The 121,896-nt window shown below is 40.6% G+C and overlaps 2 protein-coding genes and 1 long non-coding RNA gene across 5 annotated transcripts; 2 read left to right on the forward strand and 1 right to left on the reverse strand.

Annotated features, from left to right (window-relative positions):
* Positions 1–51,468: 51,468 nt before the first annotated feature.
* INTU (inturned planar cell polarity protein) lies at positions 51,469–95,027 on the forward strand. 3 transcript variants are annotated; one of them, XM_063415339.1, is made up of 16 exons: positions 51,469–51,792; positions 59,949–60,535; positions 72,819–72,904; positions 78,064–78,258; positions 81,869–81,987; positions 82,283–82,372; positions 82,774–82,851; positions 83,665–83,854; positions 86,081–86,134; positions 87,253–87,315; positions 88,298–88,516; positions 88,887–89,345; positions 89,765–89,862; positions 90,454–90,643; positions 92,366–92,520; positions 93,381–95,025. In XM_063415339.1, the coding sequence occupies exons 1-16, from the start codon at positions 51,704–51,706 to the stop codon at positions 93,490–93,492; spliced, it is 2,784 nt and encodes a 927-aa protein (XP_063271409.1). In that variant the 5' UTR covers positions 51,469–51,703; the 3' UTR covers positions 93,493–95,025. The 3 variants fall into 3 exon arrangements, 2 of the variants coding, with proteins under 2 accessions (XP_063271409.1, XP_063271408.1); XR_010082650.1 differs by lacking the exon at positions 51,469–51,792 and adding an exon at positions 55,775–56,223 and having other exon boundaries at positions 92,355–92,520; positions 93,381–95,027; XM_063415338.1 differs by lacking the exon at positions 51,469–51,792 and adding an exon at positions 55,782–56,223 and having other exon boundaries at positions 93,381–95,023.
* On the reverse strand, positions 82,769–101,792 carry LOC134559966 (uncharacterized). The gene is made up of 3 exons (XR_010082651.1): positions 101,626–101,792; positions 83,007–83,158; positions 82,769–82,906 (listed from the first exon to the last, which is right to left on the reverse strand). It is a non-coding gene; the product is annotated as an uncharacterized LOC134559966 (long non-coding RNA).
* A 173-nt stretch (positions 101,793–101,965) lies between these two features.
* Positions 101,966–121,593, forward strand: HSPA4L (heat shock protein family A (Hsp70) member 4 like). The gene is made up of 19 exons (XM_063415340.1): positions 101,966–102,220; positions 105,561–105,618; positions 106,236–106,376; positions 107,283–107,405; positions 108,754–108,853; positions 109,748–109,881; positions 110,644–110,888; positions 110,967–111,043; positions 112,183–112,334; positions 112,829–112,935; positions 113,352–113,485; positions 114,693–114,895; positions 116,968–117,069; positions 117,559–117,696; positions 118,046–118,171; positions 118,761–118,868; positions 119,828–119,947; positions 120,290–120,451; positions 120,900–121,593. Exons 1-19 carry the CDS (start codon positions 102,114–102,116, stop codon positions 121,092–121,094), a joined length of 2,532 nt encoding a protein of 843 aa, XP_063271410.1. The 5' UTR covers positions 101,966–102,113; the 3' UTR covers positions 121,095–121,593.
* The last annotated feature ends 303 nt before the right edge of the window (positions 121,594–121,896 follow it).

A 121,896-nucleotide genomic window follows, 5' to 3' on the forward strand; every position in this document is an offset into this window, starting at 1 on the left:
GCCAACTCGAGGAGATGTTATTTTCATTTCATTATTCATTTTTCCATCTCACGTGTCAGCTAGAGTGGTTCAGATTCTGTCTTCCATTGACGTCAATTGGAGCAATGCACATGATACTCAAGAACAGGATTTATGACCCAGCAATTTTACCTCTGATTTTAAAAGGTTACATACACTACAGTTGTGCCATGGTATGAACCAAGGAACATATGTTTAACCTGCTACTCCTAAGGTATTACATTCCATTTTCTTTATGAATTCGTCCAAGTTTATTCCTGTATCTAAGCATGAAAAAGACTACCAAATTTCCAGCATTCTTCAAAGTTATCACCCAAAATTTTCTGCACTTAGGAGAAGCCAAAGTTGCACTTAAAACAGAAATTCCAAACTATAAGCCATGAACACAAAAGATATAACTCTGCTTTCTCTGATCCATGCCAGTCCATGATCTAGTCCCTCGGGGATTTCAGAACATCCCAAAATAGCATTCATAGTTGACTGCCATTAAATAAAGCATAATATAGCCTCCCAATCTAATTATGACAATGCCATTTGCTTTCATCTTGTGTTCAAAGCAGTAGCAGGCTCCAGGCCTTGTCCACTATTTCTCCCTTTAGAAAATCTTCTCTAATCTTCAGATTTGGCGACGCTAAACCCCGGGCAATTCTGAGGCTTTTGAGAGCAGACCAGTCTTATTTTTCTAACCTAACATGCAAGACAGAGCTGTTAAGTGAAAAACCTAACATAGGATTTTCTCTCCTGTACTGTTTTTACCTGCAAAAACTCCTTCACAGTGCTGCCCCACTGACTGACAAATGAGATCCATCCACTCCTACTGATAGTATGAGCAAATTTACCAGCAGCAGAAAAGTACAACTGGAGTCTATTTAGTTACTGATGTTTCCTTAGCAGCTTCTTAAATTTCTTACCTGGAAAATAGGATATTTTCATCACCAAAAAAACCCATTCACCAGACAATATGGCTAAGGGAGCTCCTTCAAATACTTTGGTTGGAACAAAAATGGTAAGCGCAGTTATTTCTGATTGATCTAGCCACAAAAGAGAATGATTTAAGGAGTCTTGAAAGAGTAAAGGAAACATCTAAAAAGGAAGTCCAGAGAGGCTTTTTACTTTCATCTTCAATTTTGGTAGCTTTTCCTCTCCCCAGTGCAGCCCTTAGATCAATTGAATCCCTTTGTATTTCCATAGGCTTCAGTGATCTGACAGGAGGAATGAGTTTTGCCTTTTCATCTCTATGTAAATGTTTATGTCTAAATAGATACACTGGCTCAAATTCTGGGCTGTGTTCCAGCAATTTCCTTCTGTAGAAACAAGATGGATGTCCCCAGTGGATAATTAATTCCTTCATTGGGATGGAAGCCCAGATGACAGAAGCTTAGCAGAATGGTTGTAGTCTTCCCTCAGGTTCCTCTGGGGATGGTGAGGGGAGATTTGATGAGGATATGACTTTTATGAGTGTGTGATGAGTTCTGTTTGATTCCACTGACTGTTCAGTTGTCCTTAAGACCACTCCCCTGAAAAATGAGTTCCCAAACAGTCATGCAGACATTTGAAAAAGTGGATAGCACGAAAAAAAGGATGATTTGAAGGATGCCCACTAAGAAGTAGTATTGATTAAATGGCTCGGAAAATGGAGAGTTTTATCTATTTCCACATATGAGCTCTCTTTTTCGACACCTCAATTCTTGTTCGTATCAGTGGGTTACCAAGCACTGGAATAGGCTGCCCAAGGAATTGGTTGAGTCACCACCTCTGGAGACAGTTAAAACTGGAATTGGCAAGGCAGAAACACGTGAAGAAGGACTGAAAATCTATCTCATACACAACTGAAGAGTTAAGACTACCATCAGTCTCTGGAAACAGGCTGCTACAAACCATAACCTATACAGCATGGTTATTCCACTTCCCCTTCTCTCTTCCATCCCAGCACATGTGCTGCTTGGAAGAGATTAGGAATCACAACCATTTCTCATAAATGGCAAAGCACTGGGAATCCACAGAAGAAGGAAAGGCTGCCTAAGGTGTCATTGGCCATTTTAGGAAAACCTTGCATACTCAAAATGAGAAATTTCAAAAGTCCTTCAAATACACAGCAGTTCAGTAGGACTGAAGAGAGGCCTTCTCGTGGAGTCCTTAAAAATCACCAAATTCTGCACTTCAGCAAGCCAAACCACGAGGTGTGGGACTTGTTTTCAGCCCCAGAGCATCCCACTAAATACAGAAATTTGAAGCAATAGACCATTATATGTTAAGAACTCAAAGACCTCCATTCTAACCCGTCCGTGTTTTACCAAGAAACCTGCAAAGAGTCTGTGACCTCAGAGGTTAACTGTCAGACTTGTAGACACTATTCACAACAGCTTCTGCATTGTTTACATATTAAAAATGTTTTTAAGACAAATAATGTGTTTTGTATTTTCTCTTTATTGCGTTTTATAGTTTTTCCTTTTGTTTGTGTCTAGAACTGCCTTCAGCACAGGGGAGATGACTAAACCATGCAATTTAACCTCCACAAAGAAAGCATTGACCTGGGTTGATTTTGAAGGAAGGGGAAGAGGGAGGTTATGCTCCATCCAGAGGCTCTAAGCCAAACAGATCTGAAATGGAGAAGTGCCCAGATTTCTCACAGTGTGTATTCACAAAACCATAGTAACTCATTGTGTACTGCAATTCCCCACAATTTATCAGATGCCTGGAAAATGGTGGTCTCAGATTTTGAAGCCCTATGACCCCCACCCTGCCCTTGGTGCAGCTCCTGATTACCTAAATTTCAGATACTTTTGATATGGTTGCATCAGAAGCACAAACCAAGCCCACAGATATACTTGGAGTCATTCCAATGGTCTGTCACAGGTTGTTCTGCATAAAATAAACTTTAAACTGATTTAAAAAACAGCTCTGTCATGCATCTGTTTGACTGATGAAAGTGCAACAGTGCCCTATCACCAGATGCAGGCAAATCAGTTGACTTTCTTACCATTCCTGTAGATGAGAATTTCACCAGGCATGTCATGTGTCTTTTCTATTTCTGATGTTTCCTGCTCTCCTGAACGGGACCTTCTGTCACCAAGCCAGCAATGGATAGATTCTCTACGGCTTGTTGCAAAATATTTGGAGGAGAAGAACCATATATTCACACAGCATTATCCCACAGTTATCCCACAACCATATGGCAGATGTTCAAGCAAGCACCAGGCAAAATAAATATTCTCTGAGGATAAATTCAAAATCAGTCTTTCATTTCAAAATTCAGATAACGTATTCAGATAACACAGACCAGAAGGTCTGTGATAACTTGTGTACCTGGAGTTCAACATTCACAGTCTTTTGATGACACTACAGAATCTTCTGCTCTAAAAAATGCCCTAGAGGAACTTTCTCTACTCTGTAAAACCAGTCATTTTCTTCAGAAACAGAATACTGCTATCTCTTTTCCAAGGTCATTTTGGGAATTAATTACATAGTATTTTGATTGTGAAAATTTATGATACATAATAGCAATTTAACTGCTAATCTGACATAGTGTTTTTGGTATTAATCAAACTAAGTAATGCTACCCAAGAGTTCAATAATAGCACATTTATAAAATCTGGTGGCTATATTACAAGCAATTTTTATCCAGTTGAGTATTTTAGGATGAAATCTGAAAAGAGGAAGGCTAATATCATTCTTCTAAATTTCCTGGCTTTGTTTCACAAATATTCTCCTCCTTGGCATTGTCTCCAGCTTTTAATTTATATTTCATCAATATCAGAAGTAAATAATCAAATGATGTGCACATTGGCTATTCTTTGTTGTGGTGATGAATTAATCAATAAGGGGCAAGAAGAACGTTTATCTTGGCATTCCAAACTATGTTTGACAGCTGATCTCATAGTAAGATAAACTGCCATAAAATAAACCAGGCATACAGAAGAAACCTTTACCAAGAAAGGAAACTGTGTGATAGAAAGGGAGAGAGGAGAAAAAAACCAAACCAAAACAAAACAACAACAATAACAACAACAACAACAACAACAACAAACCAAGAGAACATAGATGTAAAGCATTTAAGAGTTTTAATTTAACATTTTATTTCCCTTTTGGAAACAAGCAAAGTCCTAAAAAACTTTATGCCCCTATCTGTAATATCTATAATGATTTTTTTCTTAGAACTAGAATCTGACATCCAAAAAATTACATAGACTTAGCTTTATAATGTCTTGGTACTCTTTGCATGGTGCCTCGTTCTCTCCTTTCTTCTATTTCCTTACCAGACTTCAAGTTGATCAGTAGCTAAAAAAACCTCAAAGCTCAAATTCCCTGTATTTTTTGAGGGACAAAAGCATTGGAGTGCTCAGACTTTAGTTATTAAATATTGTACAAATATTCCTGTGAAACAATAAAAATTTTGGTTTTGCACATAGCCCTTGCTTCTGGAACTGAGAGTTTACATCAAAATCTTTTCAGATTTTTAAACTAACTTTTCAGTACTTGAAAATCTTGGCAGTAAAAAAGACTTAAAACTTCAGAAAGCCTTTAACAAAAAAAAATTATTGTTGCTACTTAGCAAATAAAATTACTTTGGAACGCTACTAATTTTTTTTTTTTTTTTAGTGTTAAAGAAGGGATAAATTGCATAATAAGCCAGTGACAGCTCTACAGCTGCAAGAGCACAATAGGGAAGGGGAGAAATGCACACATGGAGTAGAATGTCAAAAAAATAATTTAAACCACAAAGAAAAGAGTTAGGTGAAAAAAATCAGACTCCAACTATGATTTTGAAAAGCTGTTCTTGTTTTTAGGAGTTTTAGTGTCCCTATTTTTTCCCATGGTTTGGATTCCCCAGACAGCTCAGATCTCTCATCACACACTGCAGTCTGGGATGCTCAGAACGAATTTATGTTGAGCAACACAGATTTCCGATGATGTTACAGTTGTACAATCATTATACAATTTCTGTCCTGCTAATAACAAAATCTATATGAAGCAATAGTTGGAGAGGATGCATAATGTCAGGGGAACTGAGCAACAGTTACTTAAACACAACTGTTTATGATACAGATAGCCATGGAAATGGGAGACTATCACACTCCACTACTCTGAGTGCCCAAACTCCACTTTCTGTAAGGTCTCTTCTTCAGGGCTGGCTCTCTCTATTTCCTGGCTCTCAAGTCTCTCTCCTTGTTCTCGTTTCCCTGCTGCATAGAGAGATTTCACATAATATTTCATTTCCATAAGGCACTGCACTGTCATTTCTGCTCTGCACTGACTTCCAGACAATACAATTCCAGTCACATCCCACTGTGCCCTGAGGTTTTCAACTGGAAAATGAAGTATTGTAGCTGATTCAGGTAAGCAACAGAACGATTTAGAACTATAAACGTACCTAATTTCAAATTTGACAAAACCTGAAGGGATGTATACCAGGAACTTACAGAGACAAGACTGTCAGGAAGATGCAGCACTGGACAATATTGTGGCCTTCATCAAGTAGAATTTTTCAGCAAAGTCTGGGAAGAAGAGAAGAAGGAAATAATGATCAGGACATTTTTAAAGTACTTGTTGAGAAACCCAGAAGTTTGCAGGACAACAAGAAGAGAGTCTTTGTTAAACTCACTGGTTTGGTCAGTTCTTAAGCTGCACTGTGACAACACTAACAAAGAAGTTGGGAATTAGAAGTCTCAGAACATCTAATGAGGTTTCACTAAGCAGAGTTTCAGGAATGGGCACCTTTCACAGGAGCTGAGGGGATGAGAGGGAATTCCAGGGCACTCCTTCAGAAGTAAGAGCCACTCACCAGGCTGTGATGGCAGCGAGACAGTTTGGTCAGTCATGACTAGCAAGACCAGCTGATGGTTCATGCTGAGCCAGCTTAGTTTTCCACTAGCACCTCTCTTTTTCAACAGCAGGTTTAAAAATTATGAAAACTTAACATTTTGTGAAGTCATTTAATAAAAATCCTAATTTATTCAACGGTGGCCCATTTGAAGTGTCAAATCTTGCTTTAAAGAAAAATAAGTATGAGCAGAGGTGAGAACCATGGGAGCCTTCCACTTGCTTAAGTGAATAAAATTGAAAAAAATATATTTCCAACAATTAAAAAGAGGTTTTATTTTTCTTAAAAATGATTAACGCTCAGAGAATAACTCAGAGGCTTGAAAAGAAACTGTTCATGGGTTTGGCCGCTGGAAAAATGATTTTTTTATAATGGACTCTCAGAACTGTTAAGCAGTTGGGAAATCAGCTACTTTTATATATTTTATTTCAAACACCGTGGAATTTTCTTTAAAAGAACATATATTATATTTATAGAACTAAAAAAATAGCTTTGTTGTTTGAGAGAAAAATATAAAGGCAAATATATAGAGGTTATTTTATTCTTCTTTCACAAGAAAATTTCAAAGGCTACATAATATCCACAAGCTGATGTCCAGCATTATAGTCAAGGTGGGAAGTGTCCACGAAACTAAGATTTATAAACAACACCAGGCAACAGTTTAAAGCAGAATAACAAACAAAAAGTAAGAATAAAACCTGAAATATTCTTAAAGATAAATAATTTTCAGAGATTGTTACAAGTCTGAGACATCATTTTTCCATTAAGATTCAACTTAGAAAATATTCATGAGGTTCTAAAACAAATCTTAAGATTTTAGATCCTGGTTCTGTTTTCCTGTCATAAGACGAGAACTCTTTTAAATGCAATTCCTCTGCTAATGCCAGAACCAGACAAGTACTGGCTTCAGAAAACCTCCACTGTTTTTCTAGTACAGGCTTCCATTTAGTAAGACATACATGTTTTTTAATTAAATTTCCTATGAAAAACAGTGGTTTAAATTGAGGGAAACTGTGCCTCACAAAAATTCAGCAATACTATTGAAACCTAGAGCTTATTTGAGAAGATAGAATTTTTCACAAAAATCCTGAACACCCTCATTTCTCTATTTTTGAAGGTAAATAACCCCTTCACTAATTCCTCCTCAGGCTCTCCCATTTGGATTTTTCAGGGTGAGGAAGGGCAAACAACGCTGAGCGTGTTTCACTGGTGCTTTCTGCAGCCGTGTGCCTGGCAGCCCCGGGGCACTCCGGAGAGCTGCAGGGCTGCTGTGCTTGTCCCTGCTGCAGCTGCAGTGCAGCTGTGTCCGGCAGCATTCCCCACGTCCCCAGTGCCCCATGCCTCCCCCCGGCACTCAGAGAGAGGCCCAGGCTCAGCGTTCCTCCCTCCTGGCCTGGGAAGCCAGAGAGGAGGGGAGGAGAAGGGGATGCCAGTCTCTATCCCATTCTAAACTGGAGCGAGGATTTGACCTGGCTGAGTACCTGCAGCCAGGAGCTGTGGAGTTCTCACAGACCAAGCTGGTCAAAGCTCAGGAAAAGCCAAACAGAAAAGCAGCAGAGGGAAATGTTGTGAGTGAGGTGTGGTGATTGGCTCGCGTACATGAGGAGGAGTTGCTGACTGTGGTGGGGAGAAGTTGGGTTTTGCGGCTCTTTTGACATGTACTTTTGTTGCCCCAGTATGGTTCTGAAGGCCTTTCTGTTCTCCCTTCCCCTTTTGAAGGAGCTCTGGCTGACAGGACTGTACAGACATGTGGAGAGGGTGTATTTTTGCCCCCTGTAAGAGGTGGTACCAAGAAAGGAACCCCGGTGCTGGGAGGCCTGGCAGGGTAACATGGCACCACTGAAGGGCACCACCAATGAAAGGCACAGAAGGACAGACTGACAGGCCTTGGGAGGAGACAAGAATCCAAATATGGGGAAAGCTATGGGCTGTGGGAGGGCCTGAAGGGCATACGGATTGCTCATGAATATTAATGACTGATGCAATCTCGGTATAAAGGCAGAGACACCATTTTGTGAGTATAGCCTCTGGTGGGCAGAAGGAATCCCGTCAAGTTCCCAGCGCTGTTCCCCTTCTGCTTTGTAATTTTAACAGGTTCTAATTAAATTTTATTTATTCATTTCCACCTGGGTTTTGAGTTGTTTATAACAAAAACAAAAACTCCCTGCTCCACAGAGAGAACCACCACATTTTACACCACAAACAGTCTGTGCACTTTGGTAATGTCGTGCCGTGAGTCCCAGGACAAGCAGAGACACCAAATCTCTAAGCACTGGCTTTGGAATTCCAGCTGTCCACAACTGTTCAGAGCAAATGTGTCCAGTGACGTCTCTGTCAGGAGAAAACAACTGCATCTACCTCCAGCTGAAAACAATTGCTGTGCCTAACTCCTCACATTTCCTCCATACAGCTCCCCAAGTAGCTCACACATCCCCACCACAGCCCAGCATTTACCTTCTCACTCACAGGAGCACAACCTCACTCATTCACATATGAACAGCAATTCTATTTGTTTTACCCCTTTTTAGTAAAGAAATGCCTTTTTAAAAAAAATCACATATTCCAAATGCATAGGATGCCAGATATATTGAATAGGCAGTGTTGTTACCAGTGATGAACAATCAATTTCCAAGTTTCCTGCAGCAAAATCGGTATCTTAAATCAGCACAGTACCACTATAATGCCTGAAACCATTTTGCTCACTTTGTTGCCTCTCAGCTCTGTATCCAATGTCTTTTATTTCTTATGGAAATACGTCATACAGAAACACAGTAAATCTGAAGGCTTGCAAAGCATTTGAAACCATCATAAATTGGACCTGACATGGAAGGCCACCTTGCCATCTCCTGCACCACTCCATCCTCAGGCCACAAGTCTTTGGGCTGCAGTGCACTTACTTGGATTAATCCCATACCTACCTGTGATCCAGGTTAAACATGCACAGCTTTTTGCTGTGTTAGGCTTAACCCAGATCATAATTACACCACATCAAAGTTGGCGTAAGACTGCTGTGGTAAAGTGAAAGTCATCTGCTGACATGAAATCCCGATGTCCTTTGGTCTCTCAGCTATCACCATCTAAAAAGCAGCACAGATATCCTGGCAAGAGAGTGGATAGGTCTTGAGGCTGTAACTACCTTCTCTGGTTACCATATCTAATAGAGTTCCAAGTTAATTAGGCTAATATTGTTCTAAATGCAGGCATTTTCCTCCCCATTTTGGGAGATTTTAGTTTTTAATGTGGACCTCTGCTGCGTAAGGCAAATATTTGTAGAGGGTTCAAAAGACAAGCACTAAGATCTGAACAGTATTAGAGCTTTTTATGCAAAATGAGGGAACAATCTGTTTATTTTCCAAATTACTTCCTTTAATTTACATTGACTTTTTTAAGGTATGATATCAACTTCAGAATCCACATTTGAAAGTGCAGGGTGGAGAAATCAGGCGTACTACAGCAGGAAAAGGCTTATTGTTTCATTAGCCTCAATCCAAGAAAACCAACACAGAACAGCAAGGCCAAAACTGCCAACTCATATTCCAGAACAGTCAATGGCAAATCATCAGATATGGGACTGGTGAGAGTGGAAAGAGAAAAGAATGGAATTGTTTACTCCCTTATGGCTTTAATTGAATAACACACACAAAAATAATCTAGTTATAGCAAGAAAAGAAAAAAAATTCTTGGCTTATGTCTGCAGCAGCCCTAGGTTTTGGACAGAAGCAATGTTATAATGTATAATTATATAACTTGCTTGAACAGTTGCTTTCCATATGGGAAGTAACAGATTTGCCCAGCTGCATTTTGGCAAAGCCTGAATCTACCATTATTCAGGGTATAACAATTTTGCTGAAATTTGGAAGTCTTACAAAGGTATCTACACATTTCACTGATGGTCTTTGACAATACTTGTCTTCCTAAGAGTAATACATGGCTTTTCCAGCAGTCCTCAGCTGTATTTATCTCCCAGGACTGTCAAAATCATTGTGTTCTGACTGCAGATGACTAAGTCAGCACTCCCTTCCTCCCATGATGAAAGAAAGGATGGAGCTTCAGGACACATGGAAAAGGCACCTTTGAAAATCTCATTTAAACATTTTGATTTTGGATAATCCTCTAAATACACAGATTTGGTTCAGCTGCTTTGTGATCTTCATCTCAGGTTATTTTGTATCTTCCATATCAGCCAGGAACTGAAGTGGGGAAAAGCAATTCAGCCTTCAGTACCCTCAAAGCAGCAGCCAGCATTTGCTGCTTATTTCAGTAGCTCAGCTATAACCCCAAGCTTGATTACACATCCTAAAATTCTGCAAAATACCAGACTTTCATTATCTATGAACCTGAACTAACAGTGGCCAGGACTATTTTTTGTCAAGAGTCCTTCTCCAATAGTTAGAACACAAAGTTATCTCACCAGGTTCTCAGCCACTCATTCTAATGTCAAGAACTGGGAGATTTTCAAAACAACACAAAGGAAAGTAACAGGCGCAGATGTTTGGCACGTGCAAGCAGGATATAAGTTGTTGAGTGTGAAACTCAGCAGAGAAGCCACAAAAACTGTCACAGTTTCACAAGACTGATGCCAAAGTGACCTAGTTAGCAGAATATCTGAGTTCTCAAGTGTGAGTCAAATACATATCAACTGGAACTTCCCTCACAGCCAGCCTTTCTAATACTGGACAGGACATTACTCCTCAAAAGATGTATTTTACAGGCTTGTTTCATCTAATGTTGGAGGAAAAAACCAAAGGTGTCCAACTTCAAAAAAGACAGTGCAATGTGAATTAAGAAAGCACCAAGTAGTGGTTTCACAAATGCCACTGCAGTCTCCTGGGGAGTGCAGCAGCCGTGTAGCCCATAACGTTTTCAGTATCCCAAAGGGAAATTACCTCAGATTTCCTGTGTTCTCATTTGTCTGACACGTGTTTTTGTTACATTTTATATCTTTAAGTATTTTATATTCCATGAAATCACTCCAAAATGCAATTTACCACATTTTATTACTTTCTGCTATCTTTATGTATCATCAACATTTTGAGAACTGAAACTACTGTGGTTTGGAGAATCCATGGAAGGCATCTGGTACAATTAGCAGAGCTAAAGAAGAGAATGCTTTTGTTGCCAGATGGTCCTCTGAATTTTGCACGAAACAGTTGTTGAATAATAGACAGGAACAGGCCTGGGACATGGAAAAGAACTGAGGCATGTGGGTGAGAAGTTTGAATCCTCACAGGCAGGCAAAGGAACTGCAGAAGTCTCCGTACATCCTGGCCAGGTGCCACAAACCAGAAATGTACCAAGTCTCACCTCAAAGGCAGCAGTCCTGAGTGAAGGCCTCAGGACCATGTGACAATTCAAATACAGCACTGCCCCTGTCTTTATCTTTCCCCTGTGCCAGTGGTGGGCAGCCCTGTGCTGCTTTGCATTCCCACGTCTTGCTCGGCGCTTTGGACACCAGTTTGGATGGCAGCTACTGGGCTGGCTCTGATCTTTAATTTGCAGCTGAGTTTTGACTCCAGCCCTTCACCATGACTCCTGGCTGCCAGGGAATACTAGGGAGGAGAGGAAATTCGAGATGGAGGCACAATTTCTCTCAAATGGTAAATACAGTGAATTGTCCTGTGAAATAACAACCTTCCCCACAGTGTGTATGGCTAAGCCGTGACAATGAAGAGAAGCAGCTCAGGACACAGACTCTTCTGTAAGGAAGAAACAGAGGGTGAGGAAATGCACCACAATTCATGCCTTAAGGAGCACCATTAAGGCAACTAAACAGCTGAACACATTGTCTTATTGAGACACAAAATACTTCCTCTACAGGAGTCCTGCTGTACAATCATTTTCTGAAGTGCAGAATTTTGCTGACTTCACATTCCAGCGAGTGATCTGGAGTAGCTTACAAATGTTGCCATATTTATGCAGAGGGAAAAACTTCAAACTGCCAGTCCTCCATAGGCCATGAAAACAAACCTTCCCCTCAACCCCACAGTTCCTACTCAGTGTTTTGTGAACTTGAGGCACTGACAATGTATTTTAACCAGTTCTTCAACAACTGCTATTCTAACTTTCTGCCACTGTCAAAAATTGTGATCCTCTGCGTTTCCACACCAATTTAAAGAAAACTTTCTGTGATTTGGTTGTGTCCATGTGATACATATGAAGACAGAGAGGCACACACTCCTAATCAGAAGCTTTGAAAGACAATAAAGCAAGATGATAGAATATGCAAACCATCCTCTGGCCAGGGATGGGTTAATGCAGTGCTCTGGGCTCTGCCCCCCTGTGCTAGTAATAAGAATCAGGCTTGTAGGGAAGGATTTCTTGGTGACTGGCCAAGAAGAGAGCCTATAATCTGCAAAAGATGGGGTCTGGGGCTGAGTCAGGAACTGCCTGAGAGCCTCCTGCCTGTCAGAGCCTCGCTAAGAGCAGCTGAGTCTGTGTGCAACAACCGGGGGCTCTCACCAAGCCCATCTTTCCTTGTCACAGGGGCAGTGCTGTGCTGAAAGCCAGGAACAGCCAAACAAAATGGGTAATGTCCTACAGTCATGCGAATTTTGGGGTTGAGATTGTGCTGATTCTTATCACAATTGCTTCTGAAGTGACAAAGGCACATGAAGTGGGGACATTTGGTTATCTCCAAACAATTGGCTGTCTTCACTGGAATGACCAAGCAGCACTGGAACCACAAAATGGTGAAAAAGAGTCAGAAGTTCTGTTACTGGGGAGTCTGGTAAGGTGTAAATCACAGAAAGAAAGGACTTCGAGCAGAACTTCTTCAGAAGGGTCCATACCAAGTCTAAGAACAGATGAAAGAATCTGGCTGAGTGAGAAAGGCTACCAAAGGTTCATTATCACTGTGACCTTTCCACCAGGAGAGACTGTGATTGTTCACTAGCTCAGTCAAAAATCACTCCTATTGACACAGAGTTAGAAAACCCCCAGGATGAGCATTTTGTGTGTTCATTTCTGCTCTCTCAACTAATACACTATTCTGTTAAAATCATAATGGCCAAATACACACAGAGGAAAATACTTAACAGCATTCTCTGTTAAGTCAGCCTGCTTTGAGTGAAGTAATCATGTGTGCTTACTGGTAGATGTCTTTAAATAAAAACAAACAAATCCAGACTGTCCTCTTTGTGTATTTTACTTGATAGAATTATCAGACTGACAGTGTTAGGAAAAATACATACACTGGAAAATTCATTTGTTTTCAAAACCAAAAAGTAACTGTCAGGAAAGAGCCATGGTGCATCTTCCTATTTTACACATTTTACAAATGCATTCCAAAATCAGTGCTATCATCTTTGTGCATAATTAATACCAAAATTGTGATAAGACTATTGATAAGCTAGAAAATATATACCTGTTTATAATTTCTTCTATAAGAAATCAGCATTTTTCTTCTGAAGATTTTATTCTCTTTTGCAGTCCTCAGTGGTAAAAGTTTAATAAGGAGTACTCAAAGAACCAGAGTGCCCTCTCGTGGTCCTGTATCATCCCTGTTACTTCATTTTCAGAACAAAACAAAACATAAAAAGGAAAGGCTGGGTTGTGACTATTCTATACAGAAATCTTGTAGCCATCAAGCCAACATTCCTAAATGTTCTCTTAACAAAGATAATTTTAAGAGCCAGACAATTAAGTATGCAGGTCCAGACTGCCAGATGTCAGCCATGTAAAATGAAGTCCAGAAAATAAAGCCCATGATTTATCTCCACCAATTCCAGACATCACAACAAACTGAAATGCAAACCACAGCTTAGATAAAGTTGTCAGTGGCTAACTTGGTTTGATAACATAAACACCACATTGGCATGACACAGAAGCAAGAAGAAGTAAGGAAATAAATAAGGAAAGTGAAGAGACACTTTCAAAATTAGTTCTGCTGTAGCCAGGACAGAGGACTCACTCCTCCCAGGAGTACCTGCTGGGGGTACAAGGCTGTGTTGTGCACAGACCGTCAGTCACTGTCACTCATTTTGGGCCCCTAGCTCTGCCATCTCAGCTGCACTACAGCTAATACAGACTGGGATGAGTCCGTTTCCAGGGTATTTTCACCCTGTGTTGCAAGGAGAAGGAAAGGACTAAGTCCTTCTGTTTGTCCATCCCTCATCTGTTTCGTGGTTCTTCAGAGGCTAACTCCGGTTTTCACTCAGGAATGGCAGCTTCCCCTACAGCAGCAAATGGACAATTCAAAACTAAAAATGAGAGACTGTTCTCCAGTTCAGAGGAAGAACATCCTGCAAGCAATCAAAAGCAGATGGGTATTTTAATGCCTGCCAGTCACGGCATGACTGCCAGTCACGGCTGGACCAACATCTGCATTGTAAGTGGTGCCACTGTGGGCAGAACAGTAAAATATCCCGATAAAGGATATCAGCTGAGCTGCAAAACACATGCTGATAGATCACCAGTGGCACACTGGTGGTACAAGAAGGAAATCCAAACTTGCAGATCTAATTCAAGGATAAACAGATACCACCAACATCAAACGCAGCTAATCCAACGTCCGCTCCCAAGAACCGCGCGGCAGAAACGCTCACTGGGAATACTTCAGATCACTCTCCATGGCATCTCAAACTTCTCATACTAAAGGTCCAACAAACACTCCGTTTAATTTTCTCTGATGTGTCCAAAAGCAACAAAACTAACACTCATTCTTCAGTGAGACTAAGAAACTAGTTGTAAAGCAAAGCAGAACTGGAATTAAGAATACATATTTTCTAAATATCAGATCTTTCAGTTCCAATACAGTTTTACCCTTGAACTATAAAACAATGATTTAATATGCTACTGCCAAAGTTACCCAAAATTAGCAAAAAATACCCTCTCTGGGCAATCTGTGTGCAAATGGAACAGCTTATTAATGCTTACTTAATTGAGAACAAGTAAACAAGGGTCTTAGCCACATTGAGCCAATTTCTGGAGGCAAACTTCATGGTCTGAGTTTCCAGAAATGCACTGGAAAATTAGCAAAAGGGAATGTCTTTCACTGCTTTGTTTTAAGCCACAGAAAACAATGTCAGGCCACACCCACAAAAAGGTCCATTTGACTCCCTCTGGCTGTAAGAATTAACACAGCTTTCAGAAAGAAAAAATTTAAAAAAAGGACTGGGTAAAAAATCTTTGTTTAGCAGATATTCCAAACCATTATATATGACAGAGAGACATTGATACCATTTTGTGTCCTGAAAGCCTCATGGTGGTTTTTACATTCTTTGTTGTTGTTGCTGATTATCAGCATCATAATTATCCAAAATTTCCTCTTCCTCAGCTGAAAATCATCACCTTAATAGTGATTGATTAGCATAGATTTGCCAATTAACCTGTGCCCATTTGCCAATGTCAGCTGAAGGCAAAACATGCATTATTAAGACAAATGGACAAGAAGAAATGCATGGTTCTTCTCTGAAACGTGGTTTTGTAAAATAAATAAATAAGAATTATTTCTTGCTTAGTACAAAGTGCTTTCTGCTGCTGAAGTTGGATCTGCTCACACTACCAATATCAACACCTTTACTGCTAGAGCAGATGCTATGATCTGGAAATTGGATGGGGTGAGGTATAGAGAAATTAACAATATGTCAGTGCTTGCTAATTTCAAAATATTCATTTTGGATTGTTAGTTCAGTGTAGCATTAGGTATTGTATTCATAACTGTTACTTAAGATCCCTCAAGGAAAGACTTCTCTGATGGTACCACAAAGCCAAGTTTAGCACACTGCATCTGATCAGGCAAGCTTTGCAAAGGAATATTGAAAATTTAAAGGAATCATCCTTTACTCTAAAAATTCTATGTGCCAGGGAAAGGAAACCTCTCTTTAAATCTGAGGAATCACAAGAGATCATCCTGGTAGTTTATGATAGCACAAAGAGGTGTAAAACACCTTTATCTGTGACGTGAGTGCCCTTGAGGTCACCTGGAACTTTCACCTTACCAAATCTGTGGCTGATATACAGAGAAACGTAGAAGAATGAAAGGAAATGGGTCCACCCTTGGAAAAGTCTTTTGTCATGACAGAAAACTATTAGCAGCAAATATTTTTTCTGTAATTGCTAATGCTTACTCAAAAGATCTTATTTTTCAGTGGCTGCACTTAAATCGTTGCTGTTTGTGACCAGAGCAAATGGAAGGTTTTAATTAGCATAACATGAAAACCACAGGCATCTGAAGTAGCCTTTGGGTTAATTTTCTTATCAGTAAAAACAGGGGACATAAATGAGATTGATTCAGTTAGGAGAGCTACTTGGGTAAGTGGTTTTAAGTCTACTCTAGCTGGCAATAAAAGATAATTTCCTGAGTAAACAAGGATGTAATTTTGCAGTTTGCTCCTTTTTTTCGGCCCACATACCTCCTTTTTCTCCCCAAGGGTGAGCATTCTTAAAATTTCAGTCTAGGACAAACACATGAAACTGATTGAATAAGATATTCTCTAGGACACAGAAGAATTTAGAAGCATATCTGCTCTAGAACATTGTGCTTAATCTACCAATAAATCCAACTCATACATGTAAATCAAACCCAAATAACTCCTGTGTTTGGGCATGAGGCACATGGATGCTCATTAGCACATGGCAGTGTCACAAAACTCAGCGGCAGTGAAGTTTCCTTTCCTTGCAGCAGTTCTGCTTCTAATCACAGAGGTGAATTTAGTTGGAAAACAACCTCACCTTTAAAAACCACAGTCTTTATCTACTGCAGGCAGGAGCTGAGGTATAAAATACAAACCCTTGTTTTGTATTTCAGGGGCAGTAAGGTTCCTTTGCAGTTCACAATTTCTCTTGAAAATTATTGAACCATTGGAAAAAATGCTCTGGTCAGCCATAATTTACAGAAGTTGCTTTAAAATTACTTCATCTTGTGGGTTCTTCCAGTACAGTTTTGACTGGTTCATTGAATTTTCAAACTTGATGAATTTCTGAGCAATAGAGATGTTTAGTTCAAATTTATAGAGCTGAACATCCTGTTGTGGCTCTGCAGCTTAGGAAATTCATCTTAATAGTTTTCCAGACTTTTAGATTAATGGAACAGCATCTTTGGAGAAATCAGCTCTTTTGTATGCACTGAAGAACAAGAATGTCCAGATATGAACATTGTAGGGAGAGGGGGGTGACCCCTCCTACAGAAGTGAAACTCGAGCCAACAGCCTTAAAACGTTTTCTGCCCTTCCATTGTTGGGTCCATAATAATTTGACTTATCTTCCAAAACAAAGTCTAACCCTTTTAGCTGATTTCTAACTGCATTTTTAAGTTTGTATTTTCACCAACAGGTGGAGCATCAGTTCTGAAGTCCTTATCGGCTTGTGATCTAAAACAATCTAAATATTTACTAAACAATAAAATAAGGTGTGTTTCACATCCCTGCTGCCGTGGAAGCAGGGAAAGCTACCCAGAGTGAAAAGGAGCAATTACTGAGCCAAGACAGGAAGAGTAAATAGGGAAGTGTGCCAAATAGAAATACAGTGTTTCAGAATCATCATGAAAATATAGGCAGTTCTTAGTCTGAGCTGTACTAAAAGACTTTTCCCTCTTTAACTGATTTTCTGTAGCAAAAGTTTCTACAGCCAGTAAGAGCAACTTCTAAATGTGGCTGAAGTATTGTGAAGTTTGATTACAGAAAAGGTAAACAAGGCAGACATATGTTTCAGAAATTTACATACATGGATCACGCTGGAAGAAGAATTTTTTACTCAACAACACCACTGTAATTTCTAAATTTTGGACAAATTGCTGAATTTCAAGGCTAAATTCTTCTTCTGTATAAGTGCAACTTCCATCAACTTCTTAAAATAACCATTCCCTAAAAGTTACCAAAAATAACATTTCCAAGGAACTTCAGACTGTTATTTTGAGTCTACTTAATGACAAATTTTCTGCCTGCTGAAGTATCAAATTAAGATTTCCATACTAGAATACATAAAGCTTTCACATACAAATAAGTAGAAACCATTTGCTTGCTGAGGTTTTGGCTTTACTTCTGTTTATAAAGTGTGTAAAGCAAAAACCCTCTAGGCAACATTTGAGGGAAAAATACGAATAATTACTCTTTGCAGCACTGCATAGGTAAAAATACTATCAGACTACTTACAGTGCCCAGAGGAGCAAAATATTTAAGTTTTTTTCCCTTGGTGCAAACTAAGATATGTAGGCACTGCAGTTCCCAGCAAAAAGAGTTTTGTTGGGCAGGGAGCAAAACAAGGAGGTAAAAGGAGAAAGGAGAATTTTGGCAAGTATAAGAACTTGGGTATCAGCTCAAAGGAGAGGCACATATCCTCAGTTTAAGCAAATCAGCATAAATTCATTGATACTTAGTTGATGTCAGACTGGGAATTTAGGAGGCACACACAGGCTGTGTTCCAGTAATCCAATTCATCAAATTTACCTTCTTCAATAAATTTCAGCCTCAGTAATGACTAAATAAAATCTGTAATCCAATAGTACAACTGCCTATTCCTACAGTTTCTCTAGTAAAAAATCACAGGACCTTTACTCATCCAAATATTTCTTAATCTTACCAACTATCCCTATTTTCTTCAATGCAAACAAATTCCTGAGTGAGGACTGAAGGATCAGAACAGGGTGGTTTTTTCACCTTGGAAATCTGTCTATGTTAACTTTTCATGAATCCGTCTGTTTGGGCCATGCGCCTTTTCCTACTCTAAAGAATCCTCGGTCTGTTTTCTCAATAGGGTCAGCAGAATTGACTGAGCTACTGATATATCCACACAGAAACAGGGCACAGACCCTGTACAATCTGTAAAATACAGAAGAATTTATATATAATAATACATATATATAAAGGTAAAAATTATTATAGTATGTATTATAGAGTCACAGAGTGGTTTGGGTTGGAAGGGACCTTAAAGGTCATCTCATTCCAACCCCTTTGTCATGGGCAGGGACATCTTCCACTATCCCAGGTTGCTCAGAGCTCCATTTAACCTGGCCTTGAACACTGCCAGGGATGGGGCATCCACAGCTTCTCTGGGCAATCTGTGCCAGGGCCTCACCAACCTCAAAGCAAAGAATTTCTTCTTGATATCCAATCTAAACCTACTCCCTTTCAGTTTGAAGCTATTCCCCTTTGTCCTGTCACTAAACATTTTTATACATCTTATTATTTCTAAAGTGTTTCTAAATTTTATACATTTTAAACTGCTTTCCTACACAACAAAAAAGTAAAAAGTCTCCTTCTACTGCAAGATATTTCAAAGAGTGACAACACCCTTCCTGCAGAGGGCTGTGGTATTTTCTTTTTTTTTTTTTTTTTTTTTTTAATCTACTCTATGGAAATAAAAAACAAACTAACTAACTAAACTAAAGTCTTTTTGCCTGGTATTGCCATGTGATGGTACAGTCATAGCAGGACTGGGTAGCTCACAATCAAAATAAGAATTTGGTTGGTACTAAGGTCACTGAGATGACATTTTTAAAAGCGCTTTGGGAGGTCAAAAACACTCAAAGTAAGAGGGAGTGTGAGGATACAGGCAGGGTACAATTTATCACATCATTTGTGTCAAAAGCAGATGAATGGAATGTTTACAAAATAAATTGAACAATAGAAATATGTTACCAAATCTCCTTCCCAACCAATAAAGCAAAAGTCAAATCCTTTGATGATCTTCTATGTGACTTTAAGGATGGAGTCCATTTTCTTCAGCCAGATTTGATCATTTTGAAAAATGGCATCCATGAGAGTTTCTTTTAGTGTCTTGGGAGTTAAAAATCCCACCCTCAAAAAAAATCCAAACACAGCATAAGCATTTTTACAGTCAGTGACATGAGAGCAAAGGTTTTCCTGAATATGCCATTGTTGAGGTCTCTGTTCTCAGTTAACAGATGCCAGAAAAAACAGAATTTAATAAATGAGCTAAAGCAACAAAGTTAAACTTAAGTGAGGAAATGAATTGGGAAAAAACCTTTTACTGACATATGAATCTGAACATAATATAATTTAGTTTTACTTTGTTAATTACTCCAATGTATTTAACTTGCTATTTTATATGCCTCTTTTATACATTATGTATTTCTGAAGAGAAACAGGTTTTTCAGACATATTTGAAATGAATTTATCTTGATTATAAGCCCCATTTCAATCTCAGTGATATAATACTCAAGTTTCAGGAGGAAAATGAATGCAGAATCAAATCTGTTGCATGATATGTGAAAAAAAAAAAGGGGAAGGAATTTCTGAAGGTCACACTTAGGACAGCTTGAGAGGAGATTAAAGTCATGCTGCTGATCTTCTGTTGGTTCTTAAACAGAACCCTCTACAAATATTTAATTACTAATACTTTCACCATGCTGAGAGAATGCTGCACATAGATTACTGTGAAAAATTGTTATTTAAAACAGGAGATTGGAAATCAAAGAGAAATCCAGCTATTCCCACCAGGGTTATCATGTTTGAAATTCCAGACACCAGCTTCAGTGCTACATAGGCAGACCCATTTTAATTCTCCTGAAGTTCAACAGATAGGAAGAGATACAGTACAAATTAATTCGATTAATTACAAAGTTAATGTGTGATAAATTTATGAATGCTATACCAATTTTCACTAGGTTACCTAAAGCAAAATGACCAGACTATAAATTAGAGTTCTGGTTCCAATGGGAAAATTGAATTTAAAAGCATATCCACAAATGTATCTAGTAGCTAGGTGTTATTTTGCTGAATAATCCTCAGAATTTTGCTGACAGAGAGATGTAATCCTATTCAGTAGAACCTTGGTTTGTAGCTTCATTTTATCAGTTACATTCATTGCCAATGTCCAGTTTCCAGAGACATTTTCTCTGCCTTTTGAGCAGAATACTGAAAATAATCCCCCGTCAAGATGTGGCAGGTCACAAGTGCTGGAGACAAATTCCTCTCACAGACCCTTGACCAAAGCAGAGTTTTTGTAGGTGTGCTGTAAAGTAATTTTGTCTAACACTTAATTTTCTGATTTGCATTCTGAGGCTCACATTACCAGGAAAAAGAGGCTGTAGCAGAGCAGCAGTCTCCTGAGTGTTGCAGAAGTTGCAAATGGTGACTGGAGTAGAGTTATGGCTTGTGCCATGTGCTCTGCTCTCTGATTAGAAACTGTTTTATTGCTGGATTCATGTGCTCTCTGGGATATTTTTTTCATGGCAACATTTCACTGGCTTCTAGTTCACCAAAAGAAAATTGTGACTGTCTCTGTTGACAAACAACTTTGTGTCACACAAAAGGAACCTTTCAGAAGTATTTCTATATTTTTTTCTTTAAACTGCTATGAAATATGATCTAAGAAAGCCACAGGAGTAAATAAAAGTACTCAGTCTCAAACACTTGACATATTATTCAATCCATCACCTCCTGAAGATGACTGCCTTCCACATAGTCAGTATTAAAGGCAGAATATTGTATTTTTTAAGTCAAGAGTATGTCATTATTGTATTCAGCCAGTTCTTTGTGTTTGCTATTCATTTTGTGCAAGTCAAGTGGTCAAAAGTGCAGAAGGAGTCAGAAACTTCCAGAAAGCCACTTGTCTGGTAGATGAGAATCTTAAGAGATAAAGAGTTCCTACCCCTAATTTCACAACAGTTCAAACACTCACTAAAAGAGGAACAGAGACTTTGGAAAAATACAACTGCAGCACAAGTGTACATAAGGATTTTTGTAATTGACAGCAACCGTTTAAATCATGTTGAAAAGACATGGGAAGGCAAGGATAACTATACAGAAATAAAAGGAGAACATGCTGCTTTCCAGTGTCAGCTCAAATTATTCTTCAAAAGCAATCCAGTTCTACAAGAACTCCCTGATGGTTCACACAGCCTGGGATTTCTTTACTTCTTTCTCTAAGTAGAACACACTGATAAGCAAAAAGCAGCAGCCTACACTGACATTTACATTTCCACTTCAGCATGTTATCTATTTTTCTACAGAAATACAATTTATTTTCTATTTCCCTGTAGAAATAGTTACAGGAGTTTTACGTAAAATAAATAGTCACCCTTGCCTCTCAAGCAATTGTAGTTTTAGGTTTCCTGTTCTTTCTTTTGTTTGGTGAATTTTTAGTGGATAGATACATTCATAGAAAAAAAACAAAACTGAAAATTCACAGCTAACAGTAAGGTCAGGAGATACTTTGAACTGTTGTATGCAAAGCAAGGAAATATCTATTAAAATGTGTTTCTGCAACAATAAAATCAAAAATTCTTTAAGCCTTCCCAGTATTATATTTAGGATATGCACTACATCTACATTGAGAGGCATATCTTGAAGGAGTCTCAGCTAGACCAAAAAATCCTCAGAATTTTTCATATCCTAATTCTTATAGATGTATACAAACTACTCAAACATAACAGTTGAAAATAAGTAATTATATAATTTGCAGGAAAAAGAGCAAGCAGCAAAGGTAACCCAAATGTTATTAGCATTAGCCTCCTAGAGGTAAATTCTTCCTATCTGTGTAAATTCCATTGTAATTCCATAGCCAGGTTATCCTTCCTTTACATTTCTCTGTATTTAGGGACAAATGGGTTTCTCATTTGTGATCTCATCAACCTGCAATTGCACAGGGTGTTACTCCACAGAATTCATGGATACAAATCAACAAAGTCTCGAGTTGACCAACACACTTCAGTAAATCAATTGTTTTCATGAACTCCTTGGTGGAATCATTCCTGTAAGAGAACACAATAACAGTCTCTCAAGGCAAACAGGTATTTGTGCTTCTCTACTTTTAAAAGTTTTTCCTTCTGACTGAATCAAAACCAATGACAAAGGGGTTTTCTCCCCCCCTAGAAAAGTGGTCCTTTGTGGCAATATTTTTGCAGTTCTCCTGGGTAATGCTGCTGAGGAAGGTGAAGGCTGCAGCCCTGATCCTCAGTGTATGTGCATCAGAGCCTCAGGAAAACACGGCTGATGCTATGGATACCATAACAGGAAGGAGCTGTTTCCCATGGGACAACAATTGCTGCACTGAGGGTTAGTAGCAAGAGCTGATTTCCCCTTCTGCCCCCCTTCTTCAATTAGCAGAAGCAACAGTGGCTCTCTGGCCTTCCCTCATTCTAACAGGCAGACAAAATTCTGCAGAGGAGGAGGAATGAAGCAGTGGAGAAAAAGGAGTTTTAGTGATTGAAACAGATTTTGGAACCCCCTATAAAAAGGGCATGGATGCAAGGACCAGGGAAGGTTGATGTTGATGACATAGCTTTAATAGCTTTAATTATTTCACAAAGGCAGGAGAGGGAAAACAAGAAATTACACAACTTCCTCAACTCCTTAAAACAGTCCTGGTTTCTTACCCATTCAGATTCTTTGCTAGTTATCCTTTTCTCTCTGACTCCCAACCCTTTTCTCTCCTTCTCAACTTCCCCGTTTTCTTCATCACTCTTCTCATTTGCACTCTCTTTATCTGCTCCAGTTTTCACTGATCCTATCCAACTGCTTTTCACCCAAAATCTTTTTACCACCTCTGCCAGAATCACATCTCCACAAAACTGAACTTTGCTTGCACTTTAGAGAAGCTCTAACCCAGTTTTGCCTTCACTGTCAAGGATCTTTGATCCAGTTTTCAGCCTCCCAAATTTGGGAATGTTTATCTGGTCTCCAGTTCCACAAGGTCTAGAGCAGACTCACTCTGCTCTGTACAAGCATTTCTGCCCAAATAGGAGTCTAAAGCCAGGCATTAGGACAGAAGATTCACCCTAACAGAAAGCAGGTGATTTATAGATACCAGCTGGCTCTGTAACTCCAACGTTCCTTTCTTCATCCCGTGTTTTTTAAATTTGTCTTTGACCCTTCTGCATTTCTCTCACATGGACACATATTCAGTCAAATAACTTTGTGTTTCACGTAGTTAATTAAACAGGGATCATATATAGCTTTTAATCTAAACAAAATGCAGAAAGTTGACACAGCATCTCTTTTTTCCAGGTTTCAGACCACATGTGAAACCTTCTCCTCCCCTCCCACAATACTGAAGATGAAACTTAAATTGCATTATTGTTTTCATAAATGTGTGCGGAGATATTTAGACATTGATCAAACCTAGTGCTGTTCAACAGATGTTACGAAGAATGAAAGCCAAAACACTGAAACTGTTGCATTCCTAATGAGCAAACTGTTCCCTTTTTTATTGTCCTCATTGTGGTGCATTGCTGGAATCAGGCATGGAATGATACAGAGATAGTCAAACACTGTGCAGGTGTGCCTCATTAACGTCAGAGATGGAAAGATGCCTCCTCTGAGACTGGAGATTTATAGAGCTGAATGCTTTGCATACTCTGTGCTGGAGCAAGCTAGATGCCACATGTCTAGGCCAAAGCAAAGCCAAAGTTCACAGCTAGACTCTACAGCACAACCAGCAATCAACCATCTGAAAATGGAAAGCAGAACTTGTGCTTGCAAAGTACCAGGGGACATAAACTCACATTTACTTCCAAATTCCACTGCAGCTTGAGTCAAATTTTTTTTTCTTTTCTTTTTTTTTTCAAGTTTCTCACAGGAAAGGGTAAAAATATTATTGCAAGAAGAAAAAATCCTGTGTTTTTTTTTTCTCCGAGAACATACCATGCAGTCCTGGGATTGATTTGATCACCAGCTCTTTGGAAGAGGCAGTGGAAGCTTTAGCCTGCTGTCAGTGCTAACTGGTGTAGCCTGCAGTTCCTCATCGTGTGGCACAGTCATGGCCCTGTGGCTTCCTCAGGCACAGGGTCCTGGTGTGATCCTGTGATCCTTTCCATTAAAATTGTAAAAATAATATCAGAACAGATTAAGCTTTTAAACTTAGGTGTGATGTCTCTTCTTCCCACCATGGACTAGAATTTGCCACTCTTATTCCTGAATTTTCCCATGTGCCCCAAATAGGATGACTCATGTAAAAAGTGAATAGATCTGACAGTGTTTTAATAAAACTAGTTCAAAAGCTGTAGATTAGCTCAATTATGTCACACAATAGAGCTTTGATTTTAAAGTTCTTTCAGCTTTTCAAATTAAAAAATCTCTAGCCTATTTCAGTTTTAAAAACCCCCAAAACTGTTTCATTTATTGCAGGCAACTCAACTGGACTTTTGGAATTTAAAATATTCCTAACTCCAATTAGGACTCCTAATTTTTCCTTCCAATTTTTCTTCTTCCTATCAAACTACTTCTTTTCTTTTTGAACTGGCAAGGTAAGGGCCACTGAACTAAAGGTTTCAGAGCGTGTCAGTAAGAACTTTCATGGGCCGTGAGTACACAAAAATATCAGCAGACACCTCCATATCCTCCAGAAGCAAGTGAGACACAGGAGAAAGGGAAGGTGAGAATGTTTCTCATACCCCTTAATGTGCCACTGAGTGCCAAAGAACCTGTGCAAAGCAGTGGTGTTCATCTGCAGGTACTGCTTGTCCAGTAGGAGAGGGAATCCAGGATCCTTTAGCACTTCTGTGCAATACTCTGCTTTCCCCATCATAGGATATGACTTTTGACATCATCTGTTGGTATGAATTGAATTATTATGGCTCATGTTTTAATGGAAACATCTGTAAGTACTCCTGTAAATATTAGAAATTTCACTGCACACATGTTCTAAGGTCTGACCTCTCCAAGGAGGGAGAAAGGGAGGTTAGCTTCTAAATATAGATGTGTTTATCTTATAAATTCTTATTAGGAAAGGCTGCAGTTGTCAAAAATATGCAGTTTTTCACTCAAATGCATATGTATACATTATGGGTATTTCCAGGTTCACAGCAGTGTGAATCACATCTCCAGCTTCAGGAGGGGACTGCAAGACTGAAATGTTATGGGTAATGTAGAAAAACTTTTCCACCTAAAAAGAAAAGTGCAGCAATTTTGCTGAATTGCCCCTACATGCATGACAGAAGTCAGGCTTGTGCAAAGTCAAACAATTTAAGAAAGATGCCAGAGATTCATAGAAATTTTGATTCCCAGCTTGAGAAAATAATTCCTATGGCAGTGTTCCCAGTCTGCTGGCTGTGTGACTTCAGAGTGGTGACAGGTTCAAAGGAATCTGGGACAGTGGATGTGATGCTCTAGGTCCACTTTAAATGGCAAATGTTTAGTGGGGGTTACAGATTGATGCATGGAAAGGTACTGGAGTGGATGGATCTGTTTTGTCCGTGGTTAGTGTATGCTGTGTTACTTTGAAAGGCTGGAAGAAAAGCTCCCTGTTCCCATTGTACTGCCTGCAGTTTTTGGGGCTGAGACAGGAGGCTCACTCCCTCAGAGCAGGTAAACTTGCTCAGCACAGAAAAGGCACATTTTGTAGTTCAGTGCTCTTCTATTTGAGGGGAGAGCGTCACAACAGGGAAAATAGATCACAAAGGCACCTTTCAATTCTGGGTGCACGGGAGTTCTGTCCTAAACTTTCCTCCTCTGCTTTGCTGTGGTTTCATGAGCTGCCAATACAGAAATAGAACCCCTTTACAAGAGTGCTGCCTCTGAGGAAACCTGAGGAATTAAATGTATCATTATTTTCTCTTCCCAGCAAGACCAGCAACATTTCAAGAGTGTTGCCATCAGCAGATCTTTGGCCTGTCAGAAAACATGCAGCTTTGAAGTGAGAAGAAAAAGAATTAGCTGGGTATGCCATTAAAGAAAGAAAACAATAGAGGGGAATTAATTCAGCTGTCACCCTTCAGAACAAAGAATAGCAACCAGCATCCCACAGAATAATGCAAGTCATTCCTGGTGGTACCAACATCCAGTCATGAATGCAGAAACCTTGAGATATTGTTACATTCAGTGATGTGGATCCATAAATGAAATTAATCTGATAACTAAAACAGAATGAAACTTTCAAATTGTTCATTTTATCTCAAGGCCAGATAATTCCAGTGCGCATTTTGCACTTTGTGTTCAGGGCAAATTAGACAGATCCAAGACTTTCTGACAAGCCCCAAAAACAGGGCTTAACTTGTAGCTCAGTTACAGTCAAGTCGCTCACTCAAGGCAGCTGAGTGACATCAGATCCGATCCAATCCAATCCTCACAGCTTTGATACTGCCAGCACACCGGGTTCATTGGATTACAGACTCCACAGCACACTGGGGACTTGGGAAGCTCTCTGATCCCATTGCAGGAGGCAGCATTAAACAGACAAACCATCTCTCATACATGTTTCTCTAACCTGTTCTTAAATATTTTCAGCAGGTTCTCTCTGAGACCTGCTCTATGTTTATCTGTCTTAGCTACAGAATACCAATAATTCAAGATTTGAGCCCATAAAAACACAGTCTCTGACTATTCCTACCTCAACGCAGTGGGTTTTACACACCATGAGTAAACTGTACTTTTAAATACTTCAAAGGCTTGCTGCAATTGATCAAGACACTTTAAAATTCAAAGATTATCTGTTAATTCTAGTATGAAATTATTAAATCTAAGATTATTTTCTCCACAGGAACTTCAATAAAATATTTTTTCCTTCACTCAAATTATTAGTGAAACAATGAACAACAATCAACACAGGAGAGGCTCCTGAAGAGCTCCACTTGGTGTATTTTTCCATTTTGCTTGGAATCCTTGATGCATAGAATATTACTTTCCAGCAAATTCTGGATTCGCATGGGAGTAATTTAATCTACACCAAATTGTACTCATTTGTTTAGCTGAATGTCATCTGAGACAACCTCAAAAGCTTTTTTAAGGTGCATGTGATACATTGTTTCTAATCTACACAAGGAATCCTGCCAGAGATTGGAAAATTGGACTGCTTTAATATGATTTATCTTGAGAGTTCCATGTTTGCTCTTTCTAGTCACTTAATTACCTGCTAGGAAACTGCAGAGAGATCAGCTGATTATTTCTTTGCCTGCTTTTCTGAGAGTTTAAACTTGGGATAACTCGTGTATAATTTTTCTTTCAATAATTTCATTGTGAAGACAGGGAAGGTTACCTCTGATGAATCCCACCTTTTCTTTATGAATCCTCAAATATTTCAATATTTGATTTATACTGTATTGCTAAACCAATTTTATCCTCAGAAAGAAACCTTAAGGAACTAAGGTAGATCTACACAAACACTGAAAGACATGAACTGTCATTTCTTAGCATAAAAACATCTCTGACAGTGAATATTAGAACTTTAATGAACCCCTTTAAAATGCTCACTTTTATTTTTCAGAAGATCTGTCAAGACAGGATACTCATTTTAATGATGAGGATATATTAGGTTGCACATTTTTAATCTTGAGTGTTATACACTGAACGTGTCATGTATATAATGATGCTGCCTAGTAATGATTTACTGAAGTATGTGCTATAGAATGACTGACAAGTCAAAAGGGGTAAAAAGAGTTTTTCATCTCCCCTTCATGCCAGACTGTAGCTACTAGCAAAGTAACAGGGGCCCTTAAGAAAAAGTGGAAAACAATGTTGCAAGTGAACACCTTTCCACATCCCTGAAGTCTTACTCCATTTCTAAATCAAATTCCAAATGAAAGCACTTTAGCTCAAACTGGTGGGCTGTAGACATTTGCCAGGTTTCAATGCAGAAGAAAATCCAAGTATCCTTACCCTACAGAAGAATACTTGCTACAGCAACAGTGAGCACCAGTTTGCCTCCTGTTTCTTCAAGCCTTTCTGTATTTTGTGCTAGACAAACAATTTCTCTAAAATTTAAAGAAATAGCTTTTCTCTCCCTTGGCCTGTAGATCAAACTCTCAAAGGGCAGGCATCTCAATTTCAATTAAACAAACAACGTGACCACAGAAGTCCTGCCAATATTCCACACAAGATTCTCTGTCACAGCCTTTTGTGGGAGCACAACACGAATGTGGCTATCCTCTCAGTGTAGTAACTTCAACCAAGAAAGTAAATAAATTATATTTTAATAGCACAACCCTGTGTATTTTATAACCTATTTTTGAATAAATGGTGGGGACATGGAAAGTGAGGCTGAGTGCTACAAACAAACTTAGCCAGTCTCAGAATGGGAGTGTGGAAAGCCTGGCAAAACCACACTTGCTCGTAGGTTTCACAGCTAGGGAAAAGCCATTCCACCAAAAAGCACTATCAACGAGCTGAAATATCAACCATTAGAGCAGCAATTCCAAACGAAACTGAAGAGCAGATTTTACTTATTATACCATCCAAGGCCAGCATGAATATGTGACAGTCTTTTTCCCATGGCAATATCACACGCATGACAGAGTTGCAGGTGGCTCCCACACAAAGGAGAGGGCAGCAGAAAATGGAGGTGAAAGGCAAGAGGAAGTATGTGGACAACACTGCCAAAGAGGTTGAAGTGGTTTTTGAAAGAAGGAATAGTAAATCACTTAACCAGTTGAATAAAGATACAGTAAGCCAGTTTACACTATCTGGAAATGTCAATAATAAACAGTAAAAAAACCTTTAACTTAGAGAAAAAACTCAAAAAGTGTTACTTTTCAGAGATTAACTCAGCAAGGATCACAGGACACTTCACCAATGAAATTCCATTCCCAGAGCTAAACATTAAACATGTCCCATCACCAAGTGATAATCAGAAGACCTACAAACAGCCAAAGGCTGTGAAAGTGAAAAATGTAGGGGAATGATATGGGACCAAGAAAAACCTTTGGTATAATAGCACTTGAAATTGAGATACCAGAAAAAGTATTTCACGAGTGTGACTTGATGTAACAGTGATTGAGGTGAGCAAAACTATGTGCATAGTCCTTTTAAGCACCTTTCTTCCTTTTTGTTTCTTTTAGAGCTGAAATAAAGCAAGAAGAAGCTGCAAGAACAAGCTGCATCTCATGTGTTGGACAGATTTTTGCCCTCAGTATAAACATCAAAGAGAGCATCAAATACTGTTTTTACCACTCAGCACAAACTTCATAGGTTTCCCCAGCACATGGAGAGCTTCTATCACAAACCAGTACAGAACATCTTGAATTGTTGTTATGTTCCAACAAAAAATATTGCCACCATTACTGTGGGGCTTGCATAGATCAACATTGTCTTGAATGAACGGTTAATCATCTAGATTAATATTAAATAATGATGTTGTCATGTTTTAATATTAGAAATATAGATATATGATATAGATTTTGAAGATCTAGACTTTGTTGATGACATAACTTTAATTGCTAGTTCAATAAAAGGGAAAAGAAAAAAGCAGTCTCATATTATCCCCCCAAAATATTTTTGTTATGAGAAAAAAACAAAATCTAATTAAAACCAAAGTAAACTGTAACTCAAACACTTCATTAAAGAGACAAACTAACTACAATAGGAATCAGTCAATCTCTGTACACTGGCAGTAATGAAATGTCTACAGGATTTTCAGAAGGAAATCATTAATAAATAGGCAAGGTGGCAGATGTGTTTACCAACTTAACCAAGATTTTATCACTAAAATCTCTAACTTCAAGACTGATCTGTGAATTCATACACACATTATTTCCATCACGCCATGGATCTGAGAGTTAGACATTGGCTAGAGGTACAGATACATACATCCTATCTTTAAACTTATCCATAAAGAAAATTAAAATATTCAGGACATGTTAAAAGAGTGTCAATCAAACTGATCAAAATTACTTTTTCATAAATATCCTGGTAAGAGTATGGGAACTAGGACTCTTGTCCCATTTTCATAGAATAATAAAATGGTTTATGTTGGAAGGGACCTTAAAATTACCTAATTCCAGCCCCCTACCATGGGCAGGGACACCTTCCACTGGATCAGTTTGCTCAGAGCCCCATCCAACCTGGCCTTGAACACCCCCAGGAATGGGGCATCCACAATTTCTCTGGGCAACCTGTCTCAGTGCCTCATCACCCTCAGAGCAAAGAACTTCCTCCTAACATCTAATCTAAACATGCCCTCCTTCAAAATCCTTACCCCCTGTCCTGTTACTCCAGGCTCTTGTACAAAAGTCTCTCCATCTTTCTTGCCATCTCCCCTCAGGTGTTGGAAGGTTTAGGTCACCCCAAAGCCTTCTCTTTTCTGGGCTGAACAATCCCAATTCCCTCAGCCTTTCTTCATAGGAATCCCTCTGATCTTGCTGGTCTCCTCTGGACTCACTCCAGCAGCTCCCAGTCCCTCCTGTGCTGTGACCCCAGAGCTGACACAGCCCTGCAGGTGGCTCTCAGCAGAGCAGAGGGGCAGAATCCCCTCCCTGCCCTGCTGCCCACGGGGCTCTGGTGCAGCCCAGGACACGGTCAGAACATGGCCCAGAGCCACTGGAAGACACTGTGGTAAAGCCCTATTAAACCTTAACAAAACCCTGATTAAACCCTGATACCACAGAAAGAATTCAGACTTCAAATAACCTATAGATGGTATAAACCAGGCATATTTAAAAAATATTTGGTTGGATTACATCCTATTTATTGGATGCAATTGGAATAACTTGCTGAGAATTCAGCGTAATAAGAATAAATACAACTTACTCAATCATCAGCTATAAAAGAACAGGAGTCCATCTGGAAACCATGTAGCAGATATTAAAAGACTATTTATATATGGAACTTTTAATTTAAAGTGTTGCTGAGATTTGATCCTTAAAACGTTTTCAGTTTATCTCAGCTGGGCCAAGTAAGCTTTACAGCATGTATGAAAATATGTAGAACTGCTTCAGGTTATTGATCAGACATGCTGCCAAATCCATACTCTGTATCTCAGATTCAACTCTCCATCATAGTAGGAACCTCTGCTAACAGAAAGATCCTCACTCACTTCCAGCCTTTTTTTACAGATGCTTATTGGCCAGCAGTGCCAGCAAGAGCCACTGGAAGAATCCATGTGCTTGAAGAGTGGCACCCACTGTCACATTGGATACCCCAGGGCATCCAGGAGTTTTGCCTGCCTGGGTCTGACAAATGGAAGAGCTGGGCTGGAAGAGCTGTCCTTCCTTATCTGCAGCTGGAAACCAGCTGGGATATACCAAAGCACCTAAAATAACACTAGATACCTACACCTCAGGTATCTGACTTATCCTCATTTTTATATTCTTGTCTGTTTTATCAAAGTACCAAAAAAGGAATCACTGTCAGATTAAAATGCATACGGCATTAGGTACAAGTTACAGCCATAACTTAATAACTTATGAGCTAAACCCATGCACACACATCAAACAAACAGATGGAGGGAGACAATTTCATTTTCATGTTGCTGCTGTTAATCAGTGTATCTGAATAATATTAGTTTATCTGCACTCATGGCACAAATCACTGTTTAGATAAAAACATTTCATTTAGAGGAATAGGTTTTTGAATAATTTTATCCAGATGTTGGACAAAAGCTTCCAAAATAAAACAGTTTACAGGTGCCAGATGTTATGCCACTTTTTTATTATCACAGCTGGGAAGCAGGATGCTGTCACCCAAATACCCAGTGTAGGACCACCTTGTTTGACACAGAGAGATGTGGAAGTAACTAGTTCTGTTATTGAAAAGGAACACCAAAATGGGATTTAAAGTTCAGCTCATGTTGTAACCAAGATATTATTGGACAAAGAATGAGTATGGACAGAGAATGACAACAAAAGCAAAACAAACAATCACATCCCTTCCTCTGACTGCTCTGTTAGTAATTACAGACAACCCATTCATTCTTCAAGAACCTGTTACCCATCTGAAAAAGTCCAAGCTGTATTGCAGCCAACAAGCCACACAAAAGACTTCACAAAACTACCATCCAATGCCTGACTGACAGCTTTGAAACAAACTAAATAAGATACCAGGAGAAAACAGTGCTAATCTCATCCCACTTCCAGTGTTTTTAGCCAAGTACTCCAAAACTGACAGTTTTGTATCAGTAGGGGAATGTATTTTTAGCCCATGGAATTTCCTGTATCACTTTACTCTATCAAACAGAAAATGCTCTCAGTGAGTCTAAGCAATGACATCCAGGCAATGACAGAAGTTACAAAACATGATTTTTTCCCATCCAAGCCTTTTCCCTCGTGCCAAACCTAATAATTTTTTATAGAACCATTGCCTTCATGGTTTTGTGCCATTTTGTCCAACGACCTTACAAGGCTTAGCCTCATACTGTAAAATCCTCAGTAAACATTTAAAGACACAAATAATTGTAACCAATTATTAAGAAAATCATAGTGAACATCCAATTGATTCAATCCTGTAGTCCTTTCCTCTTCTAAAAGCATAACCTGATACACCATTCCCAAATAAATGGAGAAAATTTAATTCTTCTGCATCTTTTTACTCCTGTGCCTCTGTAATTCTTCTAAGGATAGATATTCCCTGAATTTTTGAAGTCACAAAGACAAAGACAGACTCCCTTACTGAAGTGAATTCATTCCGTCCTGCCAGGTGGCTGGTGATGTTCCCTCAGAGCATTCAATAATGTAAAATCTGAGAGTATTTGCAGCATGATGTGTATTTTACTTGATATACCTGAGTCACTGATGACATCACAGAGATCTTAACTGAAGTATGAATTTCTACCTTCCAAATGAAAACTCTGCATCAAAATCACTATCATATAAGAAATAGTAAATTTTCCCTATTACTTTCATAGTTTCACTGTAGAGATCAAGAACAAAAGCTAAAAAAACACCCACATTTCCTCAAAGGCTGAAATTCAAGGAAAGCAGCCTTTGTGAATGGAAAAATGTACATAGCCTAATATCATGGCCAACTAAAACTATTGTTTTCTCACTTGTCAAAATCTTTGGAATTCATGTTTTAGTTTAGCACTTCCTTTTTCATGTTGCTATATATGTAATAGAGGCATATTTAATTCTTTCTACATATGTAGTTAACTTCTGTTGCAATAAAACTAGACACAGGATCAATTAAAACTTTTGACAGGAGATCAGTCCAAAAAGTTAAGATGCTGCATGACAGCAGACACACAAAAGAGACAGTCGTACATAAATGCTTTAAATCCTCAGAAACATTTTTCTCCAAGACTTTTCCTTACTGTCTTAGTGAGAAAACACCATCTCCCCCTCTCGATTACAAACAGCCTCAGGAAAGTCACCGGTGTTAAAAAGGAAAGCAAATTTGACCCAATCTATTGACAGAAACAATTAGCATGCTTGTTATCAGAGCAAATGGACTAGGTTAAGGTTAGGGAAATGGGAAGGAGAAAAGATTTGGAGCCCTGGAATCAGGAGAGTGGGAGGCAGAGAGTGAGGTGAGCCAGCTGTGCTCCTACACTGAAGAGCTGCACATGGGTTTAAAAACAACAGGTGCCCTTTGTCACCTTCAGAATCACTCCAGACACGCAGCTGAGGGTGAGTTTTGGGATGAATTATTGATCTATGACACAAATATGTATGCTAAGAAGGCAAATTCTAATGGAAACTTGTTGAATGTGGGTTTTTTTTAAATAATTATCTCTGTAACTTCATAATGCTTGTCTTTCAAAAGAGAGAAGTGAAGGTTGCTGTTCTTATATTTAATGCATTTCAAACAAAAATACAATCTTTACTGACTTTTCTCTGTGTGTGAGGATGATGCAAATTGGCCTGTATGTAAAGACACTCACCTCTGCTTTACTGATATTTTTGAAAGGAATTCCTTCAACAATGCCATTCAAAGAAAGAAGCCTGGGCTTTTTTCATCTGTTGTTGCAATTCAAATAGCCATAAAACTTAGTAAAGAGAATGCTTTGGAGTCCCTTATTTTGTTCTCTGAAATAGGATTGCTGATTTTTAAATAGTTGTTTTTCAGCTGCTTGTTCAGAATCCCTTATACAATTGACTATGCCAGCTTGCCTGTTACTGATCTGCCTGAGGCAGATTGCTGTTTTCAGAAAAAACAAATATTAAAATACATGTAGAATTCAGCTGGATGTTAAAAACAAAGCAATGGAGTCTGTTCACAGCTCTTGGCAATGTTTTCATAACAACTGAGAGATTTCATTTTATTAAATCAATTTAAAGCTCTGTTTATCACAGAATTTCTATTGATATTTTCTCTCTGGATGGTCTATTTAAGTCATCTTTAAGTGATACAATAAGGCTGGTTTGAGTTTTACTTTAGCACTCTCTTCTGCAGATTTTATAAATCTGATGTTTCTGGACCATGAAGGGAGGTGGGGCACCATTACCAAGGAGATTTTTGACAGAGCAAAGCTGTGACTCCAATGATTATATCCTGTATATACTATCTAGTCAAGAACTGTGTCATTTTGAAAAGGAGAACACATAATGTTAGGTAATTATTTTTCCTGCCCTGCATTTGTGCTCTTGCATGCTAACCATTCTCAAGCTTTGCTTTCTTTTCAAAAACAGGTAAAATCCTGAATCAATACTGAATCAATATATATAATATACATATATAACACATAAAATAAATTTTTGTCTGAAACTTGATGGGCTTTTTGGTGCAGCAATTATTGTAGAGAAATTTAGAGGTCATGTTGAAATTAGTAATGAATGATTCTGTTCATCAGTGTTCACAACTTGCTGACACTTCCTGTGAAGTTGACTATTTATCAAAAGAAAGTTTTACTTGCTGAATTTGTCCAGTGCTTATTTTTGAGTCAACACCTCACCTGGAGGCATTTTAGGGGTAGGCAAACAAAATGAAGAAGGCTGTGGTGGCCCCTAAAACACAAGGGATCCCAGCTGCTGCTTTTGAGATGTTTTAGATCTCCCCTGTCTCCTATGGAAACAGTTAACTGTCCCAAATATGTTTTAAAGAATCATTGGAACAGGGATTGGTTTGCTCATAAACTAAGAGTTCTTGTCACCAAGTCACAGAACTGTTCTCTCTCGGTCCTTCCGAGTCAGGGCACATTTCAGTGTCCTACAGAAAATTACACAGCTTCTGCAGCAGTACCTCTACAGAGGTACAAGACAGCCCTGCTCCAGTATAGTCAAGATCCTGGGAGACAGATTTTTCAGGGTCAAATACAGAAATGTCTCCCATTTTTATTTGTATGCTCCATTTGCTTTATTTGTAATCTCCCCAGCCACAGGACTACTACTATATACAACAGAATTCCCTAATCTGCAATACTCATGGGAATCTGAGTTGAAGTTGTGTGATTTTATCTTGAACACTTAGTGACAACTTAAGAGAGAGGCTCTTCAGAAAATTTTCTATTCCTATCCCTTTCACTTCAACCTCTGCTTGCTGAAATATAACCAGGTCATAGTAAACAAATTAATGAGCTGGTGCCTTTATCATTCCTGTGAAACAGGCAGCTCTGCAAGGGTCAGCTGACTCTTGTGGAGCACAGTAAATGATCCCCACAATGCCAGATCAGGCCAAGCTAAACTGTAGCTGAACTTCAGCTGTAGCTTTGTGTCCTTTTGGTCACACAGTCTGCAGGCATGTGTATGAAACACAGGAAGAAGTTAGAAGTTTGTGTTGGAAGGAATAAGCTTTAAAAGGATTAATGAAAGCATAATTACATTCCAAATTTTGTCCCTTCTCAGCTGGTTATCCTGACCTTTAATTTTTTTAAATTAACTACATAACTACTGTAAGCTTTATTTACATAAATGTTATTTACATAAATGTAAACAGTGCCTTAGGGTACAGGATGTAACAAATGCTACATTTGGTAACTGGTTATACCTATTTTACTCTTTCCATGTAAGAACCACCTTGTACAATCCGGGACATGTTTTACTCCAACCCTGCTGAATTCTGAGCAGGGACTTCAGGATGCATTAGTCATAAATACAATAGCCTGACAGGGCTTGATTGAGAAAGCTGCTGGTTCTTTGCAACAATATCAAGCTTTAGCCTCTTAATTCAAAGTTCTCAACTATCTAAGACAAGTTGCTTTGCCTTAAACTTCCTTTTTGACCTTTTCACTGGCATATCCTTTTGCCTTACACTCTTTTCCAAATAATCTCAGCTTTTTCTTGACTCGAGTCCAAAATGTTCTGTTTGAACTCTCTCAGCAACAATTCCTCCTCTAAACAATTCCGTGTTATCTGCTCAGTTTTTCTTGTTTTCTTTGACATTCAGCAATCAGCAGGCCTGGCCTGTGATCAAATAATGCTAGAGCTGAGTCCCCCTGAGCCCATGCAGTGGCTGCTGACATCACAGGGTCAGCTGCAGGATACACTTTCCTGGAGCTTTTGCTGTAGGGTATCAAATGGGCTGTTAATTGCTCTTGTCCGGAGACCTTATACCCGTTCCTGTCCTGGTAAACTCTAATACGATCCAGGAAAATTCTGTGGGCTGAAACTGCTGGAGCAAAAGAATATTTACCAATGGAAGAAGTCACATTGCTGAAGATTTTTATTCACTGTTTCTTCATAGAGAGGATTTTAGTTCTGGTCTAGCAAACCAGGCTCCAGGTAGTTTTTATGCAATGCAGGGTCTCAACACTTTATCCTCCACACCTGCACACACCTGTGCATAGGATTCACCATGGAATGTCTTGCTCATGTTTCCTCTTAAGACTGTCTTGTCCCAGTCCAATTTTAAACATTCAAGAATCAGGAAGTATGATCAGTTCCAGTTAGGAAGAACTTGGATCTTTAAGTTATTTAAGGTCTCACTCCTCTATATATACAAATCTGATAGAGCTCTGCAGTCAGTTTAGGAATATCCAGAGAACCATCCAACCCAAACAGTCTGAGAGCCTAAAAACTTGTGAGCTAATGTTTTTCTCGTTTGTTTATCAGGAAATTAGGCTTATTTATATAATTTAAATTCAGGCATGATCAGCCTTTCTGTATACATAAAGTATTAGATCAGATATCCTAGAGAAAGAAATTACATACATTTGGGAAAATGAATACATGGCCCTTACATTACCCAAATCATAGCACTATAATGAGAGTTTTTTCCTTTACATACACAATAACCATACCTCCTGGAGTTGCTTCCATGACTGTTTTATCATAAAAACTGAGCTCTAAGGACAGATAAGAAATTAGAGCAGCAAATACTGAGAGTTAGAACAACAAGGAAGATGTGTCAGTAGTATAGGACAAGAAGGGAGATGAGCTGTTAAAACCTCTGCAAGGCAAGTGAGGGGAAAAAATAGAATCAATACGAAACCTGAAAGAAGAGTCAAACAAGAAGGGAAAAAAAGAAAAAAAAAAAAGAAAAAAAGAAAAAAAAAAAAAAAAAAAAAAGAAAAAAAAAAAAGAAGGTGGCTTATTTTTGTTGTAGCAAGAAATATGTTCAAAGTGTGGGGAGAAGGAATAATCAAGGATAGAAAGCTATAAAATTATGAGTTATTGCCTGGAATTTCACCTGAGGCTTTGTGATTTCAGCTTCACTGTTAATAATTTAAGTTAATAGACCCACCCGCTATTCTGATAGAAAAATGGCCCCTTGGTTTATATTAGAGTGTTTATTCTATATTTAATACTCCCTGTAGGTGATGGAGCACTTGAGACTGCTGACTCTCAACACAGCCATCTGACACCCAGTATTAACGAGTCAATAAATATGCCCCCTTTGTTATGTGCAAAGGCCCAAGATGTTCTTCTGCCTTTGATTTTTCCTATTCATTAAAAAGACACGGCCTTTCAAAGCATTCCCTGTCAAACAGAGATAATGGAGATTTCATTGGCCATTGCCTTGTACATGCTGATATATCTTCTAAACAAAAGTGTCAGAATGTTGACACAGGAGGAATCTGGCCAGCTGGAGGGCTTTATTGAATAATAAAATATAAAATTAAAGCATTTGAAACTGTTGTGTTTAATATAAAAAATCTGCACAAGTTAATGACTGGCTGGGTAGTTTAAAACAAAAGCCCCAGCAGGCAGAGAAATAGAACTAAAAGTAGAACTAAAAGCTAGCAAGGGGAATTCTTGATCCAGCTCTCTGGAGAGCATAGTTGGAACGTGGCATGTATTTTTTTGCAATACAAAGCAATTACAGACATCTCCAAACAATAAAAATCCCTAAAACGTTCTGGTGTTCTGATTATTTTTTTTTCATTAGATAAGGTTGAGAAGTTACAGGATCCCACTTCATGCTGACAGCTCTCCACATCTGATAGGAACACTAGGAGATAAAAATGCTTAAGTAATCAAATGCTGTGCATATTTTGAAATGCACCCATTATGTTTAGTACAGCATCCTGAAAATAAATATGGGAACTTGTAAAACTTGAGAGCTGTATTTGTCCCTTAAAGAATCAAATTCAGTGCCTGTGGACATGCTGGAACAACCCAAAGTACAGCCAGCAGAAGGTGTGAAACATCACAAAATCAAATCTGGCCTGTAATAAGTCACCTAAATAGATTTTTGCAGCCTCCTGTTGATGGTGACCGTATCACCCACTGTGCGAAAATCATTCATCTTGTCTCTGCAATCTGATGGAAACTTTCAAAACTCAGAAGTAAAAGGGATTTTGAGTTGTTATGAAAACCAGGATGTCCTGCTTCCAGATTCACTCTGTAGAGACAAATCAATAGCCAACATGGTTTTGTGAAGTTTGTTCCCATTCCAGTTAATCAAGATGGGTTAAGCTGTTCTTAATTAGAAATTTTAAATACAAGTGAAAAAATATATTGGACTCACTTAATAAAAACTTCATGTTGTAAAGAAGAATAAAATAAAGAAGCTTTCCTTGATTTATATTTGGCTTTGGACCACATTATAAACTGAATGGCAACGTGTAGATTTTTTAATTATATTTGAAAAAAATATTCTTTAAAATAGCACATTAACTAGCTTGAAAAAAATTGTTCATGTATCTCAAAATGTCTATCCATTAGAAATCTTAATTCAATAAAACTACCTCTGACAGGATTTTCCTGGTATAAGAACTGAATTTACTGGTATTTAATATTTTGATCAATGATCTGGAAGCAAATATAAAATTGCAGTTGGTAAAATGTGTGGAATGCTTGAAGAGTGCCAGACTGGAAGTCTGGAGGATGAGCTGGAGAAGGTGATGCCACAGACATGAAGGAACATTCAGCTCTCCTTCATCACCTTAGAGTGAGAGAATGTACATTGGTCAGCCTATTTATTAAAAAAAAAAAGAACAAAAACCCAACAACTGAAGAGTTGTTATCATCAGAAAAAGAAAAAAGGTGAATTCTGTTTAACAAGAACAATGTGGACAATGGCTGTAGCTGAAGGAAGACATATTTAAACTGAAGATAGGGCACAGATCTTTAACTGCATTCACCATTAAAGGAATAGATGCCTCAATTATAAAACATACTTCAAGATACTAATGAGTTTATTATTCTTCACTATATATGGACGGGAAGGTAACAATATTGTCCCATTTACCTTCTTAGGAGTTCTTAAACTGCTTTTTTTAAAATTAAAATGCTGGCCAGCAGCTAAGGAGATAGCAAAGTAGGGAAGGAAATCTTTTAAAATGCTTCTTGTTTTCCTTTATACCTACAAGGTTGTTAACCACCTTTGCCCTAAGGAAGTCTTCCATGACTCAGCAAACATGAGCACAACTGTCAGCAGAAAATGTGGAGCACAGTAAATGAAAGGTGATGCGCACTGATGGTATCAGATAAGACAAAAGAGATAATGACCTATGGGACAGAGAAAGGTTATCAGGAACTTCTTACTGACATCTGAAGGGTAAAGTAATTCCAGGCAATTCTGGTCAAACAACAACACACAAAGTAATTTGCAGTCAGCTGTTTCCTGGCCTCTCTCCTTGTCTCAGTACTCAAGAAAAGTTCCTATGATTTCTGGGGAAGCAGCTAGCTGGGGCTGTTTTCAGTGGTTTCTGCAGATTAAGCAGAATTTACTTCTTTAAATCCTGTACTTTAGAAAACACTTTATTACTGAGCACAAAGTATAAGCTGGAATGCTTATTTTTATATCTGAGGAAACAAAAAAAGCTTTCAAATGCAGAAATGTTATTTAAAGGTTATTTATAGTATAAGTTGTTAGGTATAATGACTTATTAACTTAAAATTTTTTTTTCCAATTGCTGAAATAGGTACTGGTTTTAAATCTTTGCTTTAATATATTTTTAAATTGCACAATATGATTTTTTTTTCTTTAGTCTTCTGTGAAATCATATTGTCTGCATTTTCCAACCTTTAATCAGTAACACCCTGCTGTTACTGTTGGCCTCTTTTGTGGAGGAGATCAAACTGGGATTCTCTCCAGAAATGTAACTCCTTAACCTTTACAGAATTCCTTAACTGGCTAGAGGGCAATTTGTTGTGTTCTCCCTTTACAGAGCTGAAAGAGCTGCCTCTGCTGCCCCACAGAATGATGACAGCAATCAGGCCACATCCAACCTCAAAAGAATTCTGGAAAGTAACTTTATGTTCTGTTTTGGGGATGCAAAAGAACATCCTGGACTCACTCTCTCAATGCATTCCTCAGTATTTAGCATGAAATCAGAGAGATTCTTCCTAAAAGCTCTATCTTCTAGTCAGATGCTGAACTGCTCTTTAAAAATCTGCATGCATTCCAAAATTTTATTTACTATGGAACTGATACAGTATAAATGACAACTTTTTATTTCTTTTTTCATGAAAGGCCTTAAATCTGAGAATCCAATTCTCCAAGTTTAAGAATGTGTTTTTAGTTAGTTGATCAGCTGCTGTTTTCAGAGCTCTTTAACTATTCCTCTCTGTTCTGAAAATCCATTTTCAGTGACATAAAGAAAAAAAATAACATGCTTTAACCTGTAAATATCCAAAGATACGCACAGCACCACTACGAGGTACTTGTCGAAAAAGGCACCAGAGCTGCTCAGATTTGTGAGCTTTGAAGTGTTTGCATATTAAATTATTTTTAAAGTGTTTTCAAAATACTGTCTACATGTAATACGTGCAGAAATATTCTAAATGTTTCAAATAGCACTTCAGAAAAAAAGAGGTGTATTTTAGAGTTCACTAAGAGATGAAAACTAGAGTATAATCTAAACAATATGATTGCACCTTGCCCTTCCAGCGATCTCCAGTAAATCCATGGCCTGACCTCATCACTTACCAATCAGAAAACAAAACTCTAAGCTACAATATGATTTTATGGCATACCTTGTCACTGATTTATTACAGTAATGAAGGTCTGTTATGCATCTTGACACAACTGGGCATTAATAAAAGCAGAGTTGCATTAGCTCTGCCTTTATAGATGTTTCTGGAATGTATTGGTATTATTTTGGCATGCAGGTTTAAATTGAAGAGATGTGCTCTGCTGCACTGCAGTTGAATTTTTCCTTCCTATAAACCACTTGTGCTTAGGAGAGCTCCAACTAAACATAAGTTGCAGTGGCTTGTGCAGCAGGTACCAGATATTACAAAGAGCTTTAAGCTAGTCTATGCTTCAAATTAACAGAATATTTCCTTTTTCCCTCTATATATCATGGCAGTCTCCTTCAGCATGGCCTGGAGTTTTCATATTGCTTTCCTGGTTGACAATAGGCTGATCTGGTTTCTCTTAATAATCTTCCTGATGAATCCCAGTCTTCTTTCTCAATAAACTACTGAAAATTAACAGGCAGTCACACAGCTATGCACATTAAAGATGTACACATAATTTACAGATTAAAGCACTTGAGATTCTCCCCAGAAGGAAATGAGGCTTTATCTTGCTAATTTAAAAATGCAATTAAATCTGTATAAAGTGCACTGTGACTTTACTGTTCAACACAATGTACATATTGTCCTGTTGAAGTCAAAGTGTTGTAATCAGGTTAGACAGCAGCAACAGTCAGTACAAAGTCCTTTAATTCATTTTGGCCAAGTTCTGGTTGTGCTTCTCTTCAACCTGGCTACAAACACTTGTCCCATGTTTTACCTGGTCTGTGCCAGGAATGTGCTGGAAACCCTGCCAGAGTGTATGCCAGGGAGAGTAGACAGTAGATGTTAAAGTTTATGTTCTTTGGAACCTGAAAGCTGCAGATTAATGCATGGATTGCTGTGGCAAGTTCACCACCAAAGAAGCAAAAATAATTTTCTGACTAGCCATAGCTAGAAAAAATGATTCTATGATTTGCCACTACCTGGAATGGATGACAAGTAAGCACTGATGAACTGCCCAAGTTCTTAACTACAACTGATTGTGAACAGAAAGAATATTTGACAGCTAAAGAAAACAAGACTTAAATATGATGACAAAACACAAGGCATTTCTGGAGCAGACAGTGCAGATACTGGGCTTGAGTTCCTGAAGATCTCTTGTTTAGTAACTTTCATTTCATCAGTGTTGGGCTATAGCTGATTTGCCAGCACCTAAATTCCCTGTCATAACACCTGCTACCAAACAGCAGAGCCCGTGGCATCTGACACTGAACAGAAACACTTGCAAATCTTACAGAGAAATTGTTCCTGTGAAAACCAGAGCTAGTGGCCACTCCAGCAGGTTTTCATAACAAGAAAGCAAGCAAATCACGAAAGCCTGAACTGTCAAACACAAATCTGGTGCTGCTCCACTGGAAAACACTACAGGAGTTCTGGTTTGTAAGCTCATTTTGTAAGCTTCCACTCCAGATTTTCTGTAATTTCCAAACATTTCTGTGTGACCTCAAGCCTCACAGATTTTTATTGACAACTTGCAAAGAATGCAATAAGATGTCTGTTATTTTTGTAAGCCCCGGAGCTTATGACAGGTAGAGAGAGCTCATTTGATGTTCTCCCTTGCTGAAAGTTGCTCTTTATTCCTGTTGCTGGAAGACAAATATACAATATACTATAAACGTGTCAACATTTCTCTTCTCATTTATCTTGAATTACTAGATTTTTTGGAAAAGAACTTGAAACACTAATCCACTGATGAAAAAATTTCATTTCCCTTTCTTTTTCCTCACAAAACATACTTTTTTGAAATTGTATACAAAATTGTATATTGTAGCCAAAGTACAAAATTCAGGTCCTCAAATAATACATTTTCTATTTGTGGAAGCATGACTTTAGTCACCATTACTTTTATCTGCAAGTAAAATGCCACATTCTACACAGCATTTTGCACAAAAGCTTTACTCAAAAGAGAAGTGTTGTCTGCTTGTTTCCCTATTGCAGAACCTCCTAGGATTCCTCCCTATGTGTCTTCATTCTCTAATGGGATATGCCTTTGCTAGACTGGTCTAAAGTCATGGGAGACAAATTTCATTGGAGCCAACTTTCTGATTTTCTGATATTCCTGGTAATGACATCTGTGTCTGTACGTATGCTAGTTCTCCATTTCCTGAGATTTTTCCAAAAGAGACAACTCAGTTAGAAAAATGAGTAATGTCTTTTTCTTGATATGACATCTACAACATTCCTGAGAACAGTTCAGTTGTGACAGATGCTGTTAAACAGCCACAGGGGCTGGGTAAATTACCAATATGCAAAATGACTAAGGAAAAGCATCCAGGCTTTATCATTTTTGGTTAAACACTAAAGCCTGTGACAGTGCACAGCCAGTGCAGGTTGGCCAAGCTGTCAAGAATCAGGGAAGCAGGAGGAGGCTGCCTGTCCTTGCATCACTTTGCATCACTCCCTCACCTCTGACACTGTGGCACAATTTGCACTTTCCAAAAAAACCCAAACAAACTAAAAAAATAAACAAAAACCACAAACAAACCAAAGGCACACACACAAAAACCCCAAAAACAAAAACAAAAACAAAACAAAAACCCAAACACAAACCTCTGTGATGTCTGACACAAGCAGACACAAACAGGCATTTGAAACAGATGAAGAGATGAGGGAGGGTAAGAAACTTGTCTCCTCAAAGGAAGACAGTGCTCTGTGCATTCCATGTGAGCAATTCTGTCTCAAGAACCCTCTTCCTCCTTGGAATTCTTCCTGCACTGTTATTTCCAGGAAGAACAATCGCTGACATTTTATAGGGAACAGAAGCTTCTGAAAAGCCTGAAGTTTTGGCAGCAGAATCAAAGAAGAGTCTTGTAAATTCTGCTTCCATCATCCTAAAATCCCCCTTTGTGTATATACGTTCCACCTGCAGTTTTCTCCTCTCTTTATAAAAACACATGAACAGTTTTGAACTGGCTTAAAACTGACCCTCATGAAATTATCAGTATTTTTTTTACAGTTTGAACAGAATTTGTACAATGCATATGGGGAAAAAAAAGTTTTACTTTTCAGACCAGAGATAGCTTGGGATATATAACCATGCCAGCTGCCAGTCACAAGTTAGACAACTGTATTTACAGGAAGGATGTCCTTAACATAGTTTTGGTTCCATTTTCAGAGAAATCCACGTGCAGCTTCACAATATATTTGTTTGGATGGTGTGTGCTGCGTGTGCTTGCTGACCAAAGCAAACACTCCGTTTGTCATTTAAGTGCCAGGATTTTTGCAGTCTGCAAATGGTCACCACAGCTTTTCCCATCATGTTAGCAAGCTTTTGTTAATCTTAGTTATTTATTAGTTAACTGAGAAGAGTGCTGTTACAGAAGAACACTGTGGTGTTACCAACACGGATGAGCACAGAACTTGCAATGCCCTCTAGTGTTTCTGGCCTGGAAGTTAAATTTAGAGTGAAATTTTGTTAGCAAGCTTGGTTAGTTGCATTTCTAAGTCCTTCCGTGGATGTTGAAAACAAACCCATTGTAAACAGAGCCACTCCATGAAACACAAGATTGTCCATGAGATGGAAGGCAAACAAACAGATGAGATTTCAGAGACCAGAAGAAATTTAAGTTGCACTGTACTTTGATTAAAATTGTATTTTCTCAGAGACAGGGAGAGCACCCCATCCTAAACCACCACTCCATGACTGCCCTGAGTTTGATGTGTGTACAGTGAGAAACAGTCCCGATGCTGGAAGACAACAATCAAGCCAAGACATGACACAATGTATTTACAAAATTCTCTCCCAAAACAGCAGAAATCATAAAAGCTACACGAACATCAGGGTTTTGTCATCTAGCTAGCAGCTATCTAAGAAATAACAATTATTTTTGGAGCAGGGACTGCTTTGATTTGACATGCAGCACAGCAGCAGCAATGTGTCATTCCAGCACTGTGCCCAAGCTAAACAGCTTTGATCATGCTTTTATGTTCAGGCAATTCTCTCACACACTACCACCCTTGTTCTGCAAGGTTCTGGCTTGGTAGCTGAGCTCTCCTCACCCTCCTGCTGTGTGCACTCAGGAGGATGTGTCCCTAGTATCTCTTAGATTCCTAGTCAGCAATTTCTTAGTTCTGCTTCATTAATATGAAAAAAATTCCATTTTTAGTTGGTTTTCATACTTCAAACACATCAAAATAGTACAGAAAAAAGTTCCAAAACAATGTTGTGACAAACTCCCAAGCTATCCCCTACTCCTTTGTGAGAGTTTCCCTAGCTGTTGGTTTGTTTATTTTATGAATGTGCTGATGTTTATTCCAGGAATGTGTCGGCTTTATAATTTTTTTTACTTCACAAGAAATAATACACAATTCATTTTTGAAAAGTAACTTAAGCAAAACAGTGGCACACAAAGTGGTGCTTGTGGGACAAAGTGATCATAATGTTACCATCAGTCACTGAGGAGGAATGAATGAGAAACTCTTTTTCAAAAATGAGTATATAATGCCTAGAAATTGAATTGTTAGGGATTCATCCTCAGGCACTTCACTGCCAATTGATTTTAACGTTTGGTTTTAGGCAGCTGAAATCCTTTCAGGATATAGGGATTAACCTCAATTATGCTTTTATTTCTGAGAACCACAAGGAAGCCCAGAAATAATTAGAAACTAAGAAAAAGAGTGATGAAGTTCATTTTTATCTGGAGTTTCTCATCGTCCTCAGATCTAATCTAGCTGAAGAAAAGCCTAGAAATTATATTTTAATCAACAACTCCTTACACATATTCAGAATGTTTAAGCTTGAAGAACTTTTTCTAGAAGTCCCTAAAAACCGGTAAATAATGGATTTTCTACAAGAAAAAGGAGCAAAAGCATTAAATAGTGATAAAGTTATTTCTTTATCTGACCTCAAATTGATATTGTGAAAGCCATCTGTACAGCAATAATCTCAAACTGAGAGATTGGAACTGATCGTAAAAACTTTGATCAGCACCAGGTGGTGCTATTTTGCTTTTTAAAAATTTTGTAGCTTGGTAAAATATTTACACTTTTAAATAATAAGCCCTGATGAAAACTAAATGAGTGAGAAAATATCTATTTTCTCATGCTGTAAATTAGTTGTGGCTTCTTTTAGTGTTATGTATTTATATATTTAAGAAGCAGAGGATTCCCAACACACCTGACAGGAAAATTTAAAAAGTCTTTAGCCTTTAAAATAATCCTACTTCTCTCACAATTGAAATAGTTTTATAAACTGTTTAATCCATAGAAATTCTACATATGCTTCTCTCAGATTCTCACACAAAAAAAAAGAAAATTCGTGTTAATCCCAAAGTGCTGTTTTGTGAGGTGACACATATAAAGTGCATGTCTTTGCTTGTAAATTTTTAAATTACAGACAGGCTATTCCAAAGCAATGCACCAAAGTCTGTGCCTCCAGAAACTCAGACAAGTCCTGAAGATGAGGATAAGGGGGGGAGAGAGATTTAAAGTCAATCCCAGAAATTAAATCTGGGGTCAAAGTTCAAAGATTTTTTTTTTATTTAGCATGTTTGCCACATATTCTTATACTTTGCCCAGATGTTCATACAAAACATAAGTTGTCCCTTTTTATGGTTCTGATCTATTTCTCACAAGAGCACGACCACAAACTGTATTTATAGACAAGTTTACAGGAACTTTATCAGCTTCAGTTTAACAAAGTCTAATCATGTTTTATCAGTCTTTGCAAGGTATCAGTCGTGTAATCATTTTTAGGGTGGCTTTTCCAATTAGGTTTAGGTTTCTCATTGGTACAAAAACTGTCTTAGAGGAAGTAATAAGAATCCAGCAAGTTATTTTAAAGGCCATGAAGTAGCCACACGTTGCCAACCTATCCCCACTGTTCTGCAAACTGAAGATTCTTTGCAGTACTGGAAGACTGAGTGACATCATCCTATGCTGCTTTTCAGCTTTATCATTTACTCCTTAGGTTAATGCTTTCCTCACAGACTATAAATTCGTATTTCCAGGGGTTCCTGTACTGCTGACTTCACCAGTTTGCCAAAAGCATTGCCTTTGTGGCTGTTCTGAAGAGAGCCCAGAACTGTAGGAGATTTGTTGACAAATAACCTGGGTTTTCTCACTTGCTGCTGCAAGTCTGGACTGAAGGCAATGCCTAGAACACACAGAATGTTTAGTGCCCCTGCAGTCTGAGAAGGAGAGATCCTTAAAATCAGAGCAGCAGAGCTGTTCCTTCTGCTCTCTGCAGTGCAGTGCTGATGTAACACGAGGAAGGTAACAGGACAGCCTGGGGAACCCAGCTGTCTCCACACAGCCACAAAACAAGGAGTTATTCTTTAAGGGATGCAGTAACACCAAAATCTCTCTGTGTTTGGGGTTTTTTTCATATGCCACTAACCTCAATGAGAATCAAAGCAAATCCAGAGGTGGATGTCCATATCTGATTGTGTCAGAAGTGAAAATTAAAATGTTGCCTCTGCCTTTTAGAATCTTTACAGTTGTTTGCAGGCAAGAGGCAGGGCCTGGAAACATCCCCTTGGAAAAATACCCTACCAATCCCACTCCTCAGTGTTTCAAACATGACAAGAGACAGGCAGTAGCAGCCTGAGGATGCATCTTCTGGTGAGGGAGAACCTACCCTGTTGTCCAAGAACAACAATACCCACAGCACAGAACTGCCATCACTATCTACTATTAATAGAAATAAACCACTGCAGATTTGAGGAATGTTTTTAGACAGAATGGCAGAACAGAAAAATAACCTTGTACCCTAACAAACATTTGCCATGGCCCTTACTTTGGGAATTGAATGCAGTAAAGTACAGTGTCCTTTACTCAAAGGTATGATCAAACAGAAAAAAAGCCCAAAAAAGCCCAAAAACATAGGGACTTTTTTCCCTTCAGTTGAAGGAATGAAGTCTCTCCCAAAACATTTCAACTCTCCCTGTCATGTGCTGACATCTCATGACAGAAATGACACATATATATGAAATAATCAGCTGATTTCCACCTTGTGCAGCCCATGAATGCTGGTTAATCTTTGATCCCTGGGCACACTAAAACTCACCAGCCAAGTCAAGGAGATCAAAAGTGTTTGAATCTTGCAAAAGTAGCTTTACCACCTCTTTTAGTCTTTTCCAAAAGGGGATTATGACTCAAAAACTTCTGACCTTGTCAGCATAGGAAATAGTTGCATAAGCTGTTAGAGCCTAACATCTGCTGGAGAAGAACACACAGTATCATTGCAGAAAGAGGAGTATGTCAAAACACAGCATCATAGTATTTTGCTTTTTTCTTTTTTTTTTTCTTTTACATCAGCAAGAGCACAATTGTTCTGTAACAAAGCAGAAGGGTTTTCATAAGGCAGTTCAGCTGGCAACAATAGTACCACAAATAGAAGGGGAGCCCAGGTATGCTATTGTTATTCTGTAGGCAGGGTGTCTCTTAAAATTCTCTGTTGCTGTCATTTCTGTGTGTTTAAATTGCTTGGATTTCCTCCTTCCCCAGTCCCTAATGGTTTGGCTCTCTCCGCACTGCAGGATTTTATAACCTTTCTCCAACTGCACGTATTTTATTGGATTCAGAAAAATGTGCTGTAGTGCCATGGTCTCATTTGTGTACAAATACAAGAGCTGACAAACTTCAAATGGAATAGTGACCAGTTTTCAGGTGGCCTAAAATCTTGCAAAAAGTACAACGTGACTGCACTTTGTATTTTAGCAAAACTGCAATCTATAAAACTCAATAAAGTAATTCCTGTAAATGTCAAAGGCTGGGGTATCTGCAGAAGTTGTTACAGGATTAATGCCAGCTCAGACCTCTGTTTTTAACTTTAGAAACTTATGTGCAACTAAGGTAATGTAAATATATTCAGGAAAAAATATAGGGCTCTGAAAGTATCTGCTGTAGCACTTTTGACTCTCTGCTCCTCTTTCATTTTCCAGCTGTGTCACCCATAAATATTGAGTCTAGGCATACTAAATGTGGTAGAAGTTGTAATTCACACCTAGAAAACATTCTGTGTGATTTTAAAATTAGTAATTTGGCCTGTTTATCAGCAGTGTGGTGCTTTGTGATCTTCCATTTCATAAGCTACACAGAACCTAAGTCACCTTCTCTCATTTTGAGGGTCTCTATATTTATATTTACACATTCTAGTTTTGCTGAGTTGTAAGCAATTCTAATAAAGATCTTCACAATCAATTTTAAACCCATGTAAAAGTAAAATACTAGTAGCAGATTATATTACCATTAAATTCAGCATTAGCTCAGTAGCTTAGAAACACCAAAAAAAAAACCAGTCTCCCAGCAAGAAGGAACCCAGGGAAAAAGAAAAGCTGACAAGGATCTTGGAAAGGCCTTCTAGACACACAGAGTGATTTTGATGGTAACGTTTGGGGATTTTGTTGTTTTCTACCACCAAATTCTAGACCCAGATGTGGGGTTTGTGTTGTCCTAAGTGAATTGGGAAAACACACCCCTGTTGTGTACAAATTAAACATCTCTGCTCCCTCAGGGCATAAAAAAGGTGCAAAGGCTGAAATATGGATGGTGCCTAAGTGTTTTTCTAAGGCAATGGTGACACAACCACCACGAATTTTCCATCAGCTTTCTGACATCAAGAAGTGGGTATTGCAAAAAGTTCATTGCTCAGTGCTCACTGTGGAAGCATTATGCTGATCTTGATCCTGTACATACCAAACTCCTCCTTTCACTGCTGCCTAGGCACAAAATCCCAGTGTATTCAGGATTCAGCTTCCCTGGCACCCTGGTGCCAAGGGTTTTATGGTCATAATTGTTAATCTTGCTGCTGTTGCTGACCTCAGTGGATGATGGTGGTTCTGCATCTTTGACAGAAGTAGAATTCAGAGGGGATGGTTATCCTCTTAAAATTTCATGCTGGTATCAAAGACAAAAAGAAAACAAAATTTTAAGAAAAGGAAATGTCAAGACACCTAAATACTCGAGTCACACTATTTGGCAAGAATCCCACCCACATACTCACAGTAATTCTGCAGTCATCCTCTCCAAACTGAGTTGTTGCCACCGTCTACTCAAGCCAAAGTCTCCAAAAAAAAGCTGAAGCTTTTACTCCATGTGGTGGCCACCATCCCACAGAGTTTGGTGCTAAAATATTCAGTGGTTTCCAGTTTGCTACCCATTGTGCATCATGCCAGTGGTCTTCCTCTTAATGGTCTTTTTGGGAAACTACTGCGTTGCTGTGCTGCTGTAATTGCCTCTGGCACAGTGTCTGAGGGAAACTAAAATTCATGGGGTTTATAACAAATTGCAAGACTTTATTAGCTATTGATCTTATGTCTGCTGTTGGAGAGAACCTGGAGGAGATGACCACGTTGCAAAATTCTCATCATTAGAGAAAACTCATCTCAGAAAAGGGAGCAAGGAAAAGAAATTATGGCAACTCACAGGAAAGAATAAAAACGGTGAAGATATGAGTTTTGTACATTCACGTCTGTGTTCATTCAATACACTGCATCAGAATTTTGCCGATGGGAACTCAGTAAGGAGTCCCGTGATCATCTGAAACCACTTAGAACTAATATTTCGTGAAAGAGGGAATCAAAGGCTGGATTGGATTTGGTGGGATTGGTAATTATTCATATTGTTACTTAAGGAAAGAGGATCAACTGGGCAATTCACTACTTTGACCAGCAGGAAAATACATGGGGAAAACTATTTTCTCACATAGCTGGAACTGGGGATGAAGCTGTGAGGATGGAAGCGGGGGGAATTCTACGGCTGCTGCTGGGAATTGCTTTACTGCATGTATCTGAGAGTGGGGTTTTCACGGTTCGGAGTTCCTGACAGAAACCACACCGTGCCGCGGCGCAGTCCCTGCAGGAGCAGGCGCGCTGTCCCGGCGGCGCAGGGCGCGCTTCCCCCGCGGCGCGGCGCCGCTGGGCCCGGGGCGCGGGCGGGCGGCGCGGCGGGGCCGGGCGGGCCGAGGGACTCCGCGGCTCCCACCTGCCCGCGGCCGCCCGCAGTCCGGTGCGCAGGCCGGGCGATGCGGGCGTGGCGGCATGTTCGGGGCGGGCAGGTACAGCATCCCGCGGCCCGTCACCAGGAACCTGGAGGACCTGGACTCGGTGCAGAGCGTCCTGCTGCACAGGTCAGTGCCGGGGACGGGAGCGGCCGCTGCGGCCGGGGCGGCTGCCCGAGATCGCTGCCCAGCTCGGAGGCTCCGGCACCCCTGCGCCTCCGCAGGGCACGACCCGCCAGGCGGAGGGACGGTGGGGCCACGGGACCCCCGGCGAGCTCCCCTTCTGTCGTGGCGGCGGGAAGGGCGAGGGTCGTGTCCTGCCGCCGGGGCAGGGGGCGGCGGGAGCCGGGGCTGCCCCTGTGAGCACGGCCAGGGAAGGGAAGGGAAGGGGCGGCTGCCGAGGCGTCCGCGGGTTTGCCTCCCTCCTTCCTGGAGCAGGGGAGGACGTGCAGGTGAGGGCAGCTGCGGGGCTACGCCCGGGATTCCTAGATGGGCAGAGAAACGTGCTGATACTCTTTGATAGAGTATCCCGTTGCATCCATGCCATAAGCGTTTTGAACCCTTTCTCTAAGGGGACGGGATAATGTATTCTAAGTCGCACACAAATCCAAGAGGGATAGGAAAGAAATCCCTAAGTGGATGGACAGGAGGTTGCAGACTGTATGAGAAGTCGTTGCTTTTCCTCCTGCACTCACCACCCCTAAGGGGCGATTTTCCACGGTATCCCTCCACAAAGACATCTCGACAACAGGATCTTGCCCAATGGGCCTGTGCAGGACTCTGAAAGCCACCCTGAATGGCATTTTCCTTGTACTAGCTGAGAGCCACAGAAACTTTACAAAGGAAAACGCATCCCATTCAGCAGAATCCAAGAGAAGCTCATCTCCAGTTCTGCTGCGTGTCCGGTTCCTGTTTCTCAGCCACGCTGATTTATTCCCAGCTGCTCAGAAAAAGCACACGGGCACTTGCAGTGCCAGCTCCGGGCAGCTCTCGCTATGGAAGCTAACCAGCAGTTATTAACTCCAGCTCAGGCGTCAGACGGAAGAGCCGTGTGAAATCCGTTCCTGTGAGCGCTGGGGATGCAAACACGGCACAGCAAGGAGGGCAGTGCTGCCTGCTGCTCCGGCGCGGCACTCTGAGGCTGCTTCATGCACAGTAAATGTGCTCCTATGCAAACACAACGCCATGGACTTCTCAGTGACTTAACAGAAAATGTTCTGTTTCAGAGCCGGATTAAAAACATGCTGCCCCATGGTATTGCTTACGTTAATACACTCTAAGTGGAATAAGGCTACTCATGCTTGAAACATTTGCATGTTGACTGGCTGCAAATAATGGTTCTCTTTCATGCCTGACATGCCTGCTATGCATAGCAGGTGATCCTAAAAAACAGCATTTAAAACATTTAAGGTGAAGTAAAAGAAGTAGGAAAAAAAATGAAAATTACAGCTGCTTTTCATTCTGGAGAGAACTCTTAACTCTGTAAGAGTGTTTTTAAAAAGAATGAGATGGGTTGTACTGCTCTTCCCAGATTCTCCACGGCCGTCTTCTGGTTGGTCTTGTGTTCTTCTGAAATATTTCCCTTCTGTGATCAGGGTGGATACAGAAAGCTTAAGTCAGAATATTCTTTCTATTTCATTTATTGAGCACTAGAGTGTTTGCTCACAAAGTTTCTTTGGTCCCGGGGTAGCCTTCATTCTCGGTGGAGTCTGTTTATATGTGAATATCCCAATTAAATGACAGCCCGGTGTCACCCCTCAGTCCATGCCACTCTGCTGTGGATGGTCTCTGCACAGTCCTGCCAGAGGAGCTGTGAACAGAGGATTCTGTAATCACAGTCTTACAGGCTTTTATGGAAACCTTGTAATCAAAAAAATCTCAGTTACCAAGGAATCCTTGTGAAATATGTATTTTGTCCTTTACGAAAGACTTGAGCAGGGGAGGGGAAAGTTGTGTGTTGTCTTTAATCTTTAAAAAAGAGGGAATCATTTCTGACGTATTTTGCTCATGCTGTGCACTGGAGGAGTAAAAAAACCCCAGGAATCAATAGCTGAAATATAGTGTCACTCGTATTTTCATTAGTTTTTCTTTCAGTAAAGCAGGTGCTAGCAAGGAACACAACTGAAAAACAAAGATGAAACTATTTTCCTCTTACTTTTATCTACTTGTTATAGATCATCTTTTATCTACAGTGTATCATTTGTGTCTGTCCAGTTGTTGGTAGAGCCTTCCTGGAAACATTAAATGATCCGAAAACAAGCAGAAAGGAAAAAATGAAACATAAACAAGTCACTTGGAGCCTTTTTACCTCATTATCCCTAATGAAGAGCTGTAATTTGAAGCATAGAACCTGTGTGTTCTCTACCCTGTCTTCTTTTAACTTCAGTCTCCTTCTGAATATAGGCACAGATCAAGGCAGGCTGTTTTAAAGCACAACAGCTTCTGAAACAGGTTAAGCCAAAAAGAAAAGGTAACAAGAAAAACTTATTCAGGAAATAAATTTCCACACGTGGATTTAGTTCTTTGCAGGAACAGCTAATCAGAACAACCTTCAGACTTTAATTATCCACTCCAAAGTGCTCATTACCCAGTTGTCCAGTGAAGGTGAGCAGTGCTACTGATGCCAGTGATGCCCCCTCACAGATTTTTACCATCTGCACATTAAAAACAGCAACTTGGCATAGAAGGCTCATGGATTCCTTAGGGGTGAGCATCAGCCCCAGCTACTCGCGTTAAGTGTAAAGTGTCTGCCAGAAGACAAATTATTTCAGTCTCGCCCTAATATTTATATCCAAGAAATGAGAGGCTTTCCTCTCAAGAGGGATTGTGTGGGAAAATCTGTGTCTTCACTAAAATAAGATCCTGCTGTGTGAGATATATTCTGCAATCTTTAATTGTTCCCACAGCAGCAAAAATTCCACATTCATTTCAGCAAAGTCTTTAGGTGGCTCCCAGCTACTCCTCTCAGAGGGCCAAAGCCTTCCATCATCCTTCCATTCACAATATACTCATTCCTATAAAATAGCAAGTGGTGCCTCCTTGAGAGAGAGCCTGTATTTCTCACTTAGTGAGCAAACAACTGGAACCAATTAATCAACTCTTGAACTCAGTGAAATTTAACTAACGCAGCACCATCTGGCATTGACTATCACTTCTCTACAGAAACACTTCAGTGTGCTGCTCGGTGTATTAAAAGTGCTTGCAAATGTAAGCATAATTAGGGAGGGTGGGACAGCGTATCTCACCTACTTCTAAATGAAACCACAGTGGAACAAACTTCTTGCTTTACGAAATGTTTCTGTCTCCCCCTCTGGATAGGTTTGTAGTCTTAATAACCATGCAAAAGTAATTTATCTGTGAAATTGGGTCTTGTGGAGGGACTTCAGCATGGCCACAGTACTTAATATAGGTATTTTTTCTCCAGTTGAAGCCTTAATCACATGGATGTGAGTCCAAAACATTTCTGTCTGTTAATTCACTTGAAATCACACCTACTAATATAGGCTTCCCTAAAGCACTTTTAAGCACAGAAATTTCATACCAGGATCCTGTCACTCCTCCGTACTGTTCCAGCGCTATAAAACCTCCCTGCTGAAGCTGTGCAAATATCCCACAGAGCAGAGATGAAATCCAGTGCATTAAACATGTTCCAGCAATTACTCTCCATCCCCTTCCCTGCTCACCATGTGTGTCCTGATGGGTTTACTGACACAGCTACACAGCAAGTTGTCTGCAGGGCTGCCATAGGTCTTGTTTTTCATGGATGTGAATAATTTAAGTTCTGAAAACCGAGTAGGGTGAGGTTTTTTTATTTTGTCTCTCTTTCGACAGTGCAGGATTTTACACGTGTAGACTGCATGGGCTATTTTAAGGTAGTTGTTTGGGTCTGTCACATCCTTGCTTCTCCTGAACTCCACTGCTCTCCTGACAAACCTAAGGAGAAGCTACTTTAATTTCTCACAGCTCATTTAATTAATATAATAGCATATAAAATAAAGCACAGAGGCGTCCCATTGCTTACCACTTGACCCGAGAATCAGTTTTTACCTCGTGTTTCCTCCTCCTGGTCAGTGTTTGGTTACAATGCTCTGTGCCTCACGCCAGGACTCTCGAGTTTCACTAACGGGGGACGGGTATGGGGCGGGTGCTGGGACCTTGCAATCAGGCAACTAAATAAAGTTTGTTTCTCCATGATGCGTTCTTGTTGAGCCAGGGAAAGGCATTCAAGGGCCGGGGGAGGCTGGGCACACGGCAATTCCCACTGCAATTCCCGATTTACCCCCGGTGCGAGGGGCGGTTGGCGCGGCCCCTCACGGCCGGGCGCTCGCGCTTCCCGCCGTCTCCATGGCGCGCGGGGCGCGGCCAATGGGAGTGCGCGGCGTGCGTCACGTGCCGCGCGCGGAGCGCTGTCATGGCGTCCGCCGGGCCGGGCGGGAGCGGCGCTGCCGAGGGGATGGAGCCGGCCGGGGGAGAGGGCGCCGAGCCCGCGGGCACCGGCAGCGAGAGCGGCTCCTGCAGCGAGAGCGGCTCCTGCGCCTCCTCGCTGTCTGCGAGCTCCGAGTAAGGGCGCGGCCGAGGAGTGCGAGCCGCGGCGGCCGGGGGTCTGCCGGGGTCGCGCCGCCCCTGCACAGCGGAGCCCGGCGAGAGCCCCCGCGCTGTGGGCGGTGCCGGGCCGGGCCGGGCTGGCTACGCGAGCTGAGGGCGGTGGGAGGTTTCTGGCAGAGTCTCTGCAGAGCCGTGACGGTAACACGGCGTGGGTTCGGCTGCGGGCATCCTCGCACCGAGTCCGCTTCGGCTGCGGGCATCCTCGCACCGAGTCCGGTTCAGCTGTGGGCAGCCTTGCACTGAGTCCAGCATCCCAGCTGGGAGCAGAGGGGGAGGAGGGATTGGCCCATGCTTTAGCCAGAAAGGTGTAATCTTTCTCTTTTAGTGTCCTAAGACAGAAGACAGTTCTGTAATAATACATATTTTAAAGTTATAAATGCTACCTCCAGGGTTTTAATTAATTTGTATATTTTTTAAGTTAAACTTGCAACGTTGACTTGGTCCCCTGCGTTAAAACAGCTTTGCTTTATGCTTCAAATGTGTATTTCACGGTCTAATCAATGGCATTTCATTCGGCATGTTATTTTCACCATGCTGTGCAGTGGAGGGGAAAAAAAAGATTTAAGTGGGAGGAGTTAGAATTGTGTTCATGTATAGTTTAATTTGTAGTTGCCCTGTACCTCTGACTCAGAGACAAAGCTGTTGTATGTCCCTTCCTTTATTCCTGTATTGATATGCCAGAAGTCAACTGTACCATTTCAGCCTGAAGCCATGGGTTTTTATATTTTGTGTGGGTTTTTTTTCAATTCTTTCATCTGAAATGCCTTTTTACTGTCATTCTTTATATATGTTTGAGGGATAGAGCTATTCCACAGGTTTCAGTACATAACTAACCCATGACTAAGACTCATAACAATATGTATAATACTTTTAATAATTTATCTGTATTGCAATTTATCCAGCAGGACTTGGATCCTTTCTTTCTAATTTATCTTTCTTCCATAAATGGACAATTTCAATCAGCACAGTTTTTCAGACATTTATCCCAAAGAGGAAATATCTGTGTGGGATCAGTGAAATTACTCTTAGAGAAATGCAAATCCAAATTTTTTAGCTCCCCTGACTGAAGCTTCCAGTCCTAGAGGCAAGTTGAGGTTATTGTGTAAGCACTTGTTTTGACACAAGGGAAAAGAGATCAAATAAGGAGTTCTATTTTTTTTTTTTCCTTTTTTCTTTCCTTGCTTGGTTTAAATTTATTGTGACACTACAGCATCGGGGGGAAAACCGTCTCATGCTAGGTGCAGACTTCTTGTTTCAGATTTGCTTTTCCAGATGTCTGTGTGGATCTGTATTGGGAAAGTGAGAGTTTTTTTCACAGTACAGTTCCTTCTTGACTTCTCTCTGGAGTGGTTCTGTTTGGGTGAACCCAGGGTAAACACCAGCCACGGCCTCACCATTTTTTCCTGTTTTTTTCTATATTGGTCTAATAAAAATAGAGAGCAAAACTGAAGAACATAAGTGTATGAACCGACATCCAGGCCGAAATTCTGACATCTATCCCAAAGAAGAAACAGCTTTTCCAAAGATCACAGTCTCTTATAAAGAGGGAATAAAAATGCTATCATACATGACAGGAGGTTTTGCTAATGCAGATGTTATTTCTTTGTAAATTTCTAGTGTTTCCCTTTTTGTTTGGTTATTTTTTGGGGGGAGGGTTGATTGGTTGGTTTGGGTATTTTGGGTTTTTGTTTGTTTTAGTTGGGTTTTTTTGGGGATTTTGGGGGGTTTTTTAGTTTGTTTGGTTTTGCTTAATTTTGCTTATGTATGCCAGAATGTGGGAGTACTCCTTAAAAAACAAACCAAGGAAAAACTCTTCTCGTGTTATTTCTTGCCTACAACCTTCTGAGAGATGTTGGATCAGAAAGAGTGTGCCCTTGACAGCCTTTAGGTTTTGTTACTATTCTGATAGTTTATTGAATAAGAGCTCAGGATTTCAAGTAAGACTCAGCAGAAATCAACTTGCATTTATCCCTCAGGTGTAGCCAAATTATCACAAGTGGTGGCTCTTCCTTTAAACTCTCTACTTGGGAAAAAAAGCCAATAAATGCAGAGGAGATAGGTGATGTTGCTTTCTGTCTGCAAGATCCATAGACTTTTCTCCATGGGGCTCCATAAAGAGAGTAATGCCAATGTTTTCTGTTTTGTTTGTCCAGCCAGGTCCTCTTGTCGAGCCCTTAAAGGTGCTCTGGTACAATGTCTGTATAATGTTCCCTGTTCAGCTGAACTGAGAAACGTTGTCATTTATCTGTGCTTTCAAATTAAAGCTCTATTTGAATATTTATTACTAGTTTTAAACCAGATTTGCACTCTTCAGTCAGTAAAAGTAGTTCTAGTGTAAAATGTATTTAATGTATTTAAATTAATTAATTTAAAATGTAAAGTGTGTTAACTTTAAACTAATCTATTAACTGTGATGTAAATCTCCAGTCTCGTTTTTCCTTATCTGATTTTTGTGGAACAGAGAGACCTTTTTCTCATCTGGTTAGGAAGAATTAACTGGTCTTGTTCCTGAAAATCTTCCATGCAGAACAGCCCAGATAATGAAACCTCTGAGTACTGTTCTTACTGTGGCCATTATTGATTCTCATCTATCTGGAGTAACACTCAAGGTTCATTTGGTCTGTTGTCCCTCAACAGGCATTTTTAGTTGGTGTTGTTTTTTTTTTTCTCAGCCACAAGAGGATGATTTCCTTCAGTCTCCTTCTCTTTAAATGCATTTATAGGCTACTTAGCATTTGTCTCTTTGCTCTGGGTATGTTCCAGTTATTACATCTTTCTTAAAACCTGCTCTCCAAAACTGGACGTGGCTGGCACATCATCGTTGCCAAATTAGGACAAAAATTTTTTTGCTCTGTGCTGATGATGTTTCTGTTATATCCTAGAGCTGCTTTGCCTTTGCTTTGCAAGTGTCTTGCTCTTGACTTTGGGTGATCCACACCAGCTGCCAGATCTGTTTCTGCAGCAGTGCTGCCTCCTTGCATTTTTAGTGTGTATTTTTGCATGTGCTATTTGGAACTTGGCTTTAAAAATCTGTTACCTAGATTTTGTCTTAGATTGTTTTGGGTTTGGTTTTTTTTGTGTTACATCTAAGTGATTTTTAGAATGTTTATCTTCTCTTTCCAAAGGGCTGGCAGTGCAGTCTGTGCTCCCATAGCATTACAGAATGTCCTGAGTTAGAAGGAGCCCACAAGGATAAACAAGTCCATCTTCAGGCTGTGCACAGGACCACCTCAAAAATCATGCCATGATTATATTAAAAATGCATAAGGGAGAAAATAATGGGAGAAAACAAACAGAATGGATTTTTTTCTCTTAGAGAAAGTCCCATTGTGCGCATGAATGTAATTACTAATTAAAACTTGCATGTCAAAGAAATACTTGTTTTCTGAAAAGAGAATACTGCTTTTTGCCAAGGCTGTTTTCCTCTAAGGAAACTGTTGTGCTGGTGAGAACGATGTCTTTCCTTGCCATAGTCATCATTTATTAAATCAAGCTCTAACCCTCATGGCAGACTCAAAGCAGTTGAGCTGTTGATGTTCAGGAGGCAACTGTGGTTTTTTCCTGCTTTTCATTTGACCCTTACATTCTCTCTGTCCCCTCCCTGCTTAAAATAATCAGATCTCACTTGCACAATGATCTTCCTTATCAGAACTCACTGATCATTTTTCTTTCTTTTCCAGTGACCTTGAGCCTGAGTGGTTGGATAGTGTGCAGAAAAATGGAGAATTATTTTATTTAGAATTAAGTGAAAGTGAAGAAGAAGTTCTGCTTCAGAACAGCTGTCCAGAAATGCCAGCAGTGAATCACGTCAGGTTTAGTGAAAATGAAGCTGAAATTATTCAGGAGGGATCACGAAAGGAAAGAAAGTATGAACTGAAGAAATGGACCAAAATGCTAAAAAAGAAGAGTCTTTTACCAAAGGGTTCTGGTAAGAAAGGCAGTGGAAGCTGCAACGTGCACCCCTCTGGTCCTACTTCCATATTGAAACACCGCTCTGCTCAGAAAATGGGTGTGACTGTTCAGCAAAAGTACAAAGATGTGTCTGTTTATGTGAATCCCAGAAAACTCTACAGTGCTGGGGAAGAAGAGCAGCAGAAGCTGCTGGAGGCCTTAGTAGGGATTGTCCATCAGTCTTCATGGAGCAGCAGAAGAGTGGAAAAACAAGGCAGGAGGGATAAAGCCACCAGAGGAGTCAGTGAAGAGAAGCTTGTGGTACATGGCTTGGTGCCAGGTAGTTCTGCAATGAAAACAGGTCAAATCCTGATTGGTAAGTAACTGAAGGAATAGCTAACTTCTGCATTCCTCCTTTAATATGAAGATTGATGGGTTTTTGCTGTTTGAGGCAGCTGACTTGAATATTCCTGAGATGTAAGCAATTACCTCAGTTCTCGAGGGATTATTTTAGGTCAGTGTCATTGCATCTGATGGTTTGTTACCTAGTCAGTTTTACTGTATTACTGATTTTAAGAACGTGTGGTGTAAACTCAAAGCTGTTAAATACAGTAAGGAGAGGACCATCCCTTAGTGTTCAGAGCCTGAGCAGCTTGGAGCAAGAAATACCATCTTTAACTTAGGATTTTAACTGAGGGTTTGCTCAGTGGATAAGTAGGACTGGAGCAAACCTATAGTCTGCCAGATACTTTATTTAAATTTCTTTCTTTTCCACAGCATCCCCTTTAGATTAAAGACTTTACTGTATATATGCTTAAATGGATTTTGTAGCATAAAAATGAGGGAAAAAATACTGAGTAAGGTACGTTCTTATGTTACAAACTTTCTCCCCAGCCTTGTTTGGTTATTTTTCTGTTTAGCAAGTCCAACAGCAGCTTCCTCAGCAGCTGTGACTTCAGGAGGCTCCAAATCCACGGCAGGGCTGCAGTTTGGGGAGGCAGTGAGCCAGTACAGCCTTTGTGTTGGTTTGGCTGCTCAGGCACTTCCATGAGCTGAGGAAATAACCTGGCAAGAAACTAACCCAGAGAGAAAATGGCTGTCTCGTATTTTGCTGGTGCAGTAAGTTAAGCTTGGGTCACAGAAGGTCTGACAGGCACAAACGTGAGTGAATGAGGGGAATGAACTGCTGTGAGGGGTAAGGAGGGAGCAGAAACACTCCCAGCACTGAGACCACTCCAAACTTGGCACTCACAGCACAGCAACCTCAGAGACAGTAAATGTGAGACAACCAGGCCACGTCTGTGAAGGGGGAAGGATTACTTGATTACCCTTGAAGCTGGTTGCTCACAGAATGGGAGAGCAAGGATGTGATGTTGGTTAGAAGATCATTAGAAATCTTAATGCTATAAGTAGAACAAATCCCACAAAGTCAGCATGAGTGCTTTTGAAATTCCAGTATTATGTGTGTAAAAAGGCACATCGTGCTTTGACTGGCTGATTGCTCCAGCGTGTGTTTTTGGTAGAGATGCTAAAGAATACTCCAGAGAGAAAACTGGATAAACTTCAAATTTTACCAGCAAGAACTGATTAGTCAAAAAGTGGGGGATGTGGGCTGAGGGGGAGGAGAAAGAGAGTTTCAACTTGATCTGCTTAAGGGTGTTTAATCTAATTAGTGGAAGAGTGGGTGTTTGTAACCTGTAAGTTAATTTTGGGACACAGATTTGTATGTAACACTTCTGTGAGGGCAGGTGTGAAGTCAGAACAGTGTAGGCAAGTACCAAATCCAGGAGATCAAGCTGACTTAACCAGAGATGGTATTTCATCTGCTGCACTTAATGCTTCCCAGAGCTAGTGAGGACAAAAACTGTGGGGTTTTTTTTGGTTTGTTTCAGATAGAAGAACACTGAGCTTAATCTAAGAAGTCTTGCACTTTATTATGTCCCAGGCTATCATCAACCCTTGCCTTGGTTTTTTGCACATTGAAAATGAAATAGTTTTAAGCATATTGGGGTTATTCACTTCTTATCTGGGAAAATGAGCTGTGTCCAGTGCCAACAGTGTAAAATGTATAATTTTCATATAAAAATACTTTCAAATTATATATCTGTAGTGAAGCTGAGTACTCTGGAATTTTTATGTGGTGTCTAGAAATAGGGATGCTTTGCATAAATTCGATGCTCAGATTTCAGTCTTGTCTGCACAAAGAATATACAGTAAAAAAAAATTCTGTTCTTGTCAAAAACCTGTCCAGTTTACTGCTTCTATAGTTCACATCACAGGATGGGACAGTTGTGGTGTACACCCAAAGCCTGGTTTAGAAGCAATTAGAGTTCAATAGATATCTCCTCTGATTGTCACAGGAGCTGAAGCTGGACAGAAAGTTCAAGAACAATAACAGTGTAACTTTAGCTTCAGTTGTTCGTGATCAAAGTAGGTTTTAGGAGTCGTGTGGAGAATTGTGGAGACAGCCAGTAAAGGATGGTTTTGTGGTCAGTCTAACACTGAAGAATTAGCACCAAAGTGAGCAGCTTTTAGGCCATCACAAAGGAGGAATATCTGATCAGCACAGCAGGATGCCTGCTGGCTGCTGTGGTTATAGCTGTGTCCATCTCCATTGACCTGTATGCTCAGAAACATTAACCTGTGCTTGTTTAGCTTTATAATATTTCAGTGGCCTTCAGTGGTCCAGACCAGCTTGGCAGTAGTCTTTTCTGAGGCAAATCCAAATTACATTTTCTTTTAAAAATACATACTTTAAAATGACCTCTGGTTGTCTTCCTGGTGACCAGTTTGCAGCACTCATTTTGACTCACAAACTGGTTTATGCCTCAGCATTTTTAGTAGAACTAACTTCTTTTTCCATCCTTAATAATCACTTTCCTCAGGTGGCTTCTCATATTTGTTTTGAAATGTGTATCCCTTATAGCTTTGAACACTTAAAACATCTGTTTATTATTTGTGCAATATACTTTAATTTCTGGTTCTAAGATTGCATATGGAAGTCATAAGTCTTGTTGCTGTACTTTATTAACCAAGTGGAATGCAGGCACTGACCATATGAAAGTAAATACAACACTTTTGCAAGCTAAAAAACCCTGCTGCTTTGTAACTCTAAGAAGATGGCACTCTGTCCATATGTTGTTTATCAGTTCATTTATCTTTTTTTTAAACATTTAGCAGGCCAGCATCCATCTTAAATTTTCAAAACAGAAAAGCTCTCACTGATTTTTAAATTCATCGCCACTTTCATTTTGGTTAAGATGAAATTCAGTTGCTCTTATCTTGTGCTTTTTAAGTGTCTTTTGTACTTTTGGCAAAACATTTTACTTGCTTCAGTTCATTTGCAACATTATGCAAAGCTTGGTCTGCTGTGGAAAACTTCAAGCATATCTTCAAAGAGGAAAAACTTGTCAAAATACTCACATTTAGATCCTGGCAAATAAGGGTTGTGATGGGTAATGCCATTATAATTTGGTTCCCACCCCCCTTCAAATTGAAATGTGTTGTATTCACACTGGGGAAAAGCTCTTGTAAATGCTTAAAAGCATCATCTTTACCATAATAAAAATAAAATATTAATTCCAATGACACTGAGAATGCAGCAAAGCTCTTTTCACTAGCAAAGCATACTGTTGTTATCCTCTTTGAAAGTATCTTATTGCTCTCATAACCAAACAGCTCAGCATGAATCTTCTCACGTTATCAGTGCATACAATTATCAAAAAATTATGAAAGCTCCCCATGGACAAGAATGAATTGTGTTTGATTGTAAAGATGGGCTATAATAATCCTCTTTTGAACATGTATACAAAAGCTACAGCTGCTGTTGCAAACTTCACTTGAAAGGTCCATATCCTTAGAGTTCTGTCAGGAAAAAAAAGCCCTTGAAAGGACCAAAATACTGGGAGAGTTAGAGATTTTTATGTGGAATTACCCTACATAGTGGAATAGACTCTCCAGAGGAGAGATGTTGGGCTCACAGGATGGAACCAGCATTTGTGTAAGCTTTGCTGTGTTCTCACTGTGGTGTTTGGGATGTGGCTTTTGTTCTTTCCTTCTCTTGAAGCACAGCAGCACTGGTTTGGAAGAAAGCAGCCCATTAATGTACAAAACAAGTAATTGATCTGCCTTTCTGCAGTAGGAATGCATTCCATAGTTTGTATTTTCTGCAAAGGTGTACGGGAACTTTTATAAATGCTCCCACCAAGTCATTACCAAGAACAGAGAAAAGTGTCAGGATTCCATGACAGAAGTGTCCTCCATCCTCTCCCATGGGAACAACTTGATTCTCATAATTTCAGAAAAGAAATGTGCACTTCCCTTCACAGTGTGCAAGTGGTGCTCACTTGCCAGTTGCTGTCCCTGGACTTAATCCAATGGGGATGTACTTTTAGAAATGGTGCTTGCAGGTTATCTCCAGGGAAGGGATGGTTAACAGGAGTCCCAGTCTTGTGCCTCAAGTGGCAAAGAAATAGGCATTTCCGAAATAAACTTTCTAGGGATGTCAGCAGTGCCAAAGACTTTGCTAAACTTTGTCCTTGAAGAGGCAGGAATAATTCCATCAGCTGTGTGCAGACTGGGGTTTTGAGATCAACACACACTGGGCTTGGTTGCTGCTGACTGGATGGGAGAAGTCTCTTCTGATGAGAGCAAATAGGATAGAAAGAATTCCTGCCTCACCTCTTTCATCACTCAAGTAAAGTTCAGCCCTGCTTAACATCATGCAGAAAACATGTATGGATGTCTTAGAGTTTCTTTGTGAACTGAGAATCTTCCCACAGTAAGTGGTAGAACTCAAAGGCTTGATCATTCATTATTAAGAGATTTAAGTAAAGCTTACTTCATTCCTTAAAGAGAGTGATAGAATCACAGAACAGTTTGGGTTGGAAGAGTTCCTAAAGGTCATCTAGTCCTAACCCCACACTGCACCCGTCCAACCTGGCCTTGAACACGTCCAGGGATGGGGCAGCCACAGCTCTGCTGGGTAACCTGTGCCAACCTGTACCACCCTGACAGGACAGAATCTCTTCCTAACACCTAATCTACACTACTTTCTTTCAGAAGGACGTCTTTTTTTCTAAAGATAAATTTGTTAACTTAAGGAATGATACCCTGGAGCTGCCTGAAGAAAAATCCTTTCCTCTACTGCAGTGGCTCACTGCATCTCTAAAAATGGAACGGAGTGATGCTTTGTTCTGATGTTTCTCCCTAGGTCTGTAATTCAGTGATGTTTTAGATTGGGATGGTTTAACTTAACTCTGCAGACCATTGAGTTAGACCAACGTAAACAATTGCAAAAGCTATTTACATTTTGATTTCATGTAACCTGAATTGTTTAAGCTTTAGGTAAGTGAAATTAGATTAAACTTCATACAGTTAATTTTTTTACGTAATTAATGTCTGAAGACCTGACTCAGTCTGTCCTTCTCTAAGTTTTTCAGACTGCTAAAGGGCAAGAAACAATTCTCAAATAAAATGTAGATGTCAAGGTCTTACAAAGTACGACTTGTGTGTATTAACTCTTTCACTGCAGTTAATTATCACACTGAGTAGGTCTTGTGTTATGTCCTGCTTTAAGACTGTTCTGGGTTCATAATTTTACACAGCTCATACTTTGCCCAGTGATTTTATTTATTCTGTTACTTCGTAGTCCCTATCCTTTGACTGCTGTTGTGTGTGGCAAAAAGAAAAGTAGCAAAAAATGCAAACCTCCCTGTCTCCACCCCCAATTTTGGAAAATCTATACTAATCAGTAAAGATTTTCTGTTGTGCATGAAGCTGCTCTTCTTTGACAGTGATACAACATTCTCTGGCAGAAGGAAGGCAGCCTTACAGGACTGCTTGGGCTGTGTGCTCTGGAAAGCTGTCCCATGTATGGTCCATGATTACATTTTTACCAATTGGATGAAATAAATATTTACTGCTGCAATGAAAGTTTTACATGTGTACATTAGGCATTGAATAAATAAAACATTTGGAATATGTAACATGTAAACACTGATGGCTCTTCTCCTTTCAAAATGTGTTTGTCTGTTCCACCCTGGGAGATGCAGTTCCAAAACATTCCCTCAAGTGCTAAGGTGTGGATGTCTTCACAAAGTGTGTGCAGCCCCTCTGAAGGGCTTTACAACAGAATTCCCAAGGATCCAGTCAAACAAACAGAACACAAACAACTTCTGTTTAAGCAGATGAGTTTAAGATGAGTATAAGAGCAATTTATGCTTTCTCTTGTAGTTGTGAATAGTGATCTTTAATACAGTGTGCTTAACAAAGAACACAGTAATCCTGCTTATAATTCTTGTAGCCTGAGTGCTCTGCTTTTCATTACTAATTTTCATGTCCTGAGGCTCTGGCATGGACTTAATGAGTTCCTTTTAAATTCTATTTAACTTTCAGTTTTTCTGTCTTTGAATTACTGTTGTATGGAAGATTTGACAGGCTAAAAGTTACTGTGCTGTGCATCAAGAAATACAGGTTAGAGGTGAGCTATTTCTTGAAGAAGAAAAACTTTAAATATTTTTATGTGTAGAATAAAATGTAACCTTTTCTTGGTTTTGCATTTAGGAGGAGTAGGAATGAATTTCCCTTTAATGTAAAAGAAGAGTGAGCAAGTGGTTATTGCCTGGTGTATTAAAGAGGAATGGTGCTTGCATTTTGGAGGTATTCAGTGTTTCCTTACTGATAGTTAGTTAAGAAGAATGTTCTGTCTCTTGTTGGCCTTGACTGTGTGTTGCACTGATTTTGAGCAATCAACCTTGTACCTGGGAAGAATCCCAGCTGCAATTTGAAGGTATTTAAAAACCAAGGTAGGATATGGAAATAATGGGAACTGTCAGTCCTCTTCTGAACCTGAACATTCCACAGCCGTGAATAGATCCTCAGGGAATGGAGAGACCTCAGAGACTCAGGCTGGGATTTTCCATAGTGCACGTGTCATTAGCACTGTGTCAGTTTGAGCTGAGCAAGTCTTCTCCCTGGAAAATTGCAATACACACTGAACCTTACAGTGGTTCAACACTTCATTTCTGCACTTGATGACATCTTTGTTGCCAAGTCAAGGCTTGAAACATAACTGTGCTACACATGCACTTTTGCTGCAAATCCATATCCTTTTTCTAATCCTTTTCCCCTGCCTGAGTGATGAACGCCGTGTTAATAATCTTGGAGAGGATGTGGAGGTGCTTTCTAGGGGAGTCTTGGTGCAGCTCAAGCAAAACCAAGCTTGGTTTTCAATTTGCTCATTTCAGAGGAGCTCTTGGTATTTTTAGCTCACACATAACAATGACCTTGGAAACGAGTCACTTTCAGTGTTAAGTAAGAAGCTAATTTTTTTATTTCCCCATCTACAGCAGAGACAAGCTAGAAACTAATTAAGTTTTTTAGGAGAGAAAGCAGAGACAACTGAAAATGCCACGGAAGAAAATCAAGTAGAAAATAAGGCTGTTTAGTTACTCTAAAGTTGAATGTTTGCATCTGTAAAGGAACTAATGAACCATCAAATCCTGCTGCCACTGGCAGTTCCTTCTTAGAGTTCTTGTCATAAGTTTATGTGCCTCATCTTAGTTTGCTCTAAGTACCTTTATTGGAAATCTTTTTATAAGTTCTGTGGTTAGGCTCTGCAGACCCTTCTGATTTCCACTCTATCTGCTTTCTCACCTAGGCTCTGCTCATCTTGTCTTTAACCAAGAGATTCTTAATTTCCCATGGTTGTTGCAGTGTTACTTCTTTCTGTCTGATCTCATTTGATTTCCTTTTTTTTCTTGAGCACAGGTGAATAGGACTGTAAGGAATACTCTGGATGGGGTCACTCACCTACATTCCAAGGAAAGGCCAAACAATGAATGGTCAAAAACCCTTTTATTTTTATTTTCCAATTTCTATTATTTTGACAGGTCTATGTAGTTTTATCTCTTGACGTTATTTTACTTTTAGCTTTTCTAGCTTCACAAGTTGGTTTTCTTTTCCACAGGTCTTGTACCCCTCTTGCACACTCCATGCTTAAACATGCATCTTTTTGATGGGGAGGAGGCATAGGTTATCATTTAATTACCACTGGGATACTTCTTGAGAGTATTTTCCTTCCCTTCATAAAGAAATCCCAGTTTGCTTTTTGTACTTTAAACTGGAATGTGGATTTTAGGTTTGTAAGCTATAATTTGGTTCTGTTTGCTTTTGTAAGTGGTGCTTTTAAATTTTCAAACCTTTTCCTCTTGCAGTTAATGACTTTGTCTTTGGGACCTGTGTGTGAGCAGATAAGATAAGGCCTGGCGCCGCGGAAGATCTCGGGATTGTAACGGAAAGACAGGGACCTCCCCCTCACCCCCGGAGATGTGTAACTAACTTTGAGAACAATGTAGCCCCTCCAAACCCAGTAGTTTTCCACTAACCTTTAACCTTCCCTCCCCTCTGACTAGCGAAGACCCCTTAGACTATATAACCCCATGTAAGAACCTAATAAATCGCCATTTGCCGTCCACCACATTGGTGTCAGCGTGTCAGTGGCCCGAGTGGCTCGGGAGAAGGTCGAGCCGCCGTGCTAGCTCTTTGGAACCAGGTCGCCATTGCCTCATATCGAAGGCAACATTAGTGGTGCCGAAACCCGGGAGAAAAACGCTCGGGAATCGGGGTTTTCACCTGGACAGGAGCAGCGGCCGGGGCGGGACAAAAGGACCCGACCCACGGCGGGGGAGACGTCCCCGGACCAGCGAGGATCATGGAGGCCATCGCGAAGGTCGTGAGTTTGATTCATAAACAGTGGGGAATTAAGTGTAAGCTCAGAGATCTTCAACTTGCTATGGCAAGATTACTAGAGCTTGGGGTGATAGACCGCCCAATAGATATACTCCATTCGGAGGTATGGGATAAGTGCACGATTGCCCTGGCTAAGGATACAAAAGCCTCGGGCAGTGCCAAAAGTCTCAAAGCGTGGGGAAGAGTCGAGCAGGCTTTGAGCAGGGCGTTGGAGGAACAGGAGACCTGGAGCGCCGCACGCGTGTGTTTGCTAACTGCACCCAAATCGGGAGTGGGCGCCACCACGCAAACGGCATTCGAACGCGATTTGTCCGAGGGCGGGGAGCTGCGGGAGTCAGGCGCGCTTCCCCGCTCCCGGAGCCCGAGCCCAAACCTCCCAATGCCCTTAGAGAATCCCCCGACCCCCCCGCCGAAACCGCCGGGTCTCCCCCCGCCCGCGGAACCTTCCCAAAAAACCGCGAGTCCCTCGCCCGGCTCTTCGCCGCCGGACGGCATTTCAGAGCCCGAGGCGCGGCAACGCGCGCGGTTTTTCTGGGAGGGATTGGCGGGTGAAGCCAGAGACGCTGAAAGCGCGGCACGGGCGGCACCGCCGCCATACGCGTTTCAAAATGGCGCCGGCGGCCGTGAGGAGGGGCGGGGTCCGGATGCCTTTGGCGGGGAGCCGCGGGTATCCGCTGATACGCATGCGCAGGAGAGAGACGGGGGAGAGGGAGAGGAGCGCACTCTCAGACAGGAGCTGCGGGCTTTGGCTGATGCGTACGCGCGGCAGGAAGGGAGAGGGTGCACGCTCAAAGCGGCGCCGCGGCTCTCCACGGGCGCGTATGCGCGGGAGAGTGGCAGAGAGCACCCGCTCAGCCCAGAACAGCGGGCTTTTGCAAACGCGCGTGCGCGGGAGAACAGCAGAGAGCGCATGCCTGATCGGGAGCGGCGCTCGGCGCTGCTTCCATCAGAGGGAGAGACCTCCCCCCGCGGGAGGCAGGGCAAGCCCAGGGGGCGGGAGCGGCACCACCCCCAGAGGGAGGGCCGGGGCCGGAGCCGCACGGAACGGCACCGCAGCCCGGAAGTGTGCTGGCATTCAGCTTCCGACTCTGAGTCCAGCAGCAGCAGCTCCAGCAGCTCGGGAGAGCTGATGGAAGATGGCTGGGACTCAGAAACGGAAAGGGAAAAGCCGCTACGGTTTAAAGCGAAAACGAATAAAGCTTTAGACCATTTCGGAAGGGGTTTACAATGCGAGCCAGCCCAACTTACTGACTGGGGAAAGATAAAAATAGCTTGTGCTGAATGGGCACCAGCGGCTGCAGTGAAGGTTTTCCCAGTGAGAGTTACGGGGCCAGAAGGTAATCAGCAAAGAACATATACACCGGTAAACCCCAAAGACATACAAACAATCGTAAAAGCAATCTCAGAAAAAGGGTTGAATTCAGCCATGGTCTCCACTCTGGTGGATGGCCTTTTTGGCAACTATGACTTGCTCCCTTTTGATATTAAACAAATAAGCCGCATGATATTTGATGGTGCGGGGATGATTGTCTTCAAACAAGAGTGGAAGGACAACTGTACAAATTTACTGGCTCAGTCTTCTGGAGCAGGGCAGCCACTGCATGATTCCAGTCTATCCAGGCTGATGGGAAAACATGACACCATGATAACCCCACAGCAACAAGCCATGAACATGCGGGCTGAGGAGGTCAGAGCCACCACCCAGGCTGCTCGGGAGGCCTTTCGAGCTGCATCCCGCGTGGTGGCCAGGCCCTCTCCATGGTCCCATCCCAGCCGGGAATGTGGGTGTGCCATCTGACAGCCGTGAGTCTCTGTGTGTACCTTCCCAAATTTAATGATTCTGCAGACTTTTGTGTACAGGTCCTGATCGTTCCCAGGCTTCTGTACCACAGGGAAGAGGACATGTATCTCCACTTTGAGGACCCCAGCCACCGGCTCCTGAAGAGAGAGCTGCTGACAGGCATCACCATCGCCATGCTGCTCGGGTTGGGAGCAACATGGGCGGGCACAGGTATTTCAGCCCTCATCACCCAGAACCAAAGCCTCTCTCAACTGCAGGTCACCGTGGACGAGGACCTGCAACGCATCGAGAAATCCATCTCCTTCCTAGAGAAATCAGTCTCCTCACTTTCAGAAGTTGTCTTGCAGAACAGACGAGGGCTGGACCTACTGTTCATGCAACAAGGAGGCCTGTGCGCCGCCTTGAAAGAAGAATGCTGTTTTTATGCTGACCATACAGGAGTCGTTAGAGACTCCATGGCAGAACTCTGAGATAGACTGGCCCAGAGAAAGAAAGATAGGGAAGCCCAACAGGGTTGGTTCGAGTCTTGGTTCAACCAATCGCCATGGCTCACCACTCTAATTTCCACCCTGATGGGCCCACTGGCAATGCTGCTTTTAGCCCTTACCTTTGGACCATGCTTGCTGAAGAAGCTAGTTTCATTTGTCCAAACACGCCTAGAACGGGCCAACATTCTATTCGTAGAACAGCAACTATTGCTGTGAATGAAACTGTGAACATTGCCAGTCGCGAGATTTGTCTGATCTACCTCGCAAATATTTACTCAAATTTTTCAAACCTCTTTTTCTTTTATTAAGTTACTACTTTGTACCTCATTATAATACCTATATCTTAACTACCTCATTTATTTGTGAGAGGAGGGGGGGAGATGTGTGTGAGCAGATAAGATAAGGCCTGGCGCCGCGGAAGATCTCGGGATTGTAACGGAAAGACAGGGACCTCCCCCTCACCCCCGGAGATGTGTAACTAACTTTGAGAACAATGTAGCCCCTCCAAACCCAGTAGTTTTCCACTAACCTTTAACCTTCCCTCCCCTCTGACTAGCGAAGACCCCTTAGACTATATAACCCCATGTAAGAACCTAATAAATCGCCATTTGCCGTCCACCACATTGGTGTCAGCGTGTCAGTGGCCCGAGTGGCTCGGGAGAAGGTCGAGCCGCCGTGCTAGCTCTTTGGAACCAGGTCGCCATTGCCTCATATCGAAGGCAACAGGGACCTTAAGGGGTTCTTTTCCCCATTTCCAGTGATGGTAAGAGTGTCAGATGCAGAAAACACAAGGTTAGGCAGGAAAAACTGGCAGGTAAAAACCTGGAGAGAGGACCCACAGCAGGGACAGGGAGTGGAAGAGAAAGGAGTAAGTTGAGAAATTTGCCATGTTTTCTGGTCAGGTAACAAGAGAGAGACAAGCCCGGGTGAAAGGGAGAAGGCTTGGGGAGGTGTTGTAGACGACGCCACCAAGATGTTCAGAGGGATGGAGCACTTCTCATGAGGACAGGCTGAGAGAACTGGGACTGTTCAGCCTGGAGAAGCTTCCCAGTTACCTGACTGTGGCCTGGAAGTACCTGAAGGGAGCAAACAGGAAGGATGGGGAGACACTTTTTACAAAGATATGCAGTGACAGGAGAAGGGGGAATGTCTTTAAACTGACATCAGATTTAGGTTGGGTATGAGAAGGGAATTCTTGACTGTGAGGATGGGGAGACACTGAAAAGGGCTGCCCAGAGGAGCTGTGGATGCCCCATCCTTGGAAGTGTTCTAGGCCAGGCTGGATGGCATTTGGAGCAACCTGGTCCAGTGGAAGGTGTCCCTGCCTGTGGCAAGGTCTTAGAACTAGATTGTCTTCAAGGTTCCTTCCAACCCAAACCACTCTGTATTTCTGTGATTTTTGTCAAATGATATGAGTGTGGCCACAAGGCCTTAAAAACACTGAGGTAATAAACTAAAAGTGGTAAATGTTGCATGTAGCAAATATCTACTTAAATGTACCAAATGGACATTTATGACAACTTGAATGGCATATTAATTTTTTACTAAGACACTGTTTTGCTCTGTAATGTGATGCAATAGTAACTGAATTTCTCATTTCTTGTCTGTTCCACTTCCAGGAGATGTTCTTGTTGCTGTAAATGATGTCGATGTGAATTCTGAAAACATAGAGAGGGTTTTGTCTTGCATTCCAGGTCCTATGCAGGTACAGTATACAGTACAGTTAACATTTATTCCAAAAGTCCTCTGTAAAAGTTAGTTCTGCTTTTAGCCTTTTTTCCCTGAGGAGACAAAATTTAGGTGGCCTTTTCCTTGAAACTTCCTGTTATCTTTTGAATGTGTTGCTTGACTTTAGTCAGAGTAGAAATTTCAGTTTAATTCTGATATAAATCAGAAAAATCCTATGAAAATAGGTAGGTGCTGATGTTCAGCTTAAAAATAAACATGTCAGCAGAATAGTGGACTTTTTTTGCCAATTAGTGTATTTAAAATGGTAATCATTGCTCTGAAAATGCTTAAATGGAATAATTATATCTTCATCAATAGAAACAAGACTTACAAACTATGAGAGTGTAAAAACAAGCCTGAATTAGCAAGGAGGACTATTAGAAATATTTAAGAGCATTTAGATGGTGAAATTGATACTGGTTTAATATTTAAATACAAAAATGAATTCTTGGGGTTCTTCAAGATGTTAAATTGAATACTTTTAAGATCTTTGAAAACTCAACTGTGATGAAACTGATAGAAGTCAGAAATAAAAATTGATGCAAAAAAAAGTTCCAAAAAATCTGACTTGATGTTTCTTTCCCCAAAACCTACTGCATATATCTTTTCTGCTAGCTGAATAATTTTAGAGCTCTAATGAAGAATTAAATAATAAGTAATGAAGAATTAGATAGCTAGTTTGGAGCTAAACCAGGAAAGTGTTACTCATCTAGGGTATTACCAGCATAAAATGGAATATTTTGAGTTATTCTGCTTAAATACACTTCCTGATGGATAGGAAGACAAGCTATAAGTTGAAACTTAGAGGTATGAGCAGGAACAGGTTAAAAATTTAAGCGTCTCTTGGTAGCTTTTCTTCAGGTAGAATGTATGAGGTGATGATAATAATAGAAATATTTACACTCCAGATGTTCTTAAAAGTAGAAATGTTATGTTTTCTTGAGTGCAGAAGTTCTACTTGCAACTTACACAGTGCAAGTTCCTGTGGAAATGTATCTGCAGCTGCAGTGAGATGGAGTGCTGGGGATGTCAGTTCAGGGAGCTTTCCAGGATAACCTGACAGCCTGAAGTTAGCCTGAGCTGCTGGAGCTGTGCTCAGGTACTGGCAGAGCTCCATGGGAGGAAAAACCTTCTCTGGTCTGTCTTTGCCCAAATACGGAGCTGCTGTGGCTGTTATTAAACAGAGAATGATTTCCTAGGCAGAGAGGTAGAGTTTGTGTGACTGCATCCTCTCTAGATGAGGGTGTGGGTATTGCTGAAATGCAGTGCAGCCCTCACACAGCAGTTCTTTGATGCAGTGTCAGTGTTTGTGCTGTCAGTAAATCTGTCAGGCAGGCAGAGATCACTTGGAATGTGTAACAGTTTGTCATGGTGGCTTTGCAAACCCTTCCATTAAACTGCAATTATTCCTTTTCTGCTGTGCAGTTTGAGTCAAGCCAGACAAGCGGTGGCTGGAATAGACCAGTGGAGATGTAAATACACTTCTGGGTTTTTTGCAATGCAATACACTGCAATCATGCTGCTGAAGGAACAGAGGGTTGTTGTAGCTGATATTTTGTAATACAAACAAAATTGTTACTGTGTTTTCCTTCATCTTACCTTGCAGAATATCAAAAAAGATGCAGTTTAAAGCCTTTTTGCTTACATATAAGTTATTTCTTTAAGTGAAGTCCCTGCTCTTCTGGATTCACGTTAAAAGTTTTGGAATTAATTTCAAAAACTTCACTACCTAGATTCAATTGCACCATGTGACCCAACATATCTCATTGTATTTCCAGAATTTTGTTTTTCCTACCTTAGATTAGGCAACTAGATCTAGGCTTGTAAGGGCTGGTTTAGTGCATTTACCGAGCAATAGAAGTCCAAATGCTACATTAGTCCTTTGTTTTTCATTTCTGTAATCAAAATACTTGCTGTTTCCTAGCACCACAAGACACAGAAGACAGAATAGGAAGGGCATGATATGCCAAAGGGATATACTCTTCCTTACTCTGATACTCAGAAGTTGCAGAACCATTGTACTCAAAACTTTGTAAAAATATCCAGCCCGAGGCAGACATCTAAAATCAGAAATTTTAGCCTGAAATTCTGAGTTCCAGTTGTGTAGCCCATGAGCACATGGCAAACAGATACTGAAAACAGGAAGCAGCAGGCAGTCTTTAAAAGGCAGGCAATGCCCCCAGCTCTGTCTGTAATAAAATCCATCCTCCAAGGCATGCAGCTTTCTTGCAGATGAAATCGTGCCTTTCTGGGGCAGACCCGTGCTACAACAGCTACATTTTCTCTTTCTATGCTGAGAAATGCATAATAGTGTTAAGAAGCAGATGGAATACAGGGTGACCTCCCAATCATTACTTTCCAGCTTCCACCAGTAAAGGACTTGTAAAGTCAGTTCAGGGTTTTTGTGTTCTCCTGTGTTTCTTAAATTCCTTTGACCTCCACGGCATCCTGGAGCAGTGATTTATGTAACTGATTTGTATCTGTTAATTATCACTGCCTTTCAAATTGCCATCTAATCAAGTGCATGTCATACCCCCATGTTCCTGTGTTATGAGAAGAAGTTAACTGCTCACGTCTTACCCTGCCGTGGCTCTGGAGAGCTCTGTCATGTTCCACTTTTGTCACCTTTCCTAAGCAGAAAATGATGATTCATGGCCCTTACAGTTTGCTGTTCCTGACACCTTCTTGCCATTTGATAAAATTCTTCTTGAGGAATGTTCTAAATATTGAGAATGCAAGCATGATATATAGAGTGGGATATTAACGCTTTTCTCTCTTGTGCATTGAACTGATTTTCTTCAGGAGAAATGGAATCAAAGCTGTGGAAGGTTTCACAGTCAGTACTTATAAAAGGGGAATTCACATTTAATCAGATCCTATGCACTGCTCAGGATGAAGATTGATTTCTTTTCCACAAAAAAAAAAAAATAAAAGGATATGTAGAGATGCAGTCTCTTGGTCATTTTCTATTACAGTGATGTGAGAGGCAGCATGGATGACTCCAGGTTGAAAGAGAGTTAAAGTTCTGTTCAGTCCAGTTTGTTTTGAGCCCTTCCCTGGAGGATCATACGGTTGTGTCTCTAAGACAAGACAGACTAGGTTTGTTTTTTTAAAAACTGAGAGACTGAAAGATGGACTGCAGCAAAAATGACATCTGGGTATTATTAATGTAGAGACTGTAGCCTCAGTGTCATGACTAAATGTCCACAGACAAGATGCAGTAGAAGTTAAGACAAATAACTATTGAGCCTTGAGGAAATCTGTAAAAAGTTAGAAAGGGTATGAGGAAAATATTCCGAAAAACATGCAGATGGTGTGACAAAGAAACAGAACTGAGTCTCAGAACGCTGGAGAAGAAAACATACACTTGTGAAACTGTCCACTATCAAGTTACTGGGTCTTGGAAAGCAGCTGGGTGTTCCTGCTCCTCGAGCCCTGTTCATGTGCAGTGTCAGGAATCAAAACTGAACTGAGGAGAGGGCGAGGGATGAGTTACAGTCAGAAAAGAAAGGGGTGGTAAGGGCAGGAGAGCAGGACTGGCTGCAGGGCTGTACCAGGGGAGAGGAAGAGAAAAAAGGCTGATGGCAGCCCAAATGGGAGAGGAGAAAATGAATGGAGTGCTGGGAGAGGGAGTAAAGTGGAAGGGGAAGGTGCCAAGCAGTGACATAAACGTAGCTGTAAGAGCTGACGGTGGCACTTCTCTCCAAGCTGTGCTGACAGGCAGTGGGTGTTTTAAAACATCATTATTTCTTGCTGACACTCCTCTCTTGAGGTTTGTGTGCACACACATACACAATTACAAAAATGACCTGGTTTTAAATGTATAAATTACCTCTGCTTGGGTTTCTCAGAATTTCAAAGAAAAGAAAAGAGGATTTGGTATGATTTGCTATATTCAGAACTTCCCAGTCAATAGGCATGTTGCAGGTATTTCAAGGCAGACAGTCTTGAGTAAAAATATGTGAAAGAGGGAACCAAGAGCATGCCTACTTAGTCCAAACATATCTTCAGTCACTTTGAAGACTGATAAAAATTATGGTCTCATCCAAGAACATAAATGAATTTTTTCTCCTTGGAAATTGCAATTTTTATGCTCAGTCAAGAGATAAGTGTTTCTCACATCTCCTTTCATACTTAGGTTAATGTGTTCATTCACAGAAAAAGAAAAAATCACTTTCATCACTGCTGAAACAATAGCAAACATAATTTTTATAAGTCAGGGCTTTAAAAAGTAGGTCTATAAAGCAAATTTTGAAACGTTTCTACATCAAGTTTGGATTATATGTTGTTTCTGTGTCAGGAAATTTGCATTTATTCTAAAACTTCTGGGTTTAAACTTACTTGGGAAATAAGGGACAGTAAACATCATATCATTTTTTGGCAAAGTAACCTTGATCATTTAAACTTTTAAGGTTTTGTTTAAGAGAGGATGCTCTGATTGTGTTCAGATCTTTTTTCTTCTGAAGTCATAGCACAATAAGGAATGTAAACAATTTTTAGGCTACTTGGTAGTTGTGTAAATTATTAACTAGAGCAACAAAACTCTTATTTTCTGATTTTACAGTTAAAAAAGGAAAGTTAACGTATTGAAAATGCAAGAATTGCTACCGTTACAATTTAACAGGACTTTTGCGGTCCAATGTAAATTTAAATGGATTTCCCTGTGCAAATGTGTGAGTGCACTCAAAATGGCAAAGAAATGCTCAAGAAAGAGCCTTCAGGATATGTACTTAGGAAACTGCTGACATTTTGAAAGAAGTCAAATACTGTGTGTCTTTCAAAGGCACAGTAATGGGTTTTTGTGATCAAACAAAGCCAGGGCAGTAAGTATATTTTTCCATTCTCAAAACCGTAAGAATTAAGTATGAAAACACAGCAAACCACATGCTTACTCACATGGTTCATAGAGCATGTAATAGCTGTCTTTGTCCTTTGTAATAGATGGTTATGTAATGCTGAATATATAATTGGTTTTCTTGAAACAGCAGGAATTTTGTTTGCTTACATCTTCGGCAGTAAAGCTGAGGCTGAGAAAGCCTAACCTCCTAAAGGGTTCAAACTGCATCTGTTTCATCTGATACTGGAAAGTAATTGTAAGCACAGCCTCATTCTCACAGTAATTAATTACCTTAATAGGTTAAACTGACATTTGAAACCTCGGTGTTTGAGCCTGAAGGAACTTGTCAGCAAAGGAACAAACAGCCGCAGTCAGGTATGAACAACCTGGTTCGGCTGCTGTGGGGAGAGGACAGCTCGGAGCAGCAGCAGGACGTGCCTCACATTGTCATGTTCCTCTCGCTGAAACTGGACTCGGACACAGCCAAGGACGAGGTACGTGCCTGACTCACTCAACCTGAGCTGGAAGGGAACCGCTGAGCACAGCAGCTGTGGGACAGCTGATGTAAAAGGAGAAATAAAACACCCTCGCAATGGTTTGGAGTGGTGAATCATCCATAAAATACCCAGTTTGGCAGAGACAAGGCCTGGAATTCCAAGGGGGAAGAGTCAGCATCACTGCTGCCGAACTCCTAACCAGCCCTGAGCCGGTGAGCGGCGGCCGGCCCTGAGCCGGGTGTGACTGCACAGCCCAGGGGCATTCCCCAGTGCTGCCTCTCGATGCTCACCGGGATCTTTCCAACGCCGGGATCTGCCCAGTCAAAAAAATGTCCCCCAGCAGGAGCTATTGGCAGTCCACATCCATGATCTGTCTGACTCCTCCTGTTCTGAAATGCTAATGTGCCTTTTCTTAGAGGGCTGTGGCGTGTCTGCTGTTAGCAGTCAGCTGCTGATTCTTGGGCAGCATTTTCAGAGCCACTGAAGTACTTTCCCTTTGTCCTGTCAAGCTTCCTTTGCTCTCTTTCCTTTTTGTGTTCTTCAGGAATATTTTGCCCGTGTGCACGTAAGCCATTGTGAGTTTGTGTAGTTGTTCAGGATGTAGCCATAGCTACAAATGCTCCTCTCCATGCGGGACACAGAGCTGAGGTTGGCCTCTTGCCCAGTCTGCAATGACAAGTGGACAAAGTGGACTTCTTAGGAGCAGACATTTGGGAAAAGACTCTTCTGCCTTTTTGTGAATTCTCAAATTTAGCATTGTGTCCCACTTACACACAATAGATCTTACACTGTCTATCCTGAGGAGACATCAAACAAAGCACAGGTTTTTCCAGTCCTCAGGGACTAAGATGGCAGGACAGTAATGGAGTGGGGAACAGAAAGAAAGTATTTTGCTTTCTATCCCTTGGAATTTATCCTTAGAGAGATACCTTTACTTTTTTTTATACTATTTTTCAACTGGTACAAGTCTCCATTCTGTTGGTGATAGATGTGTAATAGAGAAAAAGTGTTACAGCTACACAAAACAGGGTTTAATTTTATTTTCTAGAGACAAAGCTCAGAAGGAGACCCCTAGAAAATTACATGATACCATAATATTTACTACTGTAAGACCAGGGTTTTCTTGACTACATAAACCTTACGAAATATTTAAGAAAATAATTTCAGGGCCTCTGGCTCCTCTCTTACACATTTAATGCCTGATTGCAATTCTGTGCTTCACAGTAAATTGAGTACTGGTTTCTTGCCCCATTGTTCCTTTACATTCTCCCAAGAAACAGGGATTAATCCTGAACATTGAGCAGAGGTAAAAGAGGGACTGTAATGCCCTTGTTGTCCCTTCACAACATGGAACAATTGTTTCCTGAGAAGTCTTGGCAATTATGCAGCCCCAAATATGCTGAGAGATGCTTTGCTGATATAATGAAGCTCTTTATAATGTTTCCTTGCAAAAGAATGCTGCATTCTTTAAGGCTTTTGTCTTTAATTTCATTTTCTGAACTTCAGACAACTATCCTGAAGATGTGCTGTCCAGATTTAGTTCAAACAGTACTTTAAATGAAGTTCTGGTACACCAAAGCCATCATGCACAATAGAAATATAATCATCTTTAAAAAGCTGCTTTACCCATATTCAGAGGAGGCACAGTATGCAGATCACATCTGTGTAAACTGTGGCAACTGGAACTTGTAAATAATTATTCCACTTGTCAGCTTTTGGCACCTAAAATAGAATTAATGAGCTTTAAGACTTGTAAGCCCTGTCTGCTCAGCTATGCAGGGAAGTGGCATTGGGAATCACTTGGGGGGTGTGTGTGCCTGTGGGGGGTGTCCCTATGGTAACAGTTTCTCAGTGAATAAGGTCAGTCCTGCCTTTTTTTATATTTTAGTTTAAGGTGGATATTACAATTACACATTATTTGTAGCAGTGTATAACACTCACATCTTTGACCTGATTTTGGCAATCTTAAAAGGAGTAATGTTCATGTTCCTCCTGCTGTTACTAGAAGATTCTGTCCAGGTTTGGGGGTTGGGTTGAGGGAGAATTTACACTTCAGAAATGAAGTGTACTTTTATTTATTAATTCCATTGTCACTGGCCTGTGACCTTTGGGCTTGCTTGGAGACAGCTGATCTGGTGGCATGTGCTGGCCCTTGCTAAATCACTATATCCATCCATGATAACAGCTCTGCCCCTTTGTTACAGTTGGCTTTTCTTTCCCTGGGAATGTGTTTGGATAATTCTCTAACAAATTTTGTATAAAGGCCCCAGTTCATAGTGAGGAGAGGGGGGAAAAGGCTCGCTCTAGCCCTTTGCAAGGCTGCAATTAGACAACAGCAGGGTTTCTCCAGCTGAGGGACTGATTCCAGAGAAAAAAGATCCTTGTCTCTAATGAGTATTTATGAATAGAGTTAATTAAATTGGATATGAATGAAGAGTTTGTCAGGTCCTTCTGTAATGAAATTTTGCATTCTTTTAGTCTTGTTGAAGGAAAATTTTCTAATGGGTGTTGGCACTGGCTGAATGTGCTCAGTGACATAAACAGGGAAGTTAACCACGTCTGTGTTTCATTTGTTTGTGGAGAAAGATACTTTACCATAATCTTTGCAGTGGATATGCTTAATATTGCATGAATTCTTTTTGGCCCATCATGATTTGGCAGAAAGCAGTAAATGAGGGGGAATCATGTTTGCTTATTACTGTATTTTTGTAGTTAATAAAATAATACAAAATTTTTGAAAGTGCTTGAATAAAATAACATTTTTTAAGTGGTTAGAAAAATAAAAATATCTCACAAATGTTTATCTCTGTAGAGCTTTAGTTTCAAATGACTTGTGGAAGTATATCTGCTCAGATGTTTCATGAGAAATCTTAATGGTGTATTTTAAAATTTGAGCATATTCATCAGTTCTATCCATGTAAAGCAGCTAGGTAGGGTTATGCAGAGACACTTGAGTTTTCATATTCTTATGGGAGTTTTGAAGAGCTGTGTGTCTGATGATGGTTTGAGTCAGAACTTGAAAAAACTGTACAAATACTTGAATCAGAGAATGACAGAATGGTTTGGTTGGAAGGGACGTTAAAGCTCATCCAGTTCCAGCCCTGCAGCCCTGGGCAGGGACACCTTGCACTGTCCCAGGCTGCTCAGAGCCCCAGCCAGCCTGGCCTTGGGCACTGCCAGGGCTGGGGCATCCACAGCTACTCTGGGCACCCTGTGCCAGGGCCTCGGCACCCTCACAGAAAGAATTTCCTCCTCTCTGTTGGCATCAGGGGTATTAACAGTGTCCTTAAAGCTGTAGGATGCAGTGGCCACACTGTTTGTCATTTCATGTTTCGCCGTGTAATAATTATTCTAAATAAGTCATGCTTTTCTATAAAATTGAGAATTTAAAACTGTCAGAAATATTCATGTGCCTTTTAGAACTTTCCAGTATGCCCCTACAGCAAATTGCTTGTTTCAGTGTCATATGAAAGGATATGATAAAAGATGTCATGTTTTAAAAAACCCAACTGTTACCACAAAAAAAATCATTATCTTGTTTCTGTGGGGATTTTTTGGAGGGGTTTGGGTTTTGGTTTCATTAACTAACAGCTAACTTTCTTCACAGCAAGAAATTATTTATCAGTACCCCATATCTGAAGCCTCCCAAAAACTGAAAAGTGTGAGAGGGATATTTCTCACGCTGTCTGACATACTGGAAAGTGTTACTGGTACCGAGATTATCAGGTAAAAGTGTTTGAAATGTGATTACTGTTTTATTACTTTATAATACCTGTACAGCAAACACAGGTCATGCATCAAGTTCTAGACAAACCAGAGCAACTCAACCTGTTTAGGCAGTAACACTTCAACTGCAGCAGCATGCCTGAAGTTGGAGTGCTCAGCCTGGATGTAAATTGATTTGGGGGAATTTTGTTGTAGTGGGTAGCAGTGACTAGGCTTTTTAGTTCAGAGAAATGATTTTCAGCTCCTTTATAACTTCATAGTGTTAACAGAAATCCTTCTGGCTTCATTTTTCTAGTTCCTCCCTTTTCTTATGTGAAAAACTGGTTCAAGTTGTTTACTGGAAAGAAGCTGACAAGTTGCTCGTAATTGGCCTTCCTGAAGAAAAGTGAGTTTCAAAGGAAAGGTTTTGTTTTCCTTTAAATTTTGTGTCCTCAGATTTCTTTTGTGTACTCTTCTAACAAAAAAGGCAAGAAAGCACTTAAAATGTACTCCTTTTACAGTAACTAGTTTTTATGTCTGTGATTCCACTATTTTGATTTACTTTATTCACATCTTTCATATATCCATTGTTGTAGTTTCTTTTTCATTTCCTCTGAAGAGAATAAGATCCTAGAAATATTTGTAAGTTAGAGAAAGAGTAATATCCTAGGATTTGGTAAACTCAAGTTCTTTGCAGAGACTGCTGAATAACATCAGTAATATTAAATATTTACACCTTCTAAGAGGACTGCTCATTCATCATAAAGATGTTATAACCATAGCTATACATTTTAATTATTTTGTCAGTGTGCCACTTTCTCAGCTGAGGAACATGATTCAAGATGTTGTCAGGACCTTGACATTCATGTACGGTTCTTTGGACAGGTGAGTTCTTTCAGAAGTATTTTCTTTGCAGTCACTCATTTTTCATTGGTGCTCACTGAAAAAGACAAATAGTAGGATTAATTTTAATGTTTCCAGGGAATTTCTTTGCATGTTCCTTTATACTTGTATAAAAACAAGAATTCTGTTGTTCTTACCTTTTGGTTTCAGTTTTAACACTAGTAAGATGCCATTTAAGCAGCCTTTGTCACCTCAGAAAGTTTTGTCCTTGATTAGGTTAAATCATTCCCATAATCCAAGTCACTGTGGATGGATGTCTGCAGCACTCTGCAGTTGCTGTCCTCTGTGTCTGTAAAACGTAGGTGTGTATCAGAGTTACATTTTTAACAGGTAAACACTCTGGACTGCTCCTAAGTGAGTGTCTGGAGTGCCAAACTCCATTTGGCAGAATGAGTGTCTTTCTCTGCATTTGGAAATCACCCAGGAGATTTTCAGCCTGACTGTTACCTAAATAAAATTCCCCAGGTGGATTACTCATATTCTTGCATTTCATTCAGGGTTAATATGTGTATGCAACAGTGAAAAAGAAGAGTAAATCTCAGTTTCCAAAAGGATGAGACTGATGTTTCAGTCACTTCAAGTTGCTCTAAGACATCTACTGTAATACCATACTGGTTTAGTTTGTTCTTTGCTTGTAGGTACTGCCTGGATATCAGCCTAGGGGGGTTTTTTCATGTCAAAAATACATCCAAACGTAGCATTGTGCTGTAAAGAGGCTTGGGTAGCACTGAGGGTTATATAAGCAAGCTGCAGATTTCTCAGTGTTATTCTAACTTGGAGTTCATGTTTGTCCAGTGCTTTTTGCCAGGTGGAAAATGTTTCTCGCCTGGATCATTTTTTCAACCTGTTCTTCCAGCGTGCCCTTCATCCCACGAGGCTGCAGCCCAGCAGCAGCCTCGGTGCTCAGCCCCAGGGTTCCTGCAGTGCCCTGTTCCTGGACAGCCTCCCAGGCCTGCGCTGGCTCACTCTGCCTCAGGAGATCAAGGTCATGTCCTTTCTCATCTCTCCAGGAAAATGGGCATGGCAGCCCAAAAACCCAGTGCAGGTGTCTTCTGCTCTTTCTGTGTGATTTGCCTAAGTGCTCTGCCCATCCCAGACCGACCATTTTCCTATAAAATTCAGGTTTGGAGCTACACCACCATTCCCACAGGATTGCTATTGTGACTTCAGAGTTATCTAGGAAGAGCAGGGAAAGCAGCCCCTACTATGTAGCTGTATGTTGGATTTTGACCACTGAAGTATTTTGGCAGGTAGGAAATATTGTTCTAGAAGCCCAGGTATGGTCACAATTTAGGAGAGTTACAAATGGCTGAATCAAAATCTATACCCACATGTCATTTGTTGCCACCAGACAGGTTCAGCTTTTCTCCACCATTTCACTGTGTCAGGTTACCTCCACGTTAGAAACTGAGTTGTGCTTTTAGCAGGACTGAGACAAAAAGTGGATCACGGTAAATAACATTTAATTATAACATTAATAACATTTTAGCTGCCAGTCGTAAATCTCACTTTCATTACTTCAATATCTGTGACTCCAGTTTAAAATATGTTAGTCTTGTCATGGTAGAATTTGGTTTTTAATGAGTATCTGCTGTGATTTGATGCAAACAGCTGAGAAATTTTAAATTCAGAGTTTTCTTTCATGGAGAGACCCAAAATATTTGTAAGTTTGTAGATAACCTAGTTAAGGCTAATTTTATTAGAAAATGATTGTAATCTGAGCTGACCCTAAACTCCATGATGCAAACTTACTTCATCAGCAACATCAACAAGAAAAGAAACCACATTAATTTGAAGATAACATTAACTAGGACTTTCCTGCATTTCTGTTTTTGAGTTTAGTAAGACCTCAGTGTGTAATTTTCATGGGAGTGTTTAGAGGGGAAAGCATGAAGGGTTAAATTTACTATTTATTATTATTATTTACTATCATTACTATTCATTGTCAATTTACCATTGTCAGGGTTTGCAGAATGATTTCAGGTTTGCTACGGTTCAGTAAGAGTTGTCAGGGATGTTGCAAGTTATGCATCAGTCTGTGCCATTGTTCCCAAACAGATTCCTCTATGCTAGTGTGGCTTTCTCCCCTTTTCTCCTCTTAAGGAAAATTCTCTTCTCCTTTATCTTTAGTCACAGACTGATAATTATTTAGTCCTTTCCACCTTGCACTGTAATTGCTTTACTATTTTTTTATGATTTGTTGATTGGGGTTTTTCAATGCTTTTGTCTTGTTTCCTCAGTTTCTGTAGAGAGGCTCTGTTTTGCTTTGGTCTCTGGTTTAGCTTGCAGGCTGCTTTTTTCTTATAAAATAGTAAATTTTAGAAAACAGCATCATTGATTCTTATAATACAGACATCCCTTTCTAGAGTTCTTTCAGATCATTCCCATTTGCCAGAAGAGTGTTGCTGTTGCAGAGGATGACATTTCCAGTTAGTGTTTTGGTGAAGATCTTTCTATTCTATAAGAATATAAAACTAAAAAGGTCGGTTCTTCAGGCAGGAAGCCACATCAGTTTTGACTGGGGAGAAACTAGTTTGAGTGCCAGCAGACTTGCTGACATTTCTCTGTTTGAAAAGTGCCTGTATTTCAATTAGAGGCAGCCTGTTAACACAGCCCAAGAAGTTTGTAATGAGGTGGTTTAGGTTCTTTTCATTGAGGAGCACATTTATGTCATGAGTTTCAGTGCCTAGGACCAAGGAAAGTGCTCTTAGTAAAACTTCATTTAACCAACAGCTCTTGCAGTTACAGAAACAAGGAAGCTTAGAGTCAAATAGAACAAAAATCATGTGTGAGAGTTTTGGCAACTTCCACAGAGACAAAAAAGTTAAATCCATTGGATAAAAGATTTTTCTGCAAACTCAGTTGGATCCAGCATTGTGCCAGGTTTGTCTCTAGACCTCGTGTGTTCTGAATGCAAGAGTGACATCTCCTTTATACCAGAGCCTGGGGTCAGCAGGCACACAAGCAGAGAAATTGCACAGTTCAAAGAGCAGGGAATTAGGCTGCAATTACAAAGGATTTTTCTTAATTCTGGTATCTGCAGGTGTCCTTGATATTTGGTGTTACTAATAAAAAACAGGTGCAAACTCTTACCCACGCACTTTGTACTTGTGAATCCCAACCTGAGATGAGCAAGACAGAGTCAGATGTGCTGTTACTGGAAATTAATGTGTTGGAAATCTCTGTTAAAAGTATTTTTTTACTGTTTCAGATGGAAATCGACACAGCGCTGAGTGATCTGGAAGCAGCTGACTTTGCAGAGCTGGTAAACTTTTTATTTTTGTTTGCTTTGCACAGTATCTCCTTGCCTTGGTGTCACATTCAGAGGTGTAAACAAGCACTATTTGCAAAATACTTCAACTTCTTTTAATCAAGTGGGTGTCAAAGCAGTTTATCCTGAATTTCTCTCCATGCTGAATATTATAATCCTATAGGATTGGTCACTGAAAATCCATCAATTAATATAATTTAAATCCGTGGGATGTCTACAAAAACACTAATTTCAACAGAGTTGATTGTTGTTACATTTCTTCTTTTTGTAAATAACTGTCTCCTTCCCAAGCAATTGTGAACAAACTTTGAAACATCTATGGATCAGAATTTAATTTTCCAGTTTACAGAAGGCAATTACAAATCCTGCTTAGTTTTAATACTGTTAAAGAAGGTAATAGTGATATAATTTACTTCAGTAACTCTTAGCTTGTTAAGATGGTGCCAGGTGTAAACATATTAACATTTCAGCTTTACTTTGTATTGAAAGAGCTCTCTTGAGCTCCTGTTCCAGAACAGTTACTCTAAAATTCTGTTCAGAAGAATCCCTGCACTAAACAACTGGGATGATTTATTTACAGAAATCAATGTTTTTAAGTTACAGTTTATTGCACAGAAATTGATTCCACCTACTTAACTTAAAATACAATATATCAATATGAAGCAGTGCTGCTAATGGGAGAGCACTGGGCATTAAAAAATGAATGAATGGGAATATTTTGAGTAAAATGTCAAAGACTGGAAAAAATGCTTTGACTTTTAAGTTTTACTCTAGGAGGGCCCCTGGTGTCAGTAGTTATGCTAAAGCTGTTAACTGTGGGAATGAACATATGCTAACAAAAATAGTTTAGGAACACTTAATTACATAGAAACTAGTTCTTTAGAGCTGAAATTTTTAGAGACAGTTGTATTGACAAGAAGTTCTATAATGGAGGCTAAAAGGTTGGTGCTTCACTTAACTGCTCAGTATTAACTGCTGTACTGGTAATAAGGGATGGTCAAATATGAAAGTATTAAAGTATTGATTATAATTGACCAGAATTAGTTCACTTGCATTTGGTAAATAAAATAAAAATGCTGGATTCAAAATGATACAATTTTTTCCCCCAACAGTCTGAAGATTATTATGACATGAGAAGATTATATGTGATCCTGGGCTCTTGCCTCTTTTACAAGGTAGTATTAATGAGTAAGAACTAAAGATTAAGAAAATGCATCTAGAAATCTGATTCAGAATCTCACAAATCTGAAGTGAATATATGAGTGATTTAAGCATGTACTTTTAGTAACAGACCTAAAACTCAAACACCATAACAGAAAAAATCAGTGTTGGAATATGAGATGTACTGTATGAACAGCAAGAACAAAAATACTTCTTTAAAACTGGAATTTCTTGGTGCACAAATCAAGAATTGGAAAGACAGAACAATAAGAAAGGAGTAAGAGTCAGCTCTGGGACTGTAGGATATTCTAATAGGAACTCTTCTGCTCATGCCCATGTTTTAAAACGTGCTCTATCTTGAATCTGTCTTAAGTCCAAGACTTGAGAAATCGTATTGACAGCTTTTTTCACTTTGGCCTCATTTGTAACTTTATTTCTCTTTGATAAATGTAGACAGTGCAATCAGCAGTATAAAGAAGGTAGCAGCCTTTGCTTTAAGGACACTTGAATTTTAAGGATTTTATCAGGCAATTCTCATTTGTGTTGGGAGTGTTTCGAGAGAAGTGGAACGGCACAGTATCTACCATGACAGCACTTCAGCTGTAAGCCCTTAGTGCTGGAACCAATGTTCTATGGATCTTCTTTGGAAATTGTATGAATTCCACTGAAAGCTCACTATTTTTGGAGAGAAAACTAAATGAGAATTTGAATTTAACACTGTAGCTGTTTTGCAAGCTGGGAAAGCCCAGCTCACCTTCGATAACTTGCATATATGCTGCTGGTTGATTTGTTTATATTTAGTGTTTTGATTGCTTAGATATGGCCCAGAAGCTCAGAGTTGTACAACTGTACACCAAAAAGACAGTCTGTGGCCAGGAGCCTTAGGAACTGAGTGCCGGTGGAGCAGGAATGGCTCTGTGTGAAAAGTACTCGTTAGTGCTGCGTGGCGGTGCTGTGTTTGTCACCGAACACCGTTCCTTTCTGTGTTTCATTAAGGGTTACCTGATCGGCAATCACCTGCCGAAGGAGCACCTCGTTGACGTGGGTCTGTACTGCCGGCACTACTGCCTGCTGCCGCTGGCCGCGGGGCGGCGGGCGGCGCAGGCGGTGATCTGGCGGGAGGTGTTCCCGCAGCGGCCCCGGCCCCGCGGGGAGCCCGCCTGCACGGGGTACGCGGAGCCTGAGGCTCGACACTTCCTCCTCATAGTCGGCCTGGTGAGTTCACGCTGCAGCACGCCCGCTCTCTCAGGCTCTCTTTTGGCTGTTCTCTAGATCAACGCTTCCCATGCTTTTCGTTGGGTAATTTCTCAAAATACTCAAATTGCAGCTGTTTCATGGGATAGAATTTCCCAGGGAGCAGTATTATTTATACATCTAGCAACCTTGCAAAGTTTAATCTAAGTTCTCATTATTTTTATGCCTTTTCACTTCAGTTGAAAATATTTCTACCTTCATAATCTTGTCTTTTCAGACAGCTCACATCAGAAGTGTCTGGTTTTGGTTTTCTAGGTGCGGGCTTTCTTTACAGCAGACAGCTGATGAGTTTGTAAGCAGTCTTTTACCTTTGCATCCTCTGTATTTACAGAGACACTTTGTGCTGTGTGTCCTGCTGGAGGCCGGGGGCTGTGCATCCAGAGCTGTCGGGAATCCCGGCCCGGACTGTATCTACGTAGACCAGGTCAAAGCGACCATTCTCCAGCTGGAAGGAATCGACGCCAGCATAGAGGAGAGGCTGGACTCTCCCTCCATCCCTCCTTTAGCCTGCGCCGACTGGTTCCTCCCTGCAGCACGGGACAGAGCGGAGAGCTCCAGCACCTCGCCGATGCTGAGCAAGCTGCAGAGCTCCTGCAGGCCTGCCAGCGCTCCGGGGAGCAGGAGGAGCCTCTTTGGGGACGCTTCCCCCGGCACAAGGAAGCAGAGCCCGCCCAGGGGCAGCGGCGAAGGGCCCGCCGAGAGGGAGAGCAGCGCCCCGCAGCCTGCGGGGGAGCGGGGCAGAGAGCACGGGCACAGGGACCTGGGGAGAGGGCAGCTCCAACAGACTCAGGTAACTTTTATAAAAAGCACACTATAAAAGAATGAGTCCCTCGAATTCAGTAGAAAATACTTCTGTAGCCTTGGGAAGCTCTGGGTCAGCCTCAGAGCCATCACACTTTTTTATTTTATAATTGCTTGTAAATATTTGGGGATTTCACATGACTGAAGTGGGCACGGGTGTGTTGAAAAAAGCAGATAGAATTGGAGAATATCCCCCAAATAACTTAGCAAAACTAATTGCTGTACAGTTCTACAGGTGCTTCTAACCAAGTTTAGTGTAAAATAGGCTACAAAATACACTTATATAAATGGATATACCTGGGCCTTACTAACCAAGCTACATTGTCCTCTTCTTTCTGTTGGTTTGGTTGGATTCTGTTCTTTCTTTAGCTGTATTCTCTTTATTTCATCTATCTGCTTGTTTTTCAGGCCACTAGGAAAAAACACACCCTGCCCAACCCATTTCATTCAGGAAACCTTAAAAAGAACCCTTCAGAGAAAGATACAGAACTTCCTAATGCTCTCAAGTAAGAAATTATTTGTTGTTGAGTATTTCACTTTTTAGGCCATTCTTGGATTGTTTTTGAATATGCACAGATTACAGAAGTCCCCACATGATTTTATTCCAACCAAAGCTTGGCCATTAAAAGATTTTTAGAAGTGAATCTATTAAACCGAGAGCTTAATTAAACGTAGAATTTTGAAATAATACAATAGAAGACAATTGTTTTTGAATAAGTCAGTATTGTGCACACCTGTCCCACATGTGTGTGACCTTGGAATTTCAAGCAGAAGTTCCTGGAGCACACATGTACTTACCTTGTGCCTCCATGTCTAGGTAACTGTACAATGAACAAAGGTTTTATTTCACTTTCCTCCTCTGGGGATGGTTTTTGAGAACGAGTGCAATGCCTAACTAGCAGCACTGTTTTGTAATTTGTTGTTTTTTTTAATTGAGTATTACAGTCAAAATTAGCAGGATTTCCTTGGTGTGGAGATAGGAACCTTTTGAATGCCTTATCTATTTTGTAATTAGAAAAACAATTCTGCCTTAAGAAGCAAAAGCTGCCAATTATTTTAATTTTTTTTAATTAAACAAATTCTCCAATATTTTTGAGGTTGACATCTGGTCCTGAGAATACCCTCTTCCACTATCTGTCTTTGGAGACAATGCAAGGAATCTTTATTACTCCAACTCACAAAGAAGTGGCACAGCTCGGCGGCTCCATCCACCCTCAGCTAATTGAGAATTTCTACCAGTGCTGCCTTTCAATTCGCTCCATTTTCCAGCAGTCCATGAGGAAAGAGGTATGGAAATTTGGATTTCTCTTTGTCCAATCACATTCTCAAGTCAGTATTTTGAGATTCTTTTCACTTCATTATTTCAGTGGTTTATGAGCAGCTGTATTTGCGTGTCTGCAGACTCTGACCAAAGCAGAATACTGTCAGTTGTCATTTTTAGATCCTAAAGTGACAATTCAAGTGAGTTAAGTGAGAAAAGGAGAATAACAGTACAAACTGAATGAAGGCAAGTTTGCAAATAGCAGCATAGTTTTTCTTAATGTTTCTTTGATGTTACTGAAGAAGTTATTTCTGGCTAGACCCATGTGCCTTGTAAGTCTAGGAATTTTTAAGTGTTAAAAATGAAAATGGTGTTAGTTTGGTGGACTGGTCACGTGGCACTGGGGTTTGGCTGAGTAGGACTTTGGCAATGAGCCCTGTACTTTGGGCACTTCTGTTGGGAGATGTAGAAACCCCAAAGCAGGCAGAGAGAATAAAGGAGTATTTCTTGGCATCAAATTGCCTTTGCCTACAGCCATTAAATTACACACATTTTATAGTTCAAGCCAAAAAAATGAGAATCAGAAATAACTGATGGACACATCTCTTTCAGTGAGATTTGGTGTAGTTTTTTGTATATTGGCTCCAGCAATTAATGCTGAAATTGGCAGGCTGTATTATTTTATTATGGCATGAGGAGAATGTAAAAGAAGAAATAGAAATTAGCCTTGTTCACAGTGCATGACAAAAAATTAAATAGAGAAATGTACTATTGTACTGTGTATTCTTTGTCATCTGCTAAATATTGTTATGGTTTAGGAGCCAGAGAACTGCACCAGTAATGCAAAGTTCCTGTAAAATGATCAATAATGAATTTTGCCTCAGTTTTTGAGAACTGAAATTTCACAATTTAACATTTAAAATGTGTACAGGAATCTTGAATAAATCTCAAATTGAGCAAAAATAAGCTCTGTGGTCATAAACCCTAAAATATGATGTTCTGAGCATCTTTGCTAGATCTTCAGCCCCTACATTTTCAATATTGTAGGCAGATTGAACTCTGTGTTTTCTGCATCTGCATGTGGCAGACAGAAGTTCCTTGAGTTGCTTTCTAAAAAAACCTTTTCTTTCCCCTTTGGAGCAGCTGCTTCACTGGCAGATCCAGAGGTGAACTGGAACTTTAGCAAGGTTTATTCAAAAGCTCTGCTCAAAACAGCTCTAAAAGCTGGAGAAAACACAACAATGTCTTTATTTTCTATGCTTTTATGCCCTCATACTGAGTAAAAGTTAGAAAGTGCTCTGAGCAAAGTGCTTCAGCTGTTTATTTACAAAAAGAAATTCCAGCCTGGCCAAGTTCATTCAATAGACTCTTACTATCACCGTTCTTAATTAGGGAGGCACACAGAGAAAGAAAGATGAGAGCTTTAGCTGTTGTAACACACTTTTTAAAAGTGCTGTAGTAACTCAGATGTCTTATTAGAAAAACAGTGTTCAGCTAGAAAGGAAAAAGTCAAAAAAGGGAGCATGTGTCTAATTTCAACTTGTGTAACAATGGAAAAGCCTTTTGATGCCAAGGTAACAAAACTGTGGAGACAAGAGTCATGTAAGCAAGTTAGCTGTGTCTTCTAAGCCTGGCTTTTTGACAGCAGAATCATCCACCAGAGCCCTGAACAAATCACATCTTGGATTTGCTTGTGGTTATGTCAGAGTGTTTCATTCTCCACTAACATTTCACTAGCTGTTTTACAGAAAAAGAAGAAGGCAGGCAGTGGGATTGCAGAGTTCAGTAAGGCAGCTGAGGATCCAGGTCTGGTGAGAGAACACGGACTTCTCTTTGAGTGCTCTCCTGAAAACTGGACTGACCAAAAGAAACCAGCACCAACAATGAACTACTGGGTTGTGGGGTAGGTTTAAAGACAAATTTCACCTCCAGTTTTGCATTTTGACTATGCCATTGTGTTCTTCAAAAATAAATTCAGCTGTAGCACATCACAAATACTTGAGCTGACTGGCTTGGGTAGTTTTAATTTAAGGGGACTGGGAAGTTGCATTGATCTGAATTTCCACCTTTAACAGTTGCTGAGTCAATGATATTAACAAATCAGGTGAACAGTTATAATTACTGTTATATTATAAAAGAGGGTTTTTCATTGGGAAGAAGAATGTTTAAAGAGAAAAAAGAAAAATAATTCTTTCCCACCATGAGTGTATGTAACTCCAGTTTATGTGGAATAATTAAAATCGTTGATTAAAACATTAAAAAAATGCTTACTCTACTGTTGATGTCTTTTGAAAAATAATTATAATGCACATGTATTAACAGCTTCTGTATTTTAGCTCTTTCCCTAGAAGAGCTCATTAGATTAATATTTGGGAATGTAACCAGCCAGATGTTATTACATTAAAAATTAGTAAATATGTGAATGCTGGGGCTTGCTCCCAAGGACCTTGATTGCAGCTTGTAGCCCAGAAACTTGGATTGCTGCAAACAGACCAGTAACGTGGAAGATCCTGAAAACCTGATGACTTTTTTTCCTACACAGCCTTAAAAAAAACTGAGTAGAGAATAACTTGACTTTAAAATTACTGAAAAAGGTAATAATAATGCAGGATAGCCACCGAAATTTGCCAACTGTCTTACACAGCAGTTTGTTTTAACTTCCTGCTGAAACCTCTCAGTACAACCAGAATCCACTATTTGAGGAGAAAAAAATAACACCTGTGATGATTTTCTTCTTTTTATTCTTTCTTTTTTTTTCCCCAGGAGACTGATTCTCCATCCCAAGCCCCAGGAGTGTTACGTGTGTTTCCATGACTCAGTGACAGAGGCTGCTGTGGAACTGGCCTTTAAGCTGTCCTTTGGCTTGGCTGCATAGCTGAGCTCCCTGCGCATCAGGCACCCTGTGTGCTGTGTTACTGCTTTAAAGAGCCCTGACAAATGAAACTAACTCCCTTGGGTGCCACCCATGGGGTAGCATCAAAATGCTTTAAAAAATCAAATACCTGGTGGGATGATGCAGTTAAAACTTCAGTGGTGCTTCTAATGAGCTCGTCAAATGAATACTTTAAAATATTTCAGAGAAGCAAAGTTCTTATTTTTATATACTGTCATTTTTTTTTTATCCTGGTCATAACTTTGTTGTATGAAAACACCACATAATTTGTGGGTTCACTGCTGTTAAGTGTACAACATGCAATATAAAATGGTAAGCTGACCCTCAAAGTACTCTATGAACATGGAAATTGGTGAGGGAGGGAAAAAAAAGTTCTTCTATTAGTTAAAATTTTGCTCCTCTGAGGGCCTGAAAAATGCTGAATGTTTTCAGTAGAACTCTGTTAATCAAAACAGAGAAATCTTTCAGACAATTCCTGGTACTTAGGCTCACAAAACTAATGGCTTATCATTCCTGCTCTCCTGGCACACTCAAGGACTATAGTGTGGTTGATGTTTTACTTGACTCTGTGAGTTTTAACTATAAATAATACTTTTATTTGTTAAAATGCAATTTTGAAGACACAAAGAAAGGTGGGGGGTGGGCAGGGTGGTTTTAAGATGTGCATGGACTTGGCTTATTTTATATTCACAATTTCATAATAAAAATGTATATTTGTTAAGGAACAGTGAAGCATTAATTTTAATTTTTTTTTTACTTATTTTCTCTTTTATTATTTTACTCTTGTTTTCCATAAGTGCTTTTCATAAAATGCATAACTCGAATTGGATTTTAAACAAAGAGATCAAGAATTTTAAGTCTTCAGGAAAGCAAATTGAATTTCATGGGTTCTCATGACCAAAGCTTTAGGTCTTGCTTTCTCTAGTAAATGACACAGTTTGGGTAGTCCTAAAACAGTCAGTCAGTGCTTGCAGTGCTCACAGGGTGATTCCCAGTTTCAGTTCCAAGCAGCAGAAGTCTGAAATGCAAGCGTGTGATTGCAGCTGGGCTGAGCGGCGTTCTCCAGGATTTATGGTTCCCAGCAGGTGAGCAAGAGCAGTTCAGTCTGAGGCATACAGATCACACAGCAGTGTGTGTGTTAGCTGTGCTCCCCCTGTGTAAATCAAGTGATGTGAGTTACCCTGTTACACCTCTCAAAAGTCTAAAGTCAGTGAGGTTTGGGTATTAGATTTCCTCATAGATGGGAGGAGGAATGTGGAGGAAAGCAAGCAGTCTTTGCTGCAGTGCTTTTAGCTGTTTGGCATAGTGTCCAGGAGAACCCTTCCCTTAATTCAGAAGAATGATGCAATTCTAAAGATGCCACCAAGGTTTTGACAGCTGTATCAGCTGTCAGGCCAGAAGGCACAGGGAGGCTGCTTCAGGAGAGCAGAGTCTGCACAGCCCGAGGCTGCTCTGCTCTCCTGCACTCTCCATAGGTGTCCCTAGCACTGGGAATGGATGCAGTAAGGAAGTTGAAAATCTAAGCTCTCTCTCACGTTACTGATGTTTCACTTGTAGTTTGAGGTTTTCTAGTGCTAACGCCACATTCATATGCTGTTAGTAAGTTTCAAAATAAAAGAAAGGACCTGAAAAGGAAGATTTTTGGCCTTTGGAAATTTTAAAACCTTTAGTTATTTTTTTTAAAATCCATTTCTTTCTCTGTAGAATTTTTGGTACTGCTGGTTTGGCAAATGTTACAGTATTTCCCAACACAGGCTCTAAAAGTTGCTTTTAAGGACAAATGCAAACATATTTTTATGTCCAAGGGGATAAAGGAAAACAGGTAAAAAAAAATTATATGCATATTAATTTTAATAAGCTAGATCTGGTCAAGGGCAGTGTGCTTCCTTCCCTCAGCATGGCTGGTAATTAGTGGTGGTAGAAAGAAGCAGGTTTCCTGTGTAGCTTATTGTTGCAGCAATAAAATCTGGGGTTTGATCTTAAATGATTAATGACTTTGTGAGGTGCCTGTAAATGTCCACCCATTCAGATGGATCCTTGAAAGGCACACAGGCCAACACCGTGGAATTAATTACAAGAAATCTTGGTCATGGAACATAAAATGTTGATACTGGCATTTGGCAAATAGCATAAAATTCATTCATATCAGCAGAATGGAAAATAAGTTCTTCATATCTGAGTTGTTTAATGTGAAAATAGATGGAAAATCTGCTTCATTTGTCTTAAGTTATCTCTTTCAGGATTTCTTTGATTAGGTTTTGATAATGTAAACAAAAGTCCAGTGTTCTGTGATTTCTCTTGTTGACAGTTCTTTACTACAGTGCCAGAAAGTTTCCTTGCCACAGGCTTTTCTGGTAGTGCTGACCAGGAGGAATTCTGTCAGTCACTAGAGTTTGATTAATCTCCTGATATTGCATGCAAATTCTTAAGCAGAACCTTCTCAGTTACAGTCATTTTGTATATGAAGATTGTAAGGTTATTTTCTTTCTTTCCTTACAGTGGAAAAAAGTAAAACAGGCATTGTGTAAATAACACTGTTTATAGTTCTTAAAATCTCCCTTCTCCTGAAGTGCTTCCAGATGGCTCACGTGTGTATGAGCTTGTGAGTCAAACTTTAGAAACATTCCGTGAATAACCCTCAAGATTAATTTCCTTAGAAGTACAGTATTTAACAAAGTGGCATATCCACTGTTGAAGCTCAGGGTCTTTGGATTCTTTCTTACATGTTCTGTTCAGGACAGGAAATGGAATCCTACAGCTGGCAAATAAAGAGTGATTTTGGGTACATGCACATGGTCTGCATTTACTACACAAGATGTAACCCTGATGCAGCTGAAGCCAGCACAGCTATGTCAGAGCTGTAAAAAGTTAGGTAAAACATTTCTTCTACTGTTATCAGCTTTTACAAGTGAAAATATAAAAAAACCTCATTGTAGGGATTGCTCTGAGACTGCCATGTTTCCTGATTATTTTGTAAATCCAGTGTTTTGGATAGATCTTGTTCTTGGTGAAGTTTCCTTTAGCACAAAGGTCAGTATTCTAATATTGTAACGCTGTGTTTTCATAGTGTATACAGCAATCCTGGTGTTTCAGTTTTGGAAGGGCATTTTGGCAGGCCTGGCTCTGGCAGAGATCAGCTCAGCTGGGCAGAGCATGATGCTCACAGGGGGAAGGCAGTGAAATCTCTGCAGTGGCAGTGCCAGGCTTACCTGATGTGCCTCAGGTATTGTATGTATTTCATTCTAGAGGCAGAACCATGCACAACAGTATTAGAATCCTTCCTGTTACTTAAAAATTCACCAATGTGCAATTACAAGCATTAAAGTAGTAAGAAATGCATATTCTTTAAAAGAAGAGGATGAAGCAGAGTAAAAGAAAATTCTCTGGAAATAGTGCTGTAGCACAGCTCTCAGTTCTGCATTTGTTTCCATCCTGTAGGAAAAAGTTTTAACTGAATTTTGCCAACTTTGGGTGCAGAAACCAGAGGAGTTTGGTTTTTCTTAACTTAAGGTGTTATGGGCTATCATTTAAAGAATTTGTCACCATCCTTGTTCTGTATCAAGAACATCAACTGAAGATTTTCTCAGCTGCAGATGATTTCTGGGTAGTTTGTGTCTCTAGATACCTTTCATCCATGAAATAGGTAAAATGTATTTTCTGCAAGGCTTTGCAGTACAAAGAGGAATCTCTGCTGCCTCTGGGGCTGTTGGCTTTCCTGATTTGCCTGCAATGGACAACTTAACTCTGGTTCTTGTCTGTGCAAGGTTATCCCAGGAATTGGCTGCTTTGCTTCACCTGTTGTCCCTATGCCTTGTACTTGGGCTGAATTCTTCATTTTGTGATGCCTTTGGTATCAGAACATGTAGTTTGGAGTTTTTCCTTCACAGGTTGGTTTTTTGCCTGACATGTTTTTACCGAGAGCTGGAAAACAGATAAAAATCTACACATAAAATTTTAACATTTTAAACTTTGTCACACGGATTTTTTAACTTTTGCTCCACTCTAGGGAAAAACAAACAAGTATTGTTTCTTGTACATCTGAGCAAGAGTGTGTGGGGAGGAAGTGAAAGCATGGCATTCCATAGAAGAAATTCTTTGCAGAGAAAGGGCAAGAGAATCTGATCCAGGAGGATTCTGCTGAATGACAGCAGCCTGCCATTGGAGTGGTAGATTTTTGACCTGGAAAGTGTTTCAGCAAATGGAAGTCATGACCTGTTTGAATACAGTCTTCATCCCTTCGGTGTTTTTGCTTTGTTAAAAACGAGACACAGCAATGATCTCCTGTTTCAGTGTTTCAGTTGTGCAGCAGTCTGTACTGAAGCAGGGTGTCTGCATGCATAGCAATGTGCAGAAATTTCTATTGTGTGCTGCTGGGCAACAGTTCCAGGAACTGCGGACTGGCTTATTCAAATTACAAATACAAATGGACTTCCTGGCCTGTGCAGGGAATCACTGTGCACCAGGCCTTCAGTTTTGGATGTCATGGACACCATTAAGGTGGCTTTTACAAACAGAAGTGAACACCTTTTAAATCTTTATCATCACATTTATTATGAACTAATGAGGGTGTTAGCAACAGCTTTTCCACTTACAGTTATTTTGTTTGACAGACTATTAGTGAAGAGCCAAGTCTTTCTACAGAAATTGATCAAAATTACATTTCTGATCTGCTGGATCTGATGTGCAGTGTACAGAACTTGTACAGGCTTCCACTTTTGTTTTGTGAAAGTACGTTCAGCTCACAGCTTGGTGAAAGCTTTTAGTAGAAACTAGGATTGGCTTTCCTTTTCCTTCTCAGAGGCAGATATTTGTGGTAGGACAGGTTGGTGGGTAATTTTACTAGGTCGTTCAGTGGCATTTGAAGTACATTTAATAATACAAATTCTTGCTGTGAAGATTAAGTTTGAACAAATAATTGAAGAAACAAAACACAAAAGTGCTCTTGGAAAGCAGGAGTTTGTCCCCTGCATCCCTGAGGAAGTTGTGCCACCTGATAACAGGGAAGAGTTGTTAGTTCCAAAGTGTTTTGTTTTGAGGATCTCCTCTTGGTATTCCAGGAAGCCAAAAGAAAATCTGAATAAATACTGGCACAGAACTTGCTTAAGTCATTTCAGAAAATGCCAGGGATACTTAAATTCTTACATAAGGGTCTGCATACCTCTGGTAATCTGTCCTAGATATCACAAACCTTGAAGCTCACCCCATTAGCACTACTGACGTCTGCCTTTCAGACCAAATGTGATTTCACTGCTTTATGCTTTATCTGAGCAGCAGGCCTGCAGTCCATGCTGGTTTTATTTCAAAGTGCTGTGCCTCTAGAGGCTTTACCAAAGAACTGCCTCTGTTTCTGGTCATTAACTTACCACTAGCAGAGAGAAGAGTATCAAGATTATTAGAAACATAAATTATAATAAGATAATGGGTTTACTAGCACAAAATATGAAAATGAGAGGATTTATGTGTTGTGGGTGTATAAATGTATTTTGTAAGTGATCCTTGTTTCATTCTGTTGTTCTGAAGATACAAATGAAACTGATTAGTCTGATTTTAACAACTTCTTATCATGCTGCTTATTCTGATCCCAGTGGAAGCCTTGAATTAAATACAGCACCTGTTATTTCTCCAGTTAAGACTGTATTTTCCAGATGGGGTAACTCTCTGGAACAACAAGCATACTACAGTTGCTGCTTTCAGCAAAACTGGTTTCTGTCAGCTAAGCAGCAACAACCATTATCAAATAGCCCCTCACTTGCATATATTCATGTTGATCCAAAACAAAATATGCTAAATGCTTTTTAGCAATGTTGGACCCTTGGTTTTATTGCTCATGTGAACATGTATTTCATATGTGGGTATCAGTGCCCCAAAGTAGACAAGATTGTCTTTCTGCCATTATGGAGAACCTAGAACCTCACCGTGACGTTCCAAGTGGATTTGATTTCAGATATAGCTAAGTTAAATCTTCAATATTGGTATTAAAAAAAAATAAGTATCTGCTCTCCACTAGAATTTGACATAATGAGAGGGACTTGGATTTGTCTCTCCCAAAGAAAAGTGCATGTTTTTTTGCTAGTGAAGACAAGAAACCAGTGTGCTGGTTCCTAATACAGCCCTTAATATGTTTTAGAGGACTCTTGATCACTAATGAACTGCAATTACTTGGTATAAAACTATTTCACTCATACTAAAGAAGGAAAGAAATGAGCTGTGCAAGTTTTAATAGCATTGAAAGAATTCAGAGCACCCTTAGGATGGGAGTGACCTCGTTTAATTCCTAAGCCTTCTACTTGCCCAGCAGAGCTTAAAAGAAGCAGCAGAAGAAGGATCACAGCTTTTCTAAATTTAGCCATTGGAACCAGCTAACAGAGCATGACACCAGATAAATATTTAATAGTCAAAGATCCTCCTCTGGAGTGATCCATTAGGGGAAAAGTTCCTTAGTGATCTTCACTACAGAAAGACCAATGAATCCAAGACAATACTTACTTGCCTGTTGTTCGAAATTCTCTCTCTTTCCATTTTGTTCATACTAAAACAGCATTGAAAAGGCTCTTACCTGGCTGGCAGCATTTGCAGCCAAAACAGCCCAAAAATATAGAGCCAATATCTAGACACCTAGAGCACTTGGTACAATATTGCCTGAGAAAAATCAAAATAGCTGAGGATTCTTCTCAGTATTGAGGATAAATCTTAGTGTGTACATAAATGAGAAGACTCTTATTTCTGAGGTAATAGTTTTCAAGAGGGAAAGACCAAGCCTTGTGGAGTATTGATAACTTAAGGATCCAAAAGAAGCATTTAGGAGGCATTTAAATGTCTGGTTTCAAAGAAATCAGGGCCAGCAGTGTTCCTAAGATTTCACCCCAACCATTCAGTTTGACATGAAACCCTTGGCTCATGGAGTTTGTACAAACATTGTTTTGAGCTCCTAAAATACCAGATGCGATCCACAAGCCAGGAGTTGGAAAGAGTGGAGCAAGCCCAGCCCCAAGATTGCGACAGAGGCTGTTGATGATGAGAAGGGGGGCTGTGCTCAGGCAGGTCTGGCTTATCTGGCTGGAGCTGTGCTCATGCTCACAGACTGGGCATCAGCGTGACACTGAAGCACACAGACGACTTCTAGCAAATGCCTCCAGGAGTTTGGCTTACCCAGCTTGAACTGGTATCCAACTCCTGACAAAGTCCACTGGCACTTTCTGGTGGCCGTCAGGAGTGTTTGCACAAGTCTGCTCCCCGTGCAGCTTCAAACCAGCTGGCTGGGCTTGCACAAGCACACCGGAGCATTTGCGTTTAATCTCTTTGCCCCCGAGGTTTCTGTTCAGTCTGGACTCAGCCTCAAGTGGTGCTGCCCTACCTTGAACCACTGTCTAACAGGGGTGGAATGGGCAGAGCAGGAATTGGAGCTGGGGATCTGCCCCCCTTGGCTACTGTAGATGGGACTGGACCTGCTTTGCCTTTCTGATCCTAATCCCAGCAGGTGAAAATGAGATAATTGAGGCAGAGAGTAGTGTTACAAATACTTCTGTGTACCAGTGGTTTCTCTTGTCTCTGGAAGTTTTAGAGCATGTTTTCATTAGGAAAATTCTGGTTTTTTAGTAGACCATTGAAACTGTGGCAAATGGGAGAGATAATCAAGCCTCTTGACAGGAATGTTGAACTAGTTTAGTCGTTTTGTGTGTATTTTTAATCTCTCCAGTGGAACAAAACTGTGCAGTGCAGTGTCACATGCTGTGTCACAAAGACGTCACATTGCTGAGTGAAACAGAGCACAAAGTGTCATTTTTAGAAGCAAATAAATACTTAGGGAAATTTGTTCCAGCCTGTAGGTTTGTTTTGTGGCGTTTCAATCCACAAATACCCGATACCTATAAAATGCGGGGTAAGCAGAGATAGTCGAGAGGCCTTTTTTCCCCAGGGAAAGAAAACAAGCGAGGCTGTTTCGGGAAATACCCAGGGCCCGACCGCAGCCGGGCACGGCTCTTCCACAGGTGAAGGACTGCAGGGCGCAGACTCTGCCTGTCCCGGGCCCCCGCAGGCACCAAGGGCCATCCCCCGCTCTGTGTGGGACACAGCTGCGGGCCTAAGCGGGCTCCCAGCACAGGGCCCGCGCTGTACCTCGGGGCTTCTCCGGGTTCCGTCTGCTCCGGGAGCCGGGGGCTGCCCCCTCCTCACGGCAGGTCCGTGGCGCTCACTCCGCGCATTGGCCCCGCTGGCCGCTCGGCACTAATTGCTCCGGATTGTTTTAATGCCATTAGTTCGCACCGTGTGCCGGTGCCGCGCTCCCCGGACCCTTTAGGGCGGGCGGGGCGGTCTCTCCGCAGCGCTGACGCGGTCCGGGGCGTCCCTCTGGGCGGCGCCGCTCCCGCCCCGCTCGGCCGCATCCCTCCCGTTCCAGATCCTTCTGGAAGGGCAGCGCCGCCCGAGCGCTGCCGGAAAGAGCCGAGGCGGCGCCGGGGCCGGGCGGGCTCCCCGCCGGCAGCGCCTGCGCACGGCGGCGCCGCTGCCGGTTGGTGCCGGCGCTCCGCAGTGGGGGAGCGGCGGGCGCGGAGCCGCGGCCGGTCCCAGCTCCAGAGCCAGCGGCGCGGGGAGCACCGGGCGCAGCCATGTCCGTGGTGGGCATCGACCTCGGCTTCCTCAACTGCTACATCGGCGTGGCGCGGAGCGGCGGCATCGAGACCATCGCCAACGAGTACAGCGACCGCTGCACGCCGTGAGTACCGGCGCGCCGGGCCCCGCCGCCGCCCCGCCCGCCGGGGGCTGCCCCGCGCGTCCCCCCGCGGGATCCCCCTCACGGCCCGGCCCCGCGGCTGTGCCGGCGAGCCGGGAGCCGGCCGAGTGCCCCTTGGCGGCAGTGCGTGTGCTGGGAAGCGCTCGTGTGGCCGGGTGTGCGCCCCGGCTCGTGGCGGTGCCGGCGTGTCCTTGAAAGCCCGCGCTGTGCTGCCGGAGGAGCCGCGGGGCTCGGGGCGCTCCTGTCCTCGCACCGCGCTGCTCTCGGGTGGGCACAGAGCCCCGTGAGCGCGTGTGTTTCCCCAACTCCGGAACGGCTGCCAGGGCTGGGAGCGTTCCCATTAACAATTACATGAGTGGTGGCGAGACTGGCGAGGAGGAGGAGGAGGAGGTTCATTCAGCAGGGAAGCGGCGCGATGAGTTGTTTTTCTTTAAACCTGCTCCTACTTGCACCGCATCTGCTGGCCCTGGAATACCGAGGTCTGGCGAGGAAGGGGCGGGGGGGGCACTGGGCAACGTCCGTGATGATGGGAGACGCAAGAGTAGGTGGAGATTTTGCTCCTCTGTTTCTATGGGATACGTCTAGGATTTTTAGAGCTCCATCTGTGCATAATTTTGAAGGAGGATTCAGGAATTCGTGTAATACTCATAAAAATCGGGGGTTGGATTGTGCTTGTCGTTTTACAAAGGGACTTGTAGTCAACAGAGAAAGCTGTTTCTGCTGTGCGAGACTGTAGTAACTTCAGCACTACTGCCCTGGTCTCGGAGAAATGTAGGTTTGCTTTCTAAAAAGTTGAGTTTTAAAAGTACCAAGAAGTTGATTGCCGAAAAGCATGCCGTCTGTTTTAATGGAAATACTCTGGAAAATTCTTTTTACTATTTAGAAGAGTATGCTTCCTATATTAACTCTCAGGAAGTAATTATCCTTGTGCACTAGATAAGCAGTGAGAACTGAAATTCTCTGGCCTTTCAAATGCAAAGTATCCCATGAAATTGTTGCCCAGAGAATCCTCAGGCAGCTGCAGTTTCCTTCCCCCTTGTGATGAAGAGCACTTTCAATTTTTAGCTATTTTTGGAGTGCGTTCTTTGCAGGTAGGCTTACCTGCATTTGATATTTTTCAAACTATGTGTGATTAACTGAACTTTCAAGGGACTTGCAGAGTGATTGTGAATGAGGTTCAAGTTAGCAGTTACAGCATCTGGAGTGCACATACACTTAAAGACAGTACCTATCACACCTTAAGTGACATTTTCAGTGACCTTTTCTGTCTCAAAATGTAGTAAGACAGGAGACCTTGAGGAACATCTTTTTTGATGTTATTGTCTTGAGAGAAATCAAACAAAGGTAAATGGAAATGTAACAGGTTTGTTATTGTTATGTAAGGTCATCATGGTAGCTAAATCTTTACTTCAAGTGGGATTTGAGTGATGTAGACAGATCTAATTCTTCAATCATCAGAACTTTCCTTACTGCACACAGCAACACAGTAAATGAACTTACTTGAATGTCCCTATGAGGTGCTCACATCATGCAGGTACTTGAGTTAGCTGTTAGTTAATCACATTTTGTAATCCAGTGCTTGGGATTGTCAGTGTTAGTACAGCCATGTGTCATCCTGGAAGCTTTGGCACAAACACTTTACAAAGAAGGGAAAAAGATTCTGCCAACAAGCCATGCATTTCAGTAGAACTTGGATATTTCCTGGCCTTTGGCCCTGTATCTCTTTGAAAGTGAACTGATACTTGACTTTTCCTGAGCTGGGGACTTCAGCAGCTCTGTTGAACACATTTCCAGTGCTGCTGGCACGTTGAACTCCTGGCAGACGGCCCTTGCAGGTGCTCTGCCTCACCGCCGTGGTTTTGTAGAAAAACAAGACAGTTGTTGATAACTCATAACTTACTTCACAGTAGGTGTGATTAAGGTGATCACATACTGTAATTAAAGATGATGTAACAAGGAATCTTGAAAACGACTGAATTTTTGGAAGCCAAGGAGGGCACTTCTTTTGTTGATATCTCTGCTTCCCAGCAGCAGGAGGGAGAAACCATCCATCCCCCTGTGTGGAAGTGAGTAATTGAAGTGACCCCTGGCAGGAGCTGGAGTGGCTCTGAGCTGCTCTCCGTGCTCTGCATGGGGTGATGTGAGCAGAGGCAGATTCCTGCACTGAAAAGGTGGTGCAATAGCATTAGCTTGTAAATAATTTGCTTGCTGTGGAAATTGCACATTTATCTGATTTCCTCTAATTATCAAAAGGCATAATTTGGAACTGTAGTGTTGTGACGTTAAAAATTGTGAGAGTTGTTTGTGAAAGCTGAACTATGTATTTGAAAATGTAGGATAATGCCTCGTGTGTTTGCAGCAGTTAAATCTGGAGAAGGTTTTGGATGTTGCAGAGAAGAGGTTTCTAGAAAATACTATCGAATTGCAGTGCCCCAGTGATGGAGAGGGAGCAGGAAGCAGTGTGCTCGAGTGATCTTTATACATTCATTAAACGATGACGTTTGAGCTGTGTGAAATCTGCGTTTCTGTGTTACTCCTCAATGCTCGTAGCCAGATCGGTCGCCTTTTGGGGAGGAGTTGTATTTCAGGTCTGCGGTGTGCAGGTGCGGTGTCAGTAACTTCCAGAATAGAAAAGAACATTTCCAAAGGCAGAGCCGAGGGGCCAGATGGTGGCTTGAGGCAGCCTTTGCCGATGCAGGGGGTTTTGAGTGGTAGCCAAGAAGCCGCAGGGAGCTGTGGATTACAGCAGAGCTTCCCGAGCCCTGGGAGCTGTCCCCAGGTCTCTCTGCTGCTGTACCTGGTAGTCCTCAGTTGTGGGAGCGCTTAACAGCTCGTTCAGCTCCCGCGGTTTGTGGCTTTTTTAATTGTTGTCTTAGGATTGTTGCTAAGGGCTCGTAGTGTGAATGTGGCCCTGTCAGACTCAAGGGTTGTTGAGTCAAGAGTACCAGACCGGGAAAATTCAGGGTTTTGAATTAAATCTCACCGGCTTCTTAGGTTTTAACCTGTGACCTAGAAGTAATTATCAGTGCCTTTCCTTCATTATAAGATCTGTAGAACATTTAAGCTTTTACAGAATTCCATAAATGCAATTAGAATGACTACAGTTGCAGTTGCTTGCTGTTTCTAAACTAATTTACAAAGAACCAAATAACTAGAATTCCACTTCAGGTTCTGGTGCTCCATGCAGTAATGCTGTTATTTAACACATCCGTGTTCTGTTGAATTTTGCTTGAGTTTTTGTGGGTGTTCTAAAGTACCATGGAACTACTTTATGATGTTTTCTTTTAAAACTGATTTTAATTTTTTTTTTTTTTTTATTTAGAGCATGTGTATCTTTAGGATCCAAGACCCGAGCCATTGGGAATGCAGCAAAGAGCCAGGTAAATGGATCAAAAACTTTTTTGGCTAGCAGTAAATAAGTTCATCTTGGAGAAATATTGTCCTGGAGTAGTTTCTTTTGATAGCTTCAATATTGTGTTCACTGGGATTTGTTTTGGTCCTTTCTGTGGTTAAAGCCTGTCCTGAAAACAACTGGGTTAAAACACAGATGAGAGAGTAGGTGTGGGAAGGCTTTACATCCAGATGGGATCTGAATTAGAGGAGAACTTTAAAGGAAGGGAAATGTGTTAATTTGTTGAAGGTTCATTTAAGGGTAATGTAGGTAATAACTTCATTAGTTCCTGCAGGCAGCAGCTGCAACAATATAGGATCTTAAATATTTCATGCTATATCAGAAAGCTCCTCTAAAATAAAAAGTATAGTGAAAATTGATGGCAGCAAGTTAATGGATATTACAGAGAGAAGTACATATGAATTTTTCTAATAGAGGCCCTAGATTAAAAAGTAGATGATTTTTCCTCTCTCCTCACAATTGGCTTTTCAGTGAATCTGTGGGGCTTGAACAGTTCAGTGGGTGCATTAAGCCCAACATAACAAATGCCTTTCTGCAGTCCTCTGTATCAGAATGTCATGGGTAATGAAAATATCTTTGCCACAGATCGTCACAAACGTAAAAAACGCAGTACATGGCTTCAAAAAGCTGCATGGAAGAGCATTTGAAGATCCTTACATACAAGCGGAGAGGGCCAAACTTCCCTATGAGCTTCAGAAGATGCCAAATGGCTCTGTAGGAGTAAAGGTGAGTGGGAGCTTTGGGTGGAGTCTCTCTGGTGGTAGAGGTGACCACTTTGGGCCCTTGTCATGTAACTTCCTGTGTGGTCACATTTCCCTTAAGAAAACTACTTACATTCCTGTGTCTCTAAATAATCTGGGCTTTCTCCAAGGTGTCCATTGAGGTTTCTCATCAGTCATACCAGTTTTCCATAGTCACATTAGCTTTTCACTTGACCTTACTAGATTTACCTTCAAATCTGTATAATTACAGTGTGAGATTATTAGTTCCCATCAGACATGCAGAGACCAAGTGTCAGGAAAACAACATAATGGTCTGAACACGAAGTTTGAACAAGTTACTTTTAATTTGCTTCCAAACTAAATGGCAGGAGTGCTTGGGCTTGCTGGAGAGATGGTAGCTTGTTAGGAATTCAGGACACAGCACCTCCCATGAGGGCTGAGAATTCAACTGCATTTCCTGAGCAGGGCAGGACTGCTGGAATTGCCTGGTTTACACCTTCCCTTCCTCCTGTGCTTGAGTGACTGTTGCAGGAAGCAAATGTTCCTTGGGCTTGCTCCAAAACTTGTATTTTTAGCATGTGTTATAGGACACTGTGATCCTACGTGTATTATGCTCTTTTTTTGCTGTTGTTTTTTAAATTCAAAATACACAAGCAGCAGAAATACTGTATCATTGTGAACAGTCCCTTGAGATAGCTGAGGTGTTAAGCTTCCCACAAAAAAACCCCACAAAACGGAAATGTTGAAGATTTGTTGTAGGCAGCACAGATCAGTTGACAGAGAGTTACTTGTGTGGAGAGCCTGGTGTTCAATGGGTCTCAGTGCTCAACACCACCAGTAATGTCCAAGCTGCACATCCTGAGAGCAAAGCTGAGATGACTGATCACAGGATCCCAATTCTCTGTTTCAGGTGAGGTACCTGGATGAAGAGAGACTGTTTGCAGTGGAGCAGATCACAGGAATGCTGCTGGCCAAACTGAAGGAGACTTCAGAAAGTGCTTTGAAGAAGCCAGTGGCCGACTGTGTGATTTCAGTAAGTTGTGGTGTATTTATTGCAATCCAGAGGCAGCTTTATGCAGGCTAGGGCCATTTATACCATGGTGCAGTGGTGAGAGGTGCAAGTAGTGGATAGAAATCATATCCCCAAAAATGGGCCTTCGTTACAGCTTTTCCAAATGAGAATACTTCTTGAAGCATGTGTGAGGAGATGAAAAAGTTGTTAACTCAAGAGTGTATTTTCAGAAAGGATACAGCGCTTAAACTGATCCAGTCTGTCTGTCTCCAAGGGCTACAGACAGTATTTCTGATTACTGTAGTGCTTGATAGAGATGGGAGCTGTCCTAGGTGTAAGCACATCTTCCTTGCTTCCAAAGAACTTTCTAAATTCATGTTAAATTTCTTTCTTGTTCCGTGGGGTGAGGACTGTTGTAGTGCAGTTGAGAGTCACCTGCACTTAGAGCTCTGAGGGTCTGCTGGTAGTTTGACACACCCAAACTACTTGGCTTTGTTTGAAAAAGTCTTTTTATTTTGTTGGATACGAAGTCTTTTGCCTGTTTTTCACATGGTCTTTGTTTCCTGGCCCTGGTGGGAAGTTTGGGCATGAAGGGTTGCAGTTACCCCTTCTGTGCCAGGCAGAGACATGGGAGCTGGGAAGCTGTGTACTTCAGCTGGTAGAAATGTGCTTTGATCTTTTTTCGTGCTTCTTGACGGCGTACACAGACACTGGGAGAATACCTCCCACACACCCAGGGATCCTTGGCAATTCCCCACAGTGGCAGCCAACAAAACACAACAAAATGGAGCTCTGTGTCTGCTGAAGAGGTGCCAGCTGATTGCAGCCAGATCCTAACTGGGCTCTGGTCATGCTGTGGCTATTTCTGGTGGCACTGAACCCTGTAGCACTCTGTAAGCTGGCACTGTGGTGACAGTGATGTCTGAAAATGGATACAGGTTCAAGTTTGATTCCAATCACTGCAGTGCTTCTGCCATTGACTTATTGTGGGGCTGTGTGTGAATGTTTGTTGGGTTGACTTTGTCCTGCACATGTTTCTAGAAACTGGTGATGATTTTAACATGAAGGACTCATTAAAACAATCTGAGAAAGCATTTTCAACATTTTTTTGTGTGTGTGTGTTAAAATCTGCTTTATTTAAAATAATCCTGGATGCCACTTCATTTTTGTCATATTTTGAACTTTTAATTAAAATATGCACTAAAATGAATTAGCTAGCTGTTTTATTCAGCCTTATTAATTTGAGGTTAGCTTATAACAGTTCCTTGTGGTAATGACATTCATAGGATAGCTTGATGGGCAAGTCTGACTACTCTAAATTAAAAAATCCATAACCCACAATATCCAATGTCATTATTTTTGGAAACAGGTCCCTAGTTTCTTCACTGATGCTGAAAGAAGGTCTGTAATGGCAGCTGCACAGATTGCAGGATTAAATTGTCTGAAGCTGATGAATGAAACTACAGCAGGTAAAGGACCGGGTGTTTTTTTGTCCTTGGAGGCCGTTGAGGCTGTTGAAGGTGAGGGTGGTGACACCCTGCTGTTACACAACTGGGAGCCTGCAGAGAGCTGTCCAGGCTGGTACTGCCCAAGCCAGTCTGGGAGCTGGGAACAGCAGGGGGATGGAGTGCAGCACTTGGGAGGCACCTGGGGTTTGCTGACCTGAGCACCGTCACACTTGGGAATAGCTTTGGAAATAAACCTGGCATCTGTGCTTAAAGTTGTGGCAACCCTGTCAGCTGTAGCAATGGCACAACTGTTCACATTTACTCCCCTCTTCTGGTTTTGGTGAATTCTAGGGTAGAGCATAGAAATACCTAACACTTTGTGGGGACTAAAGTTGGAGCTGCTTAAATCACTAGTTTTTATTTTTCTTGATTCTCTTCACTTTTACAAAGTCTCAAAAAGCTTTCCAAATGAGTGCTGGTAGTGAAAGCTTAGATTCATGTAAACTAGTCTTCCAAAAGACTTTATTTATTCCATTATTCCATTTTCTTTATTTCTTGGGCATGCTTAAATTTTTCAAAGCTAAAGTAAAAAAAATCTGAAAGTAAGGCATTTCAAGGGAGAAATGTTGGCATGAGTCTTCATCTGTGCAGTTTCACAAATTGCTGTGTTAACTTTGGCTACAAGCAGAATTGAAAGACAGGGTGAGTCTTTATTAGTGCTAAACCTTCACTTGATGTCTCTTTCTCGTCAATGAAAAATGTGTTTTCAACATGTTTCTGACTTCTTAATAGGAGTTATGAAGGTGTTTATAAAGGTTAAACGTGGACAGTATCTGTCTCTTGGTGGTGCTCTTAATGCATGGTCTGCAGCTGTGTGTAGCTTCCCCTTACCTTCCCTGGGTTGGTGTTTTGCAGTTGCATTGGCCTATGGAATATACAAGCAAGATCTGCCAGCCTTGGAAGAGAAGCCAAGAAATGTGGTCTTTGTTGATATGGGGCATTCTGCATATCAGGTTTCCATCTGTGCTTTTAACAAGGGAAAACTGAAGGTAATCTTTTAAGTCATAAATTAAAAGCCTGAAGTATTTAAAACTCAAAATACTGCTCTGTGGAAAGATGATTTTTTTAAAAAAATAAACGCCTATAGAAAATACTTTTAAAATGTGGAGTACAAAACCTTTCTGTTAGATTTTGGCTATTTCATCAAGTCAGTTTTTTTAAAATGCAGAAGTGAAGCATCCTAGAGTGTGTTTTGGAAAGTGCTTGGTAATTAAGGACACTGCACAGTTTTTGTGTCATATCCCTGAAATATTTGCATATTCAGGGAGCCTCCTAAGCGTAGCAGTTGTGCAGCTGATTCACTCACAGGAGATTCTTGAACTGTCTTGAGTTGCTCCAAGATGTTGGAGGTTTTTTTGGTGCCATTCATGACAGTTCAAAGTCTAAATAGCTCACTTGGTTAGAGCCTTGTGAGGAAATCACCAAGGTTGTGTGTCCAGTCCCTGTATGGGCCATTCACTTAAGATTAGGACTCAATGATCCTTGTGGGTCCCTTCCAACTCAGAATGTTCTGTAATTCTATAAATCCAGTGGGATGTGTAGTAAAGCTGAACAGTCTTTGCTTCCTGGTTTGGAGACTTTCTTTGTCTGTGACCTGCTAATGGCTGAATGCTTTTGTGGGCCTGTCTCTGTTAGCCAAAATCATCTGAAGCCGTGAGGAAGGCGATGATGGCACATCTGCTGCACTGAGTAAATGACACAGAACAAGCCTTGTCTAATAACTTCTGATCTTATTCTTTGACTTCTGCCAGGTCTTGGCCACTACCTTTGACCCTTTTGTAGGTGGTAGGAATTTTGATGAGGCTTTGGTAGATTACTTCTCCGAAGAATTTCGGACCAAATACAAACTGAATGTAAAAGAGAATCCCCGAGCGCTGCTGCGATTGTATCAGGAATGTGAAAAGCTCAAGAAGCTGATGAGCGCGAATGCCTCCGACCTTCCCCTCAACATCGAGTGCTTCATGAATGACCTGGATGTCTCCAGTAAGATGAACAGGTACTGGATGGTTCCCTCAGGGGCAGGGGCTGTGGTCTCTGGGCAGCCTGGTAACACCAAGCACTCCCTGCCTTGCAGAGCTCAGTTCGAGCAGTTGTGTGCTGCGCTTCTGGCCAGAGTGGAGCCTCCTCTGAGAGCAGCCATGGATCAAGCCAGTAAGTAGAAGTTACTTGAGGTGCTGCTAGTAATCCAGTCATTCCTGATCTCTTTAATGATTATCTTTTCAATGTATTTTTGTATTTATTAGAATTGCAAAGCTAAATACTGAAAAGTTAAATGTAAGTTCATTCATATGCTTGCCATGAATGCATGATCCCATTCCCGCCTCATTTAGTGCACATGCTACTCTGCAACCTTGGTTATTGGCCCTTATTCACCCTGTGTCATGGAAAAGGTTGGCACTCTGAATTTATTAAAAAAACACCAAACAACCAAACCAAAATGACGATGGGAAAAGATATTATTCTTTACTGCAACCTCCTGGCCAGCCTGTTCCATGTGATACTTACGTGCCCTCACTGACCTGGTAATTTGGCAGTATATTCTTAAAATGAATTACCTAAAGCATGTGCCTATAACAAAGTAATTTTTTTTTTGCCTAGTGTAGAGTAAAGGAGATAATTAGACTTTAACAGGAAAGGTTTTACCCTCAGTTCTAGCACCTACAACTAAAAGTAGGGGAAGAATTCTGCTGATCGTGTGACTTGGCTCGATAGCAAATACAGGAATTAAAAACCTGTGTAATTGCTGAGCAGAGCTGTTCAAGGACTGACAGTTGTCTGAGATGACTTCATACACATACCCTGATTCCAAAACTAAAAAGTTAACCTTCAAGCACAATATGCTATTTATTAGCTATATTGGCTTATAAGGTCTTCTTTTCTCTTTCGGCAAGCACAATTAAGCCAGACATAAAATGAGATCATTTTTGGTTTCCTTTTGTTGGTTTTGTCTGGGAGAGGTGAGGTATTGTCCAGTAGTGCAGAAGACCCCACTTCACCCTTCTGAGTTCATGCACAGCAGAAGGGGGATGTACAAGGACAACACACTTTAAAGAACAGCTGTTCTCATTGGTGCTTGGCTTCTGCATTTCCCAGGTTTATGCAGCTAGAAAACTTTGTAGGCTACAGGAGGGACAAAGAGTTTTAAAGATCTTGTCAGCCATGAATATATTCAGTGCTTGTCACAGTGTCTAGATAATAAGAGAACTTACTTTTTTCCCCTTCTTTTTTTTTCCAAAGATAACTTTCTGATATCTTGATGATAACTTAAGGGCATGCACTTTCTTTTCTAGAACTTCAGCGTGAAGATATCTACAGTATAGAAATAGTAGGTGGGGCTACTAGAATTCCAGCAGTGAAGGAACAGATCTCTAACTTTTTCTGTAAAGAGATAAGCACCACACTAAATGCTGATGAAGCTGTTGCAAGAGGCTGTGCCTTGCAGGTATAGTTCCTGAAATAAAACTTTAGTATTGCTTCTTTAACATAACGTACTAATGAAATACAGCTAACCACAAGCCAGAGGTACTGCAGCTGAAACAAGATGCAGAGTCTTACTTGTTCTTTCACTAACTGGTGACAGTGACCATGTCACAGATGATTCTGTTACATTCATTAATTTGCTGCTGTGTCATGTTAGAAGGATGGGCTTGTTAAATGGACCTGTTAAATTTGAGGACCCAAATTCTGCTGTTCCACTTCTGTGTCATAGCTTGAAACCTTTGCTGAGTATCTTTACTGAAAATGACTGAGGAAATAACATCTATTACTTTAGTTAAGTTTTTCAGTTCAATTAACTCTGGGAAATTTTTGTGAAATAGAAAAATGCCTGTGATAAGCATGACCTCCATATGGCCTATATAATATGTATTAATTCTTGTATGTGCTATTAATTTGACTACATGGATATAATAAATTTTTGGTCTTTTTTTTTCCTAGTGTGCAATTCTTTCTCCAGCTTTTAAAGTGCGTGAGTTTTCCATCACAGATGTTGTTCCTTACTCTATAACATTGAGATGGAAATCATCTTATGAAGAGGGAACAGGGTAAGTTGTACAGTGCCTACAAAACTGTGTGTGTTTGGATAGAAAGAAACATGTTAAGTTGTGGGAAAAAACAGGCCTCAGGTTTTGAAGCTGTTGTGCACTTGAACAGTTGAAATTTCAGTTTTCTTTTTTAGCATTTTACCTTTTGGGTTCTAGTTACTGCTTAACAGTTGGAAATACAATTAATTAAAATGTTGGGTTGAAGTTGCCTAATTTTTAATAAGTGTGATTTAAAATGCAGAGTCCAGCTTTGAGACCTAGAGGGCTTCAACCTCCAACTCTTGTTAAAAACTGACTTAAACTGAACCCCTCTGTTGCTTGGTTACCAAGGTTGCTGATTGTTAACATACCTTGACTTTGATTATCCATGAAGACATGCTCAGAGATTTAATATTGTCTAATGTTTATTGCTTTAGGGAGTGTGAAGTCTTCAGTAAGAACCATGCTGCTCCATTCTCAAAAGTAATTACTTTCCACAAGAAAGAGCCTTTTGACTTGGAAGCTTATTACACCCATCCACATGAAGTGCCTTATCCTGATTCCAGAATAGGTAAGGACATGGGAATAAAACCCCCATCCCTATATCCTGTTGATACAGGAAAAAGTGGTTCTCCTTTCTTGTAAGATATGTTACTTCCATATTTTCTACCTTACAGAAAGACTTAGGTCCTTTAGAAAGGCTCAGCACAAGCTTCTTGATTTAAATCAAACCATACTGACATCTCTCTTTGAAGTGCCTGAAAAAAATGCTGCATTCTTCCTTCCATCTGTCTCTACAGTTTCTGAATGCTTCAAAAAATAGGCACAAAGAGTTTAGTGCTCTATTGTCTGGTTCTTCCAGTCTCTCTAAAATTGATAAGGATCCTACGTGCCTGCCAGCCTGGATTTTTCAAAGAAATTGGATCAAAGGAGCTGTTGCCTGTCTGGACAGATAACTTGTCTCATGCTATCTGTCATGTCTCTTTCTGTTAATCTGAGAACATAAAATACAGGTGTTTCCTCAATTAAAGCATCTGTAGTAGAGTCTAAAGAATTAGATTACATAAATAGGTTTCTTGTTAGCTAATGCTACCTTACTTGCAGTTAGTACACTCCTTGGGGTCTGATTCATTATTTTATTCACTGATTTATGAATCAGGTACTAACTTGTTGCTGTTGTTTGGCTGTCTGCAAGAAATCCATGGTCTTAAGGACAAAACATTCTCCTTCACATAGGCACTTCATCTACACTTAAAGTTTCAGCAAGTTGCAAAATAAAGCATCAACCCTACTACTTTCAGAAACTTTGCTAAGCACTGTTTATTCTCCAAAAAGTGTAGTGCAGCCATGTTACCAAATTCAAACAGAATCTTTTATCTCTGTTAACATTTTATTTTTCAGTGTGAAGTTTGAGTTACGTGGACAAAAGAAACCATTTGAGATGAATCAGAGTAGTTTCTGTAGTGTGCTGGTTACAGAAGGCAACAGAGAAGTAGAACACCTAGTAAAGTACTGTCTTGTTTTTATATGAAATACAGATAAAGCAAAAACATCTTACTAATTGTCACTGAGCTGATAATAGTTGGGGAATCAGCTTTTAGTTGATCTGCCTACAGCTTAAACTGTAGGATTGTCAACTAAGTAGAAAGTTTCCAAATCGTTTCAGTTACGTGACGTTGCTGTTTAAATTAACACCGTTAAAGGAACATGTTTGGGTTTTTTTTCCTTTTTCTCTGTGTTTTGGGACAACAAATAAAACCACCTCTGTTGTTTCCAAGGGCGTTTCACTATTCAGAACGTTGGTCCCCAGCACGACGGCGACAACTCCAAGGTGAAGGTGAAAGTGCGCGTCAACATCCACGGGCTGTTCAGCGTGGCCAGCGCGTCCATCATCGAGAGGCAGAGCCTCGAGGGCGACCACAGCGACACCCCCATGGACACAGAGTCAGCAAGTAAGAGCCAAGGCAGAGATGAGGAGCTGGTATGTAAAGCTTGTGAACATCTACACTGTCATTCTGACAACAGAGACAATAATTGCAGGGTAAATCTCTGTGTTCCACTTCTCACAGTTACTGCGTCTCCACCCTCAAATTACTCCTTTGGTTGTGTAGCACATTTCTTCATGTTTATTGCTTAAGTGCTGGTGAAGTGTGGCGCTAAGAATGAAGAATGGAAAAATAGATTCTAAAAAAATGAAGTAGTTTTTTCATTGTTCTTCATCATCTCTCTACTATTAGCATTATCTAGCATTGCTAGCAAAAGGCAGTGAACAGATCTAATGAGATCTGTTGACAAATAAATTCTAAATGTTTTTCCTCACAAACTGTATTTTCAATGAGTAAAAACTACCTGGTCTTTCCTTATGAAAGGAAAACTGCACTGCCTCCTGAAAGTAGCTCCCTGGGAGGTGCAGCTGTGCCCGTTTGCAGTGTGGAGTTGAGGACTGGGTGCCAAGGAGCACTTTGGAGCTGGAAATAGCAACACCAGCGCTGGCCCTGGCAGCCTTTCTCCTGAGATTTGGCCTTAGCTTCTCCCACTTTAGTTGGATATTCCACAGGAATCAGAGCAAATGGTTACACAACTGCATTGCATAATTGGTGTAAGCAACTTCTTAAATGCTGCTTTCCAGGAATGTGGGCATATATGAAATGCTGAGCATGGTGCAGTTCCTTGTGGGCAGGTGCTCCATATGTGATGTTCGTGATCAAGTGTGCAAAGGTTGGAAGTGCCAGAGCTGGCATTCAGTGTAAGAGGCGTGTGGAGCTCACTGGGAGTGTGCTGAGTTCAGTATGAGAGCATCTGCGTCTATGCTCAGGCTTTCCATTTGTAGCACTCCATCCATCTAACACATCTTCTGTTTTACACTGGTGCTTGTCAGCAATTGCCTTTCAGTGTTGAGGATGATCCCCTCGGCTCTGAGGAGGAGGTTTGTGGTGTCTGTGTGTCCTACTTTCCCCTCTTTAGCTATTTCCTGTAGGCAGAGCAGTTCCTTCCAGTTGTTGGCTTTTCTGTGTGAACAGTAAGAACAGCAAATGAGGATTTAGATATTGCCTTTTTTCCTACTCTGAAGTGACAAAACTTTAAATTTGGTCAAAGTAACCTTCTTGTTTTCCACTTTAAAGTGCAACATAGGCACCTGTGCTAGAGTTTGAAATCCTGAAACAATTGTTTTTATTACTTTGCAGAATTACTGATAAATTATTCTACATGCACATGTAGTTTGTGGATCCAGAAATTTTAATTCCGTGTAAAGGAGGCAACGTTGGACCTTTCAGACCTTAGCTACAGCTTGTTAATTATTAATGCTCTGGATCTTTGAGTATTAAAATCATCCTGAAAACTTAAGGCTTACCCATTACTATGTCATTAAAAGTGTTTTTCAGTGATGACATGGAGCTGTATTACTTACCCCAAGTGATCTGCATTAGTAATTTAACATTCTTTCAGATTGTTAAATTTAGAATAAGGGATAAGTGAAAATCTTACTGAAAAATATAAGTGAAGCTCTCTTTATTTTGGGTGTCAAGGAGGGAAGATAGTTGTTCATGTACTCCCAAGAGGCCACTACTACAGAAACTAATTTTTTTACATTTCACTGTCCTGTGAGGCAGATGCAGGTAACAATTGCAGTGATTAAATTACTTCTGCTTTGGGTTGCAAACATTTACGTTTAGGTCAAAAATGATAGGAGGTCAAAGTTCTGGCTGTTCCATAGAGAATCCATTGTTGTTTCCTGTGTTGGTGGTGTGTTGCTAGAATGTTCTTGGGTTTCATTTTATATGTATTTGTTTGTAATTTAAAGTGAGTATTCACAAGGCTTAGTGTAATTATGTAATGGGGACAGACAGCAACATCAAGTAGCAGAGTAGAGTTTTCATTTAATTTGAAAGATATAAATACAAATACTACACCAAAATGCTTGTTTAAACATGGTGAAGCATACATTTTGAAGACTGATTCTGAAGTTCATATGTTGTCTGTGATCTAGTGTAATTGATATAATTCCTAAATCTTGCAGCAAACCTTTGCATTCAGTTATGTAACTCTCTGCAGGATAAAATGCAGGTTGATCAAGAAGAAGGTGTGCAGAAAAGTCAAGCTGAACAACAGAACCAAGCAGATGAGGAAACTGAAAATGCTGGAACTGAAACAAAGGTTTGCATTCAATATTGATATTTTTTGCCCAGTATTCTCACACTTACTGATTTTGCTAGTTGGAAAACACATGGGACTGTGTTTAGAGGACAGCTATACTGCAATGGTTAAGTAAGGAATCCTGCCACAGCACTCTATTTTCAAGACTTTGAAGTAGGTTTCTGCTGTTTACCCTGGTTTTATAATGAAGATGGAATTTAGGGAGATTAGGAAACATTGTGAAGAATAATATGCAGTGCTTTAAGGTTTTGAACAGGTTTTCTTAACAGTTCTTTAAAGAAACTAAATTTCACCTGTTTGGTTCCAAACTAAGATGACAGTGATTTTGAATAAAGACGAATAATGAGGTGCTTAATTTACATAAGAATTTGTGTAAGAATATTTATTTGTAGCTGTCTTAACTAGTTTCATTTGTCACTCTTTTTTGAACATAAATGTAGTAATAATTCTATTACTAGAAGTTTCTGAGTAGTGTCACTTTTTTCATAGGCTGCTTCTGGAGAAAAGCAAGATCATCCCTCGCAGCCAAAGGCTAAAACAAAAGTTAAGAGTATTGACCTCCCTATCCAGGCAAGCCTCTATAGGCAGCTGGGACAAGATCTGATCAATTCCTATATAGAAAATGAGGTAAGCAGCATAAGGAGGTGACCACTCAATGTCACTGTATATAAGTGTCTAATAAAAAATACTTGCAGTCATTGACTTCGCTAATTTAGAATTCTTTAGGAAGTTGCCCTTAATTGTAATGGGTTTTGGTGTGGTTTGGGTTTGTGGTGAAATGACTCAATTTCTCTGGACTTAACTTTGCCCATTCTGGTTGTGCTTGTAGTGATGACTTACACAGAGGTGAATGTTTTTCTCAGTAATTGTGAATTACCAGGCCACTGCCAAGTTCTCTAGCAAGGTTTCAAGAGCAGTCTCTGAGCTTAACACTTAAAAATGCTTTCAGTTTTAAGTGAGCCTTTCTCCACCCTAGGGGAAGATGATGATGCAAGACAAGCTTGAGAAGGAACGAAATGATGCGAAGAATGCTGTTGAAGAATATGTGTATGAATTCAGAGACAAGCTGTGCGGAGTCTTTGAGAAATTTATCACTGAAGAGGTAAGACTAATATGTTTCAGCTGTTGGAAAAAGTTCCTTTGTATTTATAGATATTGAGTGTGTGTTTTGTGGAGGCTGCAGGGATCTCTTGGACTAGTTTTGGAATAGGAGATGGCTTGACTTCCCAGCAGGGAAGCTCAAGTTAAGCCTTACACCTGACATTTCACTTGCAGAGTTCTTTACTGCCTGAGAAGCTCCTCAGTGGCAAGAAGGATCAGGGATGCAGGCAGAAAGTAAAAACCCTATGGTCAGCATAAGAAAGTAGGACAGATCAGCACGAGCTTCTGAATGGCATGAGTGGGTAGGAGTAAAAAAGGAACAGATAATGTGGAACACTCTTCAGAGGTGCATGGACTGCCTTAAATAGCCTCAGGACTGATTTTATAACCCTGGTAAACTTCACTTACAAATCACATGAGTAGGGCTGTCCTGCCCCTCCCATCACTGTAAAATCTCGCCTTTGAAGTCTGTTAATTACTGCTTTCCTTCACTTTGAATATTTGAAGCTGATGAAGCAGTCCTTTGTTAAATAGGGTGGGTTAGTGCCATGTTCCTTTCTGACTTGGAGTGTCCATAACTGGCTTTGTAGGATTCAAACAAGCTGACCTTGATGTTGGAGGACACAGAAAACTGGCTTTATGAAGATGGAGAGGACCAGCCAAAACAAGTATACATGGATAAGCTTCAGGAATTAAAGGTAAGGTTTTAAGTTGTCTTCTAGAAAACTCATGTATGTTTGGGGATGGCTGTTCAGGTTGTGTATGTTCAGTTCTGACATGAACATAATATTTAGAACTAGAAGTACAGTTTAATATGAGTTGTGCTCCTAATTTGAAAATGGTTGAAATGAAGCAGACTGTCACTAATGACAATAGATTTAATTGCTATGGGAATTTTCTGTCAGATTTCTTATAGTCTGAAAGAGGCTTTGGAGTAGTTTGACTGCACTCCTGGGTAATGAGAATTATGTTCCAGAATATATATTCTGTTTTTCCCATGCTCATTGATCTCCTATTGATGTATAGTAAGACCCATTTTTGGGTCTAATATCCTACAATAAGGGCTCTGGAGTGCTTTAACAGTAGCTTCCATTGCATCATTTGATTATTGATGACAAACACCCCCTAAATTCTTCAGATTTTAAGGATCTCATGGGGAAAATGTGAGTTCTGATGAATAACTTTGTAGTAAGTTGAAGTATGTGTCTAGCCCTTGGGTTGCAGCTGTTTACTCTCCAGTCACATTTCCTCAGGAGGAGGAATAACTAATGGAAACAGTAGTCTAGATACTGGATAGCAGCATTCATGATAAGGAAAAAAGCAAACAGTGGATAAAACTAGAAGTTTCCAGATTAACTGCTTGAAAATTTAAGCATCTGTTGAAGCCTAACTGGTTTCAGTTCCAAATGCATTGTTCCAAATGCTCTTTTTGCAGAGAACAGCAAAATACCATCCCTAGAAAGGACAGCCACTATTCCTCTGTTTAAACTTCTGCTTTTTTATTGTTGTTGGACTAAAGCAATATGCAAAGACTTGGTTCTTTGAACGGGTGAGAAAAGGAGTTAAAGGCAGCCGTCCTTCCCATGCTGCACTGTATTCTTAGAGCAGACTAAAGGAAATACATGTTTTGTAAAGATCTTTGTGCTTATTATTCCAGAAATTTGGACAGCCTATCCAGGAAAGGTGCATGGAACATGAAGAGAGACCAAAAGTTCTAAATGAACTGGGAAAGAAGATTCAGCTCCTTATGAAAGCAGTAGAAGCATACAAAAATAAGGTAAAGCCAAATGATTTAGCAGTTCAATGATTACAGGTGTTTTGAGTTTCACCTTAGTCTTTTGGGGTTAAAAAATTCCTATAAAGTTTAACTCTTACTCTGCTTCAGAAGGGCTGTTGTACTTCTGCCCCTGAGAACTTTAAACCTGTTCTGCAGTCCTAGCAGAAAGAGCTTCTTCATGAGAACATAAATCAAAGATTTATGTGTTTTTATGGTGGCTGGTACCACTTGAAACGGATCTCTGAATTTACAGCTGTTACTGGTGTTTCTGTAACTTCTAGGATTAACTTAATTGGGGGAGCAGCATTTTTTAATTAGTGATATGAATACCTCTCTCCTTAGGATGAAAAATACGACCACCTAGATCCTGCTGAGATGGAGAAAGTTGAAAAATACATTAATGAGGCTATGAGTTGGTTGAACAGCAAAATGAATGCCCAGAACAAACTCAGTCTAACTCAGGATCCAGTTGTCAAAGTGGCAGAAATACTAGCAAAATCTAAGGTAAAAAAATATAATTGTACTTGTTGCATTCTAATCAGTTTTTCCTGAACCAGATTTTAGCCTAGATCTGAGCTGGAATATTACATCTGCAGAGATTTTAAAGCTATTAAAAGATCTATTTTGAGGCAGCAGCAGTTCTACCACTCTTCAGTGCTGGCTCGTGATTTACAGTAGTACCTCTGCACAAGCGTTTTTAAAATACCCTGAGTTACAGCACCAGGTTTCTACAGAATGGGTTTTCATACAGGTTTCTAACAAATCAGAAGCTCCTCAGGTAGTGAAAGGCTTTTTTTGAAGTTTCTAGCCTTGATAGAATAGAGAAGTCTGGTCCTTGGCAATGAAATTCCAGGCCATTACGGACCAGAAACAAAGCAGAGAGAGACATTCTAGTTGAGTGCAGTTGCTGTGCCACCAAATGACCTTGCTGTCTCACTTGTGTCACAACCAGGAATTGGATAGCTTCTGTAATCCCATTCTGTCCAAGCCCAAGCCGAAGATAGAAGCTCCCAGTGACGGGCAGTCCAAAGCTAACGGGGAACACAACGGGCCAGTGAACGGACAGAGCGCTGCTGAAACAAAACCCGAACCAGCCAAGGACAACCCTCAGCACACCAAACCCCCCGGAGAAATGGAAGTGGACTAAACCTTGCATTTCTTTTACTTCATTAAAATAGTGCAAGTAACCACAGGGTCCATTCTTTTTGTCTGGTACACACCTCAGATGTTCAGTTACTCTTAGCCAAACTTCTGTCATTTGTTGCTGAGTAGTTTTGAAAGTGTTTTATATTAAGTACACCTCTGATGTTCATTTCCACTGATGCTGCTTATGTGGAGCTTTAGCCAAATGTAGATTGTATAAGTCAGTTGAAGCTTTCCCAATATATTTTATATCAAACATACAGAATTGATATATAAATGGCAACAATCTACCTTATTTAAAGCTTTTATTGTGGATAAACCTCAGCTCCTTATTCAGGAAAGGATACTGTATTGCACTACTGATGCTCAAGTGTAGATCTAATCGCATCTTTATTTTGGAAAACTATTGGAATTGAAGTGGCAAAACCTGTCACTTGAAGCACTGACCTTTTCTAGTTATTGTACTGTTATAATTTAAATATTAAAATAGAGGTTAGTTGGCATACCAGTCCATCTTGTTGATGTACATGAGAATTGTATGGTCTTTTTCATAGAACTGAATAATACGAGCTTAAGCGTTTTTTGGGTTTCCATACCAGTCCCAGTCTTTCTTACAAACTGCTCCAGCATCGTGGCTCTGCCGTGTGCTGGAATTCCTGCACATTGCTGTACATACCCTACTGCGCTTAGGATGGGTGATGCTAGGGAGAACAGGATGAGAGGGGAGAACATTCAAGGCCTGCTGCCTACCTTTCCCTTGAAAATGTCTTATTGCACATTCAACTATTTCCACTTCTCTTGTTTGG

Source organism: Prinia subflava, chromosome 18 (genome assembly GCF_021018805.1).
Source record: "Prinia subflava isolate CZ2003 ecotype Zambia chromosome 18, Cam_Psub_1.2, whole genome shotgun sequence".
NCBI classification, from domain to species: domain Eukaryota; kingdom Metazoa; phylum Chordata; class Aves; order Passeriformes; family Cisticolidae; genus Prinia; species Prinia subflava.

What these genes read in the sequence shown, in the direction of transcription:
- INTU (XM_063415338.1), top strand. Translation starts at nt 56,075, where the DNA reads ATGGCGTCCGCCGGGCCGGGCGGGAGCGGCGCTGCCGAGGGGATGGAG. An exon ending in GCATTCCAGGTCCTATGCAG is followed by an intron (nt 72,905 to 78,063) that starts GTACAGTATACA and finishes TTACCTTAATAG; the next exon opens with GTTAAACTGACATTTGAAAC. An exon ending in AGCAGTCCATGAGGAAAGAG is followed by an intron (nt 90,644 to 92,365) that starts GTATGGAAATTT and finishes GCTGTTTTACAG; the next exon opens with AAAAAGAAGAAGGCAGGCAG.
- HSPA4L (XM_063415340.1), top strand. Translation starts at nt 102,114, where the DNA reads ATGTCCGTGGTGGGCATCGACCTCGGCTTCCTCAACTGCTACATCGGC. An exon ending in TTAACAAGGGAAAACTGAAG is followed by an intron (nt 109,882 to 110,643) that starts GTAATCTTTTAA and finishes GACTTCTGCCAG; the next exon opens with GTCTTGGCCACTACCTTTGA. An exon ending in GTCTCCAGTAAGATGAACAG is followed by an intron (nt 110,889 to 110,966) that starts GTACTGGATGGT and finishes CCTGCCTTGCAG; the next exon opens with AGCTCAGTTCGAGCAGTTGT.